The sequence below is a fragment of the Hemitrygon akajei genome, chromosome 18 (genome assembly GCF_048418815.1).
Source record: "Hemitrygon akajei chromosome 18, sHemAka1.3, whole genome shotgun sequence".
Taxonomy (NCBI): Eukaryota; Metazoa; Chordata; class Chondrichthyes; order Myliobatiformes; family Dasyatidae; genus Hemitrygon; species Hemitrygon akajei.
Window position 1 is genome coordinate 17,925,553 of NC_133141.1, and position 135,544 is coordinate 18,061,096.

Here is a 135,544-nt window from a genome sequence, read left to right on the forward strand (position 1 = left end):
AAGTGAAGAACGTACAATGGCAGGATTTTGACCACGTTCATAGATCAAAGTTGTTGTGCAAGTTGATAGGGTTGTTAAGAAGGCACATGGTGTGTTAGCCTTCATTAGTTGGGGGATTGAGTTCAAGAGCCATAAAGTAAGTTGCAGCTCTATAAGACCCCGGTTAGATCACACTTATATCCAGTTCTGGTTGCTTCATTACTGGAAGGATGCTAAAGCTGTAGAAAGGGTGCAGAGGAGATTTACCAGGATGCTGCCTGGATTGGACAGCACAAGGATAGGTTGAGTGAGCTAGAGCTTTTCACTTTGGAGTGAAGGAAGATGAGGGGGGGACTTGACGAAGGTGTACAAGATGGTAAAAGGCATAAACTTTTTTCCAGGGCAGAAATGGCTAACATGAGAGGGCATAATTTTAAGTTGATTGGAGGAAAGTATAGTGTGGTTGTCATAATTAAATTTTCTACACAAATAGTGGTGGGTGCATGGAACGCACTGCCAGAGGTGGTAGTAGAGACAGATACATTAGATATGCATATAGATGATAGAAAAATGGAGGGCTATGTGGAAGGGGAGGTTTAGATTGATCTTAAGAGTAGTTTTAAAAGTCAACACAACATTGTGGGCTGAAGGGCCTGTATTGTGCTGTAATGTTCTATGTTCTGTAACACCAAATCCTGAATTGCCTTTCCCCTAGAGTGCACTTAGTCACAAGCTGCTCTAAAAAGCTGTCTCGTAGGCATTATACAAACTCCCTCTCCTGGGATCCAGAACCAACCTACCTGTATATTGAAGTTCCCCATGACTATCATAACATTGCCCTTTTTAACATGCTTTTTCTATCTCCCATTATAATTTGTAGCCCAATTCCTGGTTGCTGTTCAGAGGCCTTTATATAATTCCTACCAGGGTCTTTTTACCTTAACAGTTTCTTAACTCTATCCGCAAGGATTCGACATCTTCCAATCCTATGTCACCTCTTTCTAATGACCTGATTTCATTTTTTTACCAATATAGCCACCAAACCCTTCTGACTACCTGCCTGTTCTTTTGATACAATGTGTATCCTTGGATGTTAAGTGCCCAACTATGATCTTTTCTCAGCCATGACTCAGTGATGCCCACAATGGCAGACCTGCCAATCTCTAACTGCGCTACAAGATCATCTACCTTATTCCATATACTACGTGCATTCAAATATAACACTTTCAGTCCTGTTTTCATCACCCTTTTCAATTTTACCCCCATGTTACACTTGAATTCATCCCACTGACTGCAATTTTGCCTGGTGTTTCCTCACAGTCTCACTACGCACTGCATCTATTTGTATACCATCTGCCCCATCCTCAGCCCTATCACTCAGGTTCACATGAGAGGGTCTAGCTGATAATCAAAGAAAATAAGAGCAGAGATTCTGAAAGTTAGAGTCTGCATCTCCATCTTAATTGGATCCATTTTTCTACCCTCTGATGGACCTTTTTATATGTGAGACAAATTATGAATGGACAGCAACCATTCAGTTGCAGAAAGCATCTTAATAAACCCTGCCCATACACTCCCATGCAAGTACACTCTCAGCTTGATACATTGGAAAACTCTCAGAAGGATGGTTCTCTAATTTTCAAGCTCCTTAAGAGATATTTGCGCATCTATGTATACACAGAAATACTTGCACATGCTGAATCAAGCAATGGTGAATGTGTTCTTTGGCAGTGAGGCAGGGCTGGTAGACCACTTTACTTCAGGATTGATTCTGGTCATGAGTCACTGGGGATGTGTTCTCCACTTTTCTGTAAAGTGGACCAGTTTAAGAATTAACATTGCATTCGTGATTTAGACAGAGAACCACGTCACAGTTACACTTTATAGATGTCAGGTTTAAGCCCACAATTTAAAGAAAATGAAATTATAATCAACACAATACATTGCAGTACTCTTGCTGCTCAGCAAGACTTAGAATTTCACATTACTCTCAAGGAAATATTGTTGAGAGGACATAGTGGTAGTTCATAGTTTGATTATCATAGTCTGCATCAAAACAAACTCGTGTTCTTCTCAAATGGAGTATGTTTCTACGGCTGTCATTCCTATTTTCCTCCGTGGTCTTCTTTAATGTATGAGAATGACCAGTGAGGGCTGGTAAGCGATTTGGTTGTGGGGGGCGGGGTAGGGGGGAGACATTTGAGCTTTGCTGGTTCCTGTCCTCAAATCACACATGTAATCTGTGGCATCAGCAAGAGTCCTGACTGATTTGCTTCTTTCTATGCCAAAGACCAAGAGGACAGTCCTTACCTGCTGTCTCAGCACAAAATGCAGATGAAATTTGTGACTTTTCTGGGAAGTGATCATTCTCAGTGACTGAAATGATGAAACCTTTGCAAGTGAATGCCCCTTTGCGCAGAAAATGCAGCAACCAAGTAGAGCGAACTTGCACAAATCATGAGTGGTGTAGGGGAAAGGGGAAAGGAGCAAGGAAGTTTTGGCACAGTTCAGCAAGCTTGTCATTTGGTTCAGTTCTCTTTTAGAAACACTCACTAGGCAACCAAGCAGTGACACCATGTCTAACTTGGCTTCTCACACCCAGATATATACAAGGTATGGTCTCATTTTCTATAATAGTACAGATCTTTTCCCAAGCTATGGAGTCTCACTGCTGTTACTGCCGGTGTCCTGGTTACTACATAATGTGGAACTCCAGGTCAGTTCAGTGGATAACTATACTTTGTCAAAATGATGGTGAGGCACATAGGCCAACAATCAAGGATGTGGTGCAATGATAAAATTGATCTTAGTGTCTCAGATGAGGGAATGGGCCACAATCCTCATTCTCAAGGTGAATCCTGCCTGAGGAATTCACACATTGGATGCAAACAGATCAGTTCTGAGCAATTGGTGCCCTTGTTAAGAGCCACTGCCAAAATTTGCATTGTTGATTCTCAGGTGAAGTATGGGAGGGCTGCTGGTAGTTAGGTTATTGGACCCCACATGTAGGGGCATACAGAGGGGATTGAGAGAGCCAATGTGAGCATCAATCCACACCCTCTTCCTCCTCTGACCACCACCAGAGGGAAAGTAGTTTCAAAAGCCTACATGTTTGGGCTTCTTTTCACTTCAGCTACCAAGCAAAATCATGGCTGTGGTTCTTATCATGGGACCCATGTCTTCAGGCAAGGAATACAGGCATTCCTACTGCCTGCTCAGAAGAGGTTGTTATGATAGAATGATTCAGGTTCTTGCTTGATGAGTCTCCCAGTTGATCTTAATTCCCCATTTCCCCTGTTTCTATTACAAATTTGTGGTTAAATTTTCCCTTTGACTTGCCACATGAATAGAAACTCCATCAGCCTGCACAATGAACAATCCAACAGACATATTAAGGCAGGATACATTATAACCCAGTTAATTTCCACAATACTATTCTCTGTAGACGACTAGAAACTTAAGATGTTTTAGGGTTTTTAGGGCTTAGATTGAATGAGTGGAAAAATATTTATTGTGCTTACATTTTTGCAGTAGCCATTTTACAGGAATTGTAAAATTTTTAGTAAAATCTTTAGTCAATAAATTGTCAATGACAAATTTTTGTAAAATCTTTAGTCAATAAATTGTCAATGACAAATGTTCATCGTAATTGGAAGGAGTATGAAAACTAAAGAACAGTTTTTTATTGCAGGACATCAATTTCTAATCCAGTCTGTCAGTGTTATGTATTAACCTTGATGCCCACAGCAAAGCATTTCTTTGTCACAATGAAGAGTAATGGTGTAAATCCCTCCAACTCTGCAGATTTTAGATTTTGTCAAAGCAGAAGCAAGGAATCAAACTATTACTTTGCATAATAGTTCAAGACATTAATACATAGTGACATTCAGTAGGGTCACACCTGGCTATCCCAAAGGTGAGCACTATGTATGGTGTGTTACTGAGCTACCCAGACTAGTAACATGCTAAATAATCCATATCATACGCTGATGTCAAGTCAGTCCATGGTCACATTGCTATATTGAGCCTTAATGCTCCAGGATATCAAGAAGCATCTTTGTTTGTGTTTGGCATTTTTCCCTTGAGGCCCATTGACTCCACATTTGGACCAAGGCTGTGGTAAGGTCTGGAGCCACATGGTCCTGGTGAAACCCAAGTGTGCCTTGGCGAAGAGTGTTTTTGGAGAACATGCCCTTTAATAACTCTGTTAGCAACATTTTCCATCATTTGAGAGTAGTCTGGTTTAACAATTGTGTTGGTGTCTAAGTTTGTCTGCACATACTCCTGTGAAATGCTTTGGTACTTTCTTCAATGTTAAACACAGGATATAAATAACTGTCATCCATATGTTGGTTCCTTCTTTCCATTACTGACAAAATGACACCACTTAGCCTCTTAATTACCTAAAACTTTCTTTAATGAATGAAATTAGTAATGGCACTGTCATTACTTCATTAAAGGCGCTATACAAATATAATTGGTGCTGTTGTTATAACATATCCTGCCCCATGATCAGCAACAAATGTGCAGAAGGGACAAATCCAGTGATCGCAACCAAACCAACAGCTTTGAGTCAAAGTGCTGAGTGTTTGAGAGGCACCCTGCTAGCGAAGGAAAGAGTAAAAGCAGCAGCTGGTTATTGCAAACACCATGTAAATTGATACTTTAGTATGCCATTGAAAGATTGTTGCACTGTAAGAGATGGCATCCTTTGGAATGAGATGGTACTGTGAGACTGTTCTTTCAGGTTAAAAACTCTACGGCATTATTTTACACTAGAGAAGAGTTATTCCTTGTATCCTGGCCAATCCTTATCAAAGTTGAAAGCAAATTTATTATCAAAGTATATATATGTTACCATATATTACTTTGTGATTCATTTTCTAGCAAATATTTACAGGGAAGAAGTAATCCAATAGAATTCTACAAAACTATATATAAACAGAAGAACACTGACAAACAAGGTGCAAAAGAAAACAAACTATGCAAATAAACATAATATTGAGAACATAAATTGTAAAGAATTCTTGAAAGTGAGTCTGTAGGTCATAGTAGTGGTGAGTGAAGTTATCCTCACTGGATCAGGAACCTGATGGTTGTAGGGTAAGAACTATTCCTAAACCTGGTGGTGTGGGACCTAAAACTTCTGTGTCTCCTGCCCAATGGTAGTAGCGAGAAGAGGGCATGACCTGAATGGTGGGGGTCTTTGATGATGGATGCTGCTTTCTCGTGGTAGTGTTCCATGTAAATGTATTCAATGGTGGAGAAGGCTTTGTCTGTGAACTGGGCTGTATCTTCTGTAGACTTTGGTGTTTCCATACTAGGCCAAAAGCATCTCTCAAGCAAAACCATCTTTCATTCTTCATAATTAAAGCTCATCCAAAACCCTGCATTCCCATAACCTAACACATACCCATGATCATTTTCCATCACAATTCTTTCTGTTCTTTGCCCAGTGTTGGGTTAGACTGTATAATTGCTACTTTCTTTGCAGTTTGACTTTCTTATGCTTGACTGTATTTTATATATAATTACCAATTAATTGCAATTAATAACTTGAAGCTCTCAACTAGTAATTACAGTTCTTCTGTATTATTCTGGAAACTACTTGGGTATCACATTATTGAAAACTCTTATCTACAAAATTTGAGTGGAATGTCTTATTTATGGAAATTCAAAGGATTTAGCAAATTGGTGTAAGAGCAAAACACGACTCTAGCTCCCTTTTCTTTGTTCTCTTTTCCTGCCATCACCTTTTTTCTTGCAACTCTCCTTTCTCAATCTCTGTTTTCTTAGCACTAGCACTTAATAAATGATCGTAAGCAACAAGTTTTATGTCTCATTCTTGACTTCTGAAGAACCCTGGATCAAAAACATCAGCATTCACACCAGTCACACCTTAATTTTAAATTTCTCTTCCTTGTTTAAATTCTCTCCATTATTTCACCCCTCCCTTTCTCTGCAATATCCCACAAACATGTAATCACCTAGTTCTAGTCTTTTAGCCATCCTCAGTCTTCATTGCTTCACCACTGGTGGTCCTACCTTCAGCTGCCAAGGCCCTTAATTCTAGAATGCTTTCCCTTCCCTCAATGTCAACAAAAGAGCACAATCATTGACTTCAGAAAGGGGGGGGGGGGGGGTGCACATGCTCCTGTCTACACCAGCGGTGCTGAGGTTGAGAGCTTCAAGTTCCTTGGAGTGAACATCACTAACAGTCTGTTCTGATCCAACCACAAAGACACAATGGCCAAGAAAGGTCACCAATGCCTCTACTTCCTCAGAAGGCTAAAGAAATTTGGCATCATTTTGGAAATTTTGATCCTTAACATGTCTTATTGATGCACCATAGAAAGCATCCTATCTGGATGCTGAATGGCTTGGTACAGCAACTGCTCTGCACATGACTGCTCTGCACAAGAAACTGCAGAGTTGCGGAAACAGCTCAGCACATCACAGAAGTCAGCCTCCCCTCCATTACTCTGTCTATGCTTCTCACTGCCTTAGTAAAGCAACCAGCATAATCAAAGACACCAACCACCCCAGACATTCTCTCTTCTGTCTTCTTCTATCTGGCAGAAGATATAAAAAAGCATTTATTTATTACTTTATTGAGATACAGCATGAAATAGACCCTTCCAACTCTTTGAGCAGTGCCTCCCAGCAAACCCTAATTTTAATCATGGGACAATTTACAATGACCAATTGATCTACCAACTAGCATGCCTTTGGGCTGTGCTGTGCAAACCACTACACTACTATGCTCTGTCCTTGAGCCTTGTAGTGAGCAAGGACAGCTATTGTTGTTTTCTCTTATACTACCTCAATGCACTGTGCAATAAATTAATCTGTAAGGACAGAATGCAAGACAAGCTTTTCACTGTATTTCAGTATATGTGACAATAGTAAACCCATTCCTTCTTCAATTATCTTTCGCCTATTGAAAAACACCTTAAAGTCCATTTCTTTGATAAGGTTTTTGTCATCTATCCTAATATCTTCTCATACAGTACAATGTCAATTTATAATGTCTTACTATGACTATTTAAATTTTAATTATATTGGTGCTGTTTCTGGGACCTTCTGTCCAATTCCTTCACATGCAACAGTGATTTAAATTAAAGCACTAAATGGACTAGCTTCACACTAATTTAGCTAGTCAACCAGTCCAGATAGGATGATTCAAAGTCTATCAGTTAATCAATAAACTCTTCTCGGGCTTCAAGCCGGGTACAGGTATCAATTATAACCGATTTTTCAATGACAAACTCTACCATCTTCTTCAGGGATGATGCCTGGGCACATCTAGCCCAATGGTATTTATACCCCTGTATTTGTCATATATGCCAGGAAATCTATGGAATACTCTGCCACAGAGTGCAATGGAGGCTAAGTCCATGCGTATATTTAAGGCAGAAGTTGATTGTTTCCTGGTCGGTCAGGGCATCAAAGGATATGGCGAGAAGGCAGGTGTATGGGGTTGAGTGGGATCCAGGATCAGCATGATGGAATGATGCAGAGCAGACACAATGGGCTGAGTGGCCTGATTCTGCTCCTCGTCTTATGGTTTTATAATACCTGCCAATCTGCAACTGCACTACTGCAGTCAACTGAGATAAGAGGGGAAAAAACCAAGAGCATGGCTCCCTTTGTGCAGCAGGGGACTAAAGGCATTTGTCATACAGAGACAAGGTAAGGATGCAAACAAAGGATTCTAGGGTGACATTTACTATTGGATAGTTATTTTACCAATACTGAAGTATTATTGGCCTTTAAAGCATGGATTCTATTGTATTAATACCTGTATTGTCATGGCGTGATTGCTGACTGATGCAGATAAGGAATTAGAACAAGATTACCAATTGGTTAAAATCTATTGCAAACTAGTCAATTTCTGAATGAAAATTGTATTTTACTTTGTTCAAATTTTAGAGCAGTTTGATGACAGGGGCAGAGCTGTTTTCCATGTGCACAAGTAAATAATGTGTGACTGAGGAATGAGTGCAAGCTGTCAGAGTCCAGGTAATTGGTAATGAAGGAGGTCTTTAATATCTTTCACTAAGTGTAGCATGGGTGGTACTACTGATGCCTGAGCTGAATGATTGCAAAGACAGAGTTGCCAGACTGGGTCTGAGGCAGGTAGTGAGTGATCCAAAATGAAAGTATCAGCCTCAACTTTCCTACTGGAATCAATTCCCTTCAGTAAAATGTTTCATACGCAGCACCTCTTGGTTCTCACTCAAGAGACCACTTTTCACAATGGATCCCAATACTTTTATTGCCCACTGTCCCCATGTATGCATACACAGACAATCCAAGAAAGAATTGCTGGAGCAGGATTCCCCAGTTAATTGTTTTCACTCTTCACCTCAGGACTGCTAAAGGCAACTCAAATAATCTGAGGACTAATTTAGCTGAGATGAATTTACTCACAAATCTAGGAACTTCTGAATTCTAAGTCTTACTTATTTAACAAGTAGGCCTGCTAAAGCACCCGGAAAGCCTACACAAGATTTAAGCTTGTTTAATGTCTCTTCCTATACACAAGTGTAAGGAGAAAGAAATAATTGTTACTCTGGAGCTGATGCAGCACAAAAAAACCTAAAAAAGATAAAGAGCACAATAATACTAATTTAAAATTACAATAAGTACAAATACACAAGATAACATATACATAGATTGAATGTAGGTCCAGAAATTGACGCTAAGCTGTAAGTAAGGTGACTAATGGGAAATAAAAGTAGTCAGAGTCATAGAAAAAACACAGATAAAGCACAGAAACAGGCCCCTCGGCCCATCTAGTCCATGCCAAACCAATTAAACAGCCTACTCTCCCATCAACCTACACCCTGACCACAGCCCTCCATACCACTACCATCCATGTACCTATTTAAACTTTCCTTAAAACTTTGAAATCAAGCTTGCATGCTCCACTTGTGCTGACAGCTCATTCCACGCCCTCCTGACCCTGAGTGAAGTAGCTTCCCCTCATGTTCCCTTAAAACTTTTCTTAAACCATGACCTCTAGTTGTAGTCCCACCTAAACTTAGTGGAAAAAGCCTGTTTGTATTCCCCTATTTATACCCTTCATAATTTTGTACATCTCTCATCTTCCACATTGCAAGGAATAAAGTCCTAACCTATTCAATCTTTCCTTATAACTCAGGTCCTCTAGTCCCAGAAACATCCTTTTAAACTTTCTCTGTACTCTTTCAACTTTATTTATATCTTTCCTGTAGGTAGGTGACTAAGACTGCACACAATACTCCAAATTAGGCCTCACCAACATCTTATACAACTTCAACATAACATCTCATCTCCTGATTTATAAAGGTCAATACACCAAAAGCTTTCTTTACTATCTTATCTACCTGTGCCATCACTTTCAATGAATTATAGGCCTGCATACCATCTACTACCACTTTCTGGCTTCTCCCACAAAGCCAATGTCTAATCCAATTTACTACCTCACCCTGAATGCCAAGCGACTGAACTTTCTTGATGAACCTCCCATGAGGGACCTTGTTAAACGCCTTGCTAAAGTCCACTGACAACATCTACTGCCTTGCTTTCAACTTTCCTGGTAACTTCCTCGAAAAACTCTGTAAGATTGGTTAGACATGACCTACCATGCACAAAGCCATGCTGACTATCCCCCATCAGTCCATGTCTATCCAAATACTCATATATTCAGTCCCTTAGAATACTCTCCAATAACTTTCCCACTACTTATGTCAGGCTTACCGGTTTATTTTTAGAATCTTCCTTAAACTGCAGAATATTAGCTATCCTCCAATCATCCATTACCTCACCTGTCATTAAGGATGATTTAAATATCTCTGCTAGGGCTCCTGCATTTTCTGCACTTGCCTCCCATAGGGTCCAAGGGAACAGCTTGTCTGGGGATTTATTCACTCCGATTTGCCTCAAGATGGCAAACACCTCCTCCTTTGTAATCTGTATGGGGTCCATGAAATTGATGCTGCTTTGCCTCATTTATATAGACTCTGTGTCCAGCTCTGCAAAAATTCCATTTAAAATCTCCCAATCTCTTCTGGATCCATTCATAATTACCATTCTGATTTTAAGGAGGAAGAATTTTGTCCCTTGCAATACTTTTCCTCTTAACATATCGCTAGAATCTCTTGGGTTTCTCCTTCACCTTGTCTGCTGGCGCAAACTTGTGCCTTCTTTTAGTCCTCTAGATTTCTTTCGTAAGTGTTCTCTTGCTTTTTGTACCTCATTTGTTCCTACCTGTCTATACCTGCTATATCTCTCTTTTCTTAACCAGGGCCTCAATATCTCTTGACAAAACAAGGTTCCCTAAACCTGTAATCTTTACCTTTTATTCTGACAGGCACATACAAGCTTTGCACTCTCAAAATTTCACTTTTACCAAGTACAACTTTACCAGAAAACAGCACTTGCCAAATCCTTTCATATACCATCAAAATTTGCCTTTCTCCAATTTAGAATCTCAAACTGCAGACTATTAACAGCAAAACTGGAAATAGTTAACCAAGAAATAAAAAAAGCTTGCACCAAAAGTAATGCAATAATTATTGGTACTGCTTAATCTTCACAAAGACCAGCAAATCAAAATGATGCAAGCAGTTAGAAGACAAGTTTATAGAATGCATTTGGTATAGCTTTCTGGGAAAAAAAGACATGTAATGGGAACTAGAGGCTGGGCTAGTTTTTGTAATTAAGTAACTCTAATTAGCAGTCTCATGGCAAAGGATCCTCAAGGGAAAAGTGATTATAAATATGAAATACTACATGCAGTTGAGAGAGATAATGAGTTGAAAATTAAAGATGGATATGCGGGAGGAGGCTATTGCAAACCAAGCAGAGACTCTGGCACTTTATCAAGGTGGCCATAATTTACATGTGACTTTACACATTGGGTCTTACACATACTACTAAGGGTCACTGGAGAGCTCCAAAGAAAAATTCTAGATGTCAGATGTTCCTTTGAAGGGGGTGGGGTGTGATGGACTCATTTTTGCAATTTCTGCTAGCAATGTAGGACAAAACAATTAACTGCTGAACATCCCTCCTATTAGAGGAGTATGCATGGTAACATTAACCATGCAGAGCATCTTCTAATATTTCATGCTTTACCAGCCCACTTGAAGCAAAACATTCTTCATTTTACAATTACTTCACTGGGGTATGAACATGTAGCAATTGCATCAAAATCTAGGCCCTTCCATTACATCTCAACAAAGCATTATCATGGTCTTGGGTCGAGAGCTCTGGATTATTCACAGTGCCATGTGGTAAACAGAGAAGGAATAGGATGATAGCACAAGTGAATGAGTGGCTAAGGAACTGCTGCAGGGGACAGGGTTTCAGTTTCTTAGATAACTGGAACCTTTTCTGGGGCAGGGGTGACCTGTAGAAGAGGGAAGAGTTGCACCAAAACTGGAGGAGAACCAGCACCCTTGCTAGTGCCATTTGGGTAGGTTTAAAGTAGTTTGGCAGGGGAATAGGAGCCAGAGTACCAGGTCAGGAAATGGAGGGATGGAGAGGAAAGTTATGGTAGGGCCAATAAAACAGGCCTGAGCAAAGGGATCTAATGGGACTGATAGTTTGAAGTGTGTGTGTTTTAATGCTAGGAGTATTACAGGCCTACTTAGACAACTATGATGTTATAGTCATTACAGAGATTTGGTTGAAAGAGGGACAGGAATGGGTGCCTAAAATCCCAGGATGTTGGTATTTTAGAAAAGAGAGGAAGATAATGGTGGGGGGGGGGGGGAGGTGGTAGGAGTTGTACTATGAATCAGGGATAATAATAATTATCCCCTCCCCCAACAGTACTCAAGCAGGAGTACTTATTGTTAAGGAGGACAGCCACAGGGGTACTCTCTAGTACCTGACCGTTGCCCTTCCCTCTCCTGTTACCCACTTATCTGTCTCCTGAGGCCCGGTGTGACTACTTGCCTATAGCTCCTATCTATCACCTCCTCACTTTCCCTGACCAGACAAAGGTTATAGAGCTGCATCTCCAGTTCCCTAACCCTGTCCCTAAGGAGCTGCAGCTCAACACACCTGGTGCAGATGTGGACGTCTGGGAGGCTGGGAGTCTCCCGAACATCCCATATCTGACACCGAGTACAGAACATACAGGCATACCTCTATGCCTCACAGACATACTTCCTATTCCTCACAAGTACCTTACCTTACCTTTCCGTGGGTGAGTTAGGGAACAGTGACCACAACTCCTTAACTTTTAAGATAGGAATAGATAAGATCCTTTTCTATAGTGAATACTGAAGTAAAATATTCATTAAGTACCTCTGCTATTTCCTCCAGTTCCATACACACTTGATAGGTTCTATTCTTTCATGTCTTATCCTCTTGCTCTTCACATATGTACTTGTAGAATGCCTTGGGGTTATCCTTAATCCTGCCCGCCAAGGCCTTCTCATGGCCCCTTCTGGCTCTCCTAATTTCCTTTTTAAGCTCCTTCCTGTTAGCCTTATAATCTTCTAGATCTCTAACATTACCTAGCACTCTGAACCTTTTGTAAGCTTTTCTTTTCTTCTTGACTAGATTTATTACAGCCTTTGTACACCACAGTTCCTGTATCCTACCATAACTTCCGTCTCATTGGAACGTACCTGTACAGAGCTCTACACAAATATCCCATGAATATTTGCCACATTTCTTCCGTACTTTTCCCTGAGAACATCTGTTTCCAATTTAAGCCTCCAATTTCCTGCCTGATAGCATCATTATTCCCCTTACTCGAATTAAATGCTTTTCTAACTTGTCTGTTCTTATCTCTCTCCAATGCTATTGTAAAGGAGATAGAATTATGATCACTATCTCCAAAATGCTCTCCCACTGAGAGATCTGACACCTGACCAGATTCATTTCCCAATACCAAATCAAGTACAGCCTCTCCTCTTGTAGGCTGATCTACATACTGTGTCAAGAAACCTTCCTGAACACACCTAACAAACTTCACCCCACCTTGATAGTTGCCTATCAATATTTGGGAAATTAAAATCTCCCATCACAACAACTCTGTTATTATTACACCTTTCCAGGATCTGTTTCCCTATCTGCTCCTCGATATCCCTGTTACTATTGGGCGGTCTATAAAAAATACCCAGTAAAGTTATTGACCCCTTCCTGTTCCTCACCTCTACCCACAGAGACTCCATAGACAATCCCTCCATGGCGTCCACTTTTTCTGCAGCAATGACACTATCTCTGATCAACAGTGACACGCCCCACCTCTTTTGCCTCCCTCCCTGTCCTTTCTGAAACATCTAAAGCCCGGCACTTGAAGTAAACAATCCTGTCCCTGAGCCATCCAAGTCTCTCTAATGGCCACCACATCACATCTACAAGTACTGATCCACGCTCTAAGCTCATCCACTTTGTTCACAACACTCCTTGCATTAAAATAGACACACCTCAAGCCTTTGGTCTGAGTGCGTCCCTTCTCTATCACCTGCCTATCCTCCCTCTCGGACTGTCTACAAGCTTTCTCTATTTGTGAGCCAACCTCCTCTTCCCCAGTCTCTTCAGTTCAGTTCCCATCTCCCAACAATTCTAGTTTAAACTCTCCCCAGTAGCCTTAGCAAACCTCCCCGCCAGGATATTGGCCCCCCTAGGATTCAAGTGCAACCTGTCCTTTTTGTACAAGTCACACCTGTCCCAAAAGAGGTCCCAATGATCCAGAATCTGAATCCCTGCCCCCTGCTCCAATCCCTCAGCTACACATTTAACCTCCACCTCATCCTATTCCTATCCTCACTGTCGCGTGGCACAGGCAGTAATCCCAAGATTACTACCTTTACAGTCCTGCTTCTCAACTTCCTTCCAAACTCCCTGTAGTCTTTTTTCAGGACCTCTTCCCTATTCCTACCTATGTCATTGGTACCGATATGTACCACAACCTCTGGCTGTTCTCCCTCCCATCACAGGATATCTTGGACGTGATCCTAAACATCCTGGACCCTGGCAACTGGGAAGCAAACTACCATCCGAGTTTCTTTCCTGTGTTCACAGTATCGAACTGTCTAACCCCCTAACTATAGAGTCTCCTATCACTACTGCCTTCCTCTTCCCTTCCCTCCCCCCTGAGCCACAGGGCCAGACTCTGTGCCAGAGGCACGGCCACTGCCGCTTCCCCCAGGTAGGCTGTCCCCCTCCAACAGGAGTACTTATTGTCAAGGGGTACAGCCACTGGGGTACTCTCTAGTACCTGACTCTTCCTCTTTCCTCTCCTGACTGTTACCCACTTCTCTGTCTCCTGTGGCCTCGGTGTGACCACCTGCCTGTAACTCCTCTCTATCACCTCCTCGCTCTCATTGACTAGGCAAAGGTCATCGAGCTGCATCTCCAGTTCCCTAACTCGGTCCCTCAGGAGCTGCAGCTCGATACACCTGGTGCAGGTATGGCTGTCTGGAAGGCTGGGAGACTACAGGACCCCCCACATCTGACATCCAGCACAGAAAACTGGCCTCACACACATATTTCTTACCTCGCCTCGTCCCGTTACCACCTAAGCCTGTTGAGCCAAAGCCCTACCACTCTGCTGCCTCTCACAAAACCGCCCCTCTGGATACGGCAGTCTTTTTTTTAGTGTTTGTAGTGATGACTTGCAGCAGACTGGAAAGCTTAAGCATGTAGATATTACAAGGATGTGCTGGAGCTTTGGAAAGCATCAAGTTGGATAAGTTGCTGGGACCAGACAAAATGTACCCAGGGTAGTGTGGGAGGCAAGAGAGGAGACTGCTGAGCCTCTGGCGATGATCTTTGCATCATCAATGGGACGGGAGAGGTTCCCAAAGAAGAATTGGAGGGTTGCGGATGTTGTTCCTTTAATCAAGAAGGGGAGTAGAGATAGCCCAGGAAATTATAGACCAGTGAGTCTTACTTCAGTGGTTGGAAAGTTGATGGAGAAGATCCTGAGAGACAGGATTTATGAACATTGAGAGGTATAATATGATTAGGAGTAGTCAGCATGGCTTTGTAAAGGGCAGGCTATGCCTTACGAGCCTGATTACATTTTTTGAGGATGTGACTAACCACATTGATGAAGGAAGAGCAGTAGATGTAGTGTATATGGATTTCACCAAAGCATTTGATAAAGTACCGCATGCAAGGCTTACTGAGAAAGTAAGGAGGCATGGGATCCAAGGGGACATTGCTTTGTGAACTGGCTTGCCCACAGAAGGCAAAGAGTGGTTGTAGACAGGTCATATTCTGCATGGAGGTTGGTGACCAGTGGTGTGCCTCAGGGATCTGTTCTGGGACCCTTAATTTTCATGATTTTTATAAATGACCTGGATGAGGAAGTGGAGGGATGGGTTAGTAAGTATGCTGATGACACAAAGGTTGGGGGTGTTGTGGATAGCGTGGAGGGCTGTCAGAGGTTACAGCGGGACATTGACAGGATGCAAAACTGGGCTGAGAAGTGGCAGATAGAGTTCAACCCAGATAAGTGTGAAGTGGTTCATTTTGGTAGGTCATATATGATGGCAGAATATAGTATTAATGGTAAGACTCTCGGCAGTGTGGAGGATCAGTGGGATCCTGGGGTCCGAGTCCATAGGACACTCAAAGCAGCTGCACAGGTTGCCTCTGTGGTTAAGAAGGCGTATGGTGTATTGGCCTTCATCAATCCTAGGATTGAATTTAGGAGCCGAGAGGTAACGTTGCAGCTATATAGGACCCTGGTCAGACCCCACTTGGAGTACTGTGTTCAGTTCTGGTCACCTCACTACAGGAAGGATGTGGAAACCATAGAAAGGGTGCAGAGGAGATTTACAAGGACATTGCATGGATTGGGGAGCATACCTTACGAGAATAGGTTGAATGAACTCGGCCTTTTCACCGTAGAGCAAAGGAGGATGAGAGGTGACCTGATAGAGGTGTATAAGATGATGAGAGGCATTGATCATGTGGATAGTCAGAGGCTTTTCCCCAGGGCTGAAATGGTTGCCACGAGAGGACACAGGTTTAAGGTGCTCGGGTGTAGGTACAGAGATGTCAGGGTTACGTTTTTTCACTCAAAGAGTGGTGAGTGCGTGGAATGGGCTGCTGGCAACGGTGGTGGAGGTGGATATGATAAGTTTTTTTTTAAAAGAGGCTCTTAGATAGGTACATGGAGCTTAGTAAAATAGAGGGCTATAGGTAAGCCTAGTAATTTCTAAGGTAGGGACATGTTTGGCACAACTTTGTGGGCCAAAGGGCCTGTATTGTGCTGTAGGTTTTTTATGTTTCTAAATACAGGCCTTGCGGGTGAATAGAAAATTCCAAGTGTATTAGGTAGGAACTAGGGAGAGTTTATTAGGAATCACTATTTTTGGGCAACTCCACATCTGCCACGTAGAGGGTGTTTAAAGACCAACTGCAGAGTACAGGACAGGCATGTTCCAGTAAGAAGGACAAGGACTGCAAGGTAAGAGAACATCTCATGGAGATGAGTCAAGAAGAAAAAGGAAAGTATTTAAATCAGAGTCCTTGAGGTTTATAAAGATAAAAGAACTCAAGACAATTAGGTAAACCAGGAAGGGCAATGAAAAGTCCTTGGCAGGTAGGATTAAAGAGAATCCCAAGGCATTCTATACACACATCAAGAAGTTAACTGGGGAGAAGGTAGGACGACTTATGGATAACGGGGAACATTTGTTTGGATGCAATGAATGTGGATGAGGTGCTTACTGGGTAATTTACTTGAGTATTTATCAAGGAGGACATAGATGATAGGGAAAAATTTCTCATATTAATATGCTAAGACACTTCAAGATAAAGGAGGAAGTGGTGTTGGGTCTCTTAAGGTCCCCAGAGCCTGATGGGATATAGTGTAGGTTATTGTGAGGCAAGAGAAGAGATTGCTGGGGCCTTGACCAATACTTTTGTGTTCTCTCTAGCCACAGGTGAGGTCCCAGAGGACTAGTGAGTAGCTGATATTTTTCCATTATTCAAGGAGGAAACCAGGAATAATCTTGGAAACTGGTGAGTCTCGCATCAACGATAGAGAAGTTAGTGGAGAGAATTCTTAGCAATAGGATTCACAAGCATTTGGAAAACCAGTCTTAAAGTGTTGCTATTTGGCAGCAAGGCTGTTAATACTACACTGTCTTCAAGTAACCATCCACAGTCAATTGATGGTGTTGGCATTGACTTTGACATTGCATTGTGTTGACATGGGGAATCTAGGCAAGAAATATTAAAAATCTAGACAACTATACATTAAAAATTACATCTGAACCCAATCCTATCCTAGATGTCCTAGCAAGAATCATCTGATAAGGAACAGGAACTATACCACAATTCTTATTCATAGCCCAGTAACATTGGTGCTAACTGGAGAGCCACTGTGCCCCTCTAGCTGGGACTGTGCCAGCATAATGAAGGTGAAAATGCTATCTGCAAGCTTAATGGTCTGCTGAGCTCTGTTCTTCTCAACAAAATCCTATAGTGGCTTCATGAACCTCGGAAGTAAATATTGACATCTCAGGACCACGAGATGCAAAACTAGTGGAATCCAATGTCATGAGCAATGAATGGGAAAATAATTCTTTCTCCCTGTTATACTTTTCCTGTATTCTCAGCATATTAAATTTATTCCTTCAACTGTTAGAATTTCATTCTCAGAACTTAACACCAGGTTATTCAAGCTCAACCTATATCATTCTATCTTCAAACTGACTGCACCTCAGGTCTACATAACCATTGGCAGAATCACACCATTTGGCAGAGATGCATTTTTCGCACCTTTCACCTTCATGACCCAAAATTTAACAAAATACTCCCCTTAAAAGTTTTAACTCATAATATAGCAAATGCAGCAGCAAATTGCGCGCAGCAAGCTTGACAGAAACAGAGTTTTGTTGAGAATGCAAGGATAAAGCAGAACATTCATGCTCCTCTTCAATTCTGTGATCATTTTCATCTACCTGAAAGGGCAGATGCGATCCAGCTGTGACATTTCATATGAAAGACTCCAGTATTGTACTTGGAATAACAACTTCAGCATTGCGCTCAACTGTCAGGACCTGAACTCAGATCTTCTGATCTGGTACGTGTCTAAGGAAAGTGCAGTGATGTAATCATGCCAGATAGCATAAACTAATTAGTTCCACTGTCACTTGCTACTTATCAGTATAAATGAGGACCTATGAAAATAATAGTTGAGGGACCGATGTTTCAACTGGAGACTTGTTCAGATAGAAATTGTAGCATGTTTCCCGAGTGGTTCAGAACCAGACCCTAGTTTTATATAGAACTGGTGTATGAACCAATGCATGATTGTTTCTTGTGACCAAAATTTTACATCCAAACTGGGCTGCCAATTTTTGGTAAATGAGCTTTACCATAAATTTATACGAGAAGAAAAAAACAAGTTATCCACATTTTTGTGCTAATAGCAAAATATTTTTAAAAAATCCAAATCCATCATTTATAACTTTGCAATTAAGGAGTGCTATATAAATGCAAGCACTGTGGTTATTTTTTCCAGTTGCTTTCCAGTGACTACTGATAATCAAGAATGCAGCAGTATGGCATGATGCAAATTTGCGCAGCTCAATTCCACAGAACTATCTATATTATTGGCCTGGGATGCAAAGATAGTTTAATTGGAGGTGACCATCAGCAAAATGGAGAGAAACTGGCTGAGGTTCAATTACCAGTTGCTTTACAACAGGACCACTGCAGGAGACAAAGCCAAACTAAGCCCTCATTTACTTTCTCAGATATACTATTTTGAAGAGCAGAATTCACACTGGTGTACTGGATAATATTTATCCCTTAATCTCACTAAAACAAAAACTAACATTCCCATTTGGTAATTCTTCCACACAACCACTTTATGAATCCTACCATCCTGTCACCCAACATTAAAGCTATTAAGACCCTTGCCTTCACTGAGGGGAGCTTTCTCCCCCCCCCCCCTTTCTACAATAGGACATAGCAGTTTGCTAGATTCAAAAGCTTAACATTTATTTCTTTACCTTTCAATGCTACCCAACTTTGATTCTTAAATTGTCTGCTTTAATATCAAAGTATATTGTATCTATATTACTTGTCCTGTGGAGATCAACTCATACAGAATAAAAGATGGAATAAGATCTTCATCACTAGACATTCAATCTGCAAATACATCTAAACAGCTATCTTCCCCAGCTTATGCTGCTTCATAGAACTTTCACATCTAAACACCAGAGTGCTTTAGAAAGTAGTTGAACTCTTGCTATTGCACTATAAAGATCTGCAGAGTAACCACCCATGAAAGTGATAAAAATGTATGAGATGTTGATCTAAAGGTAAATAATTTTTCCCAATACCAAGAACCTCCCAACTTTTTCAAATAGTGACATTGGACAATTTATTGAAGCACTCAATGCTGCAAGGCAGGAGACTCGATTGTGTGGCTTAAACCCACTCTCTCAAACCACTGAAGCAAAACTGACACCCTCCAGTGTTACCCATTGATAATTGTATGGTAATTGAAATTGACATGAAATCCAGGTACCTTGTGGTCCAAAATTAGTTCATTGCATCCTTGATTCTTTAAACTGGCCATTTTGTAATGGATCAAAACTTGGCTTGTTATTTTTTCCAGTTCGGGTTCCACTACAAACGGAAATATTTTCTTGGGGAAAAAAGTTAAAAGCAAGCAATCACAAGCTTTTGACATTTCAACTTTTATTCACTAGTTTTGGAAATGTATTTACCAGTCATTGAGACCACAACATAACACAGCAAGCAACACATTTCTGATAGTTACTTACAATAAAATATTTTATTTCCATTTTTAAGTTAAAATCCGGTTAAAAGTCAAATACTCCAGTGCGAAGAACTGGGAGGTGACTGCTATAACTTACAACTCCCTTGAATGCAAGTCAGAAGTTTAATTATACAATGGGTGGTACAAAGATACAAACAGTTCTTCCTCTGCTGGAAGTGAAAACCTGATTTTGTCCATGCAGCACTGCAAATATAGTATGCTAAATCGTACTCACTAAAAAGTATCAGAATCAATTTCTGGAATGTACCGAGTTAACTACCCTCACCCATGTCGGCTGTAGAGCTGCTACAAATGAAGTCAGTACTATCAACTAGAAAAGGTAGCTTTAGACTCCTCTCCCATTCATACCACAATTGAAAATCAGAACATGTGGGGCAGGGGTGTGGGAGGTAGAGGGGGTTAAAAACTATGGCAAACTACCTGAAGAGCTAACAAAGGCTTGAGAAGAGGAAGATCTAAAACTATTTTAGATCTGCTTACCTCATCCTGATACCATTTTTCAGAAACAAATTTAAGGACAGTTTCCACCATAGTACCCCCTTCCACATCTCATTGATTTTAAAAACTGCCAAAGATTGGCATTTTGACCTCATATTTACCAGACCCCACTCACATCTAAACACTGATCAGTACAAACCTTACAAAAACTAAATCTATTAAGAAATTTTAATACATAATTTAATTACTGAGGTATAATATAAAGGATGGCTCCAAGCTCAATGCAACTGTCAATTTTTCTAAAAAGACTGGGTTGCTGGCAACAAGCTATTTTAGGTTGATCCTAAAAGGTCACCCACCCACCAACTGATGTGCAATTTATTTGCACAAATGGGTTGAACTGTTCTGTGCACACTCTGCAGTGGGCAGCCTGTCCCAAGATAGCTGATCCAGGCAGTTGCTGAGTTAAGTGGCTCTAGTGCTGCTGGGCTTGCAATAGGGATAAACTAGCTTGTATTTAGGCTCCTGATTCCTATTAATTAGTAATCAATCAGGTTCTTCAAAACATTAAAATAGAAAATAAAAGCTTCTGCTAGTGGTACTCTATGCACACTAAAGTATTTTTTTTTAAGGCTGGAATACTGATTGATTTTTGTTCTTTTGCAGAATGTGAATATCACTGGCAATGCCAAGATTTATCTACCCCCAATTTGCTTCTGAAGAGGCTGCAGTCTGAAGTCAACCATACAGGTTGGTAGTTATACAGTCCAGATGAGGTATTAACTGCAGATTTCTTTCCCTGAAGTACAGTGAAACTTTTTTTAAAAATAAAATTTATTTCCCAACTGCTGTGGGAAGTCTGGGTGCTAGGCAGCTAACTAAACCACAGACCTACTGCAACTTTTAATATACCCAGCCTTCAAGAGAATACATTTCCCATTCACCCTAGCAACATGAGAAATTATGAACTTGCATCCCATCATAATGCAGCACAGTTTCAGTAAGTTTACTTGTTTTATGACCTATTCAGTCCTAAGTTTATAGTGACCAGAGCAGAGTCATCACAGGCTACTATAGTAATTTTCTAACAATTTAAGTGATTCATTTAATCCACAAATTACTATTCTGCAGTTGGGCCAGTAACTACAGCCAGAACAAGCAGCAGCACCACCACTGCTCAGGAACTAGAAAATAACCGCACTGAATACAGCAAGTAGGAATGACAATATTTCCAGTACCTCTGCAGAAACCCTTACCCAAAATGACATGAACTAATCCACTGCTCACTCCAAACCTGCATTCAAAACTTCTTGGTTGTACAAGCAGACCACTTTCAAAAGTGGATTAAATCTGGACCACATTTAAACAGGAATTCAGTTAGAAAAAATTTCCAAGTTAGACAAATCTGTAAATATATATTGATCAGCTGCCATTTTAAGTCACACTTAATTGTTCTATGTTAACTATTTCCTTCACATAGCCATGAGTTCCTTCTATATCTGAAATACAGTACACATTTAAAAAGTCATAGACAAGTCTTGAACAGCATTGGCAGTTTTTGTAAGTTTTCAGTTTTTTAAAACTCAAAATAAATTGTATGAATAAAGAAAATGCACATTTATTTTGGTATTCCTTTTAGAATGGACATATTTAACAAAATATGGCTTTCAAGTAATTGTTCATTATGTGCCACGTTATATGGCATGGGCAACCATGGTCTTTCCATGACCATTCTTGGCAAATATTTCTACAGAAGTGGTTTGCCATTGCCTTCTTCCAGTATTAGCCAATACATTAAACTGACATTCTCATTGAATTTCACCACTGCAAAAACCACCCTTAATATTTGCTTGTATTACCTTAAAATTGTGCGCATAGATACATTACCTGCATATGATTGGGAAGACATCCACTCCAAAGTGAACGAACCAACTCCAGCAGTTCAGAGGTCTCTTTTGCCAATTTCAGTGTTGCCCTTTGGCACCAAAGCAGCCAATACAGACTTCTGTACCAATCCTTAGCCAATATGTTGAATGGCAATGAAACCAGAAAATGTAATGTCACTTCCTCTCATCTCCATTACCTGGAGAGCTGTCACAGGAGCCTTAGCATCAATGAACACAAGTACATATTGTATATGTATTGTTGGGAGAAAAGAAGCAGTTTTAAAATAGCATCAATCATGCTAGTAGAGAAATATTTCATTTTCCCCACAAGTGCCACTTGGCAGTACCACCCTAACTACATTCATTTCTGCATTCAATAAATAGGCAGCTTGGGATTTGCATTAACTTAGCGCCTAACTTAGCGCCTTATCTGAGAAGTTTTGCAAAGAACTTCATATACATTCAAAGTGCAGAGGCTTCAGCTTTAATTACTCAGAACTGCTAGCGATGCTTGTGGTCCACATTGGGGGGGAAATCATACAACTATAAATTGATAATTACACAAGAAACAGCAAATAAAAACAGACCCACAATAACACTGAATTCAAGTAGTTCAGATCACTAATGCACTGTATCTTTATACCAGTGAAGCACAGCTGTCACTTGTATACAAAATAAATATTTTGAGCATGCTCACTCTGCACTTTAAGGGCACACAGAAAAATGATTTTATTAAAACCTTTAGACAAGAGTTCACCACATGGGAGACATACAAATATCAATTCAATAATCCCCCAACAATGGGAGCAAGCATAATTCAAAAAAAAAAATAATCGGCAGGTATCAGTTAGTGCAACAGCAGCCCAAAGAGGGTAATTTTAATGTCAATGTTCCCAGTTGATAATACATCTTATTCCTCATCATTAAATTTGTTTCTCAATCTGAATTTTATTACACAAAACTGAAAGATGAGAGACTTGGATGGAAGGCAAAATCAAGTGCCGTGACCATTTTTGGTGAATTGAACACTGGATTCTTATTTTCCCCATTATGTGAAAGCACTGGAGATGATGATCAGGCTTCTCAGCATGACGAACCCCTGGTTCAGGTTAAACACGCAATGAGATGCAGTGGAACAATGGAAACATTTGTAGTCGCGTAGTGTAACAGCGAAGATTCAGTCTACTAAATAGCACATTAATTCCATATAGTTTTCCCACACATTGGAAAGTAATTTTAAAAAATAGTTCCATCAGTTGTGATAAAACCAACAAAATGAGGGCTGCATGATTACAAGGACCAGTATGGGCAAGGATGTCCCATTGTGTGACCCTTGGTCTCTTTAGGATGTGTGCCCAATATTGTCTGAAAGTTACTTGGCATGGATATGGAATAATAATTCTCCCCGTATCCTTGAAAGCATACACGTTTTTCCCTACAAACCCAGTTCCAAATCCTCCAACTCCTCCATCAGTTGTTTTCGGCGGCTCAACTTTTCCAGCTGCTCTTTTGTCGCCTGCTTAATCTCGCCAGAGTCTAGCTTTTGCTGTAGTTCATCGATTTGGCGCAGTTTTTTTTTGAGATTTTTTACCTTTTTGGCCTTCTCTGCTCCATCGTGGTCACCTGGCAGCGCAGCAGCCTGCAGGTTTGGATTGCCACTGCCACCAACAATGGTGGTTTTCTGCAACGTTTGACTCAGCTCATCGGCCTCGGTGGTGCCGTCATTTCCTTGCTGCTGTTTGCGCTTCTCTTTGCGCTTGAGGTTGCGTTTAGCTGACTTGGATAACCCAGCTAGCTCTCCGTCCTGCTTTGACTGTTGCTGCTTGCTTTTGGTGGATTCATCTGGGTTAAGGCCTGGCGGCAGCTCTGGTTTACTTTTGAAAAACTTCACAAACTTGTTCTCGTACCTGCACACAATAAATATAGATAATAACAGGCCATGCAAACTAGTATACAATTAGAATGAGTTACAACAATTTTTCTCATTACTTGCTCCCTTGCTCTCCCACCTCTTGCTGGACAACAGTTTCATTGGCACCAATATACTGAATTCATTTAAGTGACCATGCTTTTCTGTCTGACCTAGAAAATGAGCCAACTGAGGACAATTGTAACCAAAGCTGACCCTGTGGGCTGCATGATTACAAGGACCAGCTTTTGTAGCAGAAGTTATCAGAGTAAAAGATCCACCTTTTCAATACGTGTTGGAAGCAAAGACTGCAAGCCAATGTATTTGAAAGGTTTTCCCAAAACAAGCTCCTGGTGTGCTATTTAATATGCCTGACAAAACATCTCCCATTTCCTTCAGTTGTGCTACCTCATTCGAATAAATACAGTACCAGGTTTGGCTCTGATGCCCCTCAGCTGCATAGCCTGCCATCAATTATTGACAGGAAAAGTGCCCACTTGGGTTAAATGCTAGAAGTGATTTTCTTAATTTAATCCTAGAACAGGGAAATGAAAAATTGAGGGGTTTTTGGAACAAATGAGCTGTTTGAAAGAGAAAGAAAAACCTGCATTTGCTATCAATAACCAGAATCCTTCTGTAAAATCATTCAGAAATGGGATGGCTTTTAACAAGAGCAGTTAAAACTTTGACCAAATTAGCCCTGGAAAGATGTTTCCCTCATGAAAGGCTGACTTTCTGCAGTCACAATGTTAGTATTGAGGTACAGACTTGTCAGTTTTTGAATTCAAGTGACACTTCCTCTTCACTCCTCAAACAGAATCCTTCAAAATAGTCAATTTGGTTAAAGCAATTATCTTCACGACATTAATTTCTTCTTCAATGAAAGCAAAGATAGCAAAACACCTGCTAATGTCTGCCCCTCAGAAATTGCCAGTTTAGTTACTGAACACCATTGCAGCTGTTTTTGCACTAACTTTTAGGTGTATACTTTGCAAAACTTCCATTGGCTAAGGTCATGACGGTTGAACTTGCAAGGCATTGAATTGAAAAGCAAACATTCTACACCAAGTTAGATAATGCTTGTAGTGATAGAAGTTAATACAGCTTGAAGTGCATGGGGTAGGGCCAGTTAAATAATCAAATTAAGTTTAACATAATCTTGCAACTGTAAAAAGAACAGGAGTAGGGAGCAATAAGAACATTAAGAACTGTTAGAGAAAAAAAGATAGCGCCCATTGCTTGAAGAAGAAAGATGGATTGATCAGGCTCAATCATATGAATTGAATATCTCATCCTTGTATGAGGATTTATAGCACTGGTATTCAAATTATGCTGAGAAACCAGTAAAAGAATGTATTGACATGCTGAGCAGATGTTAAAAGAAACAAATACCAAGTTCAAGCTATCAAGTATGACATGAAGTCAAGATTTCAAAGCTGCTCCAGTTATAACACATTACATATAGTTTATGCAGCAAACTAAACAGGGAACAGTTGACAGGACTGAAAGTGGCAGCATCTTGCCAATTTTTCCAGAAGATGTCACTTTTCATTCAAAGCCATTTCTTCCTTGGTTACATTTCCCATTGCATCCCACCTGCAGGCTATCAACCTACCCATAGCTCTTTTGAGGTTGTTTTATCTATCTTAATTTCCCCATTTTCAACTATACTATCCACCATCATGAGGCAGAGTAGGGGAATTAAGTATGGGGAAAAGGCAGGTATGTGGAGACAAGTCCATGGCCAGATCAGCCATAATCTTATTGAATGGTGGAGCAGGCTCAATAGGCCAGATGACCTACTCATGCTCCTATTTCCAATGTTCTTATGGCACACAAGCATCCATCCCAAATGCAGACCAATCCAATTACCTGAACTTTTTCTTAATACAAAATCACCCACACACTGGTTAAAATTTTCCTTCATTGATAGGCCGACACAAACATTAAATTGAGGAATGAGGGGAGAGATCCATTCCATTGAACACCATTTCCTTATGCCAACTTCCTAACATTTTATTTTCTCCTTTCCTCATTTTACTTAACCATGTCCCTTTACCTTTCCTTGCCTACTCAACATGCAATAAGAGGTGAAAGAATTCAAGCATAACCAAAAAAAGGTGCAAAAACATTTTAACTATGAATGTAAATTTTGGGAAGATTTATAAGAAAGTGATTCGTAATGAACTCTTGCATTTCTTGCTTGCTTTGACATCCACTGTGCCAAGTGGATTTACTGGAATTCAAAATCTCATTAGAAACATTAATCCAATTCTATTTTTGAAGTACCTTTTAATAACAGCTTTGCACAAAAGGCTTTTGCACATCATTGCGAAAGGTGCACATAGAATAAGTGCATTTATGAAGATCTCCAAATGCTAGCAGAAGGGGAGCGTGGGTGCACTTATTCAGCAATACTTGGAAAGGTTGACTTGCACTGATGGAAATATCACGCAATTTTCCTATAAAAACAAACCTTAATTTTTAGCATATTGTTAAACCTAATTTGCGCAGTGAGCAAGCATGGAATCAGGAGTGCATTTGCTCTCACGAGAAATATAAACACTCACATCCGACTCCTTTTATAATGCAGATCCATCTTAAGGCAGTATTTTAATTTTAACACAGCAATTTTGCATAAATATTGCATATGTCATCAACTGGATTAAAAGCATTCTATATTTCCAAGTGTCTTATTAACCAAGAAACACTGAATAACTATTATAGATGTCCCAATTATAATTTCATTAAAAACTCAAACATTTGTATGTAATGCACAGTTCAAAATTGTGCCCGCAGTAGTTAAGTTTAAAATAACTATTTTCCCCACTTTTGCATAAAAAGTTTTATCCATAGTTTATAAAAAGGAAAAATATCACATTTAGGGCCAATCAGGAACATTTATAAAGCACCCTTTTTGAACTTCTGGACGTTTTGAAGATAAACACAATTTGCTGCATTAGGTAACAGACCGTATTCTCGGCTTGATTGGGACAATGGCAGGAAGAGGAGAAAGATTGTCCAACAGCAGCTACAAAAAGTATCATGGGCAGAGAACCTCAAGTCAGTTCCTTCAAGAAACAGAAAACATTAAGGGAGTGGGGAGAAAGAGGGGAGAGATAAAGCTTTACTATGCTCAGTTGTTACAGTAAAAAAAGTTGGCAATCTGCCTGCAATCTTTCAATCCTAATCTGGAGCTTGACAAAGGGAATGTCTAGGGTAATGCTCACTTCCTCTTCAAAATTAACAGGCCTCAAGTCCTTCAAGTGTCATGGCTATTAACAGGTAGCATGGCAGGAGAGTAAAAGTTATCTCATGCTTCAAAATTCTAAATGTATATTTAATTAACATTGCAATTTTTATATAATTTTGAGTCTTATAGCAATTTGTCTTAAACAAAACAGCAAATGTCATGACACACAATATATCAGTGATAATAAACAGTATTCTGATTAACTTGCTGGAACTCCATCTCTTTCTGCCCAACCTGGATTGATTTATACCAGGAATGCTGGCCAGCCTTACTCTTTCCAAACCCTGGCACACAGATTAGTTGCAGCACCCAAATTGCTTCAAACATTAAGACTGGTTAGGATTTAAGCCAGATGTGGTTATTAAATCCAGATAAATTAATCAGCATGTTCAAGTAAACATGGGACAATGGCTTCACTCACAAGGCCAGAGTAATCATAACAATATTCAAAACAGTTTTTGACTTGTGATGGTTTGGGTCTCCAAGCTAATCATGTTGCAACAGACACAAGTGTTGGGTACTTACAGGGAACAACTCAATTTTACTTCCTTCCATTCCTTTCAAAAGTACTAAATTCCGAGGCTGGACCTTAACTAAAGACTGCTGCGATGCTGGGAATCCAATTATTTTAGATGCTCATGAGCCAAGATAAAATGTGTTTCAAATGAAACACAGATTACCATTTTGTAATGAAAACAGATAGTGGGAAATTAACTGCATTGAAAATATTTCTGAGTCACCTAATTCCTAACTCTAGATAAAGAGAAGCAAATTAAATAAGTAACAAAAAAACATTATACTTATTCATTTGAGAAAAATTATCCAATATTACATGCATTTATTGGGAAAAAGTATGTGAACCTCTGGGGTAATGCCTTCTACAAAAGCTATTTGGAGTCAGGTGTTCCAATCAATGAGATGAGGTTGGAGGTGTGGGTTGTAGATGTTTCCTGCCCAATAAAACACAAAGTCAGGTTACTGACAGCCTGCTCTCAAGAAAGATATGTTTATGTGCACTATGCCTCGATCAAAACAACTTTGAGGACCTTAGAATAATTATAGAGATGCGCAAAGCTGGAAAAGGCTACAAAAGCATTTCTAAAGACCCAAGTGTTTCTAAAGATCAGACCACAGTAACAAATTTGTCTACAAATGGAGGAAACTCAATACTGTTGCTACTCTCCCCAAGAGTGGTCATCCTGCAAAGTGGTCACTGGAAACACTTGTGCAGTTTTTATTGTGTGTGTGGGGGGGGGGGGGGTCACCAGTTGCTGAAAGGTTCACATAGTTATTCCAACAATTACATGTAATATTGCATCTTTTTTCCAATAAATAAATATGTATGTTTTTATTTAATTGGGTTAAATATTTTTCTGAACTTGCATGAAGATTGGATCATACTTTAGCTCACATTTACACAGAAATAGAGAAAATTCTACAAGTTTCACAAACTTTCTAGCACTGTATTTGATATCGTCGTTAAGTTTTTTTTAAATGAAAATGCCACTACAGGAGGACAAGCTGGAGAGTCATACTGAAATTCAGCTATTTTTAACTTGCAAAAACACAAGACTTTTCAAAGATTTGTTGGAATAGTCAAAAATGAATCTGCAACAGTTGTATTTGAAGATGTTAACAGTGGACAACCGATGCCAGTCATTTCTGTGGGCACCTAGTCACTCCCCAAGGGAAAGTACTATTTCACTATTAAAATTTAACTGTAGAACTATAGATAAACATGTCAAATAAAAAGGCTAAACTTTTGATAGCTGAAACACCTTGGTATTCTACAAGTTAATTTAATGTGACAATTGGTGCCATTGTTGAAGATGACAGGTGTTTAGAGGCACTGGGTGTGAACCAAGGCTGAACACGGACAATGAGAAAAGGTGCACACTCTACCACAACTTTTTAAAAAAGAGAAACAATTTCACTTCAAAAGATTCAGTTTCCTCAAAATGCTACTTACACTGGCACTTCCTCTTGAGGCACATATCCTTCCCTCACACGCCTTGGTTTTCGCCAAGTCCCGTCAGGACGCTGTGATGCTGGAATATATTTTCCTACAAATGTTGAGGAAAGACAAGTTTTGATCACCTCACCTTCCAGCAACTGGCACAAAAGTAAAGCTCGAAAATCAACATCCTATATACTGCCAACTTTTTTTTAAAAAAGGGTGGGGTGGGTGTTACAATCAGAATTGTTACAGCATATTTGGCCTATTGAACTTAAACAATTGTAAACAATCCAGTTAATCCAATACTTGAAAGTGTCTCTATCACTGCAAATACTTTCTATTTACATATACAATGTCCTTTGGAAAGCCACAATTGAATCTGCTTCTAGCACACTTTTACAGTGAATGTTAAATCCCAACTATTCACTGCATGAAAGAGCTCTTTCTCATGCTGTCTAATCACCTCAAATCTGCTTCTCCTGCACCTGGAAAGTCTTGATGACACACACTGGAAGGATGTAATTAAACCTGGTTTTTTTTTTTGGGGGGGAAGAGAGAGGAGGAGAAGAGCATTTTACACCCTCACACCCTCCTACACCCTCAGTCTTTCAGGCAAAGTACCAAATTTGGTTAACAACTCCAAATGCTGCTGAACCACTGTGTGGTAGATTCAACATTGCTTTAATCTATTTGTGCTTCATGACAGAGCTAATAGTCTGACTGGATTAAAGGAATGGATAAAACACCAAATATTGACATTATAACATTTGCACTCAGAAATAAAAGCAGTAAATTTAATTGAACGTTTTCAAAAGCTTCCTGGTGGCAAGTAAACATTAACACAGGATTCTAATTCCATAGGTAACAGTAACTCTCAAATGCCAGTACAACTATCTCATGCACTAACCAAATAAATGACAATTTAAAGCCCAATATGTCAGATTTTTTAAAATACTACAAATTGGTATAAAGTTAGCACATTTCTTTTTCATAAGTTACTATTATCTCCCTGTTTTGTACCCTAACATTCACAACCACCTCCGATTGAAGAGAGGAACAAGCTTGCTCCCAAGTCTCTACCAGGGCCTCTCCCATTTACAATAGCTTGAAGGTTTTGTGTCATTTTAGGAAGCATTCTATTTGTATGTATAAAGAGCCACCAATTTCACCTTTCTTTGAGAAAAGTACCTGGTTTTAACGCAGGATTCCCCATATTGGCAAAAAAAAATAAAGATATCCACACAAGAGCGAAAACAAAGCTTGCCCACTGCATTTCATCAAACTAAAATAGTTAAAATTGCACACTTGAAAAGGATTGACTGTTAAAATTAAACTAAAAACATCACCATTAAAAACTTATAACAAAATTGCGCAATTAATTAGATTCTGGAATGCAATCTCAGGCGCAGTAAAACTCGGTTATTTTATAACATCTAAATTTTAAATAAAAGATTTAATGATAAAAATGGTGGATAAAGGTATTTTAGGATTAATAGTTCGGCATCAGCGCAAACCATCAGAATTCAATATTTATATTATAAATATCGCAAACCCGAGTTAAAAAATCATATCTTAGTTTGCACTAAACAATGTGCCTCGGAAAGATTTACAATTTCAAGTTCGGGTACTGGGCAAGATACCGATGGAGAATTTCTGCATAGGCCGCAATCGGCGCCACGCACTTTCTTAAAGCTTTCCGCCCGCCATCAAGGCGGGGACAGTTCACGCGGCCTAAGAGCCGGGGTCGACATCCATAGCGCAATGGCGAGTAGTAAAGGCAAAGACCATAATACGCTGCTTTCCAGAGGGCCCCTCCACCAGCAACGGTAGCGGAGAGACAATGGGGTAGACAAACACGGGGAAAGAACCCACACTCACCCGTCTCATCCGTCATATAAAAAGCCGCCATGATGCGCGCGCCGGAAGTTGCGCCACTCACCTCTCATGGCGGAGAGGGCAACGATGACGACGACAAACTCAAAGAGAACCAAAAACCCCGATCAAACCGACTCAGATTTCGTCAAGGGCATCGAACTACAGTGCCGAGTGAGCCACAAAGGGCTGCCCGCACTCCCAAGACTACATTACACCCCTTCCAAATCACCATTTCCTGCCATGTTGGGGGCTCGCGCTAAAGGCCCTGCTGCCGCCGCCCTCCCACAAGCCTTCCTCAATTTTCACTTGGTCGAAGTGACCTGGTTTCCTCCATTACACTCGTTCGCTCGAACACCTTCACACATAAGTGATTCTCAACCTTAATAAAATGTCGGCGCCTATTTGAGTAAAAATTACAAAAGAGCGAGCCCTACCAGAATCAGCGACGGGAACAGCTTCCATGGCGGTTTTCTGCTGTGACGATTTCAATTGAAGCACGAAAGTGGGTGTGGCCGCGCTCGGGGACGACACAACACGGCAAAAGGCGTGCCCAAACATAAACTTCGTCGTTTCAATGCGCGTCAGATGACGAGAATAATTAATTACGTCCCTTTATTTTTTTTAATATTAAAATTATTACCTTGTATCCGCTCTGTATCTTTAACCCTGTATTTAAATCACCCCCGCCCAATTATTCAACTATCTGCTGGTGGGGTCATTATCTCTCGTTACTCCACCTAATCCTGCATGCTCCAATGAGAAGAAACCCAAAGATTTGTATCTAAATTTTAACCCTTACTCCTCGAACCATTATGGTATTTTTTCCTCTACCCTCTTTGGCACCTTTACATTTTTCTACCAGAAATTATTCCAATTTCAGCCTAACCAATGTTTTATACGGGTTCAACATAACTTCCCCGCTTTTGTACTCTAAAATTTGGTGTTAACGGATCCTTGTTAACGTTATGGCTGACGAGAGACAGCAGTATGATGGATTTGGGGAAAGGATGAGTGTATGGAGCTAGGTCACAGTACAGCAGTGGCAAAACAAGCTTGAGAAATTAAGTGACACATCATCCCCATATTGCATTTCTAATGTAGACACAGAATTTAACAACAAGTCATATAAAGGAATTATTTAGACAAGGGCCAAAGAGAGCAGTTTCAAAGATCTGAACCAGACCATACCTAGCCAGTCTCCTTAAACCTTCAGTGACTGAATTTCATTGAAGTTTTTTTTTTGCACAGTTTGTTCACAGAATGTACGGTGGTGGTAGGGACATTTAAGATTCTTAAATAGACACCTGGATGATAGAAAAATGGAGGGTCATTTGGGAAGGAAGGGTTAGATTGTGCAGCCAAGTTTCCATCGAACTCAATATATAAGTTTCCTGATGACACCACAATTGTAGGCCGCATCTTGGGTAATGATGAGTCTGAGTACAGAGAGGAAATTAAGAACCTGGTGGCATGGTGCGAAGACAATAACCTATCCCTCAACGTCAGCAAGACGAAGGAATTGGTTGTTGACTTCAGAAGGAGTAGCGGACCGCACAACCCCATCTACATCGGTGGTGCGCAGGTGGAACAGGTCAAAAGCTTTAAGTTCCTCAGGGTGAATATCACAAATGACCTGACTTGGTCTAACCAAGCAGAGTCCACTGCCAAGAAGGCCCACCAGTGCCTTTACTTCCTGAGAAAGCTGAAGAAATTTGGCTTGTCCCCTAAAACCCTCACTAATTTTTATAGGTGCACCGTAGAAAGCATTCTTCTAGGGTGCATCACAACCTGGTATGGAAGTTGTCCTGTCCAAGACCGGAAGAAGCTGCAGAAGATAGTGAACATAGCCCAGCACATCACACAAAGCAATCTTCCATCCTTGGACTCACTTTACACCACACACTGTTGGAGCAGTGCTGCCAGGATAATCAAGGATAAGACCCACCCAGCCAACACACTTTTTGTCCCACTTCCCTCTGGGAGAAGGTACAGGAGCATGAAGATATGTACGGCCAGATTTGGGAACAGCTTCTTTCCAACTGTGATAAGACTGCTGAACAGATCCTGACCCAGATCTGAGCTGTACCTTCCAAATATCTGGACCTGACTTGCGCTACCATACTTTCCCTTTTCTATTTTCTAATTATGATTTATAATTTAAATTTTTATTATATTTACTTCGATTTGTACTTCAGGGAGTGTGAAGAGCAGAAACAAATATCACTGTGATGATTGTACGCTCTAGTATCAATTGTTTGGTGACAATAAAATATTTGTATTTGTATTTGGAGTAGATTAAAAGGTCAGCACAACATTGTGGGCTGAAGGGCCTGTACTGGGCTGTATGGTTCTGTAAAGAGGAGAGAGTGATAGAGTCATATAGCACAAAAGCAGGCCCTTCAGACCACCATGCCTATACTGACCATTAAATGCCTTTGGTTGGCAGTTGGAGAATGTAAAGATAGAGGATTCCAGAGCTGTGTGAGGTTACAAAGATATGATAATGGATGAAGAGGGGTGTGAAGAAGCTTATGGTAAGTTGAACAATGGCATATACCATATTGGGTAAATGCTTTATTTATGTGATAAAGACTGTTATGTTATCATCAGAGAAAGATAAGAACATAAGAAATTTAGAAGTAAACCATTTCAGGACCTGGACTTGATGAGTAAGTGAGACTTGATGTGAACTGGGCTACAGACAGCAAAGTTTTGATTGACTTGAAATTAATGGAGGGTGCAAGGTGGGAGTATATTCAGGAGAGCACTGGAATAAGTTTAAACATAAAAGATTTTGCAGATGCTGGAAATCCAGAGTAACACACACAAAATGCTGGAGCAACTCAGCAGGTCAGGCAGTATCCATGGAGGGGAATAGAAATGTTTCAGACCAAGACCTTTCATCAGAACTGGAAAGGAAGGGGAAAGAATCCAGAAAAAGAAAATAGGGGGAGGGGAAGGAGTACATGCTGGAAGGTAATAGGTTAAGCCAAGTGATGGTATGAGCATCAATTTCTCCAACTTGTGGTAATTTATCCCCTTTTCCTCTTCTCTGCTCTCTCATTCCCCATTCTGGCTCCCCTCTTACCCCTTCTCCTCACCTGCCCATCACCTTCTACTGGTGCCCCTCCTCATTCCCTTTCTCCCATGGTTCACTCTTCTCTCCTATCAGATTTCCTTCTTCTTCAGCCCTTTACCTTTTCTACCTATCACCTCCCAGCTTCTCGCCTTATCTCCCTGCTCACTCACCTACCTTCTCCCTTATCTAGATTCACCTATCACTTTCCAGCATGTACTCCTTCCCCTCCCCCACCTTCTCATTCTAGATTCACCCCCCCCCCAACCCTTTCCTGTCGCAATGAAGGGCCTCAGCCCGAAACACCGGCTCTGTTCCTCTGCATAGATGCTGCCTGACCTGCTAAGTTCCTCCAGAACTTTGTGTGTGTTACACTGGAATTATTTTATTTTATTAGGATTTGGGCAACACTGGCAAGACCAGCATTTACTGCTCATCTCTAATTACCCTTGAAAAAATGAAGATGAGTTATTTTATTGAATGACTGCAGTGCTTCCTGTGAAGATGATCCCACAGTGCTGCTGGAGAAGGCATTCCAGGATTTTGACCTACTGACACTGAAGAAATTGAAATAAATTTCCAAGGATTCATAAATTAGCAAAGCCATAGAACAAGACTTTAGTCCTGTATTTCCCATGTGTTGCAAAAGGCCTTAATTACATTAAGCAGACCAAGAGACAGGCCCTCTAATATGTCCAATTTATAATAACAAAGCTGTAAAATTTCAACCTGCATTATGTTGTTTGGAGACTTTGTTAAATGTTGACTCACTTGACCTTTTAACGTGAAGTTGAGCCTCTAAAATCTTAATGTCATTAAACTACAAGCGAGAGAGCAGGAATCTTGAAAGGATAGCAACCTGGTAGGTTCTACCAGAAAATGTTGCCACCAGCTTGGAACTGAGAGAATACTCTTGAACTGTTTCCTTAATACTATCTGCTCAATGCACTTCTGCTACCAGCTTGGTACTTACTCAAAAATCCATTTACTCTGAGTCAGCTTCTACCCAGTTGACAAAAACTACTCCTCCCACCTGTCCAATTACCACACCACAGGCTATGTGGACCCACCCTCTAGAGATGATATTTTCCCTCTCAGCCACTGTTGTCTATAAATATTTCCCTTGTCATTAACAGGTGTTGTTTCTGGAGGAATCGTCTAAACAGACTGCGCAGTGGCACAGCAGGTAGCACTATTGCCTCACAACTCCAGCAACTTGGGTTTGATCCTGACCTTAGGCATTGTTTATGCAGAGTTTGCACATTCTTCCTGTAACTGGGTGGATTCCCACCAGGTATTCTGGTTTCATCACATGTTCCGTGGGCGGGTAAATTGGCTGCTGTAAATAGTCCCTTAAGATAAAGAAGTGGCCCAAGGAAACAAAGAGGAGTTGATGAGCATGTGAGAGACAGAATAAGTTGCTGAACTATGGGTAAGTAGGGAGAAAGATAATGGGATTGCTCCCTGCAGCCAGAAGCTGACTTGACATTATATGTGTTGGAATAAGTAAGCATTTTCCCCTTTTTGTATGAATCAAGGTAGCCTACATATATAAATAAATTGTGTTAGGAATCATCTCAATGATTCAAGTTTTGGTTTCTTCTGATACAAGGTCAAAGTCAAAGACAAGTTTATTGTTATATGCTCAAGTACATGTGTGCACAGGTGCAATTAAAATCTTGCAGCAACATCACAGGAATATAGCATTAGATGCACAACAATCACAATAAAAACACACAATCACAATACAAGAAATACCACAATTAAAAATAATTTAAAAGGTTTGTGTATTTGTACCATAGGTTATTTACAGTCTATCTGAAATGTAGTTTATGGTTTCCCAGGAAGCAGTGATCCAGCAGTGTACAAAATGATGAGAGGCATTGATTGTGTGGATAGTCAGAGGCTTTTTCCCAGGGCTGAAATGGCTAGCACAAGAGGGCACAGTTTTAAGGTGTTTGGAAGTAGGTACAGAGGAGATGTCAGGGTAAGTTTTTTTTACGCAGAGAGTGGTGAGTGCGTGGAATGGGCTGCCAGTGACGGTGGTGGAGGCGGATATGATAGGGTCTTTTAAGAGACTCCTGGATAGGTACATGGAGCTTAAAAGAATGGAGGGCTATGGGTAAGCCTAGGTAATTTCTAAGGTAAGGGCATGTTCGGCACAGCTTTGTGGGCCAAAGGGCCTGCATTGTGCTGTAAATTTTCTGTGTTTTCTGTCTTCTTGTAAGCATCTGAGACATGAACAGCTGACAGTAGGCATCTCAAAACAGTGTAGGAGAACCGTCAATACTGTACAAAGAAAAACAAGGAAACAAGCACCCTACTTAAAATTCTATTATGGTGAGAGACTTCCAGATAGAGAAAATGCTTCAAGATGTTCTCAAAATGTCCCTAACTCATGGAAAGCCCTTACCTGTGAATGCACAACCATGAATGTCAATGCCATGAGCATGCAGAGGTCATGCACAAATAGCAGAAGGAGTTCACAGCATCCCTGATGACTTACCCACTGCACCTCATGTGGCACTATCAAATCTATAGAACGGAGTAGAAGCAACTTATTCTTTACCCTGACAGATTATTGGAGAGATAAGCTTTTGCTGAGAGTACAGGATATGTAATTTGTGCCTGTTGACTTCTTTTTGTGGTCACATGATGAAAGGAGAAACTTTGAGACAGGAAGTGGAACGGTGGCGGTTATTCACAGCTACACGGTCCGCGAGAATTGAGGGAAAGAACCTTACTTCTAGGGCCTTCTTCTCAAAAGCATTTATCATTGCTATTATCAGTCAGCAAAGGGAATGGTTATGAGAAGGTCTTGTGAAGGTGAAAAAAGGTTACCCGGTAACGCAAGAGAACCTAGGGTAATGTTATTGACTTTTTCTGATGGCTACTGCTTAGAAGCATTGTGTGTATTGATGCTATTGTGTCTATTGATGTTGTCTTCACCTGCATCTTCTCCGTTTTCCATACATCTGTGCTCACCCCATCTTCCCACCGCCTTAATACTGATAGAGTCCCTCTTGTCCTTACCTACCACCCCAACAGACTCCGCATCCAACAGATTATCCTCTACAGGATTCTTTTTCTGCGGGCATACTTAGCAAATCTAGAGAACAGTAACTGTAAACAGGATCATTGAAAGAGCAAGAGCATAGAAGACAACAAACTGTGCAAATGCAAATAATAAATATATAGCAATAAATAACAAGCATGAAATAACAAGATAAATGAGTCCTTAAGTGAGTGTAGTTATCCCCTGTTGTTCAAGAGCCTGATGGTTGAGGGGTAGTAACTGTTCTTGACCCTGGTGGTGTGAGTCCTGAGGCTCTTGTACCTCCTACCTGATGGTAGCAGTGAGAAAAGGGCATGGCCTGGGTGGTGAGGATCTTTGATGAGGGATGCTGCTTTTCTACGATAATGTTTCATGTAGATGTGCTCAGTGGTTGGGAGGGTTTTACCCGTGATGTACTGGGCTGAATCCACTACCTTTTGTAGGATTTTCCGCTCAAAGGCATTGGTCTTCCCATACCAGGCCATAATGCAACCAGCCAATACCCATTCCACTACGTATCCATACAGGTTTGCCAAGGTTTTTGATGACATGCCGAATCTCCGCAGACTCCTGAGGAAGTAGACGTGTTGTGCTTTCTTTGCAATTATATTTATATGATGGCTCTAGGACAGGTCCTCTGAGATAGTGACACCCAGGAATTTAAAGTTACTGACCCTCTCCACCTCTGATCCTCCGATGAGGACTGGCTCATGGACCTCTGGTTTTGCTCTCCTGAAGTCTACAATCAGTTCCTTGGTCCTGCTGACATTGAGTGAGAGGTTGTTGTTATGACAGTACGCAGCCAAATTTTCAATCTCCCTCCTGTATGTTGATTCACCACCACCTCTGATTAGGCCCACAACAGTGGTGTCATCAGCAAGCTTGTATACGGTGTTGGAGCTGTACTTAGCCTCACAGTCGTAGGTGTAAAGCAAGGACAGCGGGGGGGGGGGGGGTGGTAAGTACACATCCCTCCAGTGCTCCTGTGCTGATGGAGATTGTGGAGGAGATGGTTTTGCCAATCTGAACTGACTGGAGTCTGCAAGTGAGGAAATCACAGGATCTAAATGCACAAGGGGGGTATTGAGGCCCAGGTATTGGAGTTTACTTATTAGTTTTGAGGGGATGATGGTATTAAATGCTGAGCTGTAATCGATAAGGAGCATTCTGATGTATGCACCTTTGCTACCCAGATGTTCTAGGGTTGTGTGAAGAACCAATTTGATGGCATCGGCTGGGACCTGTTGCTTTGGTAGGCAAATTGAAGCAGATCCAAGTCACCACTCAGACAGGAGCTGATATATTTCAACACCAGCCTCTTAAAACACTTCATCACTGTGGATGTAACTACCACTGGACGATAGTCATTGAGGCAAGTTACCACACTCTTCTTGGGCACCAGAATGATTGAAGCAGGTGGGTACCACACACTGCCGAAACGAGAAGTTAACAATCTCAGTGAGGACACATTCATCTACAGCTGTTTTAATAAAGTCTGTAACAACCCTGGTGTAGTCATTCAGATCCTCAGATGAGAGCTTAAACACCCAGAGCAATGTTCAAGGACATTTGGGAGGAAAAGATGACACAAGGGGCTATCAATGCTGGAATTTGGAGCAAATGCAGGGTCTTGACACAAAATATTGACTATTCCTTTGCCTTCATAGCAGAAGAACATACCGTAGTTATCTGTGAGGAGTGGTATGAAGGATTAGCCTGATTAGATGATGCTACGGGCATGACATTTTCTTTCTGTGCTGGGTCATCGCATTATGGAGGTAGATTTGCATTAATATAATGTACTATGTGCCAAATCCTTTAACTATCCAGATTTTATGCATTGCCAGTTGTGTTATTTCCAGCTCAGGTTGTTCACTCTCCTCTCATCATTTCCTTTCTCTTGGCTGTGCTGTGCATTTGTGGGTTTTAGCTTAAGCACACAGCTCCTGTACACGTTCTTTACCCTTTATTAACTGTCGTTGACAGCCAAATTCTAATCCTGGAATCAATATACTGCCTTTGAAATGTCAATGTCTTTAATCTGTGACTTCTACTATCATATTTAGACTGCTATTGATTATTTCAATTCAGATTTCTTTTAATTCTTTTAATTTCTTCCTTCCAGGTGTAAAATACAAGGTTTTCGGGGTCCTGATCAGAAACCATTTCCTGAAAACAAGTTGCTGTAAAGTTAATGGATACCTATGGCTGGGTTATTAGAAACATCCTGGTGGCTATCCACCCCCAGCATGATCTCTATGGTGGTGATGTGGTGGATGATACAGTTTCATTGACTGATTCAGCGTGGCCATATGTAGTGCTCTTGTGAATTAGAAAACCTCCATCTTGTACTCCACCACAGCAGCTAAACTTAAAACTGTTGTGATTGACTAAACTGAGCCACATGGAAGCTGTTACTGAGAGATATATTAAACAAAGCAGATCTTCAGGAGAGAATCTAGGTCTGCTGTCCTCACACGATCTTTTATAATTTTTAAACACAAAGACAACAATAAACCATTAACTAGAGTTTCAAAGTCTATAATCACCTCCTTTAATATTTTGAATATAGTCAGGTAATTTTATAGTTTTACATATTTACTTTTCTGCATAAGGACTCCAAGTTCCTCTGCACCTCAGATTCCTGGATTTTTTCCCCATTTAGAAAATAGTCCGCGCATTTATTTCTACTACCAAAGTACATGACCATGCATTTTCCAACATTGTATTTCATTTGCCACTTTCTTGCCCATTCTTCTAATCTGTCTCCTTCTGCATCCTACCTGTTTCCCCAACACTACCTGCCCCTCCACCAATCTTTGTATCAACTGCAAACTTGGCAACAAAGCCATCTATTCAATCATCTAAATCACTTATATACAGTACAGCATAAAAAGAAGTGGTCCCAACATCGACTCCTGCAGAACACCACGAGTTACTGGCAGCCAACCAGAAAAGGATCCTTTTATTCCCACTCACCGCCTCCTACCGATCAGCCAATCCTCTAACCATGTTAGTAACTTTCCTGTAATACCATGGGCTCTTAACTTGGTAAGCAGCCTCATGTGTGGCACCTTGTCAAAGGCCTTCTGAAAGTCCAAATATACAACATCCACTGTATCCCCTTTATCTATCCTACTTGTAATCTCCTCAAAGATTTCCAACAGGTTTGTCAGGCAGGATTTTCCCTGAAGGAAACCTTGCTGACTTTGTCCTATCTTGTCCTGTGTCACCAAGTACTCCATTACCTCATCCTTAACAATTAATTCCAACATCTTCCCAACCACTGAGGTCAGGCTAACTGGTCTATGATTTCCTTTCTGCTGCCTTCCTCCTTTCTTAAAGAGTGGAGTGACATTTGCAATTTTCCAGTCCTCTGGCACCATGCCAGAGTCCAGTGATTTTTTTGAAAGATCATTTCTAATACCTCCACAATCTCTAACACTATCTCTTTCAGAACCCTGGGATGCAGTTCACCTGGTCTGGGTGACTTATGTACCTTTAGGTCTTTCAGTGTTTTGAGCACTTTCTCCCTTGTCATAGTAACTGCACCCACTTCTCTTCCCTCACACCCTTCAACATCTGGCACACTGCTAATGTCCTCCACAGTGAAGACTGATGCAAAATACTCATTTAGTTCATCTGCCAGCTCCTTGTCCCCCATTATTATTTCTCCTGCCTCAATTTCCAGTGATCTTATATCCACTATCATTTCTCTTTTATTTTTAACATACTTGAAAAAACTTTTACTGTCTGCTTTGATATTATCTGCTGGCTTGCTTTCATAATTCATCTTTACCCTTCTAATGATTTTTTAGTTGTTCTCTGTAGGTTTTTAAAAATTTCCTAATCCTCTATCTTCTCACTAATTTTTGCATTATTGTATGCTCTCTCTTTTGCTTTTACACTAACTTTACTCCCCTGGTCAGTCACGGTTGTACTATTTTGCCGTTTGAGTATTTCTTCATTTTTGGAATACATCTATCCTGCACCTTCCTCATTTTTCTGAGAAACTCACACCATTGCTGCTCTGCTGACATCCCTGCCAGCAGCTCCTTCCAATTTACTTTGGGCAACTCCTCTCACATATCACTGTAATTTCCCTTACTCCACTGAAATACTGCTACATCAAACTTTACTTTCTCCCTATCAAATTTCAAATTGAACACAATCATAATGTGATCACTGCCTCCTAAGAGTTCTTTTACCTTAAGCTCCCTGATCGCATCCGGTTCATTACATAACACCCAATCCAGTACAGCTGATCCCCTAGCAGGCTCAATGACAAACTGCTCTAAAAAGCAATCTCATAGGCATTCAACAAACTCACTCTCTTGAGATCCATTACCAACCTGATTTTCCCAATCGACATGCATGTTAAAATCTCCCATGACTATCATAACATTGCCCTTTTGACACACCTCTTCCATTTCCTGTTGTAATCTGTGGTCACATCCCAGCTACTGTTGGGAGGGCTAGATATAACTGCCATTAGAGTTCTTTTACCCTTGCAGTTTCTGAATACAACCTACAAGGATACAACATCTTCTGATCCTATGTCACATCTTTCTACTGATTTGATGCCATTCTTTACCAGTAGAGCCATGCCTCCCCCTCTGCCTACCTTCCTATCCCTCCGATATAATGTGTAACCTTGGACATTCAGCTCCCAACTACAACCATCCTTCAGCCATGTTTCAGTGATTCAGCTACAACATCATATCTGACAACCTGTAATATTGCAACAAGATCATCCACCTTATTTCTTATACTCTGTGCATTGAGATACAAAACCTTGAGTACCATATTTGCTGTCCTTTGATTCTGCATCCCTAATGTTTTGATACTCAACCTGATGGCTGCATCTAAGTCCCATCACCTCCCTGCCCTTCCTGACAGCCTGAATGCATGCTATCTTTACTTTTTTACCATCTGTCCTATCCTGAGTTCCTTCACTCTGGTTCCCACCCCACTGCCAAATTCATTTAAACCTGCCCCAACAACTCCAACAAACCTATCTGCGAGAATATTGGTCCCCCTCAGGTTCAGGTGCAACCCATCACTTTTGTACAGGTCATACCTCCCCCAGAAGAGATCCCAATGATCCAAGAACCTGAAGGCCTGCCCCTGCACCACCTTCTCAGCCACGCATTAATCTGCCAAATCATCCTGTTTCTACCCTCACTGGCACATGGCACAGACAGTAATCCAGAAATGACTACCCTGGAGGTCCTGCTTCTCAGCTTTCTACCTAGCTCTCTGAATTCTGTTTTCAGGACCTCGTTGCTTTTCCTTCCTATGTCATTGGTACCAATATGTACCAAGACATCTGATTGCTCCACCCTCTCCAAAATGTCGTGGACATGATCTGAGACATTCCTGACCCTGGCACCTGGGAGGCAACATACCATCCGGGTGTCCCGTTCACGTCCACAGAATCTCCTGTCTGTTCCCCTCACTATCGAGTCCCTTATCACTACCACTCCCTTCTTCTCTCTCTTTCCCTTCTGCACCACAGACCCATGCTCAGTGCCTGTAACCCATTCGCCATGACATTTCCCCGGGAGATCAACCCCCCACAAAAGTATCCAAAGTGGTATACATGTTAAAGGATCAACATTACATCCTCGCTTTTATATTCTAGTCCTCTTGAAATGAATGCTAGCATTTTATTTGCCCTCCTCACCACAGTCTCAACATGCAAATTAACCTTGAGGGAATCCTGCACAAGGACTCCCAAGTCCCTTTGCACCTCAGTTTTTTGTATTTTCTTCTACCAAAGTGCATGACCATACACTATATTATTTCCCCATTCTTCTAAATCTGTCCAAGGGCTTCTGTAGCCTTGCTACTTCCTCAAAACTACCTGCCCCACCATCCTATCTTCATTATTATATGCAAACTATGCAACACAACCATCAATTCCATCATCCAAATCATTGACATATAACGTAAACAGAATTGGTTCCAACATAGACCCCTGTGGAACAACACTAATCACTGGCAGACAACCAGAAAAGGCTCCCTTTATTCCCACTGTTTGCCTCCTGCCAATCAGTCAATGCTCTATCCATTCTAGAATCTTTCCCGTAATACAGGCTCTTAACATGTTAAGCAGCTTCATGTGTGGCACCTTGTTGAAGGCCTTCTGAAAATCCAAGTACACATCAGTCAATTCTCTTTTGTCAATCCTGCTTGTTATTTCTTCCAAAAATTTCAACGGATTTATCAGGCAAGATTTTCCCTTGATGAAATCAAGCTGAGGTACCCTGAGACCTCATCCTTAATAATCAACTTCAACATTTTCCCAACCACTGAGGTCAGACTATCTAGCCTGTAGTTTCACTCCTTCTGCCCCTGTAAATATAGAGTGATATTTACAATTTTCCAGACCTCCAGAACCATTCCGGAATTTAGTGATTCTTGAAAGATCATTACTAATGCCTCCACAATCTCTTCAGCCATCCCTTTCACAACTCTGGGGTGTACACCAGCTGGTCCAGGTGACTACCCTTCTATCTAGTTACAGTAACTTCACACACTTCCTGACACAACACCTGGAATTTCTACCATACTACTCGTGTCTTCCACCATGAAGGCTGATGCAAAATACTCAGCCATTTCCTTGTACCCCATTTCTACCTCTCCAGCATCATTTTCCAGTAGTCCAACGCCTACTTTCTTTTGCACTCTTTCTAGCTGAAGAAACTTTTGGTATCTTTAATATTATTGACTAGCTTACTTTTGTATTCCATCTTTACCTTCTTAATGACTTCAGTTGCCTTCTGTTGTTTTTTTTAAAAGCTTCCCAATCCTCTAATTTTCCACTAATTTTTACTCTATTGTATGCCCTCTCTTTGACTTTTATGTTGACTTTGACTTCTCTTGTTGGCCATAGTTGTGTCATCTTTCCTTTAAGAATACTTCATCCTTTTTGGGATATATATATCCTATGCCTTCTGAATTGCTTCTAGAAATTCCAGCCATTGCTGCTCTGCCATCATCCATGTCAGTGTTCTTTTCTGATCAATTCTGACCAACTCCTCTCTTGTGCCTTTGTAATTCCCTTTACTCTACTCTAATACTGATACAGCAGACTTTAGCTTCTCCTCAAATTTCAGGCTGAATTTATTATATTATGATAATTTTTCCCTAAGTTCTTTTATCTTAAGCTCTCTAATCAATTCTGGTTCATTGCACAACACCCAATCCAAAATAGCTGATCCTCTAGTGGGTTAACCACAAGCTGCTCTAAAAAGCCATCTCGTAGGCACTCTAGAAATTGTCCCTCCTGGAATCCAGTACCAACCTGATTTTCCCAATTTACCTGCATACTTAAGTTCCTCATGATTACTGTAACATTGCCCTTTTGGCATGCATTGTCAATCTCCCATTGTAATTTGTAGGCCACATCTTTACTGCTGTTTGGGGATCTGTATACAACTCCCATCAGGGTCTTTTTATCCTTGCACTTCCTTAGCTCTACCCACAATGACATAGCGTTGTTAGACCATTGTCTACTGGTGATGTTCACTCCTCAGAACTCAAAGTTCTCAACTTCAATGATGTTGATATAGAAAGGAGTAGGTCCACCACACCTCTTCATGAAGTCAATGCCCAGCTCTTTTGTTGACATTGAAAGATTGTTGTCATGCCACTGTTACTAAGCTCTCTATCATCTTCCTGTACTCTGACTCATCATTTGGGGTGCAACCCACTATGGTGACACCATCTGTAAATTTGTAGATGAAGTTTAGAATAGAATCAGGCTACAGTCATGAGTGTAAAGGGAGTAGCTAAGGAGTACCAGTGTTTAGAATAATTGTGGTGGAGGTATTGCTGCCTCTGTGATAAGGAGTGTAAGAAGTTACAGTATACATATTGAAGTGTGCTTCTATGGATTCAAATAAAAGACATACTCGATATTTGTGCACAAATCTTGTAAAGTTAGTTGAAGATGTTAACGGATCAATCAACAAAACATATGAATAAAAAGAGTTTCTTGTGGCTTGTGTTAACTACCAGAAGGCAGTGATTTATTATTGATAAAGTACTGGAGGCAGCATTATTCTGTTCAATGAGCGGTTGGGATTTGAACTTGTCTGCCTAATAAGGTGGATAGACCAGCCAGCCTGATTTATAGAAACACAGAAAACATACAGCACAATGCAGGCCCTTTGGCCCACAAAGATGTGCTTCAAATTACCTAGGCTTTACCCATAGCCCTCTATTTTTCTAAGCTCCATCTAGTCATCCAGGAGTCTCTAAAAAGACCCTTTCACTTACACTTCCACCGCCGCCGCCAGCAGCCCATTCCACTCACTCACCACTCTCTGCGTAAAAAACTTACCTGACACCTCCTCTGTACCTACTCCCCAGCACCTTAAACCTGTGCCCTCTTGTGCTAGCCATTTCAGCTCTGGTGAAAAGCCTCTGACTATCCACATAATCAATGCCTCTCATTATCTTGTACACCTCTCATCCTCTGTCACTCAAAGGAGAGAAAACCGAGTTCACTCAACCTATAAGGCATGCTCTCCAATCCAGGCAACATCCCTTGTAAATCTCCTCTGCACCCTTTCTATGGCTTCCGCGTCCTTTCTGTAGTGAGGCAACCAGAACTGAGCACAGTACTCCAAGTAGGGTCTGACCAGGGTCCTACATAGCTGCAACATTATCTCTCGGCTCTTAAACTTAATCCCATGATTGATGAAGGCCAATGCCTTCTTAACCACAGAGTCAACCTGCGTAGCAGCTTTGAGTGTCCTATGGACTCAGACCCCAAGATCCCTCTGATCCTCCACACTGCCAAGAGTCTTACCGTTAATACTACATTCTGCCATCATATTTGACCCACCAAAATGAACCACCTCACACTTATCTGGTTTGAACTCCACCTGCCACTTCTCAGCCCAGTTTTGCATCCTATCAATGTCCTGCTGTAACTTCTGACAGACCTCCACATAATCCACAACACCCCCAACCTTTGTGTCATCAGCCAATTTTACTAACTCATCCCTCCATTTCTTCATCCAGGTCATTTATAAAAATCACAAAGAGTAGGGGTCCCAGAACAGATCCTTGAGGCACACCACTGGTGACTGACCTCCATGCAGAATATGACCCATCTACAACCACTCTTTGCCTTCTGTGGGCAGGCCAGTTCTAGATCCACAAAGCAATGTCCCCTTGGATCCCATGCCTCCTTACTTTCTCAATAAGCCTTGCATGGGGTAACTTATCAAATGCCTTGCTGAAATCCATATACACTACATCTACTGCTCTTCCTTCATCAATGTGTTTAGTCACATCATCAAAAAATTCAATCAGGCTCGTAAGGCACAACCTGCCCTTGACAGAGCCAAATTTATGTCTGTCTCACTGGACAGTTTTGGCCTACACTGTATTCCACAACTCTTATAATATCACATCAATTTTTCTGGTAGCCTGTGTATATTCCATTATGAGTTTTTCCTGACCATTCCACATTCAATCAATTACACCTCATACTCCTGGCATCTGGAAACTTTAAAATCCCTTTATTGCTTGAGAATATGAAGAATGAATGGGCCAGTTTGACGTTGGCATATGTAGCAGGTATGAAATTTTAACAATTCTTCTTCCCCCTTCTCTCGCTTATTTATTTGCGACCATAAGACATAGGAGCAGAATATTTTCCCCATTGATTTTCTCCACCAATCATGGCTGATTTATTTTCCCTTTCAATACCATTCTCCTGCTTTCTCCCTGTACTAATTAAGTAGCTATCAACTTTCACTTTAAAAGTGACTTGGGCTCCAAGAGTTCACTACCCTCTGGCTAGACTCCCACTACTATTGGACTCTCCACATCCACTCTATCTATGCCTTTCATTTATTAGATTTCAATGAGACTTCCCCCACCCCCATTCTTCTAAACTCCAGCAAGTACAGGCCCAGAGCCATCAAACACTAATATACTAACCCTTTCATTCTCAGGATCATTCTCGTAAACCTCATTTGGACCCTCTCCAATGCCAAATACAGGGCCCAGAATTGCTCACGATACTCCAAATGTGGTCTGACCAATGCCTTATAAAGTCTCAGCATTACATACTTGCTTTTATATTCTAATGCTTTTGAAATGAATGCTAATATTGCACTGGCAGTGACAGATCAAAAGCTTTTCATTTTGTCCATCAGTGTATAGTCTTCTGGAGTATTCCTTTATTGGACATCTTTGGCAAGGATCTTTGGAAATTTTAAAACTAACAATGTTGGCTACAATAAATAAACCAATTGATTTAGCAGGGGTGTCAAACTCATTTTAGGTCACAGGCTGGATTGAACAAAATGCAGCTTCATGCGGGCCGGATCAGTCGGACACGTGCGAACGCAGCTTTCGTTGCCTCCGTTTTTTCAGCCTGCTCTCATGTGTCTCAGTCTCTGCTATAACTACAAAGTGTTTCACTTTACAAATTCCGTTTCTTATGAAGAAGACTGCCGAATAAACACTAAAAACCCTGAAAACCTGGTACCTGAATAAACTCAGCATTAGCCATATCATACGCCATAGGCGCTTCGATTACTGGGGCCAGCTTTAATAGTAATTAGATATTATCTCGCGGGCCAAAAATAATTCCACCGCGGGCCGGATTTGGCCCGCGGGCCTTGAGTTTGACATATATGGTTTAGAGTTTTTCCAAATACCTGGACACACTGGGCCATTAAGCACCTGATTTTCAGATGCTAAATGTTAAAATCCTGTACTATAAACTTATTTTATAAAATGTCCTTACCAGCCATTCTTAACCTATACTTGAACCAGTAAGTGGTTTAAACTGTTTCAGGTGCCCAGTGCCACCTTTGTTTAATGTAACTGCTGACTATCCTGTAAATGCTTTTCTGGTAAAAATCCTTATGATTGATAGTTTGCATTTCTGCCAGCTTTGAGATATTTGACTTCCACACCAATGTCCCACCTCCAGGCTTCCCAACAACCAATTAGAATCCCTCCCACCTCCACCTCTGTCAAAACCCACAGCACAAGGGCTTTGTCCTTTGTGACTGCTTCTGAACTCCTGTCAACAGAGTTCTGACAAGTGTGGGACTTGCACTTTTTGCTCACTTTTACATTACTTAATAGGGATTTGTTCAACACTGTTGAGTATCTGGAATGTGCCATTCATTCATCCTGCAAGCGGAATATGAAATACAACCTGCTAACACATAAAGTAGCACTTCATGACAGTGGCATCTCTGCAAGCCCTTGAATGTCTGAGAAACACTGATTTTGATCTCCAAAACATTTTTAAGTTGTGCTTCAGATATTGTGCTTATAAAGCAATTAGAATCCTCTGCAGTGGCCATGTGTTACACTGTAGACGGTATAGATACACTTCAAGTCAGAGGAATAGTGGGCATCTCTGTAAAGTCCCCTGTGGGATGAATGGATAACCATTAGAGGAAGCAGGCTCCAAGAAAATCTTACACCATCAAGCACCTTGTGAAATCTCAAACATCACACAATATCCACAAAATGCTGGTGGAACGCATAAGGCCTGGCAGCATCTATAGGAAGAAGCACTGTCGACGTTTCGGGCTGAGACCCTTCGTCAGGAATAACTGAAAGAAGAGATAGTAAGAGATTTGAAAGTGGGTGGGGAGGGGGAAATCTGAAATGATAGAAGACAGGAGGAGGTGGGATGAAGCTAAGAGCTAGAAAGATGATTGGCAAAAGGGATACAGAGCTGGAGAAGGGAAAGGATCATGGGATGGGAGGCCTAGGGAGAAAGGGGGAGGGGAGCACCAGAGAGAGATGGAGAACAGGCAGAGTGATGGGCAGAGGCAGGGAAAAAAAAAGGGAGAACAAATAAATTAGGGATGGGGAAAGAAGGGGAGGAGGGGCATTAAAGGAAGTTAGAGAAAACAATGTTCATGCCATTAGGTTTGAGGCTACCCAGACGGAATATAAGGTGTTGTTCCTCCAACCCGAGTGTGGCTTAAAGGGTCTCAGCCCGAAACATCAACAGCGCTTCTTCCTATAGATGCTGCCTGGCCTGCAGTGTTCCACCAGCATTTTGTGTGTGTGTTGTTTGAATTTCCAGCATCTGCAGATTTCCTCGTGTTTGCATCAGACAATACCTTCCCCTTTCACTGTGGGGAATCTTAAGTTTTGAACTATACAAGGCAAAAGAAAGGACACAGAAATTAAGCAGCAGCTATAGTGAAGGTATTCCAAAGATTAGTTTATTTTGAAGGAAAACAGATGGGGCATTATACATGATAATAAAAGACATCTCCTGGAAAGCAGACTATAGAGTACAAATCTTTTTTAATAGAAGGTATTATACAAATTTTACATAAGTCCTCTCAGTGTGTAATGTGTAAACTAATTCATTATTTTTTCTATATCGGGGTAGTGGTGGTCATGGCAGTGGGGTGGAAAGGAATTGAGAGAGAAAAAAACTCATTTCTGAGAATCACCAATAAATACCTGTGTTTAAAGCTGAATTTCTCTTAAAACACAGACTGTAGTATTATTTACCTTGAACCCCGGAATTCTAAATTTGATTTCTTTCAGGCAATTTTAATAAACACAAATATGTCCAATTTTTGTCCATCACAATTCTTCAGATGATACTATGAACGCATCAAATTTATTTCTGTCCAATGAAACTGCTTTATTATCCATACAAACCATCGCAGCATAAAATCACTCAAGCTGGTAAAGAGTAAAACACAGTCTGCTACTGCTGGAAAGGGTTAAAAGGATCAAGGGGGCTTGATTGAATTGTTTTGAAATCCAGTTTGGACTGCTAGTGACTAGGCAAATCAGCATAGTGCATTGAAGACCATTTTAATTCTGAGCAAATAAATTAAAAGTAGGAAATGCTGTTTTTTATTTTCTTTTTTTTAAATCGCAGTCACATTTTGCACTTGCTTTTCATCAGAAGGTCTTGTTTACAGACTCAGTGATGCACATTTAAATACACAGTCCCTTTGCTGCAGCACTAAACAAATAAAAGATCATGCAAGATTCATAGTGAAAAGCAAAAGTCTTAATATCAATATTCCCAACAGTATCCAGACTCTATGTGACTGAAGAGAATTTAATTAGGACCCAATCTTTGATCTTTATGTCTTATTATTTTCAGAACTATCAATTGTTAGAACACAAAAGCCAATTGTTCAAGCAAACTTTTCAATATTAATGCCTTTGAGAACTAAACCTGATCACCCAAAAAAATAAGAATGCAACTGTTAAAATGTTTGCACTGTACCAATGAACTGTAAAAAAAAATTTCAGCTCTTTCAGCTCCACTGGAATATGTTGTCAAGCACAAAAAAAGCTGTAACCTTCATGAACTGGGATTGGTTGTAAACCAGACTGAGTAGCCAAAAATGCAACATATTTATTACATTCCTAGGTTCTTCTAAGGTAGCTTTTAGTAAAAAGATCAACACGCTTCTGGTGTTAACTTGTGAAGGGACACTGTGTTGCAGTTAGTTCAAGCACAGCAGTTTAGACAGTGTTCAGCTGTCTTTACAATGTTCACTTTGATAAAGCATCTGCCCTTGCTTTTACAACCCGTGACATGTAATAATGAGTAACATCTAGTGAACTTGAAATTTAACGGGAAGGTAAGTTGAGATTTCTCGAGGTTACTGGAATGGAAACTTGAATTAATTAATTAAAAGTACTCATCCAATGATACCCCAAGACTCTAGAAACTGTACCAGTATAATCTGCAGATTTCTAGGATCATGTATATGCATGTCAAAACAATTCTTTATGGCAGTCTTACAAATATCAGAGACCCTTGTATATATAATCTGTTCATGATAGTGAAAACAAAAAAAAAAACCTGATCCAGTATGTTCAAATATCTGACATGCAGTAGTTTTAATTCACTTTCCAGTAGAAAACTTCACTTTTGATTGGTGCAAATTGCTCTCCATTGTTTGGAAATCTGTTTGTATGTCAGTATTTATGCACAATCAAAACAATGCCACAACTGAATAAGCCTGGAGTTGGCAGTTTCCAATATTTACTGGAAAGAATTTCAAAAAAATTATAAAATAGAACAGATGAAAAAGATGAAAATGTTTAAACTTGTCTGTGATATCAGACATCAATAAGATCTAGATCTTAACCTGTGTGAAGGAGATGAGCCATTTTCTTGTGGCAATATATGTGTATGCTGTGCAAACAAGTTTACACAAAGTGTGTTTTTACTTTTAAGATACATTCTCAAACAAAGCACATCTATTGGCCACTAATTCCCATACACATTTGTTCATAGATGGATGTATCAGCAAATTTGGCCCCAATAACTCTCACCTGAAATACCAGCAAATCAGCTGTACAGCAACAGCATAATACTCTCAAATTTATGGGGAGAAAAAAATAATGCTGGGAGTTTAGTAATATCAACAGACTGCTGTAGAATTTCATGATTAGTCCCAGTAGCAGGTTGACCAATTTGATTATGGTGGGGTAACAGGAAAACTGTTACCCCACCGTTATTAATTACTTGATTATGACCCAAATCCCGATTTATTTTAAAATATCATCTGACATCTTGGAAGGGGCACCAAAATTGTGACAACTGTTTGTACCAATCACACTAGCCAATTTTATTTTAGAAAGTGCATCATCAATTACAATTTCTTTTCCTCTATGAACCACTATTTTCATTATTCACTTTTAGCCAAACCTTACCTCCTTACTAGGTTTTTCTTAAAAAAAAGAGGGACATCCAAATGTAAAATACCATTCTAACTACTGCACACAATGTTTTCTCAAAAGCCAGAGGCCAACATATTAAGTGGTAGATGAAATCTCCATAGGTTTCATATTCAATGGCTGCAGCAGCATGCAAGAAAAAGTTCCGGGAGATGTAAGCCATATGGGTTGTTGACAGTCACATTTTAATTGAAGTTCATTCTTTCAGTTCTCCGAAAAGGGGAAGTGGATGCGTTTTCCTCAAACAGAACTTTAGTCTGTACTGTCTCCTTCTTCATCAGCATCAATCATCAAAGCAGCATATTTGCTAGCCGAGCTGAATTTCTACAGAAAGATGGCAAAATACAGCACAGGATAAGTTAAAGCGCTCCAATACACAATTCTTTCCCCATCTCTGTCCTGAAGGTGCCAAGTACTACTCATGTTGATGATGATCCCATAGAAGCTACAGCATTCTGAACCACAGAGAACCAAAGGGAATATCGCCAATATTCTATTAGTGGAAAAATAAATCGCACCCTTCCCAGTGCTTGTTTATGCCCACGTACATAATATGTACAATTATATTTTGGGTCCCCATGAAGGGATCTACTGTAGGCATCACTTGTAAGGCCAGCATTTGTTGTCCATATCTAACTGCCTAAGCTGGTAGTGAACCAATTTCTTGAACTCTTGCAGCTCCTCTAGTGAAGGTACACCCAGAGTTTGTTGGAAGGAGTTCCACTATTTAAAGCAACTGATAAAAGATTGTCATGGGACATCCTGCCTCTAATCTGCCCTTGGTTATATATAGCTGTGCCAGTTGAGTTCTTGGTCAAAGACACCCCTTCCCCTCCAGATATTGAATACCTTCCCTGAAGGTTGACTAAGCAGGTGACTTTGATCACCCATGTCTATACTTAACCACAGGACTTAGAATCCCAAATTATTGATACAGTTGTTTGAATATCTGAGAAGAAAGACACATCTTAACTTGGTTAAAACAATGCTTAATGATTTGTTGAATGCAAGAGTTTGTTTCTATACTGCAGACAATGCTTTTCCAATTAAAAGACTACTTCTATGACTTACAGGAGTGGGCAACTCCTCGTATTTCTTTGGCTCAGTTATAGGTTTTGAATCACGGCCCTTTTTGTCTTTCCTGTGGATGAAAAGCAAATGTTATGTATTGATCCTGCATTAGAAAACAATAAAATCAAGTCTTTTGCAACACGTTATATTTAGAATATCAACTGACCTGCTGATGCACCATGTACAATAAAGAGTACAGATTAACATTTGGCAATGTTCTCTAATTCCAGTGGCAGAGAGTAAGTACACCATCATTCCCACTGATAGTATAATCGTAGACTAAAGCTAATACATACTACAAGACATCCTGGTGATAGCAATATCAAATTTCACAAATTAAAATATAATTCTTTCACGAGCTTAGCTTCAGGGAGTTGTAGCGCAAATGGGTTGGTCAGAACTACATCTGCAATGATGACGGGAAATCTTCTGACTTGAGTGAGAAAATAGCAAAATCTTGAAACAGCTATGAAGAACAAACCTTTCTGATTCCTTCCTTCTGTCCTTGTTTATGCTATCATTCTGTCCCCGGCTCATAGCACTGTTGGCTCCGCCGCGTTCTTTGGGTGAAGTTTTGTCTTTTATTTCATATTCTGCTTTATCATCTAAAATTTAAAAAATGCTCATTAAAATCTCAGTTCTGATCAGATCAGTAATTTAGAAATGATTTAACAATGTAATGTAATAGATTGCCTTGAATCCTTAAGCCAGAGATCCCACAAAATCCTAACTTATACACATTTCTTGCTTTCTAACAGTTGGTGTTTACTTGCTAAGTATTTTGAAAAGCGAAATTCAATCTTGCCCAGAGTGAAACTGGAAAATATTTGCAAGCTCTGCCTCAGCCTCATATATAATAATTTACTCATTTTATTTTCTAGTGAGTGCTATGAAAGTTTTCTGCTGTAGTCCATAATAGCCCTTGTATTCTAATAATACTCAAGTATCCTTACATTAGCGGGAAAACTCTGTCCATAGCTTCTTTATAAAAATACACTTACTAACTGCATCTGGACTTGACATAATCACTGTTACTCTTTAAATTAAAGGAAAATATAGCTTTATGACATGTTTGCTTTTGTCTCAACACACCTACTACTTATCAGGACTTAACAGCTCATGAAGCCAGATTGCCCAGTGCTTGTCTACAAACAAAAACTATATGGTTGATCTTAATAAAACCACAATGCTAGATTTTCTCAATTTCTTTACAGTAGGTGAGATGCTCTGAAAATAACATAACCAAATGTCAATAATTGTAATTATTCTGAAATTATCCATTAAGTGTTTGCACATTTCCAAAAATGGCCACACAAAAGAGGCACCATATTAATCAGGAGATCCTGGAAAATTATTAGCTGAGCAACTTTTCAACAAGGTTACGATATCATCAGGCAATACTTGATTCAAATACTAATTTAAGCAGTTCAGGGGAAAACTAGGTATTAATAACTGCCTTCTTCCATTGAAGTCAAAGCATGGATATTTTCTGCAGTGGAAATGTCAAAACATTCAAATCAATTCATGCTGCTGTTTACTTATAGCATGGATCGCCTAAATTTCACAATGTGAATGAACAATTAGATAATCTTTAAAGCATGAAATTACTTAGCAAAGGAGGTAGGAAGAAACAAAATAATGTTACCCATCCGTCATTTATCATTTTGTTACAAATTATTACTTTTTGCTAGTAACAAAAACTTATGATTAACAGCGATACACCCCCAGTTTTAACTTTGTATTATTATGCTATTCACTGATATACTCTTAAATAGTGCTTTTATTCCATACCTGTTGGTGGAACTGGTCCAGCTTTGCCACTTGGTGACCTATACAGAAGGCAGATCACAATGTACTGTAAATTCACCATATGTTTTAATCATTATCAACAAACTTTTTTTATACGAGGTAAAATTCAAATTATAATAGATAGTACAAAAATTGTACATTTATTTGAACATAATGATGCTTTTAATGATGAACCGTGGATCAGGAAAACTTGGAAGTTCTCTCTCCAGCACTCGTTGTTTGAGCATGTACAGACTATTTTTTCTTGTCATTATTCCTTAAACCATACAGTATAACAACTATTTACATAGCTGTTGTATTGCATAGCATTTACATTGTATTAGGTATTATAAGTAATCTAGAAATGACTTAAAAGTACAGGCAGTCCCCAGGTTATGAATGAATTCTGTTCTTGAGTCTGTCTTTAAGTCGGAACAGGTATGTCCGGTATTATTTAGCGTCAGTTAGTCAAACGTTTTTCTTAGTATATAGTACATATTTTACCTTTCTATGCATATAAAACACTTAAGAAACATATGTATTTCAATAATTAAACAACTGTGTTGTTTAGTAATAATTGTAGCTTTCATCGGGGCAGGGCCTTTCACATTCTCCATTAAAATTGTTCCGATTGTTGACCGACTGTAGCCTAACACTTTTCCAATGACCAACAGCGTTTCACCTCTTTCCGATTGCTTTATTACTTCCACTTTATTTTCAATCGTGATTGTGATTATTTTCGTGAACAGAAACACTGCAGATTCAGAGCTGCGCCGCCAGGTCCTAATGTCCACCACACTAAGACAGGTTAAATAAATTCCAGGGTTCTGCTGGGTCCTAAAGACTACCGCACTGAGCCAGGTTAAAGAAGGGACCTGAGCATCTGCATTTTTTGGTATCCGCGGGGGGGGGGGTCTCGGAACCAATCATCCGCGGATAAGGAGGGCCAACTGTACTAATTTATTCAGGAAACTTCATCCTTTATGATGCCAAATGCAACAACGTTGTAACTCAATTTTCACGGTCAAAATAACAATAGTTATTTTCCTACTTACAGTTTCACTCTCTTGAAGGCACAAATATAGAGGTAGACAATTCCATTGATTCTAGCAGTTTGTATAGCCCAACCAAGCAGCTACTCGTGCAAGCACAGTGGCATCTTTAACAGATGGATCAGTGTATAAATTTAGGAAAAAATTGCAATCTATACCTGAGTGATTTACTCGACGACACACTATTCGGTGAAAGGGGCATTGTGGCCTCTGTCTCAGTGTTCTGGTTACTACTTCGCTTTGTCCAGGCATTTTCTTTAGGTGGAGGGGCAGGTACAACCTTAAGTCGAAGCTGGTCTGGTTTACAAGTTTTGGACACTGGTGAGTGCGGCTCCTCTTCTTTGCTGAACACTTCGTTATCCAATGATTTTTCACTCTCTCTTCTGACTGTAGCTTGAAATGAGAAGATAGAAAATAAGTTGCTTTAGAAGGAATACTTCCAGATAAAAAAAAATCACAATTTAAAACAAATATTTTAACTTAACAGCAACACTTCCCAACTCTACAAATATGAATGGTGCTGCATGTGAATGCTGATCATTTTTTCAGATTTACAGGAATTGCAAACTGCCATGATCCCAACTGTTATTCCTGATTTTGTAAATCACAGTAATTTTTAGATCTTTGCACTGTACTGCTGCTGATCAACAAATTTCATGTCAATTAAGTGTGATATTAAACACAATTCTGGATATTCCACAAGCTACAATTAATGATTTATATCTGTGAACTACATTGATTATACAAGTAGCATAATTGTGGCAATAGCAAGCAAAAAAAATCATACTGTACTCTGCAAAATACAGAGTGGACAGGAACTAAAACAATCTCCAAACTTACACCTGCACTCTCCTTATCAGAAGGGAAATGGTTCTACACTTTCCTAAGGAATGATTATCAGTTCTGTGCATTTGCTGAGAGAGTCCACTAACCAGGACAGACTGAAGGGATTTGGTTATGCTGAGTTTGATGATGTGGAATCACTGATGAATGCTTTGAGTCTCAAGAGGTACAGTAAATGTACAGTATTCAAGATTTTAATGTGCATTGTTTAAAATACCAGGGTGTGATATTTAATTTTTTTAAATCTAGAAAATAAATTTGGAGATTTCTAAATTTAGTTTTCATAAAATTATCCAAGATTCTTGATTCATTCATTACTGTTTAGGAATAACTGTATGGTGTTGGTAATTTAGCACCAGTAAGCTATTTTCAATGTTATCTCCAAGTTACCGTAGATTCCGGATTATAAGCCGCTACTTTTTTCCCACGCTTTGAACACTGCGGCCTTTACTATGGTGCGGCTAATGCATGGTTTTTTTTCATGCCGCCAAAAACATTTTGCCTCGTAACAGTAGACCAATAAAATTGATGAGTAGTTCACAGAGGTCCAATGAAATTGTACGATAAATCAAGCGCACTTTCACAATTAAATTATTGTAAATCAGTCATTTGTACTCACCCTCATCAACATGGAAAACACTTGAAGAAAAGCATTGTGCTGCCTATAATATTTTCGCTTAGTAATTCATTTGTTAGTATTTTCTAGTTAAAGTTAGAAGTGTTTTAAGTATATTTGTTTTCTGTACTACATCCCGGGATGCTATGACGTCACATCCGGTTTCGCCGCGTCTTGTGGGGAAAATACCGGTTTGCGATAAACGGAAAGGAGGGGGCGAGCGCATTAGACCCGCGCGAGAACGCTACAAACATATAATGCAGCTTTTAAGTTAAAGGCGATCAATAACTTTTCCTGGTAGGCTGCAGTATATATTTTTTTACCAGTCGTTAGGAGATATTGGAATGTTGTTCGTGCACTGTTCAGTAAAAAAGTATACGCAACGTAATTTGTGTGTTACCGATATGTATGTATATTTAAAAGTAGCCGTGTTACAGGCACGGTTCGAAAAAAAGCATTTGCAATATGTATTTGTTTATGTTACCATACGGATTTAATTAAAAGTTAAAAAATCCTCACGTGTAATATCTTTCTGTGTAAATATCTCATATTACAACGTGGGACACCTGCGGCTTAAAATCCGGTGCGGCTTGTACAAGTACAAAATTGATTTTCTTTCTAAAATTAGAGCCTGCGGCTTTTAATCAGGTGCGCTCTGTAGTCCGGAATCTACGGTACTCATTTTCTAAGTAAAAGAGGCTTTATTTTTATTTTATTTTATCTTTTGTGGTGTCACACCATATCAAACCATCTCATTAAGAATCACCCTTTAATTTCTTGGCCAATTTTCACTGCACCTCAAAATTTTTTTCTAAAATCCATTTTTTCCCACTTTGTGGACTTATTGCTTGCTCAAATCAGAATGCATCATCTTTGCAGAATGTCCGCTATTGGAAGTGAAGATCCATCATTTCTTCAGAACTCCAATAAATTCATGATGAGCCACATCTGCAGTGCCTTTTAAAAGTATTCAGCCCCCACCCTTTGTTCACTCAAATGAGTATTTCAACCAGAGATTTGTTTAAATTTAGCTGATAATTTTTATTTGTGAATCACCTCTTTCCCCCTTCAACCCCACAGAGGAGCCCAAAAGACAGGATAGCTGTTGGAACACAGAAGATTGAGAGATTTAATGAGAGCTATAGATATGGTAAATGCAAGTAGGCTTTCCTAACTGTTTGGGTGGGATAACTAGAGGTCATCGGTTAAGGGGGAAAGGCAAAAAGAATGTGAGGGAAACTTCTTTACGCAGAGTCGTGAGAGTGTGGAATGAGCTGGCAGCTCACGTGGTGCTTGCAAGCTCGCTTTCAACACGAGAAGTTTGGATAGGTACATGGATAGTAGGGGTATGGAGGGCTGCGGACCACATGCAGCTCGATGGGAATAGACAGCTTAAATGGCTCATCATGAACTAGATGGGCCTAAGAGCCCGTTTCTGTGCTGTACTTTTCTAGGACTCCATCAATATCATGGATTTATATCTATGCTGCAATGACCAGTGAAAGAATCTTTTAGGCTCCAGCTATGTATAGCAACAAACTGTCTTATTTAAACCTGTATCCAAGAAATACACATGGTAATCTTGGTTTGTAGCTGCAGTGGGTTCTTCTTAAAATTGTCACAACAGTCAAAGCTTTACCTATATTGCTTTGCAACTGTATTCTTCTATCTTTGAAGTCCCAAAACAATTAGGAAGCATGCACGAAGAAACAGCAGAGGATCAGTTTCAGTTTCAGTTAGCATAATGCTGACATTAGGTTACAAATGAAGTAAATTATCCTGTGGAGGTCACGTTAGTCATTTAATAATGTGCCAGATTTTTTTTTAATATAACAAACCAGAGTCAATATTTCAGTGGTTTAAGGCCACATCCATTCAGGCAAAATGATCAACTCTTCAAAACAGCAGTTTAACATGTCTGTAATTTAAATTGAGAAGTGAAAATAAAAAAACTGCAGATGTTGGAAACACTGAGGTCTCTCAGCACCTGTGGAAACAGAAACAGTTAACATTACAGGGCAAAGACTCTTCATCACAGGGAAAAGAGAAAACAAGTTAGTTCTGGGAGACACATATGTAAAAGATGTGAAATGCAAGTCAGCGGTTGAACTGAAACCAAAGGGAGAATGATGGTAATGTCCAACAGATGAGGCCATCGACATAGAGCAAGGAAAAACTAAGTTAACATTACAGATAGTTGGAGTCTCCCGTTGGCAGTCCACGGAGTAGGACACATGTGCACTGCTCCTAACTTTGCACTGCTAGATCCGTATAAAGTTTGAAGATTTATTACTTTTACTGAAGGTTTTATGATTTAATTACGATGGCAGGGATTAAAAAAAAGCTGGAAAAGCCGTTGCTGAAACCAACCCAACAGAGCAATCAGCATAAATTCTTACTTCAGAAAGAATGCTCTCTTTAATGCAAGATACGAATACTAAGATTGATAGCCTGGTGAAGGCTAATGAAAAGTTTGAAAAAATTATTTCCGTCGTCCAGGAATCTTGTGGCAATCTGGAAATCCAATTCAAGGCGCTCAAGAAGACTACTAACAGAATTAAAAGAGAACAGGAGGCAATGAATCAAGTTATAAAACAAGAATTAAAGATATCGGCTATGGAGAAGAAAATTAATGAGGCTACTTCGGAAATAGAGAATTAAGAAAACGGTTGATCTGGAAAGTAGAAGCCACAGGTGAGCCACTTGTGACGAGATCTGAAGGTTTATTTAATATGGACTGTTCCTTTAAAAAGAGAGGGCATGCGAGCTCATACTGCTAATTCAGAGAGAGCAACGAACAGCCTGTGAGTTGTTATGGAAACTGAAGGGTGGAGCTATATGATGGACAGTTGTTGTTCAGCAGTTGTGGAATATATACAAGGTCAATTGGCTTTGTAATCAGACACAGAGACACACGGAAGACACTGACGAAACAGACACTGGATGAGCTTTGTGTGCCCACGACAAGGGTTGGCTTTGCTCATAGCGTGGAAAAGAAGTGACCAGTAGAAAGCAATCGGTGTGTTTAACCCTTGCCTGGGTTGACAGCTTTACTGCGTGAAAACGGCACTCTCTATTGTGTGGTCACAGTCGGTGACTTTAACAGGACTTCGGAGCAGGACAATGTGGAAGATTCGATGGCATTGGCACTGGGAAATCACCTCTCTCTCTCTCTCTCTCCCCTTAATCTACTCAATTCAATATCATGAACTGAACTGACTTCATACTTACACCATCATAAGACTATCATTTACCACCTGAACTTGGAGAAGTTTGGGAACTTTATTTACTTGCTTATATATGCATGAACTCTGCTAACTTGTTTGCCTTATCTTGTTTTATATTATTACGTAGTTCCTAATAAAATAGTGTTTTAATAGAAGACTCAGACTCCAGGTATGTTCCATTTCTGCGGGTCCTTTTAACCTAATATGAGGTACGTTACACATTAAAATATTTTACAGATGTCACATTCAGTTTTAGTGAGACACTTGAAGCCCCTCCGATGATAGAGCCCATCGTTCTCTCCATCCAAAGCCTTCACCTAAAATGAAACCTCGCCATGTGATACTATGCCTGTATTATTTTACAACTAAAGAAGCGATTCTCCAAGATGCAAGGCAGCGAGGGAAGATAACCTTTAATAGGGCAGCCATTTGTATAATTGAAGATTTTGCTCCAGAGGTTTATGCTGAAAGAGTTAAATATCGGGACGTGATGGCTGAACTTTAAGAATAATTGTCATCCTTCTTTGCGTTTCCCGGCTCGTCTGAGAATTTCTCCATCTAATGATCGCCCTAAATGGATCGACTCTCCAGAAGAGGGTTGGAGATTCATAAAGGAGTTCAAAGCCATCTCCCAAGCAATTTGAACGATTAATCCTTAGCTGGGAGCCGTTGAAATGGGAAAAAACTTTAATATTTAATATAGTTTTGGATTTAATATACACATATTTACTTACTTTTTTTATTGACTTGTAAGTGGCTAGCACTAGTCAAAACACATTAATTGGTTGGATTTATCCTTTTTTGAATATATGACTAATTTATTTTAAATGAATTTAAGAAGGCTGATGTTAGGTTCTAACCTTTGTTAGACATAATATCAAAATATTTGAAATTGTTTACTTCTTCATTTTTTCTGTTGTCTTCAGCTAGTGGTGTTAATACATAACTGTCTGAGAAGAGCCTGCCAATCAGAGACAGGGGATAGGGGAGAGGGGGGTGGGGTTATTAGATTAGGTGTTTTCCCACTGGGCAATCCTGAGAGGTTTTCCTGTCAATCATGTTGCATTTTTTAAAAAATCTTTGATCGAGTTCATGCTCTGTTTTTCTTGGTAGATTTGATTTGTGCTTATGCAATAACTTACTTTACAAAATCTTATGTTAACGTTTAAATATGGATGTTAATAAAATTAATGTAATAACTTGGAATTTGAATGGCATGAACCAACCTATTAAGTAGAAAAAGATCTTTAAGAAATAAAAACACTTTAGGGTGATTATTATTTTTGTGCAGGAGACCCATATTCGTAGGGAAGATGAAAATCATTTTTTTTAAATTTTGGAGAGGTTATCAATTTCATTCTTTATCAGTAACTAAAATTAGAGGGGTATCTATTTTTATTAAATCTAAAATCCCTTTCATACATTTTAATACTGTTACTGATTGAATTGGAAGATATTTAATTGTTACTGGTCTATTATCAAAAGGTGGTTCTAGTGTGTGTTTATGCACCTGATATAGATAGTCCCGAATTTTTTAAGAAACTATTTTCTGCATTGCCAAATTTAAATGAATACAAGTTGATTATGGGCGGTGACTTCAATTGTTGTTTAAATCCTTCGATTGATAGGTCATCAACCAATCCGCTGCTTCCTAATCAGGCTGCGACTTGTATTAACTCTTTTTTATTGGAATACGATTTGCTGATATCTGGAGATTCATACATCCTAAAGATAGGGATTTTTCTTTCTTTTTGCATGTATATCATAAATACTCAAGAATTGATTATTTCTGGCTGGACACACAATTGGTGCCTTTTGTTGCTGACTGCACATACGATGTCATCACGTTGTCGGACCACGCAGCCATGAAATTAACATTTAGATTTCCTGATAACATTTTAAATTCTTCTCAGTGGAGATTTAATACTACATTGCAGGACTTAGTTTTTGTAAGTTTTATTAAACAACAAATTTCTTTATTTTTTTGAATTAAATACAACTGAGGGAATGTCAAATTTGATTATTTGGGATACGATCAAATCTTTTCTCAGGGGACAGATAATTTCATATTCAGTAGGTTTAAGAAGGAAAACCGAAGTGGAACTTTTAGTGATTACTAACAGGATTAAAGAAATAGATGAAGTTTATTCAGTAACACCTAATGAAGATCTTTATAAGGGTGGAACTTCAAACACAGCATGATTTGCTTTTGACCTATCCCATTGAGCAGCAACTTCTCAAATCTAAAAGTCAATTTTACATACATGGGGATAAGTCAGGCAAATAGTTGGCTGGTCAATTAAAAGCAGATATGGCTAGAAGACAGATTTTGAAAATACAAAGAGCTGATAGAATTGAAACATCAGATGATCAGGAAATTGATAAGGTATTTCTGGATTTCTACTCTAACCTTTATAAATCTGACTTTTCAGACAATCTACTACTATGAATAGATTTTTGCAAAAGCTGAATATACCTAAAATTTCTACTCAAGACATGAATACATTAGATACACCTATTAAACAAGAGGAAATAACAAGGGCTATATCCTCTCTTCAGTCAGGTAAGGCTCTGGGACCAGATGGACATACAGTGGAATTTTTGAAGACTTTTACTGAGATACTTATACCTCATTTATGTCAAGTTTTCACTGATTCTATATCCTCTGGGACTCTCCCAAAAACTTTTTATGGGGCATGAATTTCACTAATTCCTAAAAAAGGAAAAGATTTATCTGAATGTGCCTCTTATAGACCAATTTCTTTACTAAATGTGGATTATAAAATTCTTTCTAAAATTTTGGCTAATAGGATCGAGAATATTTCACCTAAAGTTATCTCTAACGATCAAACTGGATTTAAGAATAGATATTCATACTTTAATATTCGGAGACTATTGAACATTATTTATTCCTCTCCATCCAAAGAACCTGAATGTGTCATTTCCCTTGACGCAGAGAGAGCCTTTGATAGGGTGGAGTGGTTTTATTTATTTGAAATTTTAGAAAATTTTAATTTTGGTCCAGGTTTCATTTCCTGGATCAAATTGATCTATCAAGCTCCTATGGCTGTGGTTATAACTAACAATCAAAAATCTCCCTATTTTAGACCATACAGAGGTACCCGGCAGGGCTGTCCTCGTAGTCCTTTGTTATTTAACTTGGCTCTAGAACCTCTTGCTATTGCTCTTCGGAATTCCAATAGTATTCAGGGTATTAAGAGAGGGGATAAAATGCATAAGGTTTCATTGTATGCAGACGACTTGTTGGATCTGTTTGTTGGAGGGAACCTCTCTTCTTTTGAGCAGCTCTTAGTGAAATATAACCTATCTAATACCCCACTTTTTTCGATATCTACAGATTAGAGATTTTTTAAGATCTAAATTACATACATTTCCTACTAGCCCAGATAAGAACATAACAGATGTAATTTTTAATTTGAAACCTTTTGAAAATGGCTCCTTTAGATAAAATTAAAAAAGATTGGGAAAAGGATTTACAGACTTCATTATCTGATGAGACTTGGAGGGTTATTTTCAAAATGGTTAATTCGTCATCATTATGTGCTCGTCATTCCCTCCTACAATTTAAAGCAGTACATAGGGCTCATATGCCTAAAGACAAGGTCTCTCGTTATATTGCAGATATATCTCCTTACTGTGACAGATGTAATAATGGAGAGGTTTCATTAATTCATACGTTTTGGTCATGTTCAAGCCTTGAAAAATATTGGAAAGATGTATTCCAAACTTTTTCTGAACATTTTAAAGTTAGTTTTAAGCCCAATCCTTTAACTGCCTTATTTGGTATTGTTGAGGAAGGAGCTATAATTTTGGAGCCTTCTCATTCGCGGGTACTGGCTTTTATTTCTCTTATGGCTAGGAGGGCGACCTTGCTTAAATGGAAGGAGATTGCCCCCCCCCCCCCCCACATGCTCAATGGTTATGTGATGTTATGTCATGTTTAAATCTAGAAGATTCGTTGTTTGATTGCTGATTCTAACCAAGATTTTCAAACCTTATGGAGACCCTTTCTGAACTATTTTAAAAATCTTTGAATTGTTATTATAATATAGATCTGGGCTATTATTATAAAATACTTTATGGTAAAGTACTCTTTTCTTTTTCTTTTGTTTTTCTTTCTCCATCCAGCTTTGTCTTAGTAGGGGGTATAGATTTTCTTTATAAGAAACCATAATAATGTATTTCACCATTCAATTTATTTTATAGATCATCAATATGGATTACTGTGATTGTATCACTGATTTATATATAGTGCATTTTGTGCTATCTTACTTTGATTTATAATAAGTATCTTTATGAACTGTATTTGTATATATGAAATTCAATAAAAAATTGGAAAAAGAAATAAAGAGTAAACGTTTATTGCTGAAATTAAAAAAGGACGGTGGTATGGCTTTGCCAAATCTTAGACTGTACTACTGGGCAATTAATATTTGATATATTACCTGTTGGATTCATTATTCAGACATATATGACTGTCCTTTACTGGTGGAATTGGAGAAAAACTCGGTGAAGGGGTATTCCTTGGCCTCTTTACTGGGAGCTCCTCTTCCTTTTCTGCTAAGTTTGGTAGACAAGACCTTAATCCTATTATTAAACATACATTAAGAATTTGGTTTCAGTTTTGCAGATTTTTTGAATTAAATAATTTTGTCCTTTCTAGTAAAATATATCGTAACTATTCTTTTAAACCATCAATTTTAGATCAGGCTTTTTAAATTTGGAAAACCAAAGGTATAATAACTTTTTTGGATTTGTTTAGAGGGGATTGTTTAATGTCTTTCACTCAGCTAGCGGATACATTTGATTTATCCAATGTACACTTTTTAAAAAAGATATTTACAAATCAGGAATTTTCTATTTATTTATTTTTTTTACATTGCTTCCAAATTATCCCTCCGCTTATCCATCTAATATAATAGATATCCTCTTCCAGGTTAAACCACTCCAAAAAGGATCAATAGCTACAATTTACAAATGATTATTGAATTTACAAATGATATCTAACGATAAAATTAAAGCTGCCTGGGAATTGGAATTTCAAGAGTTACTTTCAGATAATCAATGGAGTAAAGTTTTTCATCTGGTAAATACTTCATCTATTTGTGCCCGTCATTCCTTGATACAGTTCAGGGAAGTGCATCGGACACATATGTCAAAGGATAAATTAACCCATATTTTCCCCAATATTAATCCTATTTGTGATAGATGTAATAATCGGATGCCCACTTTAACTCGTGTGTTTTGGTCTTGCATAAAGTTGGAGAATTTTTGGAAAGATGTTTTAAAAACCTTATCTAAAGTGCTAGATCTGAATTTACAACCAAACTTATTTACAGCTATTTTTGGGAGCGGATGATAGCCTTTTGGCTAGGAAAGCCATTTTACTTAAATGGAAGGACCCTAACCCTCCTACTGCCTTTCCTCTATCATGTCCTGTTTAAGTCTAGAGAAAATAAGAAGTCGGACATTGGATACATCCTTTAAATTTGAAGAAATCTGGCGACCTTATATTCAATATTTTCATTTGATTTGATTTTTGTACTGATTCTCTTCCAGCTATTTTTTTGGAACCTTGGATTTGATCAGAGAGTCTCTTTCCTCTTGGTTTTTCTCTCAGGATGGACTGCCCAGTCCTTTTTTTCCTGTTTAGAAGAGTGTTTTTTTTTCTCTTATACAAAATGTTCTAATAGTCCTTCCTTTCTTCATAAATTGATAAGAGAATTATACATTCTATATCAAATTTATACTTTGTAGATCAACACTACGTGTGACTCTGATATTGTTTACTTTACCTTCTGTATGTATTGCTATTGACATATATCCTGGAGATAATCCCCTCCTGTTTGTATACACTGTTTTTAAAAAATCAATAAAAAGATTGAAAAAAAAATTACAGATAGTTGACCAACAACAGAACCAGCTAGTTTCAAAGACAAAGTGAATTATCTGAAATTGTTGAATTCGACAGAGCTCCAAAGACTATTCTGTAATTACTTGAATGAGTGATTTTCAGAAGCCACTTGCAGCCATGTTCTTCCTTGTTCAGGCAGAATGGTCTTCTGGCCTCTTTGGTGCAAAGGATCTTCATCCTGCTTTGTATCACACTTATTAGAACTTTTGTCTCCATCAGTAAATTTATGAGCTTCTCCCTGCAGCCTTCACAGTAGCCACAGTACGCATTGTGTGTGAATATCTGCTATGGGGAGTGTGTCTTTAAGAGCTAACACCCTTCTATATCAGTGGGCAGCTAGTGTTGGAAGCTATCTTCAGCCGCACCTAGTCTGCTGGGAACTATGCAGGTTCCATTTTAATGCTTGTTCTGGGTGTAAACCAAGTTTGTAACTATGTATACAACATTTACACCATATATTGTGCTGGATCTGATTGGGAATGAGCCAAAACACAGCCATGATTGCATGCACCAATTGAAGTGGAAAGAAACATTTCTATAGGTAGTGTTTTAATGACCTGATAATCTCCTGAGGGACCATGAGAGGACAATTCACCTGCTCCCTCTTCAAGCAGTGACTATGTCTACCAAAAACTGGTAAATCTCATCAGCACCTCTCAATGACCTTCACAGTCTTTCTGAAATGTGATCAGTTGTGGCTTAACCAGCGATAATAAACATTCAAGTTACCTTCACTACTTTTGTGCACAATATCCCTTCTCAACTCTAAGATCTAATTTGTTTTGCTAACTACTCTCTCAAACATCTAGCACACTGACCCCTCCTACCCCTGATTCTGCATACTTTCATGATCTCTGTCAATATATCTATTGAATTGCTTGAACCCATCTGCCAAAATGCATTCTCTGCTGGCCTTGGAAGAGGAAAGGGGGTGGGGGTGGGTTGTTACAAAGGCCTACAAGTTTAACTTCATCAAATTCATAGAGTTTACTCTGTCCTAATATTCAATTCATTTACATACATCTACTAATATTCATACCCCTTCTAAGAGATTATTAAAAACTCAGAATGCAAGGTGTTCATCCACAAAATCTTCAAAAAACTCAGAATATTTAAAATGTTACCTCGACCTGCAGGGGCACTTGTATCAGTTGGCTGTGAAGAGTCGCTGGTAGTCCTTGAACGCTCCACCTGATCTTCATTGCGCCAGCTTGGATGTCTACATTGAACCAAAGGACATTCACTAAATGGCATCAAATTGATTTAAGTGCCAATTAAGAGAAAAAATCCAAATTGGTTAACATTCGAGTCAGGCAAGTCAATGGTGATTTATCATTGGCATAGATGCACTACAGGGGTATGTGCTTAACCCCTTGCTCTTCTCTATACTTATGATTGTGTGCTTAAATACAGCTCCAATGCAATTTTTAAGTATGCTGACGACATCATAGCTACTGGGCGAATGGTGATGAATTAGCATATAGGAGGGAGATTGAAAATCTTGTTGAATGGTGCCACAACAACAACCTCTCACTCAACATCACCGAAACCAAAGATTATTGACTACAGGAGGAAGAAGCCAGAGGTTCAAGAGCCAGTCCTCATTAGGAGAATGGAAGTGGGGAGGGTCAGCAGCTTTAAATTCTACAGCATTATCATTCCAGGGATCTATCCTGGGACCAGCATGGAAATAGCATTACAAAGGAGGCACAACAGTGCCTCTACTTTCTTAGAAATTTGTCACAATAAAAAACACTTACAAACCTTTATAGATGGACAGTGGAGAGTATCCTAACTGACTGCACCACTGCCTGGTATAGAAACACCAATGCACAGAAACAGAAAATACAGCCCAGTCCATTACAGGCAAAGCCCTCCCAACAGTAGCATCCACCTTCAATTATCCCTACCATCCAGTCCATGCCCTCTTCCTGTTACTACTATCGGAAAGGAGGTACAGAAGCCCTAGGTTCACCAGATTCAGGAACAGTTATCACTCTACAACCATCAGGATCCTGAACCACCATGTATAATTTCATTCACCACTACTCTGAACCAATTTTTATGACCTAAAGACACGCTCTCAAGGACTCTTAAAACTCGTGTTCTCAGTATTATATCTAATTGCAGTTTGTCTTCTTTTGTACACAGGTTGTTTGTTAGTCTCTGTCTATTTATGTATATTTTTTCCAGAGAACACTACAGCACAGCTTAGGTCCTTCGGCTCACGATATTGTGCTGACCTGTTAGCCTGCTCCAAGATCAATCTAACACTTTCCCCTGTTACGAATGTGGAGCAACTCTGAGGGGCCGAAGGGTGCAAAGTCGCCCCCTCCTTTTTGAGAATCGCAAGATCGCTATTATTTCGGGTCTGAGACCCAGGAAATGAGAGCGATATACAGCATGTCAGGAAATGAGAGAGAGAGAGAGACGCAGAATACACAACCAGGTGGAATGTCTCCTGACATAAGCGGAACGGAACCACTGATTACTGCTATTGTCTCTTGGAGAAGGAATTGTGTATTGAGTACTGTACTATTCATTAAAACCCCTCAGGGGACAACCAGAGTGGTCTGGTTGAGGGATTGCATCATCCCAACCTGATTGACATCTGAGACCCCGTGAGTGAGGATAAAAGATGGGTCCGGGGAACACCCCTTAGACACACCAGGAGAAACGCTAGAAATCCAGTGACAGCGTTTTATAGCGAAGCCGGTGAGAGCTCGTGTGTGTCCTCCCTTGCCTGGGTGGCGGGCTCATCACGGAAGAACGGTTTAGCTAAAGGAGAGGTCACACTTGAATGGCCACAACAACGAGACACCGACGGATCAAAATCATAAAGGAAGGTTGGCAAAACACTTAGTGGTAACTGTTCCCATTCTTCTATCTCTCTCTCTCTCTCCAACAACTGCAACACAGCGACAAACAAACGACAGCAGCCTGTGTGAACTGAAGCGAACTTTGTATTTCCAACAGACAATTCATTATCCCCTAGACAATGATGGAGCTTATTTCTTATTATTATTATACCTGCACTTTTAGGTTTAGTATTGACAACGTATATTATCTGTATATTTGCATTGATATTATTTTTGTGTATTTTTACTAATAAATACTGTTAAAAATAGTATCATCAGACTCCAACAGACGTCTCTATCTTTGCTGGTAAGTAACCCAGTTACGGGGTTCGTAACACCCCTTACATAGCCCTCCATTTTTTTATCATCTATGTGCTAATCTAAGAGGTTTTTTTACATGCCACTAATGTTTCTGCCTCTACCACCACCTGACAGGGATATCCATTCACCCACCACTTTCCTTCAATCATGCCCCCTTATATATTATTCCCATACCCTGGGAAAACATCTCCGGCTATCCACTTGATCTGTGCTTACCATCTTGTACAAATCTATCAAGTCATCTCTCATCCTTCTTCACTTCAAAGAGAAAAACCCTAGCTTGCTCAACCTATCCTCATAAAACATGCTTTCTAATTCAAGCAGCATCTTGGTAAACCTCTCCATCTTCTCTAAAGCTTCCCATAATGAGATGACCTGAACTAAACACAATACTCCAAGTGTGGTGTAACCAGTGTTTTGTGAAGCTGCAACATTACCTCACAATTTTTGAACTCAATCCCCTGAATAATGAAGGCCAACACACCATACGCCTTCTTAAGCAGCCCATCAACTTCCGCAGCAACTTTGAGTTATCTTTGGACATGGACCCCAAATCCCTGTTCCTTCACACTGCTCATAATCTTGCCATTAATCCTGTATTCTGCCTTCACACTTTTCCAAGTTGAACTGCATCTGCCACTTCTCAGCTCTGAGTCTTGTTAGTGTTCTGTATAACCTTCAGCTACCTTCCACACTATGTACAACTCCTACAACCTCTGTTATCTGAAAACTTACACACCTTTCCACTTTCTCCTGCAAATAATTTATAAAAATCCCAGTGTAGGGCTACCAGAACAGATCCCTGTGGGCCACCACTGGTCCCCAACTTCCAGGAAGAATGCACTCCATTTACAACCATCCTCTGCCTTGTATGGGCAAGTCAGTTCTGAATCCACACAGCCAGGTTTCCCTGAATTCCATGTCTCCTGAGTTTCTGAATGACCCTACCACAGGGAATCTTATCAAACACCTTACTAAAAACCATATATACCACATCCACTGCTCTAAATTCAATGTCCCTTGTCACATTCACAAAGAATTCAATTAGGCTCATGAGTTATGGCTCCCCCCCCCCTCCCCCCACAAAGCCATACTGATTATCCCTAATCAGACCATCTTCTCCAAATGTTTGTAAATCCTATCTCTAAGAATACTCCACAAAATACCCACCACTGAAGCAAGACTCATTGGTCTGTAATTCCCAGGGTTATTTTATTTCTTTAACTCAACAAAAGAATAACATTTGCCACCTTCCAATCATCTAGTACTACTCCTGTGGCCAGTGAGGACACCAAGATCATCACCAAAGACACAGTAAACTCTTCCCTCTCTTCCTGAGGTAACCCAGGACATAGCCTGTCCTACCAAGGGACTTCTTTATTCTAATGTTTTTCAAAAATCCTCAAAAATGTCCTCTTTCTTAACGTCGACAGGTTCTAGCATATCAGCCTGTTTACAATGTCCTCATATACATTAAGATCCTTCTCACAGGTGAATACTAAAGCAAAGCATTCATTAAGGACCTCCTCACCTCCTCCGACTCCAGGCAAGTTTCCCCTTCTATCCCCGATCACTCTAGTTATTGTCCTGTTCTTCACATATGTGAAGAACTGTGCAATAGAAAAAGAAATAAAAATAATAATAATAATAATAATAATGATTGATGGCATCCGTTAGTCTCGCGAGACCATGGATCTGCGCCAGGAAAGCTTTGCTTCATGAGTGTCCTCTCCAGGGCGCAGGCCTGGGCAAGCTTGTATGGGAGACCGGCAGTTGCCCATGCAGCAAGTCTCCCCTCTCCATGCCACCGATGTCCTCCAAGGGAAGGGCAAGGGTCGATACAGCTTGGCACCAGTGACGTCGCAAGAGTTGCCACAGCGACGTTGAAAGCAACGTCAGACCGCCTTAGGGACTCCAGCTCCGGATTTGTCCTCAGGGTTTACTCCCAAAGCCTTTCCCATAAGTGGGTATGGCTGCAAGGCAGTGGAGGTTTGAAATCAGAGTTTTCCCTCTCTTAGATGGACTGCCTTCCCAGGCTGACGAGCTCCATCTACCCAAAAATAATAATAATAAATAAGTAATAAATATCAAGAACAGGAGACGAAGAGTACTTGAAAGTGATAAAGTGAGTCCATAGGTTGTGGGAACATTTCAATGTTCCAGAACCTTGTGTGCGAGTCCTGAGGCTCTTGTACCTTCTTCCTGATGGCAGCAGTGAGAAGAGAGCATGTCCTTGGTGGTGAGAGTCCCCAGTGATGGATGCTACTTTCCTGCGACAATTTTTCGTGTAGACGTGCTCAATGGTGGGCAGGGCTATAGCTGTGATGGACTGAGCTGTCTCCACTGCTTTTTCTAGGATCTTCTGTTCAAGAGCATTGGTGTTTCCATACCAAGCTGTGATGTAGACAGTTAATAAATGCTCCACCACACATCTATAGAAGTTTGTTAAAGTTTTAGATGCCATGCCGTGCTTTTTTCATAATTGCACATACGTGCTGGACCCAGGATAGGTCCCGTGATATAGTAAAACGGAGGAATTTAAATTTGCCACTTCTTGATCCCCCAATGAGGAATGGCTCATGGACCTCTGGTTTCCTTCTTCTGAAGTCAATAATCAGCTCCTTGGTCTTGCTGACATTGAGTGAGAGGTTATTGTTGTGGCACCACTCAGCCAGATTTTCAATCTCCCTCCTATATGCTTCATCACCACTTTTGATTCTGCCTACAAGAGTCGTGTCATCTGCAAACTTGAACATGAGTGCTGTGCTTAGCCACACAGTGCAAGTGAGGAAATCCAGGATCCAATTGCACAAAGAGGTTCTGAAGCCAAGGTTTTGAAGCTTATTGATTAGTTCTGAGGGATAATGATATTGAATGCTGAGCCGTAGTCCATAAACAGCATCCTGACATATGCATCTTTGCTGTCTAGATGTTCCACAGTTGAATAAATAGCCAGTGAGATAGCATCTGCTGTGGAAGGCAAATTGGAGCAGACCCAAGTTGCTTCTAAGCCAGGAGTTGATGTGTTTCATCATTATTCTCTCAAAACACTTAATCACTGTGGATGTAACTGCTACTGGACGATGGTCATTAAGGCAGGTTACCATGATATTCTTAAGCACCTGTATAATTGAAGCCTGCTGGAAGCAGGTGGGTACCTCACACTGTTAGAGTGAGAAGATCTCATCAACACTACAGCCAGTTGATCAGCAAAGTTTTTCAGTATTTGGCCAGGTACCCTGTCTGGGCCAGATGTGTTTCGTGGGTTCACCCTTCTAAAGGCTGCTCACACATCAGCCTCAGATACTGAAATCACAGGATCATTGGGGGGCTGTGGGAAATTGTGATAGTTCCTCCATGTTTTGACAGTGCAAGTGAGCACAGAAGGCACTGAGCTCCTCTGGAAGTGATGCCCTGTTCTCGCCTATGTCACTTGAGTTAACTTTATAAGAGGTGATAGTATTCAAGCCTTGTCATAACTCTTGAGCAGCCTTCGTGGATTCAAATTTCATCTGGAATTGTCACTTTGCCTGTGAAATCATACCTGGACATCTCAATTCCTCCCCTTGATTAGATGTTCCACATCTCTTGTCAACCATGGTTCCTTCAATTTACTATCCTTTCCCTGCCTGAATGGGACAAACCTATCCAGAACTCCACAGAAGTGCTCCCTAAACAACCTCCACATATCCATCATGTGTTTCTCTGAGTATATTTGTTTACAATTTACACTCCTCAGTTCCTGCCTAATAGCATCATAATTCCCCCATTCCCCAATTAAATACTCTCCCATACTGTCTGCTCCTATCCCACTCCAAGGCTATGGTAAAAGTCAGGGAAGTGTGATGACTGTCTCCGAAATGCTCACCCACTGAGAGATCTGTCACTTGACCATTCATTGCCTAGCACCAGATCCAGTATGGCCTCCCTTCTAAGCGGCCTGTCTATATATAAACATTGCTTTCTCAAATCCCTAACACTTTTTAGCAATTGTGCTAAATCTATCACTCTTATCATCATCCTCAAGGAGAATAAAGTTCATACCCTTTGATAAACTTTTCTTATTCTTTGTGCTACTTAGCAAGTTCTTTCATGGTATCAACAGTAAAAATTTTTATTGAAGAACTGAAGTGGAAAAAATCCATTGACAAGCTTTGCTCTTGCATAAACTGATTCTAAGTATTTTAAATTAACAAGAGGACCAAAGTAAAATGAGTTCTTGTCACAAAACTTAATTGCTGCATATGCTTCAAAATGTAAAAATGGTTATTTTGTGCATCACTAAAGTGAAATTTACACCTAATTTTAGAAAATATAATTAAAAATTGACAAAATTTGATTACTCTGCATGCCATCACAGATGACACAAGTTGAAATCAATGATGGAAAGCGTTGTATCTTTAAACCCACTGACAGCTTTAAAAAACAGATGAAAGTAAATTTTAGATCAGTACACTTATTTAGTAGGTGGTCACCTCTATAATGCCAAAAATACATGCACAATCTTTGTTGTCAAGAGCTTGTAAACCATAAGCTGTGCTCCACAGATTTTGAACTACCACTGCTACAAATTGAAAGTTTTCACAAGATGTTGCTAAACATATTACTTTAATTAAGATTTCACTTCATCACCTTCAAAGTGGCATGCTTCAACAGAACACTTAGCTTCTGCAGGGTGCTCTGCAAGATGAACACCAATTCTTCAGGCTAGAGTAAAGCCACTTTACCCAAAGCAAACAGCTGTGTTGAGTTTCAAGACCTTAGCCAAATGCACCAACACTTCTGGGCCTCAACAGTTCTGACAAAAAAAAGCTGCACATCCATTCATCCACCAGACTTATTATTGAAAGTTTCCTTTATCCTGGGGAAAAATGCTTACCTTTCTCGTGGCTGTTTAACCCCTTTAATCCCTCTTTCTTGATCATCTATTTGCCTCTGATATTTTTCTTGCTCTTTCTTCAATCTCTCTTCAACCTCACGTTCTTTAGCTGTTGTATCCACTGGCTTGGCAGCACCAAAAATGGACGCTGATCTTCCAGATGATGCTGCAGGGGGAGCACGTACAACCTCTTCTTTTGGAATGCTGCGAGGTTTCAGGTTCAATTTAGGCCTCTGTACAGGTCCTATAGGTACAATTTCACCAATTGTTCAAAATGTCACACATTCTCAAATTTATTCAGAGTAGTGGTGCACAAAACCCCAAGTCAGGAGCATCTGTAATGTTTATATTTCTTACATGCAACATGTACAGATAAAAATATGGCAAACTAATCAAGTTCAATATTATGGGAGTCTGATAAATGGGCAAGAAGTAATGCTCTGTTTGGTTCACGATATAAAGCTGTAAATGCATGCATACGAAAATCAGCGTGGAAGCAAATGTCAGTACATATATTTTCAGTGAAGAGATAATTCCAGATGTACACTTTTGAAATATAGCCTCTTCAACATGACTATTCACAAGATACCAAAATTATAACATGGTGATCGATCCATGGTTATAGACTTAGTTTATTTTACCAGAAGCAGATCAAGAGACACAAGGCCACAAGACAAGAGCAGAATTAGGCTATTCGGCTCATAAAAGTCTGCACTGCCTTTCCACATAGCTGATATATTACCCTTCTCAACCACATTCTCCTGCTTTCACCCCATAACCTTTGACAGCCTGATTAATCAAGAATCTATCAACTTAAATATAGCCTACGACTTGGGTTGCACAGCCGCCTGTGGCAGTAACCTCCAGATTCACCACCCTCTGGCTAAAGAAATGTTACCTCATCTCTGTACTAAATGGATGCCCCTCTATTCTGAGGCTGTACCCTCTGGTCTTAGACTCCCCCACTATAGGGAACATCCTCTCCACATCCACTCTGTCTAGGTCTTTCAATATTTGATAAGTTTCAATTAGATCTGCTCCTCATTCTTGTACACACCGGTGAGTACAGGGCCAGAGTCAAACGCTCGCATGTTAACCCTTTCACTCCTAGGATCATTCATGTGAACATCCTCTGGGCCCTCCCCAAAGGCATTACATTCATGTGCCTATTCATACATCTCTTAAAAAGCCTCTAATGTATTTGCCCCCATGACCACTCCAGGCATCCATGACTCAGTAAAAACCCACCCCACATCCCCTTTGAACCTACCCCTCTCACCTTCAATGCATGCCCTCTGGTATTAGACATTTCAACCCTGGGAAGCAGATACTCTCTGTCCACTATGTCTCTTATAATCTTGTAAGCCTCTATCAGATCTCCCCTCAGCCTCTGGTGCTCCAAAGAAAACAACCAAAGTTGATCCAGCCTCTTGTGATAACATAATGCTCTCTAAACCAGGCAGCATTCTGGTGAACCTCTTCTGCACCCTCTCCAAAGCCTCAACATCCTTCCTAAATCCTATCAGAACTGTATGCAATACTCCAGATGTGACCTAACCAGAGTTTTATAAACTTGCAACATAACCTCCTGACTTTCTTCTTAAAGACTAGAATGACATTTGCAATTTTCTAGTCGTCAGGAACCATCCCAGAATCTAGTGATTCTTGAAAAATCACTACTAATGCCCCCACTATCTCTTTAGCTACCTATTTCAGAACCCTGGGGAGTGGTCAATCTGGTCCAGGCAACTTGTCTACCTTCAGACTTTTCAGCTTCCCAAGAACCTTCTCTCTAGTATAGCAATGACATTCAATTTTGCCCCCGGACACACTCATATTTCTGGCATTCTGCTAGTGTCTTCCACAGTGAAGACCGACAAAAAAAACGTACTCAGTTTGTCTCCCATTTCTTTGTCCCTTTTCCAGCGGTCCAATATCCACTCGTGTCTCTCTTTACTTTCCATATACCTGCACAACTTTTTGTATCCTCTTTTAGATTATATTGGCTAGCTTACCTTCATAGTTCATCTTTTTTCTCTTCATGGCTTTTTAGTTGCCTTCTGTTGGCTTCCCAGTCCTCTACCTTCTCGCTATTTTTTGCTATATTATATGCCCACTCTTTTGTTTTTAGTGCTGTCTTTGACTTAGTTACTTGCTGCCGCTTATGCGTGGGAGGGGGGAGGGACTTTGGGGTTCTCACATGTAACTGTCGTTCATTCTTTGGGGCACTTCTCTTTTCGTGGATGTTTGTGAAGATAAAACATTTCAGGATGTATATTGTATACATTTCTCTGACATGAAATTGAACCTTTGAAACTTGTCAGACACGGTTGGCTCACACTCCCTGTAGAATACTTCATCTTTGGAATACATCTTTCCTGCATCTTCCAAATTACTCCCAGAAACTCCGGCTATTGCTGTTCTACTGTCTTCCCTTGCTTGTGTCCCTTACAATCAACTTTAGTCAGCTCCTCATGCTTGTGTAATTCCCTTTACTCCACTGTAATACTGGCACATCTGATTTTAGCTCCTCCTTCTCAAACTACAAGGTGAATTCTATATTATGATGATCACTGTCTCCTAAGGGTTCCTTTACCTTAAACTCCCTAATCAAATTTGGATCATTACATACCACCCAATCCAGAATTGCCGTTCCCCTAGTGGGCTCAACCATAAGCTGTTCCAAAAAGCAATCTCGTAGGCATTCTACATATTCCCTTTCTTGGGGTCCACCGTCAGCCTGATTTTCCCAATCTAGTTGCATATTGAAATCCTCCATGATTATTGCAACACTACTCTTTATTCGTGCCTTGTCTATCCCCCCGTTGTAATTTGTAGACTATATCCTGGCTACTACTTGGAGGCCTGTACATAACTCCCATCATGGTATTTTCATTCTTGCAGTTTCTTAACTTTACCCACAAGGATTCTACATCTTCTGATCCCTATCCAAGGATCTGATTTTATTCTTTTTTTAAACCAACAAAGCCACTACATGCCCTCTACTTACCTGCCTGTCTATCCGATAGAATGTGTATCATAGAGTCATTGAAAAGTACAGCACAGAAACAGGCCCTTTGGCTCATCTAGTCTGTGCCAAAACATCTGCCCAGCCCCATCGACCTACAACTGGAGAATAGCTCCCCTATACCCCCTTCCATCCAGGTGCCTATTCAAACTTCTCTTGAATATTGAAATTGAGCCCGCATGTACCACTTGCACTGGCAACTCGTTCCACTCTCACTACCCTTCGAATGAAGTTTCCCCTCATGTTCTTAAATTTTTCTTTCACCTTTAACCTATGATCTCTAGTTGTAATCCCACTCAACCTCAGTGAAAATATCCTGCTTGTATTTACCTCATAATTTTGTATACTTCTGTCCAATCTCCTCTCAATCTTATATGTTCTAAAGAATAGAAGTTCTAACCTATTCAATCTTTCCATACAACTCAGATCCTCCAGACCCGGCAACATCCTTGTAAAATTTCTCTGTACTCATTCAACCTTACTTACATCTTTCCTGCAGGTAGGTGACCAAAACTGCACACAATACCCCAAATTAGGCCTCAATAATGTTGGATACAACTTCAACATAACATCCCATCTCCAGTACTCAATACTTTTGATTTATGAAGGCCAATGAGCCAAAAGCTTTCTTTACAACCCTATTCACTGATGCTGCCACTTTCAAGGAATTATGGATCTGTATACCCAGATACTTTTGTCCTACCACACTCCTCAGTGCCCTTCCATTTATTGTGTAAGACCTACCCTGGTTGGTCCTACCAAAGTGCAACACCTCACACTTATCTTTATTAAATTCCATCTGCATTCTTATCAGCCCAACTTCCAGCTGGTCCAGATCCATCTGCAAGTTCTGATGGTCTTCTTCACTTCCCACTATATCCCCAAATCTTGCTGTCTTCTGCAAATTTGCTGATCCAGTTAACCACATCATCCAGATCATTGATATAGATGACAATCAACAATGGACCCAGCACTAATCCCTGCTAATCACACTAATCATAGGCCTTCAGTCAGAGTGGCAACACTCTACCACCACTCTCTGGCTTCTCCCACAAAGCTAATGTCCAATACAATTTACTATCTTGTATTGAATGCTGAGCAACCAAACCTTCTTGACCAACCTCCCATGTGGAACCTTGTCCTTGCTAAAGTCCATGTAGACAACACCCACTGCCTTCCTTCATCAACTTTCCTGGTAACTTCCGCTAAATACTCCACAAGACTGGATAACACGACCTACTACGCACAAATCCACACTGATTATCCTTAATCAGTCCATGACTATCCAAATGCTCATATATCCAGACCTTAGAATACCTTCCAATAACTTTCCCCACTACTAATGTCAGGCTCACCAGCCTATAATTTCCTGGTTTGTTTTTGAGCCTTTCTTAAACAGCAGAAAAACATTAGCCATCCTCCAATACCTCACCTGCCACTAAGGATGATTTAAATCTCTCTTTTAGGGCCCTTGCAATTGCCTCCCACAGGGTCTAAGAGAACACCTTGTCAGGCCCTGTGGATTTATCCACTCTAATTTGCCTCAAGGCAGCACATTCTTTTGTTGGGGACTTCTACTTATTGCCTCTTCATTCTCCACGAAGTTGATGCCACTTTGTCTAATTTCTATTGACTCTGCGTCCATCTCCCGAGTAAATACAGATGTAAAAAAAGTCCATTTTAGATCTCCCCCATCTCTTTTGACTTCATGCATGTATTACCATTCTGATCTTCCAATTTTGTCCCTTGCAATCTTGGGACCTCTATTGGAGCAGGAGTGACCTGTACAAAAAGGATGGGTTGTACTTGAATCACAGGAGGACCAATATCCTGGGGTGGGGGTGGGGGGTGGAAGGTTTGCTAAGCCTATTGGGGAGAGTTTAAACTAGGATTGCTGGGGGGGTGGGGGAACCGAACTGAAGAGACAGAGGAAGAGGCGGTTGGCTCACAAATAGAAAAAGCTTGGAGACAGTGCGAGAGGGAGGATAGGCAGGTGATTGAGAAAGGACGCGCTCAGACCGATGGTTTGAGATGTGTCTATTTTAATGCAAGAGGTATTATGAACAAAGCGGATGAGCTTAGAGCATGGATCAGTACTCAGAGCTATGATGTTGTGGCCATTACAGAGACTTGGATTGCTCAGGGGCAGGATCGGTTACTTCGAGTGCCAGGCTTTAGATTTTCAGAAAGGACAGGGAGGGTGGCAAAAGAGGTGGGGCGTGTCACTGTTGATCAGTGATAGCGTCATGGCCGTAGAAAAGGAGGAAGTCATGGAGGGATTGTCTACAGAGTCCCTGTGGGTGGAAGTAAGGAACAGGAAGGGGTCAATAACTCTACTGGGTGTTTTTTTATAGACCACCCAATAGTAACAGGGACACCGAGGAGCAGACAGGGAGACAGTTTCTGGAAAGGTGTAACAATAACAGGGTTGTCGTGGTGGGAGATTTTAGTTTCCCAAATATTGATTGGTATGTCCCTAGAGCAAAGGGTTTAGATGGGGTGAAGTTTGTTAGGTGTGTTCAAGAAGTTTTCTTGACACAATATGTAGATAAGCCTACAAGAGGAGAGGCTGTACTTGATCTGGTATGGGAAATGAACCTGGTCAGGTGTCAGATCTCTCAGTGGGAGAGCATTTTGGAGATAGTGATCACAATTCTATCTCCTTTACCATAGCACTGGAGAGGGTTAGGAACAGACAAGTTAGGAAAGTGTTTCATTGGAGTAAGGGGAAATATGAAGCTATCAGGCAGGAAGCAGAAATTGGGAACAGACGTTCTCAGGGAAATGTACGAAAGAAATGTGTCAAATGTTCAGCGGATATTTACGTGGAGTTCTGCATAGGTACATTCCAATAAGACAGGGAAAGGATGGGAGAGACAGGAACTGTGGTGTACAAAGGCTCTTGTAAATCTAGTCAGGAAGAAAAGAGCTTACGAAAGGTTCAAAAAGCTAGGTAATGATAGAGAGCTAGAAGATTGCAAGGCTAACAGGAAGGAGCTTAAGAATGAAATTAGGAGAGCCAGAAGGGGCCATGAGAAAGCCTTGGTGGACAGGATTAAGGAAAACCCCAAGGCATTCTACAAATATTGTTAAGAGCAAGAGGATAAGACGTGAGAGAATGGAACCAATCAAGTGTGACAGTGAAAAAGTGTGTATGAAACCGGAGGAGATAGTGGAGGTACTTAATGAATATTTAAGCTTCGGTACTCACTACGGAAAAGGATCTTGGTGATTGTAGTGATGACTTACAGCGGACTGAAAAGCTAGATATTAAGAAAGAGGATGTGCAGGAGCTTTTGGAAAGCATCAAGAAGGTCCATTATTCAAGAAAGGGACAGAGATAGCCCAGGAAATTATAGACCAGTGAGTCTTACTTCCTCCACTCGGAGTTAAGGGCTTTCTTATTCTTCTTGCCGGTTGGTGGTGTAGTGGCATCAGCATCGGACTTCGGAGCGAAGGCTCCTGAGTTCGAATCCAACCGGCTCCCTTGCACGCTTTCCATCCGTGCTGGGTTGAGCGTCGAGCTAACAACTCGGCCTCGTAAAAACAAGAAAGCCTGCTTAAAAAAAAAAACGCCGTCATGACGGCGTCCCGATGACTCCACTCGGAGTTAAGGGCTTTCTTCTTCTTCTTCTTGTGAGTCTTACTTCAGTGGTTGGTAAGCTGATGGAGAAGATCCTGAGAGGCAGGATTTATGAACATTTGAAGAGGCATAATATGATTAGGAATAGTCAGCATGGCTTTGTGAAAGGCAGGTCATGCTTATGAGCCTGATTGAATTTTTTGGGGATGTGACTGAACAAATTGATGATGGTAGAGCAGTAGATGTAGTGTATATGGATTTCAGCAAGGCATTTGATAAGTTACCCCATGCAAGGCTTATTGAGAAAGTAAGGAGGCATGGGATCCAAGGGGACATTGCTTTGTGGATCCAGAACTGGCTTGCCCACAGAAGGCAAACAGTGGTTGTGGACGGGTCATATTCTGCATGGAAGTCAGTCACCAGTGGTGTGCCTCAGGGACCCCTGCTCTTTGTGATTTTTATAAATGACCTAGATGAAGAAGTGGAGGGGTGGGTTAGTAAATTTGCTAATGATAGAAAGGTTGGAGGTGTTGCGGCTAGCACAAGAGGGCATAGTTTTAAGGTGCTTGGAAGTAGGTACAGGGGAGATATTGGGGGCAAGTTCTTTTTACACAGAGTGGTGAGTGTGTGGAATGGGCTGCCGGCGATGACGGTGGAGGTGGATACGGTAGGGCCTTTTAAGAGACTCCTGGACAGATACATGGAGCTCAGAAAAATAGAGGGCTATGGGTAACCCTAGGTAATTTCTCAGGTATTGTGCTGCAGGTTTTTTACGTTTCTCTGTTTCTAATCCTTTTGCTCTTAACATATCTGTAGAATCTCCTTCACCTTGTCTGCTAGGACAACTTCATGCCTTCTTTCAGCCCTCCTGATTTCTTTCTTAAGTGTTCTTTTGCATTTCTTATATTCCATAAGTACCTCATTTGCTCCTACCTGCCTATACCTCCTATGCACTTACTTTTTAAAAAAAAATTTAAACAGGGTCTCAATACCGCTTGAAAACCAAGGCTCCTGAAACCAGTTATCCTTACCTTGTATTTTACATACAAACTTTGTACTCTCAAAATTTCACTTACCAAGTTCACCTTTACCAGAAAGCAAACTGTCCCAATCCACACTTGCCAGATCCTTCCTGATATCATCAAAATTGTCCTTTCTCAAACCATGAACCAGATTTACCATTTCCCATATTTACTTTGAAACTAATGGCATTATGATCACTGGATGCAAAGTGTTCCCCTACACAAAATTCTGCTATTAGGGAATGAGACAGGGAGGGTCACTGATCAGGTATTGCACACACTCTTGTTGGGACTTCGACTTACTAAGGAAACTTTTGTGACCACATTTGACAAACTCTATCCCATCTAGTCCCTTTACAATATGATAATCCCAGTCAATATGGAAAGTTAAAATCATCTATCAGGCTTCTTGCACCAGTCTGCGATCTCTACAAATTTGCTCCTCTCAACCCTGTGGACTGCCGACTGGTCTATAATATATTCCCATTAATGTGGTCATACCTTTCTTATTCCTGTCCGCCCACAATGCCCCACTAGATGGGTTCTGCAGTTTGTCTTGACTTAGCACTCCCACAATATTTTCCCTGACGAGTGATGCCACTATTAGACCTAATCCTCTGTTAGGTCTTCCTCCCTCAACAGTATCCAAAGTGGTATACCTGTCTTTGAAGGGGATGGCTACAGAGGTACTCTGCACTGACTGTTCAAACCCTTTCCCTTTCCAGTCTTCTGTGTTGCATCCTGAGAGTATCAGCCTCTCTGCATGTCCTATCCATCACCATGCAGCCTCCCAAATGAGCTAGAATTCATCCAATTCCAGCACCAACTCCTTAACGCAGTGTTTGAAGCTACAGCTGGATGAACTTCTTGGGGGTGAAGTCATCAGGGACATTGGAAGTTCCTCAGCTTCCCACATCCCACAAAAGGTGCATTGGGTCCTGCCTGGCATTGCTGCTGTTCTAAATATGCAAATATAAAGGAAACAATAAACAAACAGGAAAAAATCTACCTACAGCTTTATTGCCTTCTCTAGCTCAAGCCTCTCCTCACTGAAGCCTCAAATAACCACTCTAACACTGTCCACTCCAAAAAAGGCTGCTCCGCTAGCCCTACCTTATTTTTATCTGTTCTTGCCAATCAATCTCAATCACTGACTAGCTGCTGTTCAAACACAAAACCGCTGCGAATCGATGCCTTATGTGCTCAATCAGCGAACACCTACTATTGCTCCCGGTCAATAATTGTCCACTGTATCCTTGGATATTAAGCTGCCAACTATGATCTTCTTTCAGACATGCTCACACCTGCCAATCTCTAAACGTGCTACGAGATCATCTCCCTTATTCCGTTTACTGCGTGCATTCAAATATAACACCTTTAGTCCTGTATTGTTCACCCTTTTGATTATGGCCCTCTATTACACTTTAACTCATCACACTGACTGCAATTTGCCTCATCGTCTGCCTCTTCTTCCTCAGTCTCACTACACACTGCATTTACTTGTATACCAGCTGCTCCTCCCCAGCCTTATCACTTCAGTTCTTGCCCTCCCCCCGCCAAATTAGTTTAAACCCTCCCCAACAGCTCTTGCAAACCTGCCCGCAAGGATATTTATCCCCCTTGGGTTCAGGTGTAACACATCCTTTTTGTACAGGTCACACCTTCACCAGAACAGATCCCAATAATCGAGAAATCTGAAAACCTACCCCCTGCACCAATTCTTCAGCAACACATTCATCAGCTAAATCATCCTATTCTTGTCTTCAGTGGCACATGGCAGAGACAGCAATCCAGAGATTACTACCCTGAAAGTCAGGCTTTTCAGCTTTCTGCCTAACTCCCTATATTCTCTTTTCAAGAACTCTTCCCTTTTCCTACCTGTATGTCATTGGGACCAATATGCACCACATTGGGTTGCTCACTCTCCTCCTTTCGAATGTCAATCCAAGACATCCCTGACCTGGCACCTGGGAGGCAACATACCACTGTGTCTTTGCCACATCTACAGAATCTGCTTATTACTCCTCTAGTTAAGACTGCACTCCTCTTCCCTTCTGAATCAGAGCCAGACTCAGTGCCAGAAACCCCGTCGCCGCCACCCACCTCCCCACCACAGTATCCAAAGCGGTATACTTAATAATGATGGGAAAGGCCACACGGGGATACTCTGTATTGGCTGCCTATTCTATTTCCCTTTCCTGGCAGTGACATAGGCACCTGCCTCCTGCAACTAAAGGGCAACTGTATCTGCTATCCATCACCTCCTCATTCTCCCGTATGAGCTGAAGGTCATCAAGCTGCAACTCCAGTTCCTTAACACGGTCTCAAAGGAACTGCAGCTCAATGCACTTTGTGCAGTTGTAGTTATCAGGGAGACTAGAGACCTCCCACATCTCACACAAACATACCATGATTTCCAGACTCATTCTCAGCACACTAGCTATGTACTAACTGAGAAAAAAAATACACCTGTGCTTGCCCAAACCTGTTGAGCCAAAAGTGGACCACTCGTAACACTCGCACAATGGCCGCCCACTTACATCACAAATAAACGACCTCGTGCCAACTGCAGCTTACCGGAAAAGAGCTGAGTAGCACTTGAGCTCTTCTTAAACCTCATGCTGTGGTTCCAACGAAAGACCTCTCATGCTGATTACAGCCTGCCAAGCTTGCAGAACACTCTCCCATACATTCTGCCCCACAGCTCCCAATAGAACAGTACATTAAAACTGCTTCAGCACAAATTCAAGACTCATTGGCTTATTTTAGTCACCACTTAAATGTGCAGAAATGAAGTGTTAGCATGCACCGCTGGCATTGTATGAAAGACCTTACCTCCATTTGTCACACAACAGATGGTGGGTGAAATATTTAGTGTTAATATTAGCTCAAGAATCAAAATGGGCAAGACTTAAAATGCAATGTGAGCTCGTACAATGGTCTCCCCAATTTTAATTTTACCCCCCTTGCAAAAATATTTCTTGGTAGTAATATAAATCAGTTACCTCTATCTTCCTGCTTCATTTCATCTCTTGAACCATAATCACCTCTCCTGTCATCTCTTCTGTCAAAGCGGTCAAATCCATCACTGTAACGGTCATTGTAGCGGTCAGAGTAACGATCACCACCACCACCACGATAATCGTCACTCCGCCTGTCGTCATAATTGTCTCTCCTGAATCCGCTGCCAAATACACGCCGGCTGCCTATAAAACAATTCACTTCATTAAAACATAGCAGTCATTACTGAACAAATTGTCACTTGTGGAAAATCTCTCACTTTGTTGATTAATAAGTTTTTTTTTAACTGTAGCACTCCTTTTACACTGGGCAATATGGATAGAACATTTCTACAGAATACTTCTTTGTATGAGAAGTTCAGCGCATTTATATTGATTGATCAAAATTTACATAATCTACTACACTTGTGCAATATTATCAGCCAACGGTTTAAAATATCATTCTCTTAGATTCATAAAGACCTCTGGGTCCATTAACCAGTAAATGTAGTAAGCTAATTTGACATAGTTGAAGAAATTAGTCCAGAAAGTATATAAATGATTTACTAAAAGAGATAATTTTAGGAATAATTATAGATACAATAGTCATCTCAGAATCACAATGTTATCCTACTGCCAAGTTAGCAGCAGAATAATGATGGTTGGAAATTCCTAAGCAACATGTAGAAAATCTGAATGCAGTACGTGACTTGCATAAGAGTATGGACTTGTACTGATTCAGGCACTTTTAAAGATGAAAGTACAGAATGACAAGACAATCCTTTCCAGCTCACCCGAGCTTAACAGGATACAAAATTTCTTTTAAGTCTATAGCACACATCACTTGCTGAATCCGAACAATAAAGAGAAATTTCAATCAGGTAATGGTATTTTTCTTACAAATATACTAGGCATAGTAATTGAAGACAGCTAAAAAGCTAGTTCTATCTCCCCTTTGCACTAATACATTAGATCTTTTGCTGGTATTTTTGAAATATATAGAGCTAAGTGTGCTATCTTAATAACTGTACTTACCCCTTCAAAAACGAAAACACAGTGAGGAAAATTGTACCAAGAGCTTGGACAGCTTCTCAAACTAGAGATGAAATGGGCTAAATGATAGTGATTCTGGACCCATTTGTAAGAATGGCTGCATCGAGGGGTTTCCAGCATCAAGGAAATTCAAAAATGCAAGTCCCTAAAGCTAATCAAGATTGGCCATTTTCATAGACTGAAGTCAAAAAAGGCTTTAGAAAAAAAAAATAGGCCTTGGATTCAACAAACGAGGGGGAAAAGAGATCCTGTAGCCAATATATTTGTGAAAAATATCCTGTAGCCAATGAATAGAATCACATTAAATTACTGAAATAAATTTGTGCATTGCTACACATTATAAAATCAGTTTAAATCCATTTGATGTATTGTCTTTAAAAGCAGTAAAATTACAACATATAGCAAACTACAGCTATATAGCAAACAAGGATCCAATGTCCAACAACCTTCAACCTTAATGAATTACTAAATGGCTAAACAGCCTCAATGACTTGTATGGTTTGCTGTCTCTATTTTGCAATACCCCACTTAAAGTCATTTGACATAAAACCAAACATCTGTTTTAAATGGGTGATAGCTTTACTAATAATTCACCAAGCAACATACATCTAGAAGTTCTTACTTAATTGCAAATAGTTAGGTTTTGGGGATGTTCTCAATATATTAATACAAATTTAGACTTTTATTCCTGGTGATATCAATACGTGCATGATGCATTCCAATTTTATTTCCATATTCCAAATAGCTTTCTTTATGTGATAGTTGAAGTAGTATCATTCTTACAGGTTCAATTAATGAATATTGCTGATCATCCCATTTTAATTTGACCATTCTTCTGAAACAGAACCAAGCTAATTGTTTTCCCAATACAGACTCATTGCAACACACTAAACGGCTCACAATATAGAGGCAGACAGATGCTTCACTGTTCACTATGAAGGTATATATAGCTTTAACCATAGGTCAGCTCACCTCTATCATAACCACGGTCCCGGAAACCATCATCCCTGTACCTATCTCCATCCCGCCGAGAACCATCCCGATCACGGATGTCATAACGGTCCCTAATTCCTAGAAAAGCAGAATCCACAAATCTTAAAACATTACAAGTAGTAGTCATACATGAAAAGAATAGTTACCACTGAAATTTGAAAACAATCAATGGGAACAAATGATTTGATATGAAAGATTAAGTGATGCATCCTGTTATAACAGGCTTCTAAACTGGATGACACAAAATGTTAAGAGCAAGCTGTAAGCATATCATGCGCACTGCTGGTGAAAAAAAATTAGTGTATATTATGCATGTTATGTGTGCATTTGTAATTGGAGGTCTATAAAATCCAAAGATTTGTTTCTATTTACTGTTCAGTACACAAAAGCAGCAATATCTTTTTACATCACAAAATGCAGAACTCATTTAAAGTTTGGTTTATTGAATATTGCTAACACACAACTAACGCTCTTTGTACTTTTCCCTCTCCTCTTCCATTTCCCTTAGACCCTCCTAGCAGTGTCCGGCTCCAGTGCTGCCAAGAGTGAGGAAGATCAGAGGTTCAATCCATTTAAGCGCCGGACCAAATTGAGACAACGAGGTCCAGATCCCAAAGTGTACCGAAGTGGCTGAACCTGATGTTTGGATGACGATTTAGGTGCCAGGCCAGATTGAAATGGTCCGGGTGTCGGGACTGGAGGTGAAAGTCAAGCCTGTTCAGCTTGCTGGTCCACTCTGCGCTGAACCAAGGTATGTGGATGGACTCTATGTGGACTTCAGTTCAGAACGCTATTTGCATGCATTTATTGTTTGCATGATTTGATTTATTTTCTCTGTGCATTTGGTCTTTTTTCATGCTTACTTTTGGGTTTCTTAAGTTTTGTAGCTGCCTGTTAGAAGATGAATCTAAAGGTTGTAGAATGCATTAAAATGTACTTTTGAACTTTTCTTTGAATATGTATGACTTGATGTCATTCCTGTGTAAGAAGGAAAATGCAGCCTAGGGGCTAATAGCCATTGGCCAAGATGTGGGGCAGATTGGATTGCTAAACATTTAGGAAACAAGAGAAAAGGAAATGTATTTTACAGGAAAAGATGCACTTTATTAGGGGTTGGATAAAGAATAAAACTGGCAGGGTGATAATTACTGTAGCTGGACACTGACACAGAGGCATGGAATATTTTGCATTACTCATTTATTTATTGCCAAAAACCTTGACAAACTTCTATAGATGCACATGAAGAGTGAGCTAACTGGTTGCATCAAGGCCTGGTATGGAAACACCAATGCCAAAGAACGAAAAAGACAACTGAAAGTGGCGGATACAGCTCAGTCCATCACAGGCAAAGCCCCCCCCCCCCCCCCAACCAGTGCAGGAAAGCAGTATCCAAAGACCCCCCACCCATGCAGGCCATGCCTTGTTTTCACTACTACCATTGGGCAGGAGGTATAGAAGCCTTAGGCCCCACACCACCACATTCATGAACATTTATTACCCTACAACCACCAGGCTCCTGAACTGCCATGGATAACTTCACTCACCAATACAGTGACTGATTCTATGATCTACAGACTCACTTTCAAGGTTTCTTTACAACTCATGTTCAGTATTATTTTTAATTGCACAGTTTGTTCTCTTTTGCACCTTGGTTGTCAGTGTTCTTCTGTTTATGTACAGTTCTGTAAAATTCTATTGGATTTCTTTTTCCCCTGCAAGTGCCTGCAAGAATATGAATCTCAAGGTAGTATATGGCAACATATACATACTTTGGTAATAAATTTACTTTGAACTTATGGAAATACCAGTGAACTGAGGAGCAAATGTCACCCATCTATGGGATTTTGGGAATTTTCTCATGGTTTTAAAGCAGCATGGCTTTAATACATAGTAATGAATAAAAAGTGGTGAATCATGGTTAAACGCATCTCTGAGAAGATTTTGGGTTCAAATCTTTGGCAAGTTAGCACAGAAATTTAAGCGACACTTCAGTGTAGTACTGAGGCAAACCTCTACTGTTGACAGTGCTATATGTTGAATGAAACCTTAAAACACAGTCCTGATTGTGCCATTATTTCAAAGGGCAGGGCAATCTGTCACTTAACTATCACAAAATACAACCATATGGTCATTATCACATTACAATTTATGCAAATTTGCTGTGTGCAACACACAAAGGGACTGTACAACCACTAGGTATAATGAACCATTAGTTCATTAAAAATATGGCTGTTGTGAAGCATATACGTTCCCTCCATCTTCCAAGCAAAAACCTCTGTTGATAACCTTCTTGCATAAACATATTTTTCTTGGGGAAATGTTTATATGAACTAATCAAAGAAATATTTCAACATTGTGACAGCTGGTTTCACAATTAAATGCTCCCAGAGTGCTGCATTGCTTTCTACTATGCAGCAGCTCTAAATTTGCTGAGAGTCAATATTGTACTGGCATAGGATTGTTAACTTCCAATGAATTGTGCACAATGAGCCTGTACTTAGTATGAATCTCACACTAGACAACCCCACCCCAATTAGGGACAGAAAGGGGAACTATTCTGTTTTTGGATGCACTAGATTTAAGCCCAGCACAACAGATGAAAGCTCAGCACATTGACCAGTTGCATTAGCCTGTGAAAGCATTAAAATGTTTATCTGATCAACTCACTGTCGCCAAATGAATCCTCCATCCTTCTTGATGGATAGTCATCATTGATACTAGTTGCTGGCCGAGCCCTCCAGTCAGACTCCATCTCTGCATCACGAACTCTGTCCCGATCTCCTCCTCTACCTGATTCCCTTTCTGTGTTGAATGCAGAGATAGGAAACAAAGTTTTATCATTAGAGCTACTGGTAGGCTTTATCAACATTTTATAATCCAACTAGCCATGAAGTACAAAAGGCCAGTCTTTAATTCAGGGCCAAGGTCAAAGAAAAAGTAAATTATCCAGACTCGATATCAAGTTCAATTAGATTGCTCAAAACTGGGTTTTCACTCATTATTTCAAAACAATTTTAGTTCAAAGGGCAATGCAATATAAAATGCTCACATTATGATATGCTCTGTAAAAATACTGAGAAAAATATAAAATCAAAGTTGATAATAGTTTTAGACAACCATTTATTGGTGGGGCGGGGGAGAGAATTAAATTTACTTCAAAAATCTCAACAATAAATACATGGTATGACATAAAGAATAAATCAAAGCCAGCAAAAAGAGAAAAAATATATCTTCACCTGAAGACTGATTAAATCCTACTTTTAATTCAAACTATCAATTAAAAGATTGAACTCCTGTATGTACTTGCAACATTTTATACAAGTCATGACATATTCTCCTATACAGTACACAAAAAAAATCACACCTTTTTCCTGAGCTTGATCAGCAATATCCACCCTGATCCTTCGGTTCTGCAACATCTAAAACAAGAATGAAAAGTACAATTGAGAGTAACTTCATATAAGAAAAACAGCCAGTGGGAACAGTTAATCTGCACAAAATCTTGTACAATTCAAGAATCACTTTGAACAAAGGCCAAACATTGGGAAAACTCAAATTTGAGGGTAAAGGGGAGGGGACGCAAAGTAAGGGGGGGGGGGGGACATTTTAAAAGATTACACCTCAGAAAGTAACACTGGGATGGAAGAGATAAAAGACAGGTGGAATTTGCGATGCTAAACCTGGGAGATGTTAAGCTGTCTACAGACATTACATCCAGAAAAATAATAATTGAGGCACAAAGCATTGCACTGAAGAACATGGCCACCACATTAAGAGGCACAGAAGTACTACAAGAACAACAGACAAAGTTGCAAGAAATTTCCTCTCCCAGGCATAAACCTGAAGAACATAATCAAGTAAAAAGTTTCTGAAAATGGAAGAAAATTGCAGATACTGGTTTGTGCAGGAATGAGTAAAATGGAAGTTTCAAACCAAGGCTAAACGTTAAAATCAATCTCAGGATTGCACACCATGACAGGAGCTGGCGAGTTTAGGAGTAGCATTACTAGAAAAGAAAAAAAAAGGGGGGCAATTTCTTGTTCCCTACTAAAACAAAACAAGCTCCATGGTAGAGAATGACATGAAGGTTTCAACTGAGGCAAGGATTGGACTGATGGACTACAAGATGCACAACTCAGATTAACTTCATATAAGAAATGCAACCAGTGAGGGTATTCTCATCCTTGCCTTAATCTGTACAAAATCGTTAGAACTGGGAGCACCGACAATAATTAACATCAATGCTTATTTTTTTAAAAAGCAGCATAGGAACTATTGCTCAGCTAGCCTTTAGTGCATGTGGGTAACTTACGGGAAAGTATGCTAAAATATGAATATACAGTGCCTTAGAAAAGTACCCAGCCTCCATAACTATTTTCACATTTTGCTGTCTCAATTTCTAAATCTAAAATATATTGAGGGAGCATTTTAAGCTAATCTACAAAACATTGGGCATCATGTCAAATCAAAAGAAAAAAATCCAAAACCTGTCAACAATTTAATGAAAATTAAAAACCAAAATTGGAAAACTGAAAAGGTATTCATCCCCTTTCTAATTACTACACTAACTTTCCTGAGGTGCAATATACATACAGTGGCATGCAAAAGTTTTGGGCACCCCAGTCAAAACTTCTGTTACTATGAATAGCTAAGCGAGTAAAAGATGACCTGGTTTCCAAAAGGCATAGAGTTAAAGATGATACATTTCTTTAATATTTTAAGCAAGATTACTTTTTTATTTCCATCTTCTACACTTTCAAAATAACAAAAAAGGAAAAGGGCCTGAAGCAAAAGTTTGGGCACCCTGCACGGTCAGTACTTAGTAACACCTCCTTTGGCAAGTATCACAGCTTGCAAACGCTTTCTGTAGCCAGCTAAGCGTCTTTCAATTCTTGTTTGGGGGATTTTCGCCCATTCTTCCTTGCAAAAAGTTTCTAGTTCTGTGAGATTCTTGGGCCGTCTTGCATGCACTGCTCTTTTGAGGTCTATTCACAGATTTTCGATGATGTTTAGGTCAGGGGATTGTGAGGACCATGGCAAAACCTTCAGCTTGCGCCTCTTGAGGTAGTCCACTGTGGATTTTGAGGTGTATTTAGGATCATTATCCTGCTGTAGAAGCCATCCTCTTTTCATTTTCAGCTTTTTTTTTTCCACAGACAGTGTGATGTTTGCTTCCAGAATTTGTTGATACTTAATTGAATTCATTCTTCCCTCTACCAGTGAAATGTTCCCCATGCCACTGGCTGCAACACAAGCCCAAAGCATGATCGATCCACCACCGTGCTTAACAGTTGGAGAGGTGGTGAAATTTTTCTCTAAACATACCTTTGCTCACTGCGGCCAAAAAGTTCTATTTTAACTTCATCAGTCCACAGGACTTGTTTCCAAAATGCATCAGGCTTGTTTAGATGTTCTTTTGCAAACTTCTGATGCTGAATTTTGTGGTGAGAACGCAGGAAATTTTTCTTCTGATGACTCTTCCATGAAGGTCATATTTGTGCAGGTGTTGCTGCACAGTAGAACAGTGCACCACCACTCCAGAGTCTGCTAAATCTTCTTGAAGATCTTTTGCAACTGGGGGGGGGGTTTGATTTGCCTTTCTACCAATCCTATGAGCAGTTCTCTCGGAAAGTTTTCTTAGTCTTCCAGACCTCAACTTGACCTCCACCATTCCTGTTAACTGCCATTTCTTAATTACATTACAAACTGAGAAAATGGCTACCTGAAAACACTTTGCTCTCTTCTCCTTCTTTGTGGGCATCATTTATTTTAATTTTCAGTGTGCTAAGCAGCTCCTTAGAGGAGCTCATGGGTGCTGATCGTTGGGGCAATGTTTGAGGAGTCAGGGTATTTATAAAGCTTTGAAATTTGCATCACCTGACCTTTCCTAATGATGACTGTGAACAAGCCATAGCCCTAACAAGCTCATTAAGGTCTGAGACCTTGGTAAAAGTTATCTGAGAGCTCAAATCTCTTGGGGTGCCGAAACTTTTACATGGTGCTCCTTTCCTTTTTTTCCCCACTCTAAAATTGTACAAAACAAAAATAATACACTAATCTTGCTTAAAATGTTGAAAAGAATGTTTCATCTTTAACTTTATGACATTTGGAGATCAGTTCATCTTCTACACACTTAACTATTCACAGTAACAGAAATTTTGACCAGGGGTGCCCAAACTTTTGCATGCCACTATATTACCTTACCAACTCACCCAATTTGTTGATGTATTACAGAAAATTGGAGGATCACCTGTTTTGAGTGAATTCATAAGAATAAACATCTCTTCTCTCTGTTTCAACAGGCCAAACCAAAATGAAGACTAAACACCATTCAAGTTAGGGAAATGGTAATAGAGAAGCACAAATCTGGGGAAGGGTATAAGAGCATCTCAAAGGCACTGAACATACCTTGGAGCTCAGCGAGATCCATCATGAAAAAGTGGAAAAAATATGAAACTGTAGCCATACTGGCTAGGTCAGGCTGCTCCTCTAAACTTAAGATGCTGGAGAAGAATGGCACTTGTAAGAGAGGCTACTGTGACACCAACAGTCACTCTGAGTGTGCTGCAGATGTCAGTGGCGATGAAGTTCATTGCTCCATAATCTTTGAGGCCTTGCACAGAAGTATATTTCTGGAAGAATGGCAAGAATATCTGGCTTTAAAAAAAAAAAGCATCTCTTTACCCATAAAGACTTTTTGTAGGCCTCCGTTAGTCTCGATAGACCATGGATTTGTGCCTTGGAAAGTTTCCAGGGCGCAAGCCTGTGCAGGGTTTTTTTTTAAAAATATGGAAGACCGGCAGTTGTCCAAGCTGCAAGTCTCCCCTCTCCACGCCACCGATGTTGTCGAAGGGAAGGGCACACCATACAACTTGGCACCGGTGTCGTTACAGAGCAATGTGTGGTTAAGTGCCTTGCTCAAGGACACAGCTTCAGCTAAGGCTCGAACTAGCGACCTTCAGACCACTAGACGAACGCCTTAACCACTTGGCCATGTGCCAACACAAGACTATGCAAAGCATCATTCAGAAGATACTGTAAAGATGTGGAGGCATTGTGGTCAGATGAGACAAAAGTGGAGCTTTTTGCCTCAACACTAAGTGGTACGTATGGTGTAAACCTAATACTGCACATCAACCAGGTAACATCATGCTATGGGGATGCTTTTCAGCAGCAGGGATGGGAAATCTGGTCAGGATTGATAGGAAGATGAAGGCTGCTAAATTCAGAGAGAGCCTTCTAGTCTCTGCCAGAAAGCAGGAAGTTCGTCTTTCAGTAGGATGACGATCCAAAGCAACCATGGAATGGCCTCAAATGAAGAAAATTGATGTCCTTGGGTAGCCCAGTCAGTCTTGACCTTAACCTGATCGAGCATCTCTTGACAAGACATCAAGATAGCTGGCCACTGCTGCTTCCCAACTAACCCAGCACAACTTGAGCAATTTTGCAAGGAGGAATGGGTAAATCTTGCTTCATTACCCCGTGTAAAGCTAATAAAGATTGATTCAAAAGGACTACTGGATGTAACTGCTGCGAGAGGTAGTTTAACTTGCATTTACCATACTTACACCCCTCATCCAATCTTCTATGTTCCTAAATCTTTTATATCCCTGTCTTTTGGGCTCTACTGTGGGGGAAAAAAAGGTGATTCACAAATAAAAATTCTCAGCTACATTTAACAAAATCTCTGGTTGTAACATTCATTTGAGTGAACAAAGGGTGGGGGCTGAATACTTTTACAAGGCACTACAGATGTGGCTCATCATGAATTTACTGGAGTTTTGAAGAAATGATGGATCTTCACTTCCAGTAGCGGACATTCTGTAAAGATGATGCATTCTGATTTGAGCAAGCAATAAGTCCACAAAGTGGGAAAAAATGGATTTTAGAAAAAACTTTTGAGGTGCAGTGAAAATTGGCCAAGAAATTAAATGGTGATTCTTAATGAGATGGTTGGATATGGTGTGACACCACAAAAGATAAAATAAAATAAAAATAAAGCCACCATTACTTGGAGAATGAGTAGCTTGGCGTCAACATTGAAAATAGCTTACTGGTGCTAAATACTGATATAACATCTGTTATCAGATAGATGCAACATCTCACATTCCTAAACAGCTTCAATACAAACAATAATGAATGGATTAAGAAAATTGGAACACCCTGGTATTTTAACAGAAGCATGACACATTAAAACTTCGAATACATTTACTGTACCTCTTCATTGAGACTCAAAGCATTCATCAGTGATTCCACATCATCAAACTCAGCATAACCAAATCCCTTCAGTCTGTCCTGGTTGGTGGACTCTCTCGGCAAACGCACAGCACTGATCTTTAAGTGCAAAGCATCACAGCAAATTATACATCTTACTATACATAACTTCACAAAGCTGTCATTTGTTATAAACCAAATACTTTTCATGAAGTGAATCTATCAAACTATACATTTTCCAACCTTCCTCCTGAAGTGTGCTCTCTCTAGGGATGGAGTCAAAGTTCACCAACTTCTCTCTGGTGTCACATTAAAACTGACCACTGTGCATAAATGTCAAGCACCAAAGTGACCATAAAGAGCATTAATTCTGCCAATATTCTCATGAGTCCAGGTATTTATCAATGACTTGGGCACAAGTAGAGCATATACTCCTGCTGCTATTTACTGCTTTATATAGGAGACCCCACAACACAGCCATTTGGGTAATGGAAATTTACCCTTAGAGAATTCACAAATTACTACCCAAAAACAAAACTTGTGAATAAAGGTAAAAATACAAAATATAAATTTTCCCTAACTTAAATTTCCTGACCTGGTTTTGTGTTATGAAAAATTATGACACAAACTGTTTTCAAACAGAACCACCCCATAATGCGGAGGTTACCTGATATACTGAGTCACCATCAACCTGCACCATCCATTTCATTATGTAATCCTTCCCATTTTCTACCACCTCACACATCTTTGTTTTCTCCTACCCTTTTTAATCTTGTTTACTATTAACCTTTAACAGACTCGTGTTATTCTGAAAATGTTCAGTTTTTATTTTACTAGAAATCTTCTTCATGAAAAAAGATTTAATTCATTGGATACAAAAATCAGATTGGAAAGACGAAATGACAATGATCTATTTGTACCGTCTGCCTCAGAATCAGCAAAGTCCTCCAGAGCCAAAGAACTAATTTCAAAAGTGAAATTACTGTGAGGAAAACATTACAATCACTTGAAGGCATGACTATCATAATTCCACACCATTTTACTCCTTATAATTGTGCATTATTGATACATTCAGGATTTTTACATTACTTAATAAGGCGGATGAGCTTGAAGCTCAGGTGCGAATGGGTAACTATGATGTTGTTGGGATAACGGAGACATGGCTGCAGGAAGATCAGACCTGGGAAATGAATGTACAAGGGTATACGTGCTATCGTAGGGACAGAAATGTGGGCAGAGGGGGTGGGGTGGCCCTGTTGGTGAGAAATGAGATTCAGTCCTTTGCAAGGGGGGGACATAGGATCAGGAGAAGTGGAGTCTGTGTGGATAGAATTGAGGAACAGTAAGGGCAAAAGGACCCTAATGGGTGTTGTCTATAGGCCACCAAACAGTAGCATGGATATTGGGTGCAAGTTGAATAGGGAGTTAACATTGGCATGTGGCAAAGGTAATGTCGCAGTAGTTATGGGGGATTTCAACATGCAGGTGAACTGGGAGAATCAGGTTGGTGCTGGACCCCAGGATAGGGAGTTTGTAGAGTGCCTAAGGGATGCATTCTTGGAACAGCTTGTATGAGAGCCGACCAGGGACAAGGCTATTCTGGATTTAGTGTTATGTAATGAACAGGATTTGATAAGCGATCTTGAAATAAAGGAGCCATTAGGAGGTAGTGACCATAATATGCTAAGTTTTCATCTGCAATTTGAGAAGGATAAGGGCAGCTCGGAGGTGTCAGTGTTGCAGTTGAACAAAGGAGACTATGCAGCCATGAGCTGGCCAAAGTTAACTGGACGGATATCCTAGCAGAAAAGACAGTGGAACAGCAATGGCAGGTATTCTTGAGAATAATGCACAAGGTGCAAAATCAGTTCATCAGAGAAGGAAGGATTCAAAGGGGGGAAAGGGGCCACAGTGGTTGACAAAGGAAGTCAGAGATTGCATAGCATTAAAAAAAAGGAAGTATGACAGAGCTAAGGGAGTGGGAGGACAGATGATTGGGAAATTTTTAAGGAACAACAGAACTAAAAAGGCAATACGGGGAGAAAAAAATGAGGTACGAACGCAAGCTAGCCAGGAATATAAAGGAGGATAGCAAAAGCTTTTTTAGGTATGTGAAGAGAAAGAAGATAGTTAAGAACAGTGTTGGGCCCTTGAAGAATGAATTGGGTGAAATTGTTATGGGAAACAGAGAAATGGCAGAAGAATTTAATGAGTACTTTAGATCTGTTTTCATTAAGGAAGACACAAGCAATCTCCCAGATGTACGGATGGGCCAAGGACATAGGGTAACAGAGGAAATGAAACAGATTGACATTAGGAAGGAAACGGTGATGAGTAGACTGATGGGACTGAAGGCTGACAAATCCCCAGGTCCAGATGGTCTGCATCCTTGGGTACTAAAGGAGGTGGCCCTGGAAATTGCGGATGCATTGGTAATCATTTTCCAATGTTCCTTAGATTCAGGATCAGTTCCTGAGGATTGGAGAATGGCTAATGTTATCCCACTTTTTAAGAAAGGAGGGAGGGAGAAAACAGAGAACTATCGACCTGTCAGCCTAACATCAGTAGTGGGGAAGATGCTAGAGTCCATTATTAAAGATGAAATAGTGGCATATCTAGAGAGCAGCGATAGGATTGGGCCGAGCCAGCATGGATTTACCAAGGGTAAATCATGCTTGACTAATCTATTGGAGTTTTTCAAGGATGTAACCAGGAAGTTAGACAAGGGAGATCCAGTGGATGTAGTGTACCTCGATTTTCAGAAGGCATTTGATAAGGTCCCACATAGGAGATTGGTGGGTAAAATCAAAGCTCATGGCATTGGGGGGAAGACAATGACATGGATAGAAAACTGGTTGGCAGATAGAAAGCAAAGGGTAGCGTTGAATGGGTGTTTCTCGGCATGGCAGGTGGTGACTAGTGGGGTGCCACAGGGCTCGGTATTGGGACCACAGCTGTTTACGATTTACATCAACGATTTAGATGAAGGCATTGAGAATAACATCAGCAAGTTTGCTGATGATACTAAGCTGGGTGGCAGTGTGACATGTGATGAGGATGTTAGGAGAATTCAGGGTGACTTGGATAGGCTGTGTGAGTGGGCAGATACTTGGCAGATGACGTTTAATGTGAATAAGTGTGAGGTTATCCACTTTGGGAGTAAGAACAGGAAGGCAGATTATTATCTGAACAGTGTAGAGTTAAGTAAGGGAGAAATACAAAGAGATCTAGGAGTCCTTGTTCGTCAGTCACTGAAGGTGAATGAGCAAGTGCAGCAGGCAGTGAAGAAGGCTAATGGAATGTTGGCCTTTCTTACAAAGGGAATTGAGTACAAGAGCAAGGAAATCCTCTTGCATTTGTACAGAGCCCTGGTGAGACCACACCTGGAGTATTGTGTACAGTTTTGGTCTCCAGGGTTAAGGAAGGACATCCTGGTTGTAGAGGAAGTGCAGCGTAGATTTACAAGGTTAATTCCTGGGATGTCTGGACTGTCTTACGCAGAGAGGTTAGCGAGACTGGGCTTGTACACACTGGAATTAAGGAGATTGAGAGGGGATCTGATTGAAACATATAAGATTATTAAGGGATTGGACAAGATAGAGGCAGGAAATATGTTCCAGATGCTGGGAGAGTCCAGTACCAGAGGGCATGGTTTGAGAATAAGGGGTAGGTCATTTAGGACAGAGTTAAGGAAAAACTTCTTCTCCCAGAGAGTTGTGGGGGTCTGGAATGCACTGCCTCGGAAGGCAGTGGAGGCCAATTCTCTGGATGCTCTCAAGGAGCTAGATAGGTATCTTATGGATAGGGGAATCAAGGGATATGGGGACAAGGCAGGAACAGGGTATTGATAGTAGATGATCAGCCATGATCTCAAAATGGCAGTGCAGGCTCGAAGGGCCGAATGGTCTACTTCTGCACCTATTGTCTATTAACACAGAAATGATTTTATTTCCCAAAAAGTAACAACGTATTTGTACCAAGTTGCTGTAGAACTGTCAACTCTTCATAACTACTCCATACCTCAATTGGATAGCCTACAATCTTCGTAAAGGGGTAAAAATCTTAAACTTTAAATAGTAAAAGCCAAGTCTAACAATGACCTCGCACAACAATGAGGCCGGAAAATAGCAATCCCTAACTTATAATAACATTATGGTCTTTAGTAAATTTTACCAATGTCCTCATTTACTTACATTCATTCCATGGAAGAACTTGCGGATGGACTCTTCAGATACATCGTAAGGCAAGTTGCCTAGAAAAGCTGTGTATGGTGGCTGCTTAGGAATACGGCTCATATCAATGTCTGGTGCTCGAGCTGCTCGAGGTGCTGTTGGCAGTAATGCCCTATTAATGGCAGGCTTGTAAACATCATCATCAACACTAGGCCAAGCAGTGGAAACTAACAAAAAGAGCAAAAGAAACATTAAGCATATAAAAGGTCCCTCCAAAAAACACATTTGTAAAACACGCTGCATGTGGACTATTTCTGATATTACAATTTTTCAAGATTAAAATGCATGTATAGGAATGGATGCAGTGTAAAAGATGGAAGCAGTGGTGGTCATAACGAGGAACGGCAATGTTTAGTCTGCTTTGATGTTCCCCAGGTTTCTGTAGTGGTTATAAAGATCACCAACAAATAGCTTTTGTTGCCAGCTTTCCTAACCAAAAATTATATTATGATTAAAAATTTCAAACTTTGATTTTTTTTTTAAAAAGTCACTTCAGTTGATTGTTTTGGCTATTGTGAAAGGAGATAGCCAATGATTTGCCAATTAGATATTTATTTGTTAATGAATCAAAGTTCTGGACTTTCTATACACATTATTTTTATTTTGATAATTAAATACAAACCCAAGCACATTAAGAATGAAATTTCCTGGTTGCAGCAATCAAATAATTAAAGATGGGTATCTCCCAGTCACATTAGCTCCAATCACAGAATGTTATAACTCTTTCCAAACAGTCTCTCCTTTAAAACTGGAGCTCAGATAGTGAAACATGTTATTGGTTTGTCAATTTTACCAACTGTTGGATACTGCCTGATGCTGCTGTTTAATATTCCTGGTTTTCAAACACAAAATTGTAATTCACTGAAGCATTTTATGAAATGGAAAAATTGTACAAACACAAGGAAATCTGCAGATGCTGGAAATTCAAGCAACACACAAAATGCTGGTGGAACGAAAAGTCTCGGCCCGAAACGTCGACAGCGCTTCTCCCTATAGATGCTGCCTGGCCTGCTGCATTCCACCAGCATTTTGTGTGTGAAACTTGCTAACTTTGTTTTAGATCTGCTGTGCAAGTGTTAGCTCACTTTGCTGATACAGGCAGTCCCCGGGTTACGAACGAGTTCCGCTCCTCAGTTCGTCTTTAAGTCGTATTTGTATGTAAGTCAGAACAGGTACATCCGGTATTATTTAGCGTCAGTTAGTCAAACATTTGTCTTAGTATATAGATAGATAGATACTTTATTCATCCCCATGGGGAAATTCAACATTTTTTCCAATGTCCCATACACTTATTGTAGCAAAACTAATTACATACAATACTTAACTCAGTAAAACTATGATATGCATCTAAAATCACCCTCTCAAAAAGCATTAATAATAGCTTTTAAAAAAGTTCTTAAGTAGTTTACTTAAATACATTGAGTCCTAACCCCGGCACTTTAACATATCTTACTCCTGGCGGCTGAATTGTAAAGCCGAATGGCATTGGGGAGTATTGATCTCTTCATCCTGTCTGAGGAGCATTGCATCGATAGCAACCTGTCGCTGAAACTGCTTCTCTGTCTCTGGATGGTGCTATGTAGAGGATGTTCAGGGTTTTCCATAATTGACCGTAGCCTACTCAGCGCCCTTCGCTCTGCTACCGATGTTATACCCTCCAGTACTTTGCCCACGACAGAGCCCGCCTTCCTTACCAGCTTATTAAGACGTGAGGCGTCCCTCTTCTTAATGCTGCCTCCCCAACACGCCACCACAAAGAAGAGGGCGCTCTCCACAACTGACCTATAGAACATCTTCAGCATCTCACTACAAACACTGAATGACGCCAACCTTCTAAGGAAGTACAGTCGACTCTGTGCCTTCCTGCACAAGGCATCTGTGTTGGCAGTCCAGTCTAGCTTCTCGTCTAACTGTACTCCCAGATACTTGTAGGTCTTAACCTGCTCCACACATTCTCCATTAATGATCACTGGCTCCATATGAGGCCTAGATCTCCTAAAGTCCACCACCATCTCCTTGGTCTTGGTGATATTGAGACGCAGGTAATTTGAGTTGCACCAAAATATATAGCATATATTTTACCTTTCTATGCATATAAAACACTTAAGAAACGTACGTATTTCAATAATTAAATCAGTGCATTGCTTAGTAATAATTGTAGCTTTCATCGGGGCAGGGCCTTTCACATGCTCCATTATTCTCACTTTATCCTTTACCTGCATCCTTTTGAAGTTGCTCCGATCGTTGACCGACTGTAGCCTAAAGCTTTTTCAATGACCAATAGTGTTTCACCTCTTTTCAATCACTTTATTATTTCCACTTTATTTTCAAATGCGATCATTTTCCGTCAATGGAACAGAAAACTGCGGATTTTATGTTCTATCACTGAGCAGCAGTGAACCATCCGATTGGCCTATCAGTGCTCTCTTTAAGAACTAGTTGACTTGATCAGCATTTCTGATCTGGCTATTGTTCACAATCGCACTTAATAAAAAAAATACAGCAGCAGCCACGGGCAGCAGGTCCTCTGTTCCCCTGGGTCCTAAATTCCACCCACACTGAGACAGGTTAAATGGGACAAGTGGGGGCGGTGCTGACAGGAATAGTGGGGGGGGGGGGGCAGGGTGAATCTTGCTAAGAAATATTTAGGCCAAATACAAAGTTACACACTCAACACAGTGTTAACCGCAATGACTTAAAATGGCGGACAGCGTTCTCCTTCGTAAGCACGAGTTGTCCATAAGTCGGATGTTTGTAACTTGGGGACTGCCTGTACTCAACTTAGCTACATGAAACAATGTCGATGACAAAGAGCTCCACAGACTCCGAAATTGTTACATAGTGCTCTTAGCACAGCCAATTTTTCTGGCTTGTCTGCATCAAAATTTCACTGAACAATTGGCAATTTGCATCTTTATCATCCCTTCCCCACCCCACAAATTCATTAGATATATATAAAAACATGCGGGAACAAAGTGAACAATTTGAACAGTAGCTTATTCCTTTCACCAGACTGATTTCTGGCATGGGGAATTCCTATAGGACAAATTAGGCACTGAACTCTGCAGTTTAGAGGAACAAGAGGCAATTTCATCAAACTACAAAATTCTTTCAGCTATTGACCAGGTAGATGAGGATTGATGTTTCCCCTGGCTGGGATAGCCATTAATGACAGACAGGAAGAAATTTCTTCAACCAAAGGGCAGTGAATCTTTGGAATTCTCTACTTAGGGGGCTGTGGAGACACAGCTGCTGAATACAATGAAGGAAGAGCAGCAAATTTTGCACATTACAGACATCAAGGGATCTGGAGCTGATTTAGGAAAGTGCTACCAAGGTAAAATATCTGCAATGAACTTAGTGAATAATGGAGGAGGAACAAGTGGCTGAATAATCTACTTCCTACTACTTATATTCCAGGGCAGAGAACATAGTCTAAAGGTAAACAAGCTTTCAGTTCTCAGACTATCAAAACTTTTAAAATGCTACACTTCTGTCATGAACACAAATTGGCTGAGTTCCACTTTACAGTCTTTGGTGGTATGGCAAGCTATGATGATACAAAATATTAACAGAGATATTAATAGAGTAGGTGAGTGGGCAAAAAGTTGGCAAATGAAGTATAATGTGGGAAATTATGAAGTTGTTCATTTTAGAAAAATGAAAACCGTCTTACTTTAGTGGTCAAACACTATAAAAAAGCTGGGATTCTGGAGGTCCTGAAAGGTAAAGCTTGCACACAAGTGTAGCTGGAAATAGGGATGGCTAATGGAATGCTGGCATTAGTTTCAAGTGGGATGGAACATAGGGAAGTCTTACGACTGCTGGGGATCATTCTGGCATTATGACATTATGGATTGCATAACTGTGCATTAACTAAAATAAGTCTTCAAGAAATAAAACCTGTACACAATTTAATGGGATATTCTGACTCTGTCCCATTGAAACTACAGAGATGACAAAAGATGAATGTTCCTACTCTTAGCACACCGTTAAAGGTATATACCTGCCTCTTAATGGACAGTGCACGACCGATCTGTTTTAGCTCTTAACCTTACAGCTTGTTATATGTTCATGGTGCCATTCCTCAACACTAACAAAAAAAGGAGTACATTTGGAGTGTACGACTTTTGGAAAAAACATCAACATTGGATAATAAAGGGTCTCTGCTAGCTGGGATGTGTTATGACTTTAAATATGTAATTTTGTAAATTTACTCAAGATATTCAAAGCATAAAAGTAGGTGACTAAGACCACAAGACCATAAGAAAAAGGAACAGAATTAGGCCATTTCGCCCATCGAGTCTGCTCCATCATTTCATCACAGCCGATTCATTTCCCACTCAGCTCCAATTGCCTGCCTTTTCCCCATTTCCCTACATGCCCTGACCAATCAAGAATTTATCAACCTCTGCCTTAAATATACCCAGTGACTTGGCCTTCACAGCTGCACGTGGCAAAGAATTCCACAGAATCACCACTCTCTGGTAAACAAATTCCTAATCTCCATTATAAAAGGATGTCCCTCTATTCTGAGGCTGTGCCCTCTGGTCTTAAGACTCTCCCACCATAGTAAACATCCTCTCCACATCCCCTCTATCCACTGCACTCATTATGTCCTCAAGGAACTCCAGTAAGTTTGTCAAACAGGACCTGCCCTTTCTGAATCCATGCTGTGTCTGTCTAATGGAACCACTGCTTTCTAAATGTTTCATCATTTCTTCCTTAATGCTTCAAGCATTTTCCTGACTATAGATGTTAAGCTAACTGGCCTATAGTTGCCTGTCTTTTGCCTACATCCTTTTTTAAAAAAGTGGTGTGGCATTTGCTGTCTTCCAATCTGCCGGGACCAGCCCAGAGTCTAGAAAGACTTGATAAATGATTACTAATGCATCTATTATAACCTCCGCCAATTCCTTCAGCACCCTGGGATGCATCCCATCAGGACCAGGGAACTTATCCACCTTCAGGCCCTCTAGTTTGCTCATCACTATCTCTTTAGTGACAGTGATTTTGTCGAGGTCCTCACCTCCCATTTTGTCCATAACATCCTTCTTTGGCTATTAGACATGTCCTTCACCATGAAGACTGACACAAAATAGTCATTCAATGCCTCAGCCATTTCCTTATCACCCAATATCAATTTCCCCTTCTCGTTTTCCAAGGGACCTCCGTTGACTTTAGCCACCCTTTTTCACTTTATATATTTATAAAAACTTTTGCTATCTGTTTTTATATTTTGTGCTAATTTACTTTCATACTCTATCTTCCCTTTCCTTATTTCTTGTTCAGTTGTTCTCTGTTGCTTTTTAAAGTTCTCCCAATCCTCCTGTCTCCCACTACTCTTTGTGACTTTGTACACATCAGCTTTTAATTTGATACTATCTTTTATTTCCTTGGTTTTCCACGGCCGGCTCTCCCCATACTTACTGTCCTTACTTTTGACTGGAATATATTTTAGTTGAGCACTGTGAAAAATCTCTTTGAAAGTATTCCACTGTTCCTCAACTGTCCTACCAAACAGCCTGTGCTCCCAATCCACATTAGCCAACTCCTCCCTCATCCCGTTGTAGTCTCCCTTGTTCAAGGATAATACACTATTTCATCCTCCATCTGAATGCAAAAATCCAATCATACTATGATCACTCTTTCAAGAGGATCCCTGACTACAAGACCATTAATCTTACCAGTCTCATTGCCCTGGACTAGATCTAAGATAGCATTTTCCCTTGTAGGTTCACTAACATACTGCTCAAGAAAGCCATCACGGATGCATTCTATGAAGTCCTCCAAGATTTCCTTGACCAGCCTGATTCACCTAATCTATGTGGAAGTTAAAATCCCCCATGACAACTGCTGTTCTGTTCTTACAAGCCTCAATTATTTCTTGGTTTAATCGCCTCTGCCACTGCAATATTTTTATTAGGTGGCCTATAGACAACACCCACCAGAGATTTTTTCCCTTTACTATTCTTAATCTTTACCCAGATGGACTCAACATTCTGCTCCATAGATCTTATATTGTCTCTCACAATCGCCACGATCTCGTCCCGAATCCAGAGCGTCACAACACCTCTGCTTTCCTGCCTATCTTTCCGTATTACCTGATACCCTTGGATATTTAATTCCCAGTCATCTCCAACTTGCAACCAGGTTTCTGTAATGGCTACTAAATCATATGCCTTGGTACTGATCTGTGCCACCAGTTCACTAACCTTGGTTCTAATACTACAGGCATTTAGATAAAGTGCCCTTATACTCATTGTCCTTTTAGAATCTAGTGACCTATGCGATTTTTACTTTTTACTTTTATGCACTCTACTCTTTACTTTTTTCAAAAGTAACTAACTTTCTGAGTGGGTTCCCACCCCCGTGCCATATTACTTTAAAGCCTCCCCAACATATACTTCTTCCTCTTTGGGATGTATATATCATGTGCCATCTATATTGCTTCCAGAAATTCCAGCCATTGTTGCTCATCCATGCCAGTGTTCTTTTGCAATCAATTCTGGTCAACTCCTCTCTCTCATGCCCCCACCTATAATCCAGCACCAACCTACCTGCTTATTGAAGTCCCCCATAACTATTATAACATTTCCCTTTTGGCATGCATTTTCTATTTCAATTTTAATTTGTAGGCGGTATCCTTACTACTGTCTGGGGGTCTGCATCGAAGTAAATATAATAAAATTTTTAATTATAAATCATAATTAGAAAATAGAAAAGGGAAAGTACGGTAGTGCAAATCAGGTCCAGATATTTAGAAGATACGGCCCAGATCCGGGTCAGGATCCGTTCAGCAGTCTTATCACAGTTGGAAAGAAGCTGTTCCCATATCTGGCCGTACTTATCTTCATGCTCCTAAACCTTCCCCCGGAGAGAAGTGGGACAAAACGTGTGTTGGCTGGGTGGGACTTATCCTTGATTATCCTGGCAGCACTGCTCCGACAGCATGTGGTGTAAAGTGAGTTCAAGGATGGAAGATTGGTTTGTGTGATGTGCTGGGCTATGTTCACTATCTTCTGCAGCTTCTTCTGGTCTTGGACAGGTCAACTTCCAAACCTTGTTCTTTGAAGGAGGAGGACATCGCTGATGTCCTGGAAAGGGAAGCTACATCCTGGGAACAGATGCTATGGAAACGAAGTAATTGAGAAAAGGGATTTTTTTTGTTACCGAAGACAGGGTGAGAAAGGCATAGTCAAGATAACCGTGAGAATCGGTGGGTTTACAAAGAGTTAGTTGACAGTTGTCTCCAAAGATGGAGACAAAGAGATTGAGGAAGAGGAGGGAGGTGTCAGAAATGTCCTTAAATTCAATTGATCCAGGGTGGAAGTTAGAGGCAAAGTTAATGAAATTGACGAGCTCAGCACAGGTGCATGAAGCAGCACCAATGCAGTCATCAATGTAGTGGAGGAAGAGTTGGGGAGTATTACCAGGGAAGGCGTGGAACATGGACTGTTCTAAGTAGCCAACAAAGAGGCAAGCATACCTTGTGCACCTGGCTACTCCGAGTTTGAAGAAAGTGGGAAGAGCCAAAGGAAAAATTGTTGAGCATGAGAACCACTTCTGCCAGATGGAAGATGGTGGTGGAGGGAGAAGAGTTGGTTATTTTATTGAGAAAGAAGTGGAGGAGGTTTCAAGTCTTCTTGATGGGGGAATAGAAGTGTATAGGGACTGGACATCCATGGTGAAAATCAGGGGGTTAGGGCCATGGAAAGGAAAGTTAATGAGATCAAGAGCATGAGATGTGTCTCAAATGTAGGTGGGAAGGGACTAAATCAAAGGGGATAGAATGGAGTTGAGGTATGAGGACACAGGTTTAGTGGGACAAGAGCAGGCAGAGACAATAGGTCTACCTGGACAGTCAGGATTGTGGATTTTGGGTAGGAAATAGAAGTGAGCAGTGCGGAATAAGTGAACTATGAATTTGCTGGCAGTGGATGGGAATTTGAGAGACGAGGTCCATGATGGTGTCAGAGACAGATTTCTGATAGTCTGGAACGGTGTTTTCTTCAAGGAGTAGCTATAAGGTGGTGTCTGAGATTTGCCACCTGGCCTCAGCAAGGTAGAAGTCAGTCCGCCACACTACAACAGCACCCCGTTTGTCTGCAGGTTTGATAGTGTGGATAGCAGTACGTTCAGAGGATGAGAGAGGAGTACTGAAGTCGAGATGGTTGCTGTCTTGTCAGCAATTTAAGATGAAAAGACCCAGAGCAGGGTGGCCAAGAGGTGGTGGTGGGTTGGAGACAGCAGTAGGGTTCATCAGTGCGGGGTGTGGAATTCTTGCCAAAGTGGACTTGGAGATGGACGCGACTTTAAAAAAAATGCCAGCTTGAACATTTTGCAAGAATGACCTGCAGCTCCAAAGCAAAAAAAAAATTTAACATGAAACCCCAAAAACACAGAACTCACATTTAGAAAGGCCGTGTTAGAAGCATGCTCCAGGGGTACTGTGGACTGCAGAAAGGTATTCAGCAAACAATCAACTGATGAAGCCTCAGGTTGCAAGTATTTTATATTATGGGCCACAAGTCAGGATTTCTTAATTGCTAAATGATCTTACCTTCATTATCCAAGTCATCTGTCTCATCTGCCCAACTTACTGGCTTTGAGTGAATGTAGACTGGGGCATTCCCTCCTCCTCCATCTTCTGCCAGAAAGTCAGTTAAGGTAAGGGTTTTTCCCTTTTTCTGCTTTTTCTTCCCTAAAATGGAAGAAATACAAAATTTGAAAACTAACTTACATTAATGTACTGCACTAGGAAACATTGTTTGCCTATATTACCTGGCTGACATTTTGATAATTACCCCCTCAACTCCTGCCCTGCACCTTCTACCCTCAAAGAAAAAAAACTGGATGCACATATTTTATGGCTCCAGGTTTAAACAAATATAAAATCTCAATCCTTAACAGCTGCTACTCAGCTAACTAAGGTGCCCTTGTCCTCTGCCAACATTATCGGGCAGGATTTCTTTGATGCAGAGCTCACGTACCACAAATTACTACAGAGACAAAGGCAGAACCAGAGGAGGTGGTAAATGGAAAAAAAAACACAAAATAAACCTCCTTCACTGGAAAAGGCAAAACATGAAAAATAACCAAACGACAACTTAAACATGCAAACTATGCAATACACAAGGAAATTATTTTAAAATTTTGCAACTGGCAACTCTTATTGGATAGAGGTTGGCAGCCATAGAATTCAGGAAAATGCATGCATGAACTGTGATAAGAAAATTACCACATCTTTCTTCGTATTGTACAGAAAATGAGAATTACTTCCCCACCCACTACCAATTTCTCAGAAAAAGAGCACATCTGCCAATACTATCAGTTTAAACCAGGCCTCTAAAGATGGAGGAACTTCAGTTTAAAGCCACCATGAAAGTAAAAGACCAAAGTCACAGAGATTCAATAATGAAAACTTGGCACACTATACACCAGGGCTCTCTGCTTTGGTACACTCCCATATTAAAGTGCATAGAAATGTTTGATTGTAGCAAGCTGTAATGGTCATTTTCCCCTCCTTCAAGCACTGTAACTTGTTAAAGCAACATGCTTTGGGCAACAAATGTCATCGGACTGGCTTGGCCTTTCTTCTAAATTGGGAGGAGGTCATACTCATGTTGTATGTTCTTCCAAAGATTACAATACTTTGTTTTTCTGCTAGATGGTTTATAATGATATTAATGTGAGATATGACCATTAAAAGACAAGTCCAACTCAATGTCAATATGCAAACAATTACAGATAAACTGAAAGAATAAAACTTTAATGGAAATAATGACTGATAACTAATTTCAGTCATTAAGGTTGGGCTTAACCAGCTTATATGCAAATTTCACATCAAGTGAAAGGTCATAAGTGTGCCATAATTGGAAAGCGAGGAAGAGATGATTGGAGATTCAGGATTGAGTACGATTCGCATTTAGAAATAAAAGCCAGGAAATGAAAGAATGAACAGATCTAATTCAAACCAGTTCTGCTGCAAAACAAAATGCTCAAGGGACTAGTCTGCAACTGTGATCAATACTATACAATCACAAAATCACTTCCATAACTTTAAACATTAAATTTGACACTTACAAACCAATAAACATACATGTTTACTTTAATGTCAAAATGTTTATTTTTCTCCATAGAATTTACTACTTCAGTTTCTCAATTCCCCTTGAGTATTAAATAAGATTTCCTTCTTATAAAAACAAGAAAATGCTTAAAAAGCTCTATTTGGATCAAGTAACTAAAGAACAAAATGAATGTAATTTGTGCTTAGAGTGATATTCTCACTCCAGTCATTAGGTTGTTAGCTTAAAAGGCCTCCACAGAAAACACAAAAATCCAAGTTGACAGTCAGTGCAGCTCTCCTCTGGTGCTGCACTGATCATAAGGGATTGCACTTTGGAGGACTTATTCAGCCAATCCCTACACCTGCTCAAGTGGATGTTACAGATCCCACAGCATTATTTCAAAATAGCACGGAATTTTCCCGAGTGGCTTGGCTAATATCTACCCCTTAATAAGCATCAAAACAAATGGGGTTATTATTTTGTTGTTGGAGGAACATGCTATCTTTAAATTGTCTGCTACATCATGCTCATTACTATAGTGACTGCCCTTCAGTAAGGGGCCCGGGTCTGAGCATTTGGACAATTTAAATGCCGGGCCAGATCGACTGAAAGGGCAGGATGTTGGGAGCCAAGGGGAGGGTCCATCTGGTTCTGCTCCATGACATTTTACTCCACTGTCCTCGGTACTGAGGCTGAGAGACTGCTCTGGCTACTACACACTTCATGCCTGTGAGTTCTGCAACGATTCACCCCATTACATGATGAACTGAGAAAGAGGCTATGGGCCTACTCCAGGAATCAGGTCTACAGACTCAGTTTGGTTTGGAATGCTGTTATTGTTAGTGCTTTTATTGTTTACACGACTTGTGGTTCCCCCCCTGCTTTCTCTGATCATTCTTGGAGGTTTCTTACTTGGTGGCTGCCTGTAAGCAGACAAATCTCAAGGTTGTATTACTTATACATGCTTTGAATCCTTTGAATTTAATTAGATGGAAAGTGCATTGGGACATCTTGAGATCATAAAAGATACTAGATAAATGAGTTATATTATGAGAATGAATATTAAGCCTCATATCTGTTCCTCTACAACAGGGATTCCCAACCTTCTTTATGCCATGGAGTCTTAGCATCCAGGTTGGGAACTGCTGTTCTAGAATAAGCACTTATGATATAAAAAAGAGAATATTAGAATACTAATTCAACTGGACCAGTGTTATTATATAGAATTTTGGAGAGCTTTTATTACCTGAGAAAATTAACATCATTCCAGATTCAAAATCTACCATTTTATCTGTAACATACTACCAAAGAAATACTTTTCAAGTAGTTAAAAATAACAAACTTTTTGGAAGTCTTGAATTTTAACAGAATAACCAACTAGCTACCAAAATGCTAATAATGAATTATCAGCATAGATTTATTGAATATAGCTGCTTGTGGTTTAGTCAGGCAAGCTTCCTCAGTTCAAATTATGGCTATCTGAAAAAGTAGCATTAAGAAATAAGTACTGAATATTGATGAAGTTTAGGCATTTTATTTTTACAACCGTAAGTTGGACTTAACAGTAGCTGCTTTTATCAATTCTCACTAATAGAACATTCACCATTGTACACTGATTTTTACTGCCCCAACTATACTGGTGAAATGGAAGAAAAATACATTGATCCGCTTCTGTGATCTGCTAGACACCCTCTTTAGCCATTCAGATTGGTTTGGAATTTAAAGGAGCATGTCACAAAGGCCAAATTTTCAAAATAGTTGAAAAACTATGCAATAAACACATAGCAGAAAAAAAGAATCTACCCATGCTAAAAATAATCTTAAATGAATACAGCAAAACCAAGGAAATTTTGCACACTTTAATCAATGCACCTGGAGGTCAAACTTTGGAGGGCATGGGCACAGAATCATGTATAAAAATTAACAGTTGGGAATGGAGTTACAATATGTACAATAGTAAATGTTGATGGTTGTGTCAACCACAAAGGGTGCGGAAAGTTCCAGGAAGTTAATCCAGTGATATTCAGAAAGCAGTATTATTTACTGATCAGAGCTGTTTCAATGCTGACACTGGGCAAAGATGTAATGATGTGTTTTTAGCATTTTAAATTTTGTAATGCACTAATAAATTAACACATAGTTAAGAATTAAGAGTTGGTCACTTGGTCCCTCAGACCCACCACTTAATAAGATCATGGCTGCATTCTTGTCTACTTGTGGCAATTTTTCACCCTCTTGCACATCTAGTATCAATCCATCTCTGCTTTAAAATATTTAGACACTGCTGCCATTGCCCTTTTGGAAAGGGTCACCAGCTGCAGTAACATTCATAACAAACAGGAAATTATAATTTCATTCCAATGGACTGCTGGAGCAATCTTACTTTTGAGCTTGTACTCAGGTTTAACTCACATTCAAGTTTAGTACCAGAAATCCGTGGAACTTTAAAGCAAGGCTTACTGCTTTGCAGATGCTAAAAACAATGTTCATGCATAGTCTGGCTAAGAGTTACACTCAAACTCAACCCTGCCATTATGTTTATTATACTGAATTAACAACTTAAAATGTTATATACAAACAGCATTGAGAAGTCTTAACTACAGATATATTGGGGACAGACATTATACAAAATTTCCCTAATCTATTGTCAATGAGTTCTATTGCAGTGGTCCGTTATCACTCATTTCACTGCAGATCCCCACTGTATGTGACACATTTCTGACATGACTCACAAAATGACTGCTCCTAGATTAGCTCCAATATTAGTAGTTTTAAATTTAAATAACATACCCATACCAACAGGGTTAGCCACAGACATTGTGACCTCAGTGCAAAACAGATGGGAGACTGCTTTGTGCAGCACACACCTTCAGTCAACAGGGCTGAGCCCAAGCTTCCTATTGCCTGTCAATTCAATTCTCTAGGCCATTCTAACCTGGTCATGGACTATTGCGCTGCCAGTAATTTCTATCCCAGCATGCCATGAGGAACTCAAGTGAACATTTAAAACAGGCCATAAACTGAAAGGACACAAAGAAGCTGCTTGTTCAAATATGATACTGTTATAATTTAACTACCCACATTCTCTGAACCCATAGATAAAAGTTAATAACAACAAAGATGGATTTAGCAAGTCTGACTTTGGGCCCCTGCAGTCTTTGAGACTGGTAAACATCAGAATAATCATAAGGGTAAAACCTATTTAACAATTTTTCAGAATGCTTATCAGTTCAGACTCCCCCCCCCCCCCCCCCGCTCAAAGTGTTGGTAATGGACATAAATCAAACATTTCTATTTCAAACAGCTCATGGCATTATGAACATGATGGCACAATAAAAAAGGCAAGTATCATAAACACACATATGTTGATATTAAAATTGAAAACTTCTGTATGTTTAAGCTATAATTCTAAGCAATTTCCACTGAAAATTCTTGGTCATTTGCAACTTGCTCTTTTGAATCTAAAAACCAAAGTTGGGAGAACTGAAAGGGTGGGGAAATAAGAATTTGGACCCAAGTATGACACTTAAAATAAAGACATTGTACGCTGGGAGCCAAGATAGGTGAGAAAGAACAAGACTGAGGGCAAATACATGATTTGGACTGCAGTGTTTCTGCTCTCTTCAAATTTGTAGAGGGCATAGAACGAAAGCTAATAAAAACATTGGAATAATAGAATCTGGAAGTAAAAAAGGCATGGTTGAAGCTTTCAGATGAGCTAATAGAACAGTGAAGACAAATGATACTGCAGAATTGGAACCAGATTTGCTTCATGAAAGAGCAGATGCAAGTCTAGTGTCCAAAGTTTTCCCACTGGCATGTTGTCAGAGTCAGTGTTCTGGACACTACTGTCACAAGAAAGCTTCCATCTACAATAAAACACCAACAACATACTAACCAATCATTTGGAAATTCTGATGGTTAGGCCTCACTGGGCCCCAGTGCAATTTCCATTCCCCCTTGCACACATTGGACCTTGGTTACCACCCTCCCTTGAAACTTACCCGGTTTTGTATCCTGTGCTGCTTTGAGACTTATCAGATTCACTGGAAACTTCATATAAACAAAGTAAATTAAATGTGTTTAGATCATTAATTAAGGGATGGAGTAGGCAAGGGACAGACAAAAAAGGTCTGAAGATCTGCTCCTCTAGGACTGAATTCCTGAGCATGGTGGGTTAAGTGAGTTTTACTGGACCTACCAAATTGTTTAAATCACCTTGCACAGCTTAAATGGACCAGTATTAAGCTTCTCCATTTAAGGAATACAAGAACCTATGGGTCCCATGCTGATTTAATGCTTCTAGCTTCAATTTTATCTGTGTGATTCTGCATTGCCACTATTTCATCCATATGCAACCATTCTCAGCACAATTTACAGTGCCAAAGTTCAAAGCAAATTTTATTATCAAAGTACATATATGTCACCATATACAACCCAGAGATTCACTGTCTTGCGAGCATACTCAATAAATCTATAGAATAACCACAACAGAATCAATGAAACACTGCCAAACATGGGTGCTCAACCAGAGTGCAGAAGACAACAAACTGTGCAAGTACAAAAAGAAGAAACAGTAATAAATAAATAAGCAATAAATATCGAAAACATGAGATAGAGTCATTGAAAGTGAGTCCATGGGTTGTGGGAACATCTCAATGATGGAGCAGGTGTAGTTGAGTGGTTATCCCCTTTGGTTCAAGAGCCTCATAGCTGAGGGGTAACAACAGTTCCTGAACCTGGTGGTGCAAGTCCTGAGGCTCCTGTACCTTCCTCTTGATAGCAGCAGTAAGAAGAGAGCATATCCTAGGTGATGAGGGGTCCCTGATGGTGTTTTCCTGCAACAGCGTTTCACATAGATGTGCTCAATGGTTGGGAGGGCTTTACCATGATGGACTGGGCCGTATCCACTAGCTTTTGCAGGATTTCCCTTTCAAGGACATTGGTGTTTCTATACCCACTCTACTACATAGCTATAGAAGTTTGGCAAAGTTATAGATGTCATACCAAATCTTTGCAAACTCCCAAGTAGAGGCACTGTCGTGCTTTCGTTATTGCACTTAATGGGCTGGGGCTAGGACAGGTCCTTCAAAATAACACCAAGGAATTTAAAGCTGCTGACCCTCTCCACCTCTGAACCTCCGAAGAGGACTAGCTCATGGACCCTTGCTTTCCTTCTCCTGAAGTCAGCTCCTTGGCCTTGTTGACACTGAGTAAGAAGTAGTTGTTCTGACACCCCATATAGCTAGATTTTTAATCTCCCTCGTATATACTGATTCATCACCACCTTTTGATTCAGCCTATGACAGTGGTGTCTCCAGCAAACTTGAATATAACACTGGAGCTGTTCTTAGCCACAGTCATAAATGTAAAGTAAGTAGGGCAGGGGACTAAGTACACAGCCTTGTGGTGCACCTGTGCTGATTGAGATTGTGCAGATGTTGTTGTTAATCCAAAATGACTGGGGTCTGCGAGTGAGGAAATGCAGGATCCAATTGCACAAGGAAGTATCGAGGCCAAGCTCTTGGAGCTTATTGATTAGTTCTGAGATGATGATATTGAATGCCGAGCTGTAGTTGATAAAGAGCATCCTGATGTATGCACTGTTGCTGTCCAGATGTTCTAAGGTTGAATGAAGAACCAAAGAAATGACATTTGCTGTGGACCTGTTACTCCAGTAGGCAAATTGGAGCGGATTCAAGTCACTTCTCAGGCAGGGGTTGATATGTTTCATCACCAACCTCTCAAAACACTTCATCAGTGTGGATGTAAGTGTTACTGTGCGATAGTCATTGAGACAGGTCATGTTTTCCTTGGGCACCAGGTTAAGTCAAATCTGCTTGAAGCAGGTGGGTACCACACACTGCCAAAACAAGAGGTTAACGATCTCAGTTAACACTCTAGTCAGTTGGTCAGCACAGGTCTTTAGTACTTGGCCAGCTAACCCAGCTGGGCTGGATGCTTTACATGGATTCACCCTCCTGAAGGCCACTAGCACGTTTGCTTCTGAGACTGAAATCACAAGATCATTGCGGTGGGGCGGTGGGAGTTTGTGATGGTTCCTCGATGTTTTGAAGATTAAAACATTGCTTTGCTGGATTTAACTTAGTAAGAGGTGATAGCATTCAAAGCTATCAAAGCATCCTTCATTGATTCAAATTTGGCCACCTAATTATTGTTAGAAAATCTGGATTTACACAGCTTTTTATTCCTTTATGTACATATAAACTAGTGAAAAGTTGAAGCACTAGTCACATCCTATCAACTGGAATGTACAACTAACATCCCTTTTCTCTGTCCATTATCACATACATGCTTCCTTGCCCAAATTGATGTTGCCTCCAGTTCCATGCATTTTGTGCCACCAAGTCCTTTGCTGGATAAATAACATGGCCTGATCTAATACAATAATTAAAATCTTAATTTAATTTGTTGGACTTGAATTTCCCTTTCCAAACCCATACCAGCTTTGACCAGTTCACATTCAACCAATTGTTTAGTCATGACCCACACAAGATAATGTCATACTCTTTTTTAAATATGAAGTGACTATGGAAGCAGACAAGAACAGTCTGGACCAGAGGAGGGTTTGATCACAAAGATGATATTTGTGATGTAACATGTGACTTTGTACAAGGCCATTCAGTGTAGTGGCATGGGGAAAACTCAAACAGAAAAGATTCAAATACACAGAAGTGCAAGGTGAAAATTTGAGACTGTTGGAGAAGTGAAGTTAGGTTGCAAGGAGAGAATGACTGCAGATGCTTACTTCCTAGGAGTGGCACGATGATGGCAGCTTGGGGGGGGGGGGGGGGGGGGTGATGTAGCAAGAGGAAAAAACCTATTTAAAAAAAAGAGCAGAGAAACTAAAGAGTTGGGTGGTCAACAGTTTATTAAAAATACCCAATGAGCAGAAAGTGAACCATGAACCTCACAAATATGAGCTTACAGAGCAAAAGGCAGCGAAAAGAAAAAGAGACATGAATGCTTAGCTTTATTAAGACAGGCAAGCAATAGAAAAGAACGCCAGAGAGATTGTTGAATGGACAGCCGAATTTTGAAGTGAAGTGGTAGGCAAAGGCTGACCAATCTCAGGTTGTATAAAGGATCAGTAACCTGCTCCCTCATTTAATTAAATCAAGGTTGATCTGCATCTCAACTCAATTTACCTGATCAGCTCCTTATCTCTTCATACAAATACAAACCTACAAGACAGCCATGAGAACTCCAATTATAGCATCAAAAAGCTTTTAAGGGAGAAGCCTGACTTCTAGAATAAAGACTTATAGATTACCTCCCTTGGAGGAAAAGTTTAACATAATATACTTTTGTTCATGGTTACCCTGTCAGCAGAAAGTTTCAAAGCATCTTTGTACAAATCTCCTTCAACTTTAAAGCAACTTAATTAGATAACTTGTTAAAGCTTTCAAAAGTCAAGGGAACAAAAAAAGGTATTTAAATTGTGCTTAATGTAATATTCCACATATATTCAAGCCCATTTCCCTTACAACATTTATTGCTGTGGTATTGCAATCATATCGGGGTGGGGGGGGAGAAAAAGAGAAAGAAAAGAAATTATACTGGGATCATCAATTTGGATATGCATAATTATTACAACAGAGGACAAACTGATCAGAGAGATGACCTTGCTACGTGTGAGGCAATAGTAGTAGAGAAACCAATCAAGATCTGAGGATGAAGATGATGACCATAAACATGGGTTAGATTTACATCACATAACAAATGATCCATTTCAAGCTCATAAGCTACAGGTGTAATTTCGAGTTGCCTAATCGCAGAACGAGCAGATTTCCAAGAATTTACATTTTTACGATATGCGACGTTGTCTGATGGCAGTATAACGCCACTGCTATTGGCAAAAGTTCTGGCAGACGCCACGTACAACGTGACGAATGCAGGCCGAAATGCTGGTTCAGGAGTTGGAAGTACTGCCAGAAATGTGAAGTTTCTCTCGTGGTCGCCCCATGCCGCGCCTGCCCCCCCCCCCCCCCCCTCCAGCTGGACGGGACGCAGCATGTTCAGTGAGTGGGGAAGGCCGCCTCGGCGCGCCGGCTCACCGCACGCCTCCCTCCCGCCCGCACGCTTGTTCGTTCCCTTTCCCACTACTCGCAGCCGTCGCCTGAATGGCCGACTGGCCAGCCAGCCACACGCCCATCACATCATCCCCCCGGAATTCATCAAGCCCGTTCCCACAAAACCCGGCTTACACCAACAGAAACCGCGCCCGATCTGTTTCTTTTCTCCCGCCCCACTCCGCGCTCCCAACCTCTTACCTGAAGCCGCCATGTTGGAGAATGACCAATGACAAGACCCGGATATCGAAATCACGTGACACCCCACTTAACGGTGGTTGGGAAATACATCTTGTGGTTCGCGTTTTGTATTCAATGAAGCAAAAAAAGCGCTCATTTTTATTGTCGAAATTACCTGAAATGTACTGTTATATTACAATTGTTTTACCGATTCAAATAATTAGAAATGTTCAACTGGAAATACTCAGCAGGTTTTTGAAGAAACGTAGTCAGTTAGTATTTACAGTATTTTCTTTTCTTTTTTTTTTCATAATCACAATCTTTTTCCCAGGATGGGGGAGTCTAAAGCTAGGGGATATGGGTTTAAGGTGAAAGGGTAATGGGAATGAGTTAGCAGAATAAACTGTCGAGTCAGGTATAATTACAATAGATAGGACCAGCACAGAAAGACCATAAGAAGTTCGAGCAGGGTTCGGCCATTCAGTAAGAATTGCTGCTTCAACTCTCTTCAAGCTCACTTTACTGCTCTTTCTCTAGAACCCTTAATCCATTTCTCTCAAACATCGAGGGCAAGTACTCTACCTAAACACTTCTTTGTGGCAGGGAGTTCCAAAGAATCTCAACCCTCTGAGAGAAGAATTTCTACCTCACCTCAGCTGATATTTACCATCAATAGGAATGATAAGGATACACCTGGAGATTCAAACCATGGTTTTACTTTTTTATTAGAGACTAAACTAGCTACTAAATATGCTTATGTGATTAAGAAAGTGCAAGAAAGGTTTATCAAACTGATTCCCAGGGTGGCTGAGCTGATATATTAGGAGAGATTGGGTTAATTAGGCTCATGTTAATTGGAGAACAGAAGTGGGAGATCAGCCATGATCATGTCGAATGGTGGGTCAGGTCAAAGGAATGAATGACAACTTCTACTTTAGTTTCCTTATTTCCAACATTGCTATGGCATCACACCCAACTGACCTGTTTACATACCACATTGTTTTCCATTGTTGAAAGGATGTTCCACATATGCACAGGTCGGGCTGTTTCCTAGCTTTCTCAGATATGTGGACTTTCTGAGCCATCTTTGTGTCTCTGGTGTTGAGGTTATATCTTATTCTGTAACATTCTGACACAACTCACCGTTGACTCATGTCTCCCCTTCGTGGCTGGTTCTGTTCTCCACTCCTGGAACAAATTCATCACCTCACTCTGGCATTTTTTTGCTGCCATTTTCACTGAGGTTGTAATTTTGCAAGCTAGGCCAAATGAAGGGCTCCTTGTGCACCCATTTATTATTTAAACCATACATAACTCTCTCCTGCAATGCATGCTTTAAGGAATCATCGAAGTTGCACATTTCTCCAGCTCCGTGATTCCTTTTGCCATTTAACTCTTTGCCATTCCAAATGACTGGGTAGCACAGTGGGATAGCTGCCCTCACAGCAACAGAGACCCAGGTTCGATCCTGACGTCTGGGACTGTCTGTGCAGAGGACGCAGCTCTGTCACCATGTGGGTTTCCCCCAGGAACCCAGGTTTCCTCCGACATCCCAAAGATGTGAGGGTCCATAGGTTAATTGGTCACTGTAAATTGCCCTTAGTGTGTAGGTGAGGGATAGAATCTGGAGGGAGTTGATGGGAATGTGGGGAGATCAGATTACAGGGAAAATAAATGAGTGGATGGAATTGCTCTGTGATAGATTCGATAGGCTGGAGGGCTTCCATCATTATCAGAAGGAAATATGTGCATTGGATTGAAATAATACTAAGAGCGTGAGTTGTAGAGCCCTTGTCAATGAGTCTGTTCCCTCCAAGCTGTGTGGGTACATAGCCTTTGTTGCTGCACTACTGGAATTTCCCTGATATACTGTTTAATTAAAGTGCCACGCAGTTTTCAGGTTGTGTAAAAATTTCCTGCTCAGAGCAACGGTTGGTCCACACATCTGTAAAAAAAAGAAAATCCGAGGGTGTGTTGTTCTGTAGGTTGTGGAATCAGTTCAGCGTTGAGGTGAATGAAGTTATCCACACTGTTTCAGGAGCCTGATGGTTGTAGGGTAATAGCTGTTCCCAAACCTCATGGTGTGGTAACCAAGACTTTTGCACCCCCTGACCGATGGTAGTAGTGAGAGGAGAGAATGGCCTGGATGGTGGGGTCCTTGATGGATGCTGCTTTCCTGTAGATGTGCTCCATAGTGGGGGAGGGCTTTGCCTATGTTCCCATTGTTCAACAGTTTGCCTCAAACCTACTTCAGAAACTGCAATAGCTTCAACGGGATATTGATTCCATCTGTTAGACTGAAGCCATTGTATTATAGAATGTATTCTTCATTCCAACATTGTAAATCCTGAAACACCCACACTCTACAGCCCCCCCCCCCCCAAACACAATTCAGCAACAGCATTGTGGAAACACTTTCCCCAGAAATACATTAGCTGGTCAATGCCAATTAGAAATGGGAAATAAATGCTGGTCTTGCAAATAAGTGCAAATCATTAAGAAAGTATTTGTGAGGCAGCAGGAAGTGTAGACTGAATTGCTGGTTTGCATGATGGTCTGGGCTGTGTTTATGACTGTCTACAATTTCTTGCTGTCTTGGGTAGAGCATTAGCCATATCAATCAGGCATTCGAGTTAGGTGCTTTCTAGGGTACATCTGTGAAAATTGGTGATGGTCATCATGGACATGCTGAACTTCCTTAGCCTTCTCAGGAGGTAAAGGTGCTGGTTAGCTTTCTTGGTCATAGAGTCTACATGGCTGGACCAGGTCAAGGTATTAGTGATATTTACACCTAGGTATTTGAAGCTCTCTGTCATCTTCAACCACTTTCACCTCAGACTGGAGCATGTACTCCATCCCACTTCCTGAAGTTAATGTCTCCTCTACTGTCAAGATGAAGACACATTCGGGTTGGAGGAACAACACCTTATATACCGGCTGGGTAGCCTCCAACCTGATGGCATGAACATTGACTTCTCTAACTTCCATTAATGCCCCTCCTCCCCTTCTTACCCCATCCCTGACATATTTAGTTGTTTGTTTTTTTCTCTCTCTCTGCCCATCACTCTGCCTGTTCTCCATCTCTCTCTGATGCTCTCCCCTCCCCCTTTCTTTCTCCCGAGGCCTCCCGTCCCATGATCTTTTCCCTTCTCCAGCTCGGTATCACTTTTGCCAATCACCTTTCCAGCTCTTAGCTCCATCCCCACCCCCTCCAGTCTTCTCCTATCATTTCGCATTTCCCCCTCCCTCCACTACTTTCAAATCTCTTACTATCTTTCCTTTCAGTTAGTCCTGACGAAAGGTCTCGGCCCGAAACATCGACAGCGCTTCTCCCTATAGATGCTGCCTGGCCTGCTGTGTTCCACCAGCATTTTGTGTGTGTTCCTGAAGTTAGTGACCAGCTCCTCTGTTTTGCCGACATCAAGGGAAAGATTGTTGCCTAGGCTCTCTTCGTTCTGTCATTTGAGGTTTCAAAGGAATCAGGATATGCGGATCATGAATATCCCCACATCCTGGGATATCAAGAGATGAGGGTGGTGAACAGGTGGCTGTGGAGGCCAAGTCACTGGGTATATTTAAAGTGGAGGTTGATAGGTTCTTGATTAGTCAGGGCATCAAAGATTATAAGGAGAAGGCAGGAAAATGAGGTTGAGAGAGATAATCAAGACGTCAATTATACTGTCATTTTGACCATAATCTGCTGGTACAGAACACAGTAAAAATGAAACAACGTTCTTCCAGGACCATGGTGCTACATGAAACAACACAAAACTATACTGGACTATGTGAGACAGCACAAGGCTACACTAGACTACGTAAAACAACATAAAAACTGCACTAGACTACAGACCTGCACAAAACAGTGCAGGGCAGTACAATAATTAATAAACAAGACAATAGGCATAGTAGAGGACAAATTTCAATATAATAATAAATGATGTAGATGTCAGTCTAGGCTCTGAGTATTGAGGAGTCTGATGGCTTGGGGGAAGAAACTGTTACATAGTCTGGTCGTGAGAGCCCGAATGCGTCGGTACCTTTTCCCAGATGGCAGGAGGGAGGAGAGTTTGTATGGCGGGGTATGTGGGGTCCTTAACAGCGTGGGGTGCTGTTAGCTTTGCGGGTGCAGTGTGTGGTGTAAATGTCTGTAATGGTGGGAAGAGAGACCCTGATGATCTTCTCAGCTGACCTCGAGATGGTGCAATTTCTGAACCAGGCAGTGATGCAGCTGCTCAGGATGCTCTCAATACATCCTCTGTAGAATGTGATGAGGATGGGGGATGGGAGATGGATTTTCCGCAGCCTTCGCAGAAAGTAGAGACGCTGCAGGGTTTTCTTTGCTATGGAGCTGGTGTTGAGGGATCAGGTGAGATTCTCCGCCAGGTGAACATCAAGAAATTTGGTGCTCTTAATGATCTCTACCGAGGAGCCGTCGATGTTCAGCGTAGAGTGGTCGCTCCGTGCCCTCCTGAAGTCAACAACCATCTCTTGTTTTGTTCACATTCAGAGACAGGTTGTTGGCTTTGTACCAGTCCGTTAGCTGCTGCACCTCCTCTCTGTAAGCTGACTCGCCGTTCTGCCATGATGGAATGGGCAGACTCAATGGGCTGAATGGCCTAATTCTGCTCCTATGTTTTATGGTATTGTAGTCTTATGCAGAAAATGGCACTGAGTTGAAGTAACAGCTATGATATTATTGAATAGCATGTAGATTTGAGAGGCTGGATAGTCTACCCCTGCTTCTGATGACTTTATGTATCATGGGATTGTACAACTAGGAATGACCAGTCATTACTTTAGGTCATGTCAATAGCAATTGATTGAATATGTAGAAAGAATGGAACACACTTCTCTGCAAATGACAATGCAGAGGGGAGAAGAAGCCCATTTTGCTGGCACAGAGGTAGTAAAATAAATGCTTATCAGAACTGCTATCTTCTTCATGCCAGGAGACAAGGCATTTGGATATGTTGTTTAAACTGGCTGAACAGTGTGAGTGTCTCTCTAGTTCTCCCTGGTTTCAGTCTAGCAGATGGAACCAGTACCCCGTTGAAGCTATTGCAGTCTCTGAGGCAGGTTTGACATGAACTGTTGAACAATGGGATCACCAGTTTGTGGAATTCATGATGTGTGTGTTAATAAAGAAACAGTCCAGTCCATCACAGGCAAAGTCCTCCCCCACTATGGAGCACATCTACAGGAAAGCAGCATCCATCATCAAGGACCCCACCATCCAGACCATTCTCTCCTCTCACTACTACCATCGGTCAGGGGGTGCAAAAGTCTTGGTTACCACACCATGAGGTTTGGGAACAGCTGTTACCCTACAACCATCAGGCTCCTGAACCGGTGTGGATAACTTCATTCACCTCAACGCTGAACTGATTCCACAACCTACAGAACAACACTCTCTAGTTTTTTTTACAGATGTAAAACTTGCTGCCGACCACGTACCCACATGGCTTAGAGACTCACCGTCAAGGACTCTACAACTCATGTTCTCAGTACAGGATTACTTATTTATTTGCACAGTCTATCTTCTTTATCTCATTGCTTGTTTGTCAGGCTTTGTTTATGCATAGTTTTTCATACATTCTATTGTATTACTTTATTTTCCTGTAAATGCCTGCAAGAAAACAAATCTTGGGGTTGTATATGTTGATGTGTACGTGCTTTAATAATAAATTTGCTTTACTTTGACTTTTGCTCAGTGAGAAGAGACTGAATTTCAAGCAGGCATTTATTATTGTCTGGATAATAGAGACACCAGTCAATGAAACAACATCTTCCAATAAAGGCCTGCAGTGTAAGTGAGGTTAAAGTCTTCTACATCTTTGGCTAAAGGCAGACACCAGCTGTAAGGCTGGTATTATCACTGGCAGTTTGCGACAGTGAGCTGTGACTGCAAACACAATTTGTTTGCCACAACTGTGGTATCAAGGGACATTTGTCAGCAGTCTGCTTGAGAGCAAAACAAGATAGAGGCAAACTCTGGCAATCAAGCAGTGCAATGTCTACTGGGAGGAAAATATCCATAGCAGCAAGCTCACGAACTGAGCAGAGAAGGTGGTGATCCTGGATGGATTGTATAGACTGTTCAGAATTATACTGAACTTTTCTGCATTTCTGAATGGCACAGTGGTATAGCACAGCACCAGAGCCCTGAGTTTGAAGCTGACCTGCACACAAACTCTGTGTGGAGTTTGCACATTCTCCCTGTGACCCCATTAATTTCACCTAGGTGTTCCTGCATCCCAAGTTCATGGAGGATGATGGGTTAATTGGTCACTGTGAGTTAACCTGAGTGTATGTTGGTAGAATTTGAGAGAGTTTATGGTTGTATGAGAAAGAATGCAGTGTGTGTGTGTGTGTGTGTGTGTGTGTGTGTGTGTGTGTGTGTGTGTGTGTGTGTGTGTGTGTGTGTGTGTGTGTGTGTGTGTGTGTGTGTGTGTGTGTGTGTGTATATGCGCGCGCGCCCTTAACTCCTGGAAGTCGTCAGGGCACCGTCATGACAAGCTTTTTGCACCGATCTTTTTGGTGATTGGAGCAGCTCCGGCCTATGGTTAGGCCACACTTAGACCCCCTCCAGTTCACCTAACAGCCTTGAATAGGAGTTGAGGATCGTCTACCTGCTGAACCGTGTCTACGCCCACCTGGACAAGCCGGCGAGCACTGTGAGGGTCATGTTTTTTGACTTCTCCAGTGCGTTGAACACCATCCGCCCAGCTCTGCTGGGTGAGAAGCTGACAGTGATGCAGGTGGATGCTTCCCTGGTGTTATGGATTATTGATTACCTGACTGGCAGACCACAGTATGTGCGCTTGCAACACTGTGTGTCAGACAGAGTGGTCAGCAGCACTGGGGCTCCACAGGGGACTGTCCTGTCTCCCTTTCTCTTCACTATCGACACCTCGGACTTCAACTACAACACAGAGTCTTGCCATCTTCAGAAGTTTTCTGATGACTCTGCCATAGTTGGATGCATCAGCAAGGGAGATGAGGCGGAGTACAGGGCTACGGTGGGAAACTTTGTCACATGGTGCGAGCAGAATCATCTGCAGCTTAATGTGAAAAAGACTAAGGAGCTGGTGGCGGACCTGAGGAGGGCCAAGGCACCGGTGACCCCTGTTTCCATCCAAAGGGTCAGTGTGGACGTGGTGGAGGATTACAAGTACCTGGGGATACAAATTGACAATAAACTGAACTGGTCAAAGAACATTGAGGCTGTCTACAAGAAGGGTCAGAGCTGTCTTTTTTGAAGATATAACTAGTAGAGTGGATAGGGGAGAGCCAGTGGATATGGTATATTTAGATTTTCAAAAGGCTTTTGACAAGGTCCCACACAGGAGATTAGTGTGCAAACTTAAAGCACACGGTATTGGGGGTATGGTATTGATGTGGATAGAGAATTGGTTGGCAGACAGGAAGCAAAGAGTGGGAGTAAACGGGACCTTTTCAGAATGGCAGGCAGTGACTAGTGGGGTACCGCAAGGCTCAGTGCTGGGACCCCAGTTGTTTACAATATATATTAATGATTTAGACGAGGGAATTAAATGCAGCATCTCCATGTTTGCGGATGACACGAAGCTGGGTGGCGGTGTTAGCTGTGAGGAGGAGGCCAAGAGGATGCAGGGTGACTTGGATAGGTTAGGTGAGTGGGCAAATTCATGGCAGATGCAATTTAATGTGGATAAATGTGAGGTTATCCACTTTGGTTGCAAGAACAGGAAAACAGATTATTATCTGAATGGTGGCCGATTAGGAAAAGGGGAGGTGCAACGAGACCTGGGTGTCATTGTACACCAGTCATTGAAGGTGGGCATGCAGGTACAGCAGGCGGTGAAAAAGGCAAATGGTATGTTGGCATTCATAGCAAAAGGATTTGAGTACAGGAGCAGGGAGGTTCTACTGCAGTTGTACAAGGCCTTGGTGAGACCGCACCTAGAATATTGTGTGCAGTTTTGGACCCCTAATCTGAGGAAAGACATTCTTGCCATAGACGGAGTACAGAGAAGGTTCACCAGATTGATTCCTGGGATGGCAGGATTTTCATATGAAGAAAGACTGGATCGACTAGGCTTATACTCACTGGAATTTAGAAGATTGAGGGGGGATCTTATTGAAACGTATAAAATTCTAAAGGGATTGGACAGGCTAGATGCAGGAAGATTGTTTCCGATGTTGGGGAAGTCCAGAACGAGGGGTCACAGTTTAAGGATAAAAGCCTTTTAGGACCGAGATGAGGAAAAACTTCTTCACACAGAGAGTGGTGAATCTGTGGAATTCTCTGCCACAGGAAACAGTTGAGGCCGGTTCATTGGCTATATTTAAGAGGAAGTTAGATATGGCCTTTGTGGCTAAAGGGATCGGGGGGGGTATAGAGAAAAGGCAGGTGCAGGGTTCTGAGTTGGATGATCAGCCATGATCATACTGAATGGCGGTGCAGGCTCAAAGGGCCGAATGGCCTACTCCTGCACCTATTTTCTATGTTTCTATGTCTCTATTTCTGAGGAGACTGAGGTTCTTTAACATCTGCTGGACGATGCTGAGGATGTTTTATGAGTCTGTGGTGGCCAGTGCTATCATATTTGCTGTTGTGTGCTGAGGCAGCAGACACCAACAGAATCAACAAACTCATTCGTAAGGCCAGTGATGTTGTGGGGGTGGAACTGGACTCTCTGACGGTGGTGTCTGAAAAGAGGATGCTGTCCAAGTTGCATGCCATCTTGGACAATGACTCCCACCCACTCCATAATGTACTGGTTAGGCACAGGAGTACATTCAGCCAGAGACTCATTCCACCGAGATGTAACACTGAGCGTCATAGGAAGTCATTCCTGCCTGTGGCCATCAAATTTTACAACTCCTCCCTCGGAATGTCAGACACCCTGAGCCAATAGGCTGGTCCTGGACTTATTTCCACTTGGCATAATTAACTTATTATTATTTAATCATTTCTGGTTTTATTTTGCTCTATTCTTGGTTGGTGCAACTGTAACGAAACCCAATTTTCCTCGGGATCAATAAAGCATGTCTGATTGCTCATCGTACTTGGGCATCTGAAACCTGGCAGAGCCCATCCCTCTCCAGGTATTTTTTTACGATGTGCAAGGGAGCCGGCCGGATTCGAACTTGGGACCTCTTGCCCAGAAGTCCAGTGCTGATGCTACTGTGCCACCGGCCGGCCAATTACTAGTATATTAATGGAGAAATGAGAATGGCTGGATAACTCTGAGATTTGGCAGACATGATGGGCTGAAAGGCCTCCTTGCTGATAAGAAACAAATGTTGAAGTGTCAATGGAAGGTGCTTCAGAATGTAAGAATGAGAATATGTCAGATGGGACAATGTCACCAGTGTTTACCAGGAAAGCTTCAAGGTGATCAACATGTGTGAGGTTGAAGTGAAAATTGGTGAAAGAGAAGCAAAGTCAAAGTCAAGTTAATTGTCACATCAAGTACACAAGTGCAAAAAAATACTTGCAGCAGCATCGTGTGCACTTAGAATCAGATGTACAACATTCACAAGAAAAAACAAACGAGTTTTACAAGAAAGAAGTCAATTAGAACAAATTAAATCTATTTTAGAGCAAAGGAATCAAAGTGATTATAGTGGTACTGTGCCGAGGTAGTGATTAGGACTGATTAGCAAAGCTCCCTCTTTGATTGTCTCAGGTCAAACACCAAATCTGATAGCTTGGAGCCAGCAGCCAGGAAGGCAAGAGAATGTGAGCATGTAGAATCAGTCCTGAGTAGCTGGAAAAGTTTATAATGAGCTTAGAAGCATTCAAGGCATGAAAGCCAACATTCAGCTGAAGCCAAACACGAGGAAATCTGCAGATGCTGGAAATTCAAACAACACACACAAAATGCTGGTGGAACACAGCAAGCCAGGCAGCATCTATAGGGAGAAGCACAGTCGACGTTTCGGGCCAAGACCCTTCGTCAGGACTAACTGAAAGGAAAGATAGTAAGAGATTTGAAAGTAGGAGGGGGTGGGGAAAATGCAAAATGATAGGACAAGACCGGAGGGGGTGGGATGAAGCTGAGAGCCAGAAAGGTGATTGGCAAAAGGGATACAGAGCTGGAGAAGGGAAAGGATCATGGGACGGGAGGCCGAGGGAGAAAGAAAGGGGGAGGGGGGGGGAAAGCACCAGAGGGAGATGGAGAACAGGCAGAGTGATGGGCAGAGACAGTGAGAAAAAAAAGGAGGGGGAAATAACTAAATATGTCAGGGATGGGGTAAGAAGGGGAGGAGGGGTATTAACGGAAGTTAGAGAAGTTAATGTTCATGCCATCAGGTTGGAGGTTATTCCTCCAACCTGAGTGTGGCTTCATCTTGACAGTAGAGGAGACCATGGATAGACGAATGGGATGTGGAATTAAAATGTGTGGCCTCTGGGAGATCCTGCTTTCTCTGGTGAACAGAGTGTAGGTGTTCAGCAAAATGGTCTCCCAGTTTGCGTTGGGTCTCACCAATATATAGAAGGCCGAACCAGGAGCACTGGACACAGTATATCACACCAGCCACCAATATATAGAAGGCCTCAGACTGGGAGACCATCCTATGATCCTTTCCCTTCTCCAGCTCTGTATCCCTTTTGCCAATCACCTTTCCAGCTCTTAGCTTCATCCCACCCCCTCCGGTCCTGTCCTATCATTTTGCATTTTCCCCACCCCCTCCTACTTTCAAATCTCTTACTATCTTTCCTTTCAGTTAGTCCTGACGAAGGGTCTCGGCCCGAAACGTCGACAGTGCTTCTCCCTATAGATACTGCCTGGCCTGCTGTGTTCCACCAGCATTTTGTGTGTGTTGCTATTCACCTGAAGGGAAAGGTTAGCCTTGGTTATTCAAAGCACTGCCTGGGCTTGGAGGAAATGCTTAGCGAAGCGCCAATGAGCCTGCAGGAAGTGGGTATCATTGAGCTGATTGAGTTTCCTGTCAACCTGCTCTGCCATATAGATAGATAGCACCATCAGCATCGGCAAAACAAAATGGATGAGCTGTGGAGATCAGAAGATGGCAATGAGCAAAGAAGAAGGGATCGATAGATACCCCTTCCTTCTGATCGACGGAAGTTGAGATCTTTATAACTCTTGACATGCCACCTTCTTGTCAGCTCACTGAGTCAGACAAAGGTTCAATCATTCAATCATTAAGATGCACTTTGAACTGTTGTAGTATAAGTGACATCCATTTAGGATAATGTCAACTCTGAGTACATGCCATGGTAAATCCAGCTGCATTATTTGTAGGGATATTGTACATGTAAATGTAGTAGCATTGTATATTTTTTTGACTTTATTTTACATTTTTGTAAATTTTGTCCATATTATAGAGAAGATGTAATCGTGAAGGCAATTTAATTTTGTTGCTTTTGGCTCCCTCTGGTGGTTGAGTGAGAACAAAATAAAATTGATGAGCGAGTGAGAGAGTTCAATATAGTGCTGAACTTAATGTAGCTTTTACTCGTTTTTACGTACACTGGTGCTGTTGTGGTGACTGCAGGCAGTCATTGTGTTTTGTTTTATTTGCTGTTGCCAACTCATTGAATCTTTGGACACTAACTACCTCACTTTTTTAATATACAGTATTTCTGTTTTCTGCACATTTAAAAAAATCTATTCAATATATGTAACTGATTTATTTGTTTATTTATTATTATTAATATTTAATTTAATTTATTATTATTATTCTCTCTCTGCTAGATCATCTATTGCATTGAACTGCTGCAGCTAAGTTAACAAATTTCACGCCACATGTCGGTGATAATAAACCTGATTCTGATTCTGACTTTGTGACAGAGTGGTCCCGGGATGGGAGGGGTGTGGAGGGCTATGGTCAGGGTGCAGGTTGATGGGTCTAGACAGATTAATAGCTTGGTGCAGACTAGATTGGCAGAAGGGCCTGTTTCTGTGCTGTAATGTTCAATGACTCTCTAACCCACACCCCATTCTCCTGGTACCTGCTCCGTCACTACCTCTACTTGCAGCCATTATCTCAGGCCTTAGACTCTCCCCTACCTGACTGTTTGCAACACTGCTATCCTGACTGATTTCACTTGCATGCCCCATCTCAATCCATTAGCTGCTGAAACTCTCATCCATGTTCTGGTTACTTCTAGACCCAATGCAAATAAACCATGCTCAATTATTCCGAAACTCTCCTGGCTGACTCTCATCTTCTACATACACTTGAGATAATTCAAAACTCTGCTGTCCACTCTGCCCTAACCCACACTGGTCCCATTCACCCCTCATTTGCCCTTTGAAAAAGATCCAGTGCAGACCCACAGATCTACTCCAGATCTTTTTCCACCAATGCCTTGTTTTTGAAATCCTCAACCTTGTTTCCAAGCTCAATGAATGCCCCTGGTTGCTTTCACTCCGAACCTTCAATGACTGTCCATTCCCTCAGTTTTGGTCCTGGTAAACCCTCCTCTTCACTTGTCCATCTGCAAATGTACACCAGGGCCCTAAGCTCTGGAACTCTCTCTCAGAACCTCTCCTTTATCCTCCTTAAACCTCAATCTGTGACGCTTATGTAATATTTTTAGTTTTATTTTGACAAATCCCTGTTACGAGGTGCTTTGGGATGTTTTGTTATGTTTAGGGTGCCACATAAATGGAAGTTTCCCCAGTGAAATTTTGCAGAAATTAAAACAGTGGCACCTTGAATTTGCTTATTAAGATTCCTCAGAATAATTGTGATCCTGATTAATTTAACACTATTAAATGGCTTGCTGATTGGGAACAGGCCTGGCCAGTAGTGGGTATATGTTCCTGATACCATTCAATTTCAGGTGAGACCAACATTTATTGTCCATCCCTAATTGCCCTTGAGAAAGTGCGGGCAATCTACTTCTGTCCTTCTGGTGAAGATGCTCCCTCACTGGTGTTGCAGATTCAGAACCAACGATGATGAAAGAACAGTGATATATTTGGTTGTTGTTGCTAACACATTACTTAGTTGGACGTTTGCCCTTTTTCAGATTGATAAGAGTATGGAAGATGAGACAGCCCATTCATATTAAATGTATACTCACATGGAAAAGACACACCTGCATTTTTACAATGCCTTTTGTATTCCTATCAGAATGTCCCAAAGCATTTTTAACCCATGAGTTGTGGTCACAGGCATTCTGAAGAAGATCTGCAGGCAGAGTATATTGATTATACAGTAAATACTATTCCAGTATAAGTTACTGTACTGGCAGACAAAGGTCAGGGCAACTGGGCAAGAACTGAGAAAATTAATTTCAAGTAATCAAAATGAATCCAGGGTAGTATTGGGTGACATATATTCAGTCACTTGATACAGTACTAACATTTTAGAGTATCTGTCCAGGGACCAGCACATAAATGTCATTACATTGAAAGCACAACAATTTCTTAGAAGTTTGCAGAGGTTAAGAAGTTGATCTAAATCTTTGCTTACTTTCTACAGATACACAGTGGAGAGGATGATGACTGGTTGCATCACGGCCTGGTATGGGAATACCAATCTCCTTGAATGTAGAAGCCTACAGAAAGCCTAATGGATACGGCCCAGTCCGTCACAGGTAAAGCCCTCCCCACCATTAAGCACATCTACAAGGAATGCTGTCACAGAAAAGCAGCATCCACCATCTAGTTCCCCCACCATCCAGGCCACAGGTGCCTGAGGTCCCACTCTTTAAGATTCAGGATCATTTGTTACCCCTGAACCATCAGGCTCCTGAACCAGTGGGGATAACATCACTCAAATTCACTCACTCCAATACTGAACTGATTCCACAACCGATGGACTCACTTTCAGTGACTCTGCAACTCATGTTCTCGATATTAATTTTCACTTATTTATTATTATTATTATTTGTATTTGCACAGTTTATCTGCTTTTGCACATATTGGTTGTTTGTTGATCTTCATTTGTCCTTTGTATCGACTGTGAATGCCTGCAAGAATGAATCTGAGGGTAATATCTGGTGACAGAAATGTACTTTGATGATAAATTTACTTTGAACTTTGAGGCAACAACCTGGAACCAAGACATTGTCCTGCTCCTGTCAAACTGGTAATGACACGATGTAAACGGCAGAGGGCAGCATTGCCACATGGAGAAACTCAGAACGACAGAGGCTTCCGAGCTGAAATCTTCCCTGCAGCCGCAGTAAAAGATTGTGTTTTCCTCTCTCAGTCACCTCGATCAGCTCTGGGATGCCAGACCGTCAAACTAGCCCAGAAGTTAGAACAAGTGAATGAAACACTAATGTACCCGATTAATTTTATTTTCCTTGCTGATACAATAAAGGTGAGGAAACATTTACTGTAAACAGGATGATAATTCCCTGGCTGATGACAACTTCACATTCTGGTGGATGTTTTAATCGATGACATGGAGTATTTGATGGTTTGGTGCTCCCAATGGGCTCAATAACGATACTGAAACAACCCAGATCACCATCGGTTCCTTTCCTGGGACCATGAATCTGTCTCTCAGTCTCCCCCCCCATCCCTGGTCAGGACAGAGATCCATGAAACAGGTGTGGAGATGCGGGGGTTCAGTGGCACAGCAGGGCAGCCCCAGAGAGTCAGATTCAATCCTGTCCTCAGGTACTGTCTGTGTGGAGTTTGCACGTTCTCACCGTGACCATGTGGGTTTCCCCCTGGTGCTCCGGTTTCCAGACGTGTGGGTTAATTGGATGCTGTAAATTGTCCCTAATGTGTAGGTGAGGGGTACAATCTGAGCGGGGGGGGGGGTGGGGAATAGATCACAGGAATGAGATTGCTCTGTAAACCAGCACAGACTCAGTGCTCTATTCCTCAGTATAGAACAGTATCCTGACTAATTGCATCATGGTCTGGTACGGGAATTTGAATGTTCAGGTATGTAAGAAGCTGTAGAGAGCTGTGGACTCATCATGGGCACATCCCTCCCCACCATTGGTAGTTTACAAATTTACAAGGATGTTGCCTTGATTGGGGGGCATGCCTTATGAGAATAGGTTGAGTGAACTCGGCCTTTTCTCCTTGGAGCGACGGAGGATGAGAGGGTGACCTGATAAAGGTGTATAAGATGATGAGAGGCATTGATCGTGTGGATAGTCAGAGGCTTTTTCCCAGGGCTGAAATGGTTGCTACAAGAGGACAGTTTTAAGGTGCTGGGGAGTAGGTACAGAGGAGATGTCAGGGGTAAGTTTTTTACTCGGAGAGTGGTGAGTGTGTGGAATGGCTGCCGACAACGGTGGTGGAGGCGGATACGATGGGGTCTTTTAAGAGACTCCTGGATAGGTACATTCAGCTTAGAAAAATGGAGGGCTATGGGTAACCCTGGGTAATTTCTAAGGTAGGGACATGTCGGCACAACTTTGTGGCCGTAGGGCCTGTATTGTGCTGTAGGTTTTCTATGTTTCTATGTTCTAAATTCACTCACTCCAACACTGAACGGATTTCACAACCTATGGGCTCGCTTTCAAAGACTCCGCACCTCATGATCTTAATATTATCACTTATTTATTATTATTATTATTATTATTATTATTATATGTGTGTTCACAGTTAATCTTATTTACATATAGTTGTTTGTCTACATTAAATTGTGTGTAGTTTTTCAGTGGTTGTATTGAATTTCCTTCTATCTACTGTGACAGCCTTAAAAAAAGAATCTTAAGATAATATATATGGTAGCATATACATACATTGATAATAAATTACTTTGAAATTTCAACTTTGAGACAACAACCTGGAACCAAGACATTGTCCTGCTCCTGTCAAACTGGTAATGACACGATGTAAACGGCAGAGGGCAGCATTGCCACATGGAGAAACTCAGAACGACAGAGGCTTCCGAGCTGAAATCTTCCCTGCAGCCGCAGTAAAAGATTGTGTTTTCCTCTCTCAGTCACCTCGATCAGCTCTGGGATGCCAGACCGTCAAACTAGCCCAGAAGTTTAGAACAAGTGAATGAAACACTAATGTATCATATTAATTTGTTTTCCTTGCTGATACAATAAAGGTGAGGAAACATTTAATGTAAACAGACTGATAATTCCCTGTAAAATTCAAATGTTCAGATACTATATGTAGGGAGCTGCAGAGAGCCGTGGACTGATCACGGGCACGTCCCTCCCCACCATCGGTAGTATCTACAAGACGGCAACACCGTCAAAGGTCCACACCATCTGAGGCACGTGATCTTCTCGCAGCTCCCATCGGGAAGGAGGTACAGAAGCCTGAAGTCCTACACCACCAGGTTCAGGAACAGCCACTTCCCTTCAACCATTCGGTTCCTGAACCAACTTGCATAGTGATAATCACTACCTCAGTGTAGAAACACTGGGACCACGATGACCAGTTTGCACTACAATGGACTTAGCTTTTGTCATGATTGTGTTCGTTCTTGTGTGTGTACAGTGTATTTTTTTTACAATTTATGTTATTATTGTGAATGCTGCTACAAGTAAGATTTTCATTACACCTGTACAAACCTGTTCTCGTGCACGTGAACAATAAACTCGACTTTGACTTTGAATTTGACTCTGCATCAGGACCATCCTGTCTCTGTCAGTCTGGATGATCACAATCACCGTGCATGTTAGCAAAACCACAGAGCTGATTATTGATGACAGGATGAGGAAACCAGAGGTCCGTGAGCCAGTCCTCATCAGGGATCAGAGGGGGAGAGGATCAGTAACTTTAAATTCCTCGGTGTTATCATTTCAGACTATTTGTTCTGGGACCAGCAATAAGTGTTATTGCAATGAAAACATAGCAGCACCTCCACTTTGTCGGAGTTTGCAAAGATTCGGTTTGTCATCTGAAACCTTGACAGACTTCTACAGATACACAGTGGAGAGTAGACTGAATGGTTGCATCACGGTCTGGTATGGAAACACCAATCTCCTTGAATGGAAAAGCCTATCAAAAGTACTGAATGCAGCCCATTCGAGACTCAAGATTCAAGTACATTTATTAATAAAGAATGTACCTGTGGACTCACGTTCAAGGACTCTACAACTCATGTTCTCAGTATTATTTCTCACTTATCTATGGTTATAATTATTATTGTTACGTGCTTTTTGTTTTTTTGTATTTTCAGTTTATCTTTTGCACATATTGGTTGTTTATCTTTGTGTGTAGTATTTCAGAGGTTGCATTGAATTTCTTTGTATCTACTGTGAATGCCCAAAAAAAGTGCTTTTCAGGGTTATCATCTGCTAACATACACATTTACTTTGAACTTTGAGAGAACAACCCGGATGTCCTGCTCCTGTCAAACCGGTAATGACACGATGTAAACGACAGAGGGCAGCATTGCCACATGGAGAAACTCAGAACGACAGAGGCTTCCGAGCTGAAATCTTCCCTGCAGCCGCAGTAAAAGATTGTGTTTTTCCTCTCTCAGTCACCTCGATCAGCTCTGGGATGCCAGACCGTCAAACTAGCCCAGAAGTTAGAGCAAGTGAATGAACACTGATGTATTCAGATTAATTTATTTTCTTTTCTGATACAATAAAGGTGAGGAAACATTTAATGTAAACAGACTGATAATTCCCTGGCTGCCGACAA

The 135,544-nt window shown here is 40.7% G+C and overlaps 2 protein-coding genes across 4 annotated transcripts; both read right to left on the reverse strand.

Annotated features, from left to right (window-relative positions):
* Nucleotides 1-22,790: 22,790 nt before the first annotated feature.
* Nucleotides 22,791-31,590, reverse strand: pym1 (PYM homolog 1, exon junction complex associated factor). Of its 2 annotated transcripts, XM_073071008.1 has the most exons (4): nucleotides 31,515-31,559; nucleotides 29,218-29,311; nucleotides 26,285-26,457; nucleotides 22,791-23,993 (listed from the first exon to the last, which is right to left on the reverse strand). In XM_073071008.1, the coding sequence occupies exons 3-4, from the start codon at nucleotides 26,323-26,325 to the stop codon at nucleotides 23,522-23,524; spliced, it is 513 nt and encodes a 170-aa protein (XP_072927109.1). In that variant the 5' UTR covers nucleotides 26,326-26,457; nucleotides 29,218-29,311; nucleotides 31,515-31,559; the 3' UTR covers nucleotides 22,791-23,521. The 2 variants fall into 2 exon arrangements, with proteins under 2 accessions (XP_072927109.1, XP_072927108.1); XM_073071007.1 differs by lacking the exon at nucleotides 26,285-26,457 and having other exon boundaries at nucleotides 31,515-31,590.
* Nucleotides 31,591-49,411: 17,821 nt separating this feature from the next.
* eif4ba (eukaryotic translation initiation factor 4Ba) lies at nucleotides 49,412-118,052 on the reverse strand. 2 transcript variants are annotated; one of them, XM_073071010.1, is made up of 15 exons: nucleotides 118,017-118,052; nucleotides 108,216-108,356; nucleotides 99,614-99,819; nucleotides 95,424-95,540; nucleotides 90,571-90,625; nucleotides 89,874-90,008; nucleotides 87,186-87,284; nucleotides 85,167-85,367; nucleotides 74,529-74,772; nucleotides 67,595-67,689; nucleotides 56,008-56,236; nucleotides 54,801-54,838; nucleotides 53,491-53,614; nucleotides 53,010-53,079; nucleotides 49,412-52,262 (listed from the first exon to the last, which is right to left on the reverse strand). In XM_073071010.1, exons 1-15 carry the CDS (start codon nucleotides 118,027-118,029, stop codon nucleotides 52,191-52,193), a joined length of 1,839 nt encoding a protein of 612 aa, XP_072927111.1. In that variant the 5' UTR covers nucleotides 118,030-118,052; the 3' UTR covers nucleotides 49,412-52,190. The 2 variants fall into 2 exon arrangements, with proteins under 2 accessions (XP_072927111.1, XP_072927110.1); XM_073071009.1 differs by having other exon boundaries at nucleotides 56,008-56,242.
* Nucleotides 118,053-135,544: the final 17,492 nt, after the last annotated feature.

Coding starts and splice junctions, on each gene's coding strand:
- eif4ba (XM_073071009.1), bottom strand. Junction 87,285..89,873: donor GGAGGATTCATTTGGCGACA/GTGAGTTGATCA, acceptor CTGCTTTTCTAG/GAATTAGGGACCGTTATGAC. Junction 53,615..54,800: donor TGGACCAGTTCCACCAACAG/GTATGGAATAAA, acceptor TTTAAATTTTAG/ATGATAAAGCAGAATATGAA.
- pym1 (XM_073071007.1), bottom strand. CDS start 31,542: ATGGAAGCTGTTCCCGTCGCTGATTCTG. Junction 29,312..31,514: donor TGTTCCCGTCGCTGATTCTG/GTAGGGCTCGCT, acceptor CAACATTTGTAG/GAAAATATATTCCAGCATCA. Junction 23,994..29,217: donor CCTCAAGAGGAAGTGCCAGT/GTAAGTAGCATT, acceptor TATTGTGTGCAG/GTACGAGAACAAGTTTGTGA.